The sequence below is a fragment of the Astatotilapia calliptera genome, chromosome 18 (genome assembly GCF_900246225.1).
Source record: "Astatotilapia calliptera chromosome 18, fAstCal1.2, whole genome shotgun sequence".
Classification (NCBI taxonomy): domain Eukaryota; kingdom Metazoa; phylum Chordata; class Actinopteri; order Cichliformes; family Cichlidae; genus Astatotilapia; species Astatotilapia calliptera.
In genome coordinates, this window is record NC_039319.1 from 35,603,612 (window position 1) to 35,747,790 (window position 144,179).

Sequence of the window (144,179 nt, forward strand, 5' to 3'; positions counted from 1 at the left end):
AAAATAAACTAGAATAGAATAGAATAGAATAGAATAGAATAGCCTTTATTGTCATTGTACAGAGTACAACGAAATTGGAGTGCCACTCCCTTGGTGCAAGTTTCAATAATAAATATAAATGTAAAATATAAAAGTACAAAAAAAAAACAATCGTATTACTCAAACAATAGTATGTACAATATATACAGGATAGCAGCATTAATATAATGACAGTATGAATAGCAGCATAATATAATGACAGTGACGGTATGGAATAGGTTCAATTGTTTTGTGCTTATTTACTACGGTGGTAGCTCTGGGAAAGAAGCTATCCCTGAATCTGTTTGTCCTGGTTTTATGTGACCTGTACCGTCGGCCTGACGGTAATAGTTCAAACAGTTGGTTGCAGGGGTGAGAGTGGTCCTTGATGATATTGCCAGCTCTGCTGAGGTACCGAGAGTTTGCAGTGACCTCCAGGCTGGGCAGAGAGCAGCCAGTGATCTTCTGGGCTGTGTTGATGACCCTCTGCAGTACTTTCCTGTCCGCAGCTGAGCACCCTGCATACCATGTTGTTATGCCGTACGTTAGGATGCTCTCTATGGTGGCTCTGTAAAATGTCACCAGCAGCCTCTCCTCCAGGTTGTTCCTCCTGAGCACTCTCAGAAAGTGGAGACGCTGCTGGGCCTTTTTAACCACCGCCGTGGTATTTGCAGTCCAGGAGAGGTCATCAGAGATGTGCACGCCCAGAAACCTCATGGAGTGTACCCTCTCCACACAGTTCCCGTGGATGTAGAGTGGGGCCGGGTCTGCTCTGCCCTTCCTGAAGTCCAAGATAAGTTCTTTCGTTTTCGTGGTGTTCAGTTGGAGGTTGTTAACTGAACACCACTCAGTCAGTCTGTTGACCTCATCTCTGTAGTCCGACTCATCCCCCTTGCGATGAATCCAACCACTGTGGTGTCATCCGCGAACTTTATGATGGTGTTTGAGAGATGGGTAGGGGAGCAGTCGGATGTGTAGAGCGTAAACAGGAGGGGACTCAAAACACATCCTTGTGGAGACCTGGTGCTGAGTGTGATGGTGCTGGACCGGTGGGGGCCGAGTCTGACAGACTGTGGTCTATTTGTCAGGAAGTCCTTGATCCAGAGGCAGATGGGGGTGGAGAGTCCCAGGTGAGACAGTTTCTGGACCAGGATCTCCAGGATGATATGATTGAATGCTGAGCTGAAGTCCAGAAAGAGCATTCTCACATAGCTTCCTCGGTGCTCCAGGTGACTCAGAGCAGTGTGGAGCGCTATGGTGATAGCGTCCTCGGTGGATCGATTTGTCCTGTAGGCAAATTGGTGGGGGTCCAGAGTGGGAGGCAGACCGGCCCTGATGTGCTGACAGACCAGTCTCTCAAAGCACTTCATCACCACAAGCGTGGCGGCTGCCTCGGGGCTCTCCTCCTGCCTCCCCTTCCCTCATCCACCTGCTGGCCTCTGTGGAAGCCCCGCTATAGCCACCACCAAACAACTGAGTTATTTTTACACATCGACCTGCATCTGGCCAATCCACCACCTCTCATTGTTCATGCCATTACAAAAAATAAATAAAAAATAAGTCACCGGGCACATGCCCGGTATGCCCGATGGCCAGTCCAGCTATGTTAACCTGCAACCAAATCTGCAGCTCCATACAGCAATGTTACGACTTAGATTATATCTTATAACTCATAACTCTTATGTTAGCTCCCCTCAGTAGCCTACTGTCTGAAATATTCGACGGCTGCAATAATTCTTTAAGTGTTATTTTTTCTTGGTATTCTAATTTCACCGAAGTTTACTAAACTCAAACTTAATATTACTTACCGGGACATTTATTCTCTCCTCATTTTCTTTCACCGAAAAATTGTTTCCTGCGGTGCCGTCTTTCGTGCTTGGCTCTCCTACCTTTGCTAACGTGATGCACATAGTGCAGAAGCCGATGCTGCATTCACTTACACTCGGATATCTGAGCTTCACCGTGAAAACATAATCGTACATTTGATATTTGATTGAATTTTATTGTTTTGCCTTTGGGGTGGCACCTGGGGTGGCCAGTCTGGTTGGGGGGGTGGCCTGTGCCCCCCCAGGCCACCCCAATGGACACGCCACTGCGAACGGACCGGGCCGAACCTCCACAGAAGAAAATACAGTCAGATGATCCTGACTTCTCAGCAAAGGTTCGCATCATTCATAAACTCATTAAGACAGTGCACCATTTAAAAAATGTTTCGGGGGACGTTCCTCCTCCCTCTCTGAACAAGATAGCTCAAAATCTAATGACTGTGATTAAGCCAGCTATCCCCAATAGAGAAGTGCAGACTCTAATTGAGGGCAATGCTAAGAACTGGGCTCATACAACCATCATAATCCTTCGGGATCATTATAATGAATGCATGGAAGAGGCAGTTAAGACTCTTTTTGAGTTTCCTGAACAGGACTGGAGAGGCCCGTTTGAGATAGCGGCATCCTGGGCCAAAAGGAATCTGGGCCGCCGTCTTCAGCCTGAATCTTTGGAGCAAACTGAGGCTGTCATTGTGGCGAAGCTGGCAGACTTGCAGGCAACTATTGGATCGACGGAGTGGAGCAACACCATCAATGAACCAGATCATCAGCCACAAGTAAATGGAGAGGTGAGACATTTGGACATGATTGCACCCCTGATTGAAGCATCACAATCAGCTTCTCTGCACACACAACCCGCAGCACTGCAGGCCACTACTGGCCGGATCGTTTCTGTCACAGCACAAGTTCATGCTCCACCCACAGCTAACGCCGCACCCAAAACTACGACTGCTACGACGTCTGACCCGATTGGAGGTGAACTGTCACTCTCCAGTAAGACGGTGGAGGGAAGAGACGGCGATCTGAGACCTGCCACTCCTCCTGTGCATCTACAGGAACCAGGGCAGACTCTAATAGAGGGCAATGCTAAGAACTGGGCTCATACAACCATCATAATCCTTCGGGATCATTATAATTATAACTATCCACTTTTCTTGTTTTTTACTTATTTTTTGCTCTGGTTTACATCCCAAAATCCTCTAGTCTTATAGTATACGACAGCGGATCACTTGTAAACATCGGTGCCAAGGTTGCAACATCTAATCTTGGACACTTTTAAACCTGACCCTTCCTGGCCGCCAGAGATTCTACGCGGCGCGGAGAACAACAAAGGACGGGCCGCTCATCCGAGGCGCAGAACAAAGAAGCGCCGGGGAAAACGCGCTGGTATTAGGAACAGACTGAGACAGCAGGCGCATCGCGCACCACTGCCCAGTATCCTACTGGCCAATGTACAATCCATGGAGAACAAGCTCGATGACCTAAGAGCAAGGGTCACCTTCCAACGTGACATGAGGGACTGCAACATTCTGTGCTTCACGGAGACATGGCTGACCCCCACCGTGCCGGACCAGGCCGTAACTCCGTCGGATTCATTCTTTGTGCTCCGCGCGGACAGAACGGCAGAGTCAAACAAAACCAAAGGTGGAGGAGTGTGTTTCATGGTAAACAGAAAGTGGTGTGATGCCAGGAGCATTTCTACTCTCTCCAGCGGCTGCTCGCCACATCTGGAGTTCCTGAGCATTAAGTGCCGCCCTTTCTATCTGCCCCGTGAGTTCACCTCAGTCATCGCCACATCTGGAGTTCCTGAGCATTAAGTGCCGCCCTTTCTATCTGCCCCGTGAGTTCACCTCAGTCATCGCCACGGCGGTCTACATCCCACCCCAAGCGGACACAGGTATGGCTTTGTCCGAATTACATGATGTGCTGAGCTCGCTTCAAAACAAGGACCCGGGCGCAGCCCTCATTGTAGCAGGAGACTTTAACAAAGCGAACCTCAGACAAGTCATGCCAAACTTTTACCAGCATGTCTCGTGTCCAACGAGAGGGGATCGGATTTTGGATCACTGCTACACGCCATACAAGCAGGGCTACAAAGCTGTCTCACACCCGGCTTTTGGGAAGTCTGACCACAACGCCATCTTCCTCATTCCCCAGTATAAACAAAGCATACGGAGGGAAGACGTGACCACGAGGGAAGTAAAACGGTGGACTGCCCAATCAGAAGCTACGCTACAGGACGCACTCAACGACGTAGACTGGGACATGTTCAGAGCATGCGCAGTCAACATCAACGAGTTTACGGAAGTAGCAGTATGCTTCGTCAATATGCTAGCGGAGGAGATTATCCCCACTGCGAGAGTCACCACATTCCCAAACCAGAAACCGTGGATGGACAGATCGATCCGCACTGCAGTAAACGCCAGGACCGCCTCCTACAACGCGGGTCTCGCCACTGGCGATATGAGCGCCTACAAAGCGGCCTCATACGGCGTGCGGCATGCGGTGAGTCAGGCGGCTAATGCTATCTACCGCCTGACTACCGAGGACAGTGACGTCATCAGCGAAAGACCGGTGACCAGCATCGCGGAGCATGACGTCCGAGCGGCACTGAGGAGAGTGAACACAAGGAAAGCGGCGGGGCTGTCATGATACGTTGTGTGGCAGGCAGGAGAAGGACCCAATAGCAATATTCACAAACACGGGGATGAACTTAAGAAACACAGCTTTAATGCTGGCAGGATAGAATACAGGACATGCAAAACTAAACCGGAAAAACGTAAACTAGTACTCGAAGGTAGACACAGGGAGATCCACACAACATGAGGGAGAACGCGACGCCGAACAGAGGAAGACGCAGACAGAAATACACAGAGGGTTAACGAGGAAAGTGGGAACACACGGGGAACACAGCTGACACAGATAACCATAACGAGACAGGGCGGGGTGAACATAACACTGACGGGTACAGGCACAGAGGTTCAGACAGGAGGAGAGAGAGCACTGGGAAAACACAGACATAACGGGCTGGGGAAACATGAAACAACCACAAAGGGAGACGAGGGCTCATAAATACATAGAGGGCACACAGGGGGGAGAGAGAGCACGGGGAGAACTTAGACATAAAGGGCAGGGGAAACATGGAATAAAACATAAGGAGAGACGAGGGCTCACAGATACACAGAGGGGCACACAGGGGGTAAAAGCCATGAAGGGAAAACACTTAGGGAACAACACAACAGGGCAACTCAGAAAACATGGTCTAAATAAGGAACGAAATACAAAAATACAAGAAACTAAGAATACTGGGCCCACATGGCCCAGGACCATGACATCACCCCCCCCTAAAGGGCTGGCTCCTGACAGCCCAAACCCGAGAAACAAAAAAAAAAACAGAAAACAACCCACCCAGGGCGGGAGGCGGGGGACCAGGACGGAGGGACCAGAACGGGAAACAAAACAAACAACAGAAAACACGGGAGCACACGACCATAGTCAAAATAAAGTTCAGGGGGCCGACCCAGAGCCCACAGGAACAAGAGTTCACGGGTCACACGGTCGGGGGGCCGACCAGGCGGGTGGCACAGGTGGCAGAGCTGGTCCGGAGGCCGGCCGCGCGGAAGGCAGCGGCGGCGGCGAAGGAGACGACGGAGCAGTTCCGGAGGCCGGCCGCGCGGAAGGCAGCGGCGGCGGCGAGGGAGACGACGGAGCAGTTCCGGAGGCCGGCCGCGCGGAAGGCAGCGGCGGCGGCGAGGGAGACGACGGAGCAGTTCAGGAGGCCGGCCGCGCGGAAGGCAGCGGCGGCGGCGAGGGAGACGACGGAGCAGTTCAGGAGGCCGGCCGCGCGGAAGGCAGCGGCGGCGGCGAGGGAGACGACGGAGCAGTTCAGGAGGCCGGCCGCGCGGAAGGCAGCGGCGGCTCTCCAGTGTCAGGCGTGCTGGCCATGGCCCGGTGGGCACAGGACCAGACGAAGCACAGGCTGAGGCTGGACCAGACGGAGCACAGGCTGAAGACGCTGAGGCTGGACCAGACGGAGCACAGGCTGAAGACGCTGAGGCTGGACCAGACGAGGACGAAGGCTCTGAGGCTGGGCCAGACGAGGACGAAGGCTCTGAGGCTGCAGCGGACGGAGGCTCTGAGGCTGCAGCGGACGGAGGCTCTGAGGCTGCAGCGGACGGAGGCTCTGAGGCTGCAGCGGACGAAGGCTCTGAGGCTGCAGCTGACGAAGCACAGGCTGGACCAGGCGTAGCAGAAGGTGGCTGGATGGGCTCCTCGGGCCCTCCAGCTGATGTGGCATGGTGCTGGACGGGCTCCTCGGGCCCTCCAGCTGAGACAGGAGGCTGAACGGGCCCCTCGGACCCTCCAGCTGACGTGGCATGAGGCTGGTGCGGTTCTCCCGAACCCCCAGCTGACGAGGAAGGTTGCTGAACGGGCCCCTCGGACCCTCCAGCGGAGACAGGAGGCTGAACGGGCCCCTCGGACCCTCCAGCGGAGACAGGAGGCTGAACGGGCCCCTCGGACCCTCCAGCGGAGACAGGAGGCTGAACGGGCCCCTCGGACCCTCCAGCTGACGTGACATGAGGCTGGTGCGGTTCTCCCGAACCCCCAGCTGACGAGGAAGGTTGCTGAACGGGCCCCTCGGACCCTCCAGCGGAGACAGGAGGCTGAACGGGCCCCTCGGACCCTCCAGCTGACGAGGTAGATGGCGGCGTGGGAGCCGCGGAGTCCCGGATGAGCTCATCCGAGCTCCCAGCAGGAGCTGATGCAGAGCCAGAGAGATTTGAGACCCCTGGCTGAATGTTAAGCTGACCAGCGGACCGTACTGCTATCGGGGACTGGGCTAAAGGAGCTACTGGGGCCTGCGCTACAGGCGGCACTGGAGCTACTGGGGCCTGCGCTACAGGCGGCACTGGAGCTACTGGAGACTGAACTGAGGGTGGCTGCGAGGGAGCTAACTGAACTGAGGGTGGCTGCGAGGGAGCTAACTGAACTGAGGGTGGCTGCGAGGGAGCTAACTGAACGGAGGGTGGCTGCGAGGGAGCTAACTGAACTGAGGGTGGCTGCGAGGGAGCTAACTGAACTGAGGGTGGCTGCGAGGGAGCTAACTGAACTGAGGGTGGCTGCGAGGGAGCTAACTGAACTGAGGGTGGCTGCGAGGGAGCTAACTGAACTGAGGGAGCTAACTGAGTTGTGAGAGGCTGCAGACCCTGGCGGCTCCGAGGGCCCCCGAGAGCCAGGCGTGTTCCCCGAAAGATGTGCTGACAATCGGGGGTAGGCCACGGCTTTCCCCGGAGCTCCTCCTCTACGTGGGTGCAAGCTGCTTGCTGCTGCTCACAGAGACCGGGCTCCATGATTTCCGGAGTTAATGCGGTGCCACGGCGGCGCCGGCGCCGCCCCCTTCTGGTAGCTGGCGCGATGGGCGCTGATGGCACCAATGCAGGGGGTGATGTAGCGGCGATCTCCCGGTCGTCCGCCCACATCCTTGCCAGAAATGAGGCAGGCGAAGTAAGGTCTAAGTGGATTGGAGACGGCGAGCGGCTGGTAGGCTGTGCAGCAGGTGAGAGGTCCTGCTCCGAGATGAGCCAGGGCTTCCACCGGAGCTCGTCCTCCCGATAAGCCCGCAACACCTGCTGCCGCTCCTCCTCACCGAAGTCAACAGCCTCGGGCATCTCCGTGCAGGCAGGCGGTGGCGAAGATGCGGAAGCTGATGAAGTGTGAGCCAATGGTGTGTCCGTGGTGAGCCTCACCGTTCCGACTCTGACCGCCACTGGCTCATGAGGCGGCGGGGCAACGGCGCGATGGCACGGCTCTGGTGAAGGTGCACGCCCACCAGGCCGCTGCTGCTGCGGACGGAGTCGGAGAGCGGAGACGAGAAGGTCGCTGACGAGGGGGTGCAGCGTCTCCCATAACCAGGGGAACACAGACACGCACACCCCTACCTGGCGGGCGAACTCCTCCCGTTCCTCCTCACTGGAACAGTGCAGCCACTTGTCGCATAGCGACTCCACTGTCCGGACAATCTCCAGTCTTTGTGTCGCTGGGTCCGGCATGGTCGCGTCGTACTGTCGGTCCGCGGAGGGGTTGTGAACTGCTGGGTCCATGTTGTGGTCGCGTTCTTCTGTCATGATACGTTGTGTGGCAGGCAGGAGAAGGACCCAATAGCAATATTCACAAACACGGGGATGAACTTAAGAAACACAGCTTTAATGCTGGCAGGATAGAATACAGGACATGCAAAACTAAACCGGAAAAACGTAAACTAGTACTCGAAGGTAGACACAGGGAGATCCACACAACATGAGGGAGAACGCGACGCCGAACAGAGGAAGACGCAGACAGAAATACACAGAGGGTTAACGAGGAAAGTGGGAACACACGGGGAACACAGCTGACACAGATAACCATAACGAGACAGGGCGGGGTGAACATAACACTGACGGGTACAGGCACAGAGGTTCAGACAGGAGGAGAGAGAGCACGGGGAAAACACAGACATAACGGGCTGGGGAAACATGAAACAACCACAAAGGGAGACGAGGGCTCATAAATACATAGAGGGCACACAGGGGGGAGAGAGAGCACGGGGAGAACTTAGACATAAAGGGCAGGGGAAACATGGAATAAAACATAAGGAGAGACGAGGGCTCACAGATACACAGAGGGGCACACAGGGGGTAAAAGCCATGAAGGGAAAACACTTAGGGAACAACACAACAGGGCAACTCAGAAAACATGGTCTAAATAAGGAACGAAATACAAAAATACAAGAAACTAAGAATACTGGGCCCACATGGCCCAGGACCATGACAGGGGCCAGACGGCATCACCGGCCGTCTGCTGCGCTGCTGTGCTGACCAGCTAGCAGGTATGTTCACTTACATCTTCAACGAGTCCCTGGCGAAGTCTGTGGTCCCCACATGCTTCAAAAGATCCACCATCATCCCTGTGCCCAAGAACAGCAAACCCTCATCCCTGAACGATTACCGGCCAGTTGCACTGACCTCGGTAGTAATGAAGGTGTTTGAGAGGCTGCTGAAGAACATCATCTCCTCCTCCATCCCAGACACCACAGATCCGCTGCAGTTCGCCTACAGATCCAACAGATCCACAGAGGATGCCATCGCCCACGTCCTACACACCACTCTCAGCCACGTGGACAAGAAACAGGGTAACTATGTGCGAATGCTGTTTGTTGATTACAGTTCAGCGTTTAATACAATAGTGCCCTGCAGACTGTTCACAAAGCTGAGGCATCTGGGACTTAACAGGCGTCTGTGTGCATGGGTGTTGGACTTCCTCACTGGCAGAACTCAGGTGGTGAGGGTGGGCAGGTGCTTCTCCAACAGCATCACCATCAACACAGGAGCACCTCAGGGATGTGTCCTCTCGCCACTGCTCTACTCCCTCTACACTTCAGACTGTGTGGCCACCCATGGCTCCAACACCATTGTGAAGTTTGCTGACGACACAGTGGTGTTGGGTGCCATCTCCAACAAAGATGAGGCGGCCTACATGGATGAAGTGAAGAATCTGGCATCGTGGTGCCAGGACAACCACCTCCAGCTGAACGTCAGCAAGACCAAGGAGATGGTTGTGGACTTCAGAAGGGGTCAGCACAGAGACTACAAGCCCATTATCATCAATGGAGCTCCAGTGGAGAGGGTGCAGTCCTTCAAGTATCTTGGTGTCCACATCTCCTCAGACCTGACATGGGCTGCCCACATTCAGGTCCAGACCAAAAAGGCTAGGCAGCGCCTGTATCACCTACGACAACTGAGGAAGTTCAGGGTCTCTCCAAAGATCCTCAGGATTTTCTATACAGGCGCTGTGGAGAGCATCCTCACACAGAACATGACATCGTGGTTCGGGAACAGCTGTATGAAGGACCAAAAAGCTCTCCAGAGAGTGATCCGTACAGCAGAACGCTGCTGCAGGATTGCTCTCCCCCCGCTTCAGGACACCTACACCAGGAGATGCCGGACTAGAGCAGCGCAGATACTGAAGGACCCGTCCCATCCTGGCAACAAACTGTTCCAACTTCTGCAATCTGGTAGAAGGTTCCGCATCTTCCGGGCAAGGACAGAGAGACTCAAGAGGAGCTTCTATCCCCAAGCCATCCGTGCCCTAAACACACACACCCGCCCTCTCACATCATCTATAATTGACTGAGACAGGACTCTTCCAGACACTAAACCAAGGAACAATGTACATTTCAATTCCTTTAATTTTAAATATGTTTATATTGTCTATCCTGTAAAATAGTCAGATGTCTATTCATATTAATGTACAGAATTCACCTGCTTGCTGCTACTATTGCACATTCACCCAGTGTATATACTATATGTATATATATATAATGTTCTTCCTCTACACCTCCCCCCCCCCCCCCCCCCCCCCAGCGTGTCAGGCTACATTTCACTGTGTGTTATACTTGTATAACTATGCATGTGACAAATAAAGAACCTCGAACCTAATGAACGCATTGAGGAGGCAGTTAAGACTCTTTTTGAGTTTCCTGAACAGGACTGGAGAGGCCCATTTGAGATAGCGGCATCCGGTATCATGGTCCTGATTACACCCCCATCTGCCTCTGGATCAAGGACTTCCTGACAAATAGACCACAGTCTGTCAGACTCGGCCCCCACCGGTCCAGCACCATCACACTCAGCACCAGGTCTCCACAAGGATGTGTTTTGAGTCCCCTCCTGTTTACGCTCTACACATCCGACTGCTCCCCTACCCATCTCTCAAACACCATCATAAAGTTCGCGGATGACACCACAGTGGTTGGATTCATCGCAAGGGGGATGAGTCGGACTACAGAGTACAGAGATGAGGTCAACAGACTGACTGAGTGGTGTTCAGTTAACAACCTCCAACTGAACACCACGAAACGAAAGAACTTATCTTGGACTTCAGGAAGGGCAGAGCAGACCCGGCCCCACTCTACATCCACGGGAATTGTGTGGAGAGGGTACACTCCATGAGGTTTCTGGGCGTGCACATCTCTGATGACCTCTCCTGGACTGCAAATACCACGGCGGTGGTTAAAAAGGCCCAGCAGCGTCTCCACTTTCTGAGAGTGCTCAGGAGGAACAACCTGGAGGAGAGGCTGCTGGTGACATTTTACAGAGCCACCATAGAGAGCATCCTAACGTACGGCATAACAACATGGTATGCAGGGTGCTCAGCTGCGGACAGGAAAGTACTGCAGAGGGTCATCAACACAGCCCAGAAGATCACTGGCTGCTCTCTGCCCAGCCTGGAGGTCACTGCAAACTCTCGGTACCTCAGCAGAGCTGGCAATATCATCAAGGACCACTCTCACCCCAGCAACCAACTGTTTGAACTATTACCGTCAGGCCGACGGTACAGGTCACATAAAACCAGGACAAACAGATTCAGGGATAGCTTCTTTCCCAGAGCCCACTGAAACTTGGAGTGTTTCAGTTTGCCATCTTAGGGAGAAATCAACACACATGGGTGTATGTCCTTTGTTGCTGAGATTTATTGATAAAAACAGTACAAAAACCAACCATTTGTACACATATTTACGGGCTTTGTGCCTTCAGAATTGCCTTAATTTTCAGCAAGATGATGGAAAGATTCCTTAGACTTTGACATGATAGCATTACACAGTTGCAGTAGATTTGTCAGCGAATATCCATGATGCACATTTCCCATCTAAGGTGCTCTACTGGATTGAGATCTGGTGACTGTGGAGTCCATTTGAGTACTGTGAACAAGGAATGGGAATGGATAAGAATTTAGTAATTCTGATTCTATTATTGATATCACTTACTGATTCGATTCCTCATTGATTCACTTTGACAATGACCACCATTGCTAAGCTGCATACGAAAGACATTACATTGATACAATGTTGTTGCATGTTTGTTGTGATCAGTGTTCGGATCTCTACTCAGAAAAAGTAATTATTACACACATTACACTGAATGCGTTTCCCTAAAAGTAATGCAGTATGTTAATTACACCAAGAAAAATTAATTCCTCCACTTTACCATCGCGCTGTTGTGCAATAAAAATAAAAGTTATGTCCATATCCACACTATATACTGCAATGCCATTTCCCTCCTCTGGCACACAACCTGAAATCGGATGGATAAACAAGCAGACTAGCAAATTCAAAAAATTGGATGCTGGGTACCGGTTTTCTACAAGAACCAGTTCACGATTTTTCTATGGTGCCAGTTAATATTACTTTTTATTTTTCGCATGTATCTTTTGACAGTCTAGTCTGGCCATGCATCTTGCGGGGGGTTACCAGGGTTCCATCTCTAAATGACTGCTGGTCAGCAAACCTGGGAAACCCACAGAAAATTGGAACTATGGCACGAAACTGCTTCCAAGACATCATGCAACACCTACGCTTTGATGACAAGTCCACCCGCAGTGATCGAGCAAAGTTCGCTGCAATTTCCAGTGTGTAGGGATCATTTGTCACCAACTGCATCACGTGCTACAACCCTGGTCTACATATCACCGTTGATGAACAGCTTTTCCCATCAAAGACTCGGTGCTGTTTCCTGCAGTATATTGCAAGTAAACCTGACAAGTTTGGGACACAAACACACAAATGCAAGAACAATCATGCCACTGTGCGATGTGTTCACTGCAACAGATACACATGTGGTAAATGCAGACTACAGATACCATGGCAGTGCCAGGATTGTGAGTGATTGCTGAAAATGTTGAAATGTACTCACTCACTTTTTATTATTATTTGTAAATATGTGTACAAATGGTTGGTTTTTTGTACTGTCTTTATCAATAAATCTCAGCAACAAAGGACATACACCCATGTGTGTTGATTTCTCCCTAAGATGGCAAACTGAAACACTCCAAGTTGGTGACTTTGAGATTTATTTCCCTGGATGATTGAGAATGCATCAAGATGAAACACAAAAGGAAGTGCACAGCTTTTAGCAGCTCCGCTCCCCCACGCCCTCAATCACACACCCCCACTCCCCTCCCTCCAGAATTCCCAGGTAACGACCTAATATACATATGAATGACTAGCCAATTTAGCTTCCACTTGGCTGAAGCTAAAGCTTAGCTAAAAGCCTACCAGCCATTTGGCTGCTCTCGGGTTTTATAGGTAGAACGGTAGAAGCCTGGGACTCCAGGTGTTAATCATGATTTCATAGACTTCCATGCTGTGGCCGACCTAACTCTGGTTAAGACTGAGGGCCAGTCAGAGTCGTGTTGTGATAATAAAAAGACTGTGTGTAACTGTTTTGAAGAAGCGCACAATGAAATCACAGACCATGTTCTTGACTCTGTAGAAATCAGGACTTTTTCTAGTGTTGCTCCCATAGCCGCACCACATGAAGCCAAGGTTCATGAGACAGTGAAAGGGGTTCATACGTCAACTGTACAGTCTGCTTCTGAGCCTGCTGGGAATGATTGTGAAACATCAAAGATGGCCAAGGGCTGCGTGAGCTTTCTCTCCGCCTCAGACTGTTTTCTACCGCAGCCAACTCGTACAGCCGAGACAGAGTGTTGCCCCCGTGTGCAGATTGTAGTGGAGTCTAATACTGTATTCCCTGATGTTGGAATTGCAGACAGTGATCAAGACCAAATGTACAGGAACGTGAGCTCTGATGATACTGCTTCTCAGTTGCAGACTGTTAGGCCAGCCATGAGCATGTCTGCCTCTTTATGTGACTCTGAATTTAGCCATGGACTTATGTGTAATCCTACCATGAACTATTGTGTTGACAATGCCGACAGGGAGTTGGCATCTACCACTTGAGTTACCGAAAGTGTTCATGACCTGAGAAATTATGGTTTCAAAGATTGTCATGCTAACGGTGTTCTATGTGCTGCCTCACCACTCACTTCTGAGCCTGAGACTCTCTCCAGGGCTTCCTCAGATGCCAAACTACAGACCTCAGCAGACTCAGGCCCTCTAAGCCCAGCAGTGGAGAGCTCACTCGAGCTCGTCCAACCCACTATGAACTTTGGATCATTGTCTGAGCCCGTCCAGTCCCACGCCTCGTCCGCTGGAGGGCCGAGGAGCCCGTCCAGTCCCAGCCTGCAGTTCCGTCCCCTGCAGTGCCTATGTCGCCTGGCCCTGCCAAGCCACGTCCACGACCGGCCCCTGCCAAGCCGTCAGCTGGACATCATTGCCGTCGTGGACGGCCTCCTGATAGAGGATGGTATGGGCCGTTGTGCCGTCAACCTCCGGGTCGGCCCCCTGAACTCATAAACTGTGGGCTGTTGTGTTACCGTCCTCCGGGCCGGCCCCCGGAGCCATGTTTGAACTGTGGTCATGAGCTCCAGTGTTCTCTGTTGACTACTTTTGTTTCCTGTTCTGTGCCCTCCGTCCTGGACCCCCCGCCGCCCGCCCGGGGTCGTTGGTCTGTTTTGTTTGGGGCTGTCTGGAGCCAGCCCTTGGAGGGGGGGTGGTGTCATGGTCCTGGGTCGAGTGACCCAGTGTTTGAGTTTTATGTATCTTTTGTATTCATTTGTGCCCTAGTTTAGCTCATCTAGTTTATTTTGAGATTGCTGTTTAGTCCTTGTTCCTTAGTTGTTTATGTCATCTCCCCCTGTACTAAGTCTCCCTGGTTCATGCGTCATGTCTGCGTGGTTATGTTTAGTTAGAATAGAATAGAATAGAATAGAATAGAATAGAATAGAATAGAATTCAACTTTATTGTCATTGCACATGCACAGGTACAGGGCAATGAAATGCAGTTTGCATCCATCCAGAAGTGCTTTAGTGATATAGATATATTACAGTTATATTATAGTTCATGTCATGTCTAATCTCCTGTTTTACTTTGAAAGTCTGTATTCAATGTCAGTGTATTCAGTTTCACTCCTCCTGTCCTGTCGTTAGGTTCATGTGTGTCAGCTGTGCTCCCATGTGTGGCCACTTCTCCTGATCATCCCTCATGTGTATTTAGTCTCTGTGTTTCATACAGTCTGTGTCGCGTCGTCTGTGTTCCCACCCTCCATGTCCTCACAGCCAGTCTGTACAATCATCGTCATGGTTTTCTGAGTCTCCTTAGTTTATCAGTATCTGTTTCCCAGTTTAGTTTAGGTTCAGTTTAGTTACGGTGTTTCTGCTTTGTGTTGAGAACTCGGGTCTACTCTCTTGTGTTCGCACCTGGGTCCACCACACACACCACCGCACGGTCTGTCCCCTCAGATCGTGACATCCTGGGCCAAAAGGAATCTGGGCCGCCGTCTTCAGCCTGAATCTTTGGAGCAAACTGAGGCTGTCATTGTGGCGAAGCTGGCAGACGTGCAGGCAACTATTGGATCGACGGAGTGGAGCAACACCATCAATGAATCAGATCATCAGCCACAAGTAAATGGAGAGGTGAGACATTTGGACATGATTGCACCCCTGATTGAAGCATCACAATCAGCTTCTCTGCACACACAACCCGCAGCACTGCAGGCCACTACTGGCCGAATCGTTTCTGTCACAGCACAAGTTCATGCTCCACCCACAGCTAACACCGCACCCAAAACTACGTCTGCTACGACGTCTGACCCGATTGGAGGTGAACTGTCACTCTCCAGTAAGACGGAGGAGGGAAGAGACGGCGATCTGAGACCTTCCACTCCTCCTGTGCATCTACAAGAACCAGGGCAGACTCTAATAGAGGGCAATGCTGGGGGGCTCTTCAACTGGTGAGGGAGGTTGTCACATCTTGCAGGAGCTTTCCTCTCTTCAGGAACTCTCTCTGCAGGAGGGGGAGATACAGGAGAGGTGGAGAGGTGGAGGAAGATCTCAGCCTGGGCGTCTATTGTCTTATGTAGTCTGGAAGATGAGTGGATGGTGGGGTTGGGTGGACTGTCCCGGGCTCTGTGTGTGCGCTGCTGCACTGGGCCCCGGTCTGGATGGGCCTGGGCCCCCTTTCCCTGGCGGGTCGCGGAGTATGGGAGTGCCTACTGGGGTCAGCGGGGGAGCTGGCCCCAGGGAGGGGTCACTTGCCCCTCCCTTCCTTCCCTCCCCATCTCCAGCTGCCTCCCTCTGCCCGCTCCACCACAACCACCCCCACATGCAGGGCCTTGGAGTAGGGGTGTGTCACCAGGGTGCAGAGGAGGCTACCCCCCCCCCCCCCCCCTGTCCCCTTCTGGCTGCCTCTGCCTCAATTTTATCCCACAACTTAGACATTCACATTACTCACACTCTCATTACACATACTGTTAATAGGAAAATTGTACTTATTAGTCAGTATAATCTTTTAATGATATAAGTTTGCATATGGTAGAATGCTGCATGTAATCATTTGTGTGTAGAAGTATATAGTTGGTGGCATATTGAAAGAATGTTTCATCCTAGGAGGTCTGTAACATTCTAGGGTGTTCACCCCCACATCCTAGGAGCATGAGAGAGGTCATACCTTGTCTTATTGTTTTACGGTACGATTAACGTAGCTATGTCAGTTTTAGTTTAAGTGCTTCTTTACATATAGATGAACTGTTGGATTTTCCAGACCAGCAGGTTAAGGGAAGTTGTTTATGGGGCCACACTCTGACCACACACACACACACACACACACACACACACACACACACACACACACACACACACACACACACACACACACATTCCAATGTAAGGAAAAAACGCTCACTGAAGTATAAATAAAGACCGGGGCAGTTTCTCAGTGCGAGCCTCAGTGCTGGGGGCTGCCCTTGCTAGCAAGAAGTTTTGTGTGTTTCTCTTCTCTGAGTCCTTACTGAAGAAGTGTTTTAGAGTATATTTCTTGACACATACATATAGGATCTTGGGGGTGGGCACGCTACACGGATTCCAAAAGACCATCGGGGTGTACACCCCACCCCTGGCGTTGTTGCCCACCTCTCAATTTTAAATACACGTAGACATTGAGGGCTAGCAGGAGGGACTATGCGCTTACCTGCTGCTCTCTGGCAGGTAGCTCCATGCCCTCCTGGGTTTTAAATGCACCTTAGAACACACATGCATCAACACTACAATGAGCGTGTGGAGGGAGGTTTGGAGTCTTCTCTCACCCCCATTCTCTGCGGCCTGCTGGAGCGGGGGGGCTAGGAGGAGGAGTTGGCCGTCCGACTGCGGTCTGGAGTGTGGGGCCTCCCTGCTGCTGCGGAGTCGGGGCGGTCTGCCTCTCCCCACCGCAGGGAAAAGGGTAACACCACCTGGGTCTGGGTGCAGTTCCCCCCCTCCAGGGGCAAGGGTACCTAGACCCGGTTTGTAGAGTACGCTTGGGGAGTGTGATCGTGTGTACAGCGTCTCTTTATGTCTGTTTCCACGTTGGTTGAGTGTGGAGTAAGTGCATATGAGAGCATGAGGGTGGGAATGGATGTTTGTATATGTGTGTGCCTGTATTTCTGTGTCTATATATCAGGTCGGGTATCAGACGCCACCTCTCTGGGGACATCTCAGGCCCTACAAGGTTTGAAGGCATATCTCCCCCCACCACCACTTCCCCTGCCAGTGGCGGACTCCCTCAGACATCGGTGCGTTGGTGGTTCTTTGTGTCTGAGGATGGGCGTCCGGGTACACACCGGCTCACTCCTTGGTGGCTGCTTGTCGGGGCCTGGAGCCTGGGGCTCGCTCGGGCCACTTCGGAGGTGGGGTGCCCCCGGCCTCTCGGCCTGGGGCTCGGTCACTCAGGCACAGCTGGCTGCCGGCGGAGCTCACGGGCGCGTCACTGCAACTCCCCCTGGCTTCTGCTCCGCAGCTGCTGAGTGAGCCCTCATCTGGGACTCTCCTCAGCTCTATCTGGGACAGTGGCGCGGCTGCCCCTCTGTTGGTTTTCCTTGGTCTCTTGTGTTCTGGGGGCCTCTGGATGTCTGGAGTTTTGATCTCCTCCATACCTGCTTCATGCCCTGGAGGACGGGGCTGTGGCCCCCCCACACCCTCCAGCAGATCATTACATGAAGGAACCTTTTAAAAAAAACAAGTGCATCCATGCTCACAGGTGTACACACAGGTGATCACACCCACAAACTACACCATTTTTGGCTCCTACCTCAAAGCACACTGTGTTCTGTTGATCTTATGTGCTGCACAATAATGTTTAATATTTAGTATTTACTGTCATATTCCCATATATCATTGTGATGTTGTTTATTCTATTACTCTTGTTCTCTTCTGCTTGTTTTCTTTTTTCTTTCTCAACAGGTGATCCAGGTGATCGATAGATGCATTTTTTTTTCTGCCCATTCTGTTGGTTTTTGTTTTTTGCCCTTCTCCCCCGTCCCTCTTCTCAGCTGTTTCTCTTTCCCTCTTTCTTTCTCCCCTTCTTTCCCCCAGTCAAGTCTGTCCCGTATTCAGCAAGTGAAAATAAAATAAACAATAAAAGGTGGGAAAAAAAAAGAGGTGAACTGTCACTCTCCAGTAAGACAGAGGAGGGAAGAGACGGCGATCTGAGACCTGCCACTCCTCCTGTGCATCTACAGGAACCAGGGCCCAATCAAGTGGCACCGAGAGACCAGAGGGTGAGGAGAATCCCTACAGCACTTCATGGGGCTTCTTCTGAGAGGAAATCTTCTCCCGCCATTCAGCTACAACAGAACACGGAGGCGATGGACCTCATACAGGCGGAATCCACCCCCAAGAAGACCAACACAGCTTCAGCTGGACAACAGGTATGCACCCCGACGAGACATCCAAGCTCAAAGAAAAAGCTCAGAGAGTGGAGACTGCACACAAAGGAAGCATCGGTGATCATTGGAGACACCAATCTGGGCTTGATTCCTCCTTATGTTGCGGAGGGAGTCCAAATTGACAGCTTCCCAGGAGCCAAATGGGGCCATGCAGAGATCCTTCTGGATAAAGCAGACAGTGACACATCGGTGGAGAAGCTGGTTCTCTCCTTCGGCCTGAATAACAGGTGTCAGAGGGATAAAAATGTACCAATAAGGGAGCTGAGAAGAACACTGAGGTCGGCACAAGACAAATTCCCCCAAGCTGACATTTATATTCCATTGATTAACTTTTCTTCTGCCCTTCCCAAAACAGAACAAGAAACATTATTACACATAAACAATTTTATTACAGGTTTAAAGGAGCACATACCTGCTCTACCTGCTGATAAGTTCAGCACAGAATCGGACAATCTTCGCTGGACGGACAAGACTGCAGAGCACATGTTGGATCATTGGAATGATCATGTTAATGGAGCATCTCCATGAAACCAATTTGAGGGACTGATTTGATGTACTTCTGTGCTTGAGGGAGGCTTCAGATGCCATTTTGTGAGAGTTTAACCCCAATATAACCCACTAGAGGGTGCTGTAACTCCATTTAAGGGAATTTTCCCCTCCTCTTTACTTTTCTCCTTGTTTCTTCATTTTTTATTTGTATAGGCCCTTTTATGGCCATCCCATTATAAACACCTGGCCTTGAAGCCTTCCCTAACCTTAACCTCCTTTAACCCCATGCAGGGATTTCATTCCGGCCCTAAACCTAACCGCCTAGAGCCCTGATTGAACATTGGGCCCTAACTTCATCCCCTATCTTCCGGCCCTAAACCTAACCTCTGGGTTCCCTAAGCCCACTTTCAAACCCCTTTATTTGGGATAAGAGAGGACACTTCCCTCCTGGAGAGCAATCCGTGAGTGACGTGGGGGCCAGGGATGGGAACAGGTGTGGTCTGTGCATGGAGTTTGGCCACCTTCGGTGGCCAACCTCCCAACTTGAACTCCCCCATCTAAACCCCCTAACCCTAACCATACCCCCTCCCCCATCCTAATTCTAATCTTACCCTGGGGGCCATAACACAAACCCCTCATCTTAATGTTTACAGTAAATTACAATTGGACATGGATATTCTCTACATTACAAAAATTGATTGAAACCTCTTTTTATTGGATAAAAAATTCCCTCTGTGGGAGGATACTCCCACTAGGTTTATATCTGGGACTCTCCACCATTTGACCTTAGAACTGAAGAAGCTTCTCGGATGAGAGGTGAAACGTCTTCAAGTAACTTAAAGAAGTCCAGATGCTTTTCTTTGCAAGCTCCTTTGACTACAATGACCTGGATGACTGAGAACCTTCACAGAGATAAAAAATTATATTTAGATTAAAAAACCGTGGAATCATGTGAAACATTAAAATCAGTGTATTCAAAATAATATTTTCTGAAAAAACAGTTTCATGGGACAGGGCATAAACATCAGTGTTAAAAAAGGAATATAGTATGGTAAAACAGTTAAAAAAACTGTTATTTCATGACATAGTTTTTCAAAAAACAAATACAGTTAAAAATATTATTATTATTATTAATAATAATAATAATAATAATAATGGATTGGATTTATATAGCACTTTTCAAGGCACCCAAAGCGCTTTACAATGCCACTATTCATTCACTCTCACATTCACACACTGGTGGAGGCAGCTAGAGTTGTAGCCACAGCTGCCCTGGGGCAGACTGACAGAAGCGAGGCTGCCATATTGCGCCATCGGCCCCTCAGGCCAACACCAGTAGGCAAGTAGGGTAAAGTGTCTTGCCCAAGGACACAACGACCAGGACAGAGAGCCCGGGGATCGAACCGGCGACCTTCCGGTTACAGATGTGCCTTCATGACTCTTTGGATCTCCAGAGGAATATTTTGGAGCAGTGGATTCAACAAAAAAGACCAGTCCCAAAAATACCAGCTGCCCAGATTACTCACCCTTTTCCTCAGGCCTCCTCTACTCCATATGTGCCAGGCCTACCAACCAGGGAAACGGAGCGATCTATCTCAGCACCTGGCCCCACGCAGCCCGCCAGGGCCTTGTCCCAATCCCAGTCAGATTCACTGGAGCTAATTAATACAACCAGAGTCCTTGCTGCGGCATTGCACCAAGCTAAATTGGAGCCCAATGTGCTCACTAATGATGCCAGTCTTCACCCAGAAGAATGGCTACAGTCTGTTAATGCTTATAAAACCTCCTTAGACCTAACAGACGCCCAAATCCTCAGAGAGCTACCACACTTCCTAGCTAAGGAACCAAGAAAGTGGTTTGTTGTGCTCATTCCTCATGTATCTACATGGGCTAAGTTTTGTGAACTTTTCAGAACTGTCTTCTTGCCTGCTGACAACCAGGAGCAGATTTTGAGAGGCATCCTGGACCGTTTCCAGCACCCCGAAGAGCCTCTGCCAACGTTTGTTGCCCATATGCTCAGTGAATTTAGGAGACTGAGGAACCCACCATCTGAACTGGAGCAAATTGAGCTCATCTGTAAACACGCAGTGGAGAAGTACAGAGTAGCACTGTATGGAACGTCTGTAAGGTCAGAAATTGATCTAGTGCTGCGTGCCCATGAGCTGCATTCTGTTCTTGGCACCAGCCTTTCACAGCCTTCCCGAGCTCAGCTGAAAAACAGAGCTGAGGGAGGACCCCGCTGTTTCAAATGTGCCATGCCTGGTGTTACATCTCGTACGTGCCCTAACTGTTCCACTGATTTTCAGGGAGCTCGACACTCTCCCAAGATGGCTCCGGAGCTTCCTCAAATGCTGTCTCCCGACCAACATCCAGTAACTCATCCTGTGGATCCAGATGAAACTGGCGTTGTCAGGGAGACGAGAGCAGCTGGCAGGAGGCAGGGAAACTTCAGGGGGGGAGAGTGTTTCACAGGTGCAACCCTCCCCCCAGCCAATAAGTCAGCCCTCATCGCCTTTGTCAGATCAAAGTGTGCCACCAGTGCTCAGTCACGTTGAAGATGGAACTTCGCAAGCATCGTGGAACACCCCTCTCAGAGTTAAAGTGAACTTTAATGGGGCAGCTCTGGATGCCACACTAGATACAGGGGCATCTCTTTCAGCAGTAAATGCAGACCTGTTGTCTGAGAAAAACCAAAATCAGTCATTAAAGAATCCGTGGGATTCTCCACCCATAAGACTGGTGTTAAGATTCAATATTGAGGAAGGGTACAAGAGGTGATCGAAGAATAACCACACCGATCCGGCCGGGTGAAGTCAAACGAAGATTTTAATGTATACACGCGTGGGAAGACAACTCTGTACGCAGACAGGAAGTAGTCTTCGACTTAATCAAAGCATGAACAGATATTTTATAGCATCAGGGTTTGTTTACTGACGCCCCTTCATGCGTCACAGATACATTTTATACATAGATCAGATCAACATCATCATGACTTTTCACCTAGAAAATCATCTTCTATTTTCATGGCTAGCCCTTCCTGTCTACCTTTCAGTTCTTGTCTTGTTCCTCTTTCTTGCCGAGACACCAAGAAACGGTTCCTCTTTTACCAAGACAATTTTGCAGTTACAGCCAAACATAACTAACCTCTCCTCTAAATAAATCTAACTTAAAGTGTGTGTGTGTGTGTGTGTTGACCTCACATGCTCTTTGTGTCACCTCTTCACCTACTGTCTGTGTCTCGTCCTCAAATGCTCTTTCTCAATTCACCTGTTGCACTTCTGACCTTTTACCAGACCAGAAGCTCACTGAGACTATGTGTATGTCTTCTACTAAATAAATGTTTTAATCAAGAACCTCTACTAAAACTTTAATATAAAATGATCTGATATATAAGTGTTTTGTAAAGCTATCTGTTACATTGTTAAAGCCTCGTCTTAGCCTGCGGCTCAAAATAACTTCCTGCTTCTTTCTGCATACAACTTCCTGTCAGCCTGCAACTCAGTCTTTCTGAAAGAGACACTGTTTAAACCTTGGAGTGCAATATCCATGCTGCAAATTATATTATTAATGCAATAACAATTATTTAACAATAGCAGTAAAATAATTTCCCTCCTCGACACTCCCCCTTTTGACCTCTGGAACACCAGAGGTCACAATACATTGTGTCCTCACGCAGACCCTTCTCTGGTGGTCTCGAACCTCGAGATCTCCAGGATCCTCGCCCCTCCTGTGGTCGCCGAGATCTTCTGCAAAGGAAACAAAACACCTTTTCTTGCATCTCCCTAACTTATCCTATCTGGGACTCTTTAATCAAAAGCCTGATCCTAATTATCTTCTTAACTTATTGACTTGTATTTATGTATACTCTTCAACGTTACTCATCACTTTAAAATTCTTTTAAGCGCTGGTTTCACGTCCGGTTGCTCGCTCTACTTTCCCTTATCTGATCATCAACATCCTGTGCACAAGTTGTCGCTGCTGCAAGTTAATCTACTCCAAAAGAAAACAACCACTTTAATCAATTAAGTTTAAGCATATAAGCAATTACTCCTGTATACTTTTCATCATAGCTAAATGCTGCCTTGAAACAACTCCTATGTGTTAACACTAACTTCATTTTAAAACCTCACATTTCCTATGTTATCACCTGTTTTGGTATAACCTTTTTATTTCATTTTGCTCCCTTTAATGTAACAATACCTTCTAATTCTAATGTATCAGACTTAACCAAAATATATGCTTTCCTTCCTCTTTGGTCCTTCTTTAAGTTCAGTTAAAAGCTAAATGAATTTAGGGCCTTTTGCCTGGAATCAATACTGTCATGTGTGTTTCTTAACTCTGTGTCTGTAAGCGTGTGCAATCCTTCATGAACTCATATTATCCTCACAGTAGATTGGCTAATCATAGCGCTAGCCAAAGGCTCGTGACCCTCCAGAGACAAATTTGAGCCACAACTCCTTTAAAAGCACAAAATGCAATATGTATAAAATAGTTATAACTGCACCTGAAATACAAAGTTAACATCATCATAAACATCTTATGGTCATCAAAGCAATGGGCAGGGCTGCGACCCAATTTAGCCCTGTCTGCGCACAAATTTTAGCCAACTTGTTTTTCAAATTTAGGTTCATCCTCTCTACCTTTCCTTGAGATTGAGGATGAAAGACCGTCCCGAACTTATGTTGCACTCCCAACATCCTCTCTACCTCTTGCAAATCTTTATTCTTGAAGTGAGTACCATTGTCTGATCTAATTCTTCTTGGGAAACCCATGCCTTGGAATGTAATGATTGATAAAGCACTTAATCACACTTTTCGCATCTTCACATTTGGTCGCCCATGCTTCGGGCCATCCAGTCAGAACATCCACACACACCAACAAATACCTCACCCCACCTGGGCCTGTATCAATCATGTCGGTATAATCAATCACGACCTCTTCTCCTGGCCTTTCTGGCATGAGAAACTTACCAGCTTCAGGTTTTACTGCTGGCTTTGGGTTGTGTGCCCCACAAATTAGGTACGTTCTGGCCTTTTCCAGTATCATCCTTCTCAAATCAGGATGCCACCATCGGCACAAATTTCTCTCCATCTGTTTCACTCCCACGTGACCAAGCCCGTGAGCCTCATTCACCTTTTGTTCCGCCATTTTGGCCGTTAAAGCGGGACGCCCATCTGGCCCCCTCCACAAACCGCCATCTTGCCAGGCTCCTTTGTTTTCCCACACCCCCTTTTCCTCTGGGGATGTCTCCTCCTGAGCCTGTCTAACTTCTTCCATGCTGTTAGTGCTAACCTCCTCTTCTGGGGTTACCTGCACCAGTTGTCTCTGTCCTTTGTAGCCCGCTGCTTCCTTTGCGGCTTCGTCAGCTTTCTGATTTCCTCTTGCCACCATACTGTCTGCTTGTGAGTGGCCTTTGCATTTTATAATACTTACCTCGTCTGGGTCCTCCAGGGCCTTTTTGTGACAGATGGGTGCATTAGTGGCCGTTCTGAACCCGGCTCTCTTCCACTGAGCCAGTTCCACATGAGCTGCTCCAAACGCATATGCTGAGTCAGTGTAGATGTTCACTCTCATGTTTTTAGCCAACCTCAGGGCTCGAGTTAGGGCTATCACTTCAGCTCTCTGGGCCGACTGTTGTCCCTCGATTTTTCCTTCAACCTGGGCTTTCTTAATACAGTCATGTGGTTCTCCTGACCCCATTAGGTCTGCCATATTTATTCCTTCATGTGTGAATATCAGATTTGGCGCCTCTAAAATTTTGCTGAACCTTTGTTGCGTCAGTGGAGTCATTGTGATGCCTGTGAGTTCACATAGGCCACTACACTGTGTGTGGTAAGCACTTTCAGTGGGTGTTCCCTCACTATATGTGCTGTTTTCTGAATTATCTTTGCTACTCCTGCTGCGTATTGTGTGCATGTGGGATGCCTTGCTTCTATTGAATTTAATCTTATGCTGACATACATAAGTACATCCCTACCTCCCCCTTTTTTCTGAAACAACACACCATTCACAACTCCCTTTGTTTCTGAAACATCAAGATAAAATGCCTCATCATAGTTAGGTGTGGCCAGATCTGTGGCTCTTGACAAATCCTGTTTTAGTGAAATGAACGCTGTCTCTGTGTCCGGCGTCCAAGGCAATTCAGCCTTCAGATTTCGAACACCAACTTTCTTGATCATGTCCCTTAAAGGGGCCGTTTTACCCGCATAGTTCGGAATGAACTGCCTGCTGTAACCTGTCAAGCCAAGAAAGGAAAGCAACTCCTTCACAGTTCTTGGTTTTGGATGTGTCAGAATTTGGTCTCTGTGTGTGTTCATTAGCCCCACTGATCTGTGTGCGATCACCCGGCCCAGGAATGTTACCTCTGGCCGGACCAACTGCAGTTTTTCTTTGCTCACTTTGAAGCCACACTCCGCCAATCTGTTCAACACCACGAGCGATGCTGCCGTACAGGCCGCTGCTGACGGGGCTGCAATAAGAAGATCATCAACATACTCTATTAATGTACAGCCCCCTGGCAGTTGACATGGGGACAATGCCTCTTTCAACACCTGATTAAAAATTCCTGGTGAGAGTGCAAAGCCTTGTGGTAGGCGTGTGTACCTAAATTTGCGGCCTCTGTATGTAAATGAGAAAATGTCTCTGAGTGACTCGTGCAGTGGGAGACAAAAGAATGCATTCGCTAGGTCAATACATGTGAACCACTTTTGGTCTTCAGTTTTGTGCTTCTATTATGGTCTGTTAAATGGTATGTCAGACTTCAGCTGGAACAGGACAGGCGAACAGTTAGCTAGACCCACATCTGTGGGCCCTGCGGACCACAAAGTACCAGGCAATTTTGAGAGCTCAGCTACTGCATCAGGATGATCCATTCTTTCCCTGCCATGTATTCTGGAGATTTCTTTATGTTCTAAGATCACTGCATCGTTGGACAAACAAGTTATGCGATATATTTTACATTTTGGTGCACACCAGACATTTGGAATTTGGGTGCCTTGCCAGCATGCGTTGTCCAGCGCCCGCTTGACCATTGGTCCCAGATCTCTTGGCCCATGACCCTCGTGGACCGCCAATGTAATGTGAGGGGCTGAATCCTCTCCCACATTGTACCAAGGCAGTTGTTCATCAGTAAATTTCACAGCCGCGGCCACACCTTCTGGTCCAACATAAATGTTATGTGTTTGCACATTCCACGTCTGTCCCTCAAGATCAGACTGGAACTGTTCCCGATAGATATCGTTATCTTCCCTATCATAAAAGAGTGTAACGTGGAAAGGATCTCGCGGAGGGGAATAGACGGCCAGGCTCATCATCCAGGGTTTCCATAGCTGATAATGTCTCAGAATGCCTACTTCCACTAGCCTCCCCCAGTAGATTTCGGCAGTGGGTTGTTCAGAGTTCTGGACTAGATATTGAGTCTTTGAAGGTGATCCCAGTTTCACAAGCAGGTCCCTGCCCATGAGATTTTCCAGGCACCTGTGAGGACACCACATATTGGTGCTTCAAAGTCTGTTTTCCCAGCTGTGTCAATGCTGGATTTGTCAATGGCAGTGTCATTGGAATCCCGGAAAAGCCTACCACATTAACTGTGTGACAGGAGAGTGTTGCACTGTCTGGTGTGTCTTTCAATGTTGAGTATGTTGCTCCAGTATTCACCAGGAAGGGCAATTCAGTGCCTTCCACGGTCATCGACAGCATGGGTTCTGCCGTTCCCACCCTGTTCGGTTTCTCCGGGCTCCGTCAGTATTGCTCCCCCTCCCAGCCCCAGTCGGCTACTGGGTACTGGGGGGCTGGTGCTGCATTCGGGTTTGGAGCTTGATGTGCTCCCCTGTAAGCAGCTCTTTGTCTTGGGCCTCCTCGTGCCTGGGATTGATAGCCTCGCCCCTGATAGTTCTGCGGCGGTTCAGGGCAATCTCGGGCCCAGTGTCCTTCTGCTCCACATCTCAGACACGCAGTCCAAGACACTCTGCCAGGATTCCCCGGATTCCGAGCCCTTTGTCCTCCCCTCACGGATCCACCACGCCCTCTCTGCGGTCCACCGGTCCCCCAATTCCCTACGGGTTGACGCTGCCTTGGTGCATTGGCGGGCCAACGATCATCAGGGTAGAGACCCGGATCCTGATCTGGCCAGTCAGGCACAGGATCGGGCTGAGGCCTTGCCACCATTATAGTCTTATTTAGTTCTTTCGGTTCTTTTTTCTTCGCATTATATTTTCCGCGAGCCTCACCCAGCTGCAGCCTAAGCAGCTGCGCCTGTGCTTCATCTAACTCTTTCTTTTGTTTGTTCGTCAAATCCTGTTCCTGCCGAAGTCTGTGGGTCACATGTCTCTCCCACTGCACCGAGTCTGCAACGGCAAAATCTGGGTTCTTTTCCAAGTCAACTGCAACCTGGTTGGGCAGCCCTGCCAGCACTGCCGAACGAAACCACGCTCTACTTTCACCCTCCTTCCCCGGATGTATTCCTGTTTCTAACAACCATTGTTCCTTTGCTTTAGCTAAACACTCTCTGGGTTTCTTTTTGGGATCCCAAATAATTTTTGGAATGGCTCCAAAGTTAGGAGTTGGGTCCTTCTCCCGAACTGCATCTGCTAAGTCACTCTGCACCTCATGATATTTCAGGTCATTTGCATATCTGGTTGTTTGAGCTATCTGCTCTACATCTGCTAACCCACCACCCAGCATACAACGTCCGGCCAAAGTGCGAAAGTCGCCCAGCGCTAATTCTTCTCCTTCCCAATGTTCTCCCTTGGTTATTGGTGGAAGTTGTTTAACCAATGCTTCCAAATCTCTCACCTTATAGGCGCGATAAACTGGTTCGTTCTTTGGACCTGCTATTAGAGGCAGACTTAAACCAGGGTCAGGAGCTCCTTGTTCAAAACTCACTCTTCTACTCTTCCTCAACTTTCCTTTCCCCTTTGAGCTCTTAAATATGGGCTGTCTCTGTGCTTGGTCTCTCTTCACACTTCTTTTCCTCAAAATTAGGCTTGTACTTGGTTGGGGTTCAGCTCCTCCATCTTCGTCCTCCTCATCGTCTTCTTCTGATGACGTCGCACGGTCTTCATTCTCCTCTTCTGGCCCTCCCTGCATTACTCTCTGCTTTATAACCTCCAATGCCGTTAATGCCTCTATGGACGCACGTAGGGCCTCATGCATTTGTCCATACACTTCTCCTTCAGTTTTTAACACCAAGCTCAGAGGTATTTTATCACCCAGCCCTTTCTGTTGGGATATAATAGGTTTACTTACCTCAACCTCCATCGCTTGGCACTCTTTCTCTGCTGATTTTGATACTCCAGGGGAAGCCAAGCGAACAGCTTTCTTAAGCTGTTCGAGCTGATCCTTCAGAGGTTTGCATCCCCTTTTCCTACTAGGTGTCGCACCCGATCTGTCAGCCATTCTCTGAAACACAGACTTACCTCTTCCAATGGCGTTGGTCGACTCCACCTTCTTGGTCTAGGTCACCCAGACACGCCTAACTTTCGGTTTCAGTCTTCGTCTCGCTGTTCTCGCAACCACTGGCTCCTCTTCCCCTGCTCGGTGATACACAAAGTTTAACCCAGCACTTTAGACGCTGTCCTCGCGTTCTCAAGCGTTGACACTCAATCAAAATTATTCGCCCTCAAAGTGTTAATATATGACACCAGCAACCCTTATGCGCAACGCGCTCACCTCCGTATACTTACCTCTCCAATAGTTCCTCGGATTAGTGTTTTTTCATTTATTTTAAACCCATTAACGGCGCTGCGCGTCCCTTGTATACTTTACAGCAACACACCCTCAAGGGTCCCTCAACTTGTCCCGTACTAATAAGTCTAAAACCAAGAAATCACCTTTATGACATTATGTCAAAGCTTTCTCCATGTTGCACAGCCTGCCACAGGTTTAACAAAAAAATCGCTGCCCGAGAAGGCTCCCACATATCAAGGTGGTCGTTTTCACAAACTTCCAGCAGACCCTCAAATAAACAAAAACAACGACCCAGGCAGGCTTCCAGTTCAGCCTCCTCAATTTCTATGCACACTGAAAACTCATGGGGAGATTCTTCTGTCTCCCCGTGTCCTACACAATTCACCTCCAAATGATCCCCTACAATTGAAATTTCAGTGTGGAATGACGCAGAGATTAACATTTCCTTATTTATTCACTATATGTAACCTGAATTTTCTCTCTCTTATCAAATAACAAAGGTTATCTTTACAATTTGTTATTGAACTACTAATTAAGTTGCTTTTTATGGTGTCAGTGATAAACTGCCCCTAAAAAGTCCACTTTATTGCGTGCTCATTGAGTTACTCCTATCAAAACTATTTAACAAGTTCAATTTACACATACTCATTAATTTGTCACGCTTATTAGTGGCTCATGGTTGCTTAAAGCCTATGTCTGACTTGACCACAGAGTTAGAGCATCATTCAATCCTCTCAGGATGACCACTCCACTTACTCTGCATCCAGTCAGCTCATGAATTAACAACCCTTGCAGACTGTAACCCTTTTATTTTTTGTTTATGCCTTCAAATCCACCTTAAATCTTCTTTACCTAAACGTTGGTTTTAAACACAAACAATTCTTATATTCTATTTTGAAACGCTGTCACCATTCATATATTTACAATGTTGTTATTTACTAAGCCAGCATTTTAACTGCAGACATTTATCCACATTTGCAAACAATAGTTATAGAGCTGAATGACACACAAAACCGAAAGCATAGTCCTCTCATGCGCTCTGCATCAGCTGCCTCATTTGCATGCACACACACTCTTCATCTAAGAATAGCAGCAGGCAGTCAGTGCATTGCTGACTCGACCCACAGAGATCTTTTTTAATACAGAGACGTCTTATATTTACAACTGCACAGATTTTAAACCTTTTAACACCTATCGAATTTCGACAAATTTAACATAACCGTTTTTTGCAATCAATTAACCAGTATCAAGACTTTAACTGTTTCTGGCCTCATTTCTAAAATCCCTAACTCAATTTAAAAGCGTCAACCAACCCAAACTTTTTGAAGTTTTAGGTTAAAGTTACACGCCCGAAATCCACTTCTGCTGGCCAAAAAAGCGCAGATACCGTTGCAAACGGTAAGGAGACTCTAACTCCTAGTTATTCTGGAGTGCCCCAAGCTCCACAGTGACCAACTGACTATCCCTCTTCGAGGACAATGCATAAGCGTCCTTTGCATTGGCAAGCGTTACCTCTGAGCACTGCGCTTCCTAGCAGACTCGAACTGCCGTTCTAGAATAATTTATAATACTTTGAAACAACAATCAACACTCGAAACAAGTGTATAACTGAAGCAGGTGCAACCTAGTGGTCAAATGGAGACTCCAACTCACAAAATGACCGCTCAGGTCCACTCTTATGACCAAATTTGGACTCTAACCAACACAATAACCAATTCCCTACCAAACTACTTGAGACTCTAACTCAATTTCTTTGGGACTTCAACCCAATATTTAAACTTTTTCCTGGCAGACTCAAACTGCTTTAGCAGACTTTACTGCTTTCATTTCTTCTTAGCAGAACTCTAACTGCTTCAACTCATGAAATTTTCATCAAAATCAAAACAGACATGCACCAGTAATTTCAGTGAGTAGACTTAAATTTTATCATGTCCAATTTGGCACACTTTGGAAATAATTCAACAGGTAGTGCCTTACCTTTTGGATAAGCCGGCTTATGCCCACTCACTTAGACCACTGGAATTCACGTCTGCCCGTCAGACCACCCAAGACCCCGGATTTCTCCGTCCAAACCTCCAACTCTCCCTCCTCAATAACCGGACGAAGCCCCCAAATGTTAAGATTCAATATTGAGGAAGGGTACAAGAGGTGATCGAAGAATAACCACACCGATCCGGCCGGGTGAAGTCAAACGATGATTTTAATGAATACACGCGTGGGAAAACAACTCTGTACGCAGACAGGAAGTAGTCTTCGACTTAATCAAAGCATGAACAGATATTTTATAGCATCAGGGTTTGTTTACTGACGCCCCTTCATGCGTCACAGATACATTTTATACATAGATCAGATCAACATCATCATGACTTTTTACCTAGAAAATCATCTTCTATTTTCATGGCTAGCCCTTCCTGTCTACCTTTCAGTTCTTGTCTTGTTCCTCTTTCTTGCCGAGACACCAAGAAACGGTTCCTCTTTTACCAAGACAATTTTGCAGTTACAGCCAAACATAACTAACCTCTCCTCTAAATAAATCTAATTTAAAGTGTGTGTGTGTGTGTGTGTTGACCTCACATGCTCTTTGTGTCACCTCTTCACCTACTGTCTGTGTCTCGTCCTCAAATGCTCTTTCTCAATTCACCTGTTGCACTTCTGACCTTTTACCAGACCAGAAGCTCACTGAGACTATATGTATGTCTTCTACTAAATAAATGTTTTAATCAAGAACCTCTACTAAAACCTTAATATAAAATGATAAAGCTATCTGTTACATTGTTAAAGCCTCGTCTTAGCCTGCGGCTCAAAATAACTTCCTGCTTCTTTCTGCATACAACTTCCTGTCAGCCTGCAACTCAGTCTTTCTGAAAGAGACACTGTTTAAACCTTGGAGTGCAATATCCATGCTGCAAATTATATTATTAATGCAATAACAATTATTTAACAATAGCAGTAAAATAATTTCCCTCCTCGACATAAGTCAAATCACTTGATATTTTCAACTGTTAATCCTTTTTTTTTTTGTTTTGCTGATGTGGATGGCAACAGTAAAAGATGTGATCATTGGTCATCCCAGTCAGGCTATATCCCATATTGGTCAAAATCACATTGCAATGTAAACAATGTTGAGCACTGTCTTTATGTCCTGTGTGTATGATGAACAGGTCAATCAAGACTTCCTGCTGCTGTTTGGTGCTGAAACAGCCACCAAGTTGCTTGAGAAGTGGGACATGTCATTCAAGCCAAAGGTTATTAAAGAAGCCAAACAGCTGACTCAGTCAACTGACCTGTGTCGTTTGATAAAAGCTGCTGAGAAACCAACAGAGAGTGATGTAAATGGTAGGCGTCGCACCATGCTTGTTTGATTTTAATAATATTTATTTTTACCTGTCATTTTGAAATTGTTTTATAAATTCAACCATACACAGACTGGGACAGTGACATGGCCTCTCTGCTGCTACTCCTTCAACTTTTGCCACCCACAGCTGGACGAAAGAGGAGAACCAAAATAAGTCCAACTGATGCAGCACACAAAATGGTGCACTTTCACAAGGTAAATATGTTGTCTCACTTTTTAAAATCCTACAAAACACTTTTTCAGTTTTTGCACTTTTTAGTTTTCCTCTCCATGAAGTATGTGTCTTAGTATTTTGTAATAAGTTAGCAAGGCACATAATGTCAAACTGAATGAATGGTTCATACTCAGCAAGTATAAGCTAGGCCTATATGTCAATATCTCATTTGTTTTTAGTCATGCTGCAGCATTGATGAACACTTGCAAGCAAGAGATGGTAAACAACCATACATCCTCGCTGTTGGTCGAACCCAGAACAGCATTGACACCTTCTACATCGCAGTGGACAAACAGCTCATCCCCTGCCAAGCCACCAGCTCACTCAGTGCTTTTGATGAACTTTTCAAATCCCACTACGTGTTCAACTTATCTTACGACGAGTCACTGGTTCATCTCTACAGTTTTGTGCAGACCACCATATTCAACATTGATGCCACCTCAACAGATGAGTCACCACGTGTTCGTGAGTTGCGTGCCAAAATGTTGAATGAGAACCATGTTTAAATGTTTTATCTGTCAAACTCTGCATAGCACCAGTCAGGCTTTGATAAGTCATTTGCGACTAGGTCACAGTTTTTATCCAAGCACCAAATTTAAGTTGGCTTGTTCACAAGATGGTTGCAGCCGTCAGTTCACTACATATTCTGGTTTAAAAAAACATTTAAATAGTGTTCATGATGAAGATTGTTGTCAAAGTGGTGATGCAGAACCCTCAGAGTCATTTCAAGCTGATTTTGACAGATTACAAGATACAGACATAGCAGTTGCAGGAACAAGTGTTACTCAGAGCCTAGAGGTTGGGTGTTCTGAAAACAATGGGTCAGGTCAAAGAATTAAAAAAAATTCTGAAGCAATTTGCACTAAAATTATTGGTAAACTCAATGGTAGTGGTTTGGCAAATAGTTTTGTGTCATCACTTGTTTGTGATTTGGAAGATTTTGCTGATGGACTGCACTGTGAGTTTAAACATAAAGTACTGAACGTTGTGCCAACAGAAAATCCTGTTAGATCTCCAGTGGAAAAATGTCTTGAGACTTTTGACAATCCAGTTGAGAAGTTCGACACTGAAGCTAAAAGAAAGTCATATTTCCGTGAAAAATGGGGAATTGTGGATCCAGTGGAAAAGACTTTAGGAATACGCTATGATACAAGGTTAAATAAAAAATCAGGCACTTATGACCAGGTACCAGTAAAAGACACTTTTGTGTACATTCCAATTTTGGAAACAATCAAATTTATATGTCGCAATTCTTATATTTGCGAGCTGCTTGCTAAACCATGTGTATCAAAAGAAGACAGATATGAAGACTTTTGTGATGGGAGTTACTATAAGTCTCATCCATTGTTTTCAAAACCACAGACTTCTTTGCAAATTCAGCTTTATTATGATGACTTTGAGACTGCTAATCCACTTGGTTCCAAACGTGGTGTTCACAAAGTTGGTGCAATCTATTTTGTCCTCAGAAATCTGCCTCCAAAGTTAAATTCTGCATTGATGAACATTCATTTGGTTGCATTGTTTCATGCAGAAGATGTGAAAAAATACGGCTTTGATCCTATTTTACAGCCTCTGATTGATGACATAAAGTTTTTGGAGAGCCATGGCATTGATTTACCCTTCTCATCTGAAAAGGTCCATGGCACTATATGTCAGATAACTGGGGACAACTTGGGGATGCACTCAATTTTGGGTTTTGTTGAGTCTTTCAGTGGACGTTACTTTTGTCGTTTGTGTTTAATTGCAAAACAGGATGCACAGAGTGTGTATACTGAGGATGATCCAAAGATCATCTTACGAGGGAAAGAACTTTTTGAAATGCACTGCAGTGAGTTGCAATCTGATCCTCAAAAGCTACATGTGTTTGGCTTAAGAAAGAATTCTACACTGAACACTCTTCAATTCTTTCATGTTTGCCAGAACTTTTCCTTGGACATTATGCATGATATTCTCGAAGGGGTAGCACAATATGAGATAAAGTTACTGTTGGAATATCTGTCAGACAATTTTCTGCCGAAACCTGCTCTTTTGTCACGGATCTATGCTTTTGACTATGGCTACTTGGAGAGCAAAAATCGTCCAACAAGGGTGAACTTAGACAGTAGTGGTAATAGTATAGGTCTTAACTCCATTCAGACTCTTTGTCTGATAAGAAACATTCCTTTAATTTTTGGTGATATTGTGCCAGAAGGAAATCAGAACTGGACTATGCTATTGCTATTGTTGCAAATAATTAACATCATATTCTCTCCATCTGTTACACATGGCATGACTGTGCTTCTAAAACATTTAACAATGGAACATCATGACTTGTTCAAATTGTTGTATCCAGGTAGGAACATGATTCCCAAACACCACTTTATGTTGCACTACCCAACTTGCATCAGAAAAATTGGGCCATTATTGCATGTATGGAGCATGAGAGGTGAGGCTAAACATAGGGTGTTCAAAGACACCCTTAAGAACTTTAAGAACATCACAGTGTCACTTGCCAAAAAACATCAAACATCCATAGCATACAAGTGGGAGACATGTCCTTTAAGCCATGTTGAGTATGGGCCCTTGAAATCATTTGATGTTGATAGTGAGGAAAATAGTGAAATGATCTCCCTAGGCTTGCCTGCTATTGCAGAAGAGGCTTTCTCTGCTAATTGGGTTAACATTAATGGGACTGAGTACAGAACAGGATTGGTCATTTGTTGTGGTTCTGAACATGAGATGCCGGTGTTTTGCAGAATAAAAACAATAGTTTTGGTCAATAGTCACACCTACTTCATAGTTCAGAAGCTTGTGGTTGAAAATTTCAGTGAACATTGCCATGCTTATAAAGTGTTTGAAACGGATGAAAAAGATGTTGTTAAAGCAGACTGTATTGAAATATACAAGCCCTTTGATTTGCAAAGTGCTTATGGTGATGATGATGGTCTGTACATTGTGCCATTATTTTTGTTGTGAACGTATGCTGTATGGTGCTTGGAATTTAATATTTATTAAAATTCTTATGTGACCAATTTTATGTTTTCTCCTTTTATCCTGTAAAGGGACTTAACAAGGACTTTCACTGAATGTAACACAGTAGTCATACAGTAATTGCACTTTAATGCATTTTTGTATTCAGACAATTAATACAGACTAGTAGTTAAAAGCTCATATATGTCACTTTAAAGTGCCAAAATAACACTGTAAAAGTTACAGAATAACACTCTAAGTGAAAACAGTCAACACAATCCAGTGTGAAAATAAACACTTAAAAGTGTCATAAATAACACCATAGTTGTTGTGTAGTAACACCCTCAGTGAAAAGAGTTAACCCAAGCCAGTGTAAAAGTGAACACTTATCAGTGTCCTAAAACAACACTATAAATGTTAGGTAGTTACACTCTGAGTGAAGACACTTCACACCATACAGAGTGAAATTTTAACACTATGGGTGTTATATTTTTAACACTACAATGGAGTTAAAATAATAACACTTTGCAAAGTGTTACTTTAACTCTAAACCAGTGAGAATTATATAAACACTGGAAAAGTGTTAACTTTAACACTATAGGAGTTGAATTAACACTGGAGATTTTGCTGTGTAGAGAGTGATAAATGAGATGAGGAGATGGGCGGAAGAAGAGAGGCAAAGAGTGATTCATAGTCTAGTTTGTTTCTCACAGTTTTGTTGCCTTATGGTTGCTGACATGGCACTTTCACCAATCTTTTTATTATTATCTCATAGCACTTGTTTAATCAGCTACCATCTCTCCTATGGACTTTTTACAGTCTCCAGTCGCAGCTCAACACAGCCCGTTCCTCCTGCACTATCAGGAGCAGGATCAGCAGAAACTCCTCAACAGCAACATTGTACCCCATCAGGTAAAACAGTGATATAGTATGATGCGATTCTGTATTAGATTCTTAAAGAATGTGTGTTGTTGTTCAGCCTGGCTCTATGTGCCTGTTTTTAACTTTGAGCACCCGCCCCTTTAAACAGCTCTGCATGGCCCTGGTGGTGGGCGGATCAAACCAAAATATAGATGCCAAAGTTTGTTTTGATATTGATGAATAGGAGCATAATGAGATTGATATTAGTTTCTGTCTTGATACATGCTCAATCATCCAGGTAAGTAAATCCCAAGTTTTCCCAACTATATAAAGTGCAAATGTTTATAAGGTTGGGGAAACCTGCAGTTAGCTGAGACTGAAGAAGTCACTTGGATGAGCGATGAAACGTTTCTCCCACTGAAAACAGTCCAGATGAACAGAATTAACTTTTTGGGATACTGGTTTCTGTTTCTTTGTTACTCCTAGAATCATCAAAGAGGCAACCTAAGGGCAACCTCTATCTAAGTGCTGCTGCTTTCAAGTGTCACAATAACATTTATTGTAATTGAAACAAATATCCCGAATATATCATAACCCCTTTGTGTTAACTGTAAAAGGGATACTGTGCAGTTACTATATTTAAACTACAAGTAGATGTGATACAGACTTCTCATTATATGTTTTCTGTCCTTGGGTTTAATTAATAATCCAAAGAAAAGAAAATCCCCCAAACACTTACAGGTCATGAAAATTCATTCTGATTTAGCAGTTTGATCCACCATCCACCATAATTATTAAAAAGCATCAGTATCTGTATCAGAATCGTTGATACTGGGCCTTTATTTATTTAGTATAAAAGGAATACCAAATCCAGCAGTATCTCACACCACTAATGTGCATGGGGGAAATTCATGAAAGTCCTATTGTGTCACCCTGCAAAAACCACACCCTGCTACATAGTGATAGCAACAGCTGATTTGGATCAGGTAAGGGTTATTGGAAATCAGATAATGAAGCAGCATGCCTTCATTCTTCATAAATATACACTAAGGTGACCTGAGTCAAAGCAAGGCCCCAGTCACACAAGCCTGACCACCCTGCGACTTAAAGTTCTTACAACCTCCACCAACCACTAAACAATTGATGTAGTTGCCTGATGTTGGAATACACATTTTACCCTAACAGCTGGTGGTTGCCAGGGATGGGATGGTCACCAACTGGTCTCTAGGTCTGTGTCACTGGTGCTGAATTAGGCAGAAACATTGACTCATGGGATCATGTTTACTGAGAGGCAAGAATGCAAAAGTTTTCCTTTTTTTTTAATCACTGTGCTAGTTGAGAATATATGTACATATAAGTGTGTACATTTTAAAAAGTGCATGTGAATGTTTTTGACAGTTTGTTAAAGAACAAATTGTTTCTGTACAGGAGCAATGATTTCTTCTATAAATTCAATTATGCATACATGTACAATTTATAATAATTTAACTTTAAATGTGAAAGTTGAATATTTATATGCTTCCACAGGATTTGCCATCCATAAGTGAAAAAGGTGAGAAAAATGTATCTCACTCTCATTTTAATACATCTAATTTATTTATTTATTTTCACAGTATTATTTTTGCAACATCTAAAATACACCATAATCAGAAGTTTCAATATTCAGATTTTCTTTTTAAATTGTATTATTTTGTTTAAATCCAAAAAGGAAAAAGAAAGTCAGAACTTGTGTTGCTTTTTGGTGCATCAGGTTTTGTGTTAAGTGGAATCAGATCTGACCCAAAAAGGAAAAAAGTAGCAACATAAAGTGTCCTGAGAGCTCATTAAAAAACATTAATCCTTAAACAAAATTACAAATCGTTGTATCCTACCACTCTCCAAGGAAACAGGTGGCCTTCAGATTGAGAACGTCCTTTCTAGGCACCTCTAGTGGCATCCAGTCCTTAGATGGCATCGCTTGGTCCTTGCAGCAGGTTTCTACCACTTAAAAAAAACAGCCAGGATATTCTTCAAAGAAAACATTAATTCTGTAGCGCAACACGTTGCAGGACTGAATCTCCACACAGCTTTGCGCATCTAGCTCCATGCAGGCGGATGCAGTGAAAGAAAGTCACCACGCACAGCGCTATGGTGCATTCATGGGAAAATGGGAAAACTCAACACGTAACAAAACAGTAACACTTAAAATTAGAATAAAAATAGAATACAATTGGCAATAAAATAACCATGGGTTACATTTGCATATCAGTGGACCATATTTGCATTACACTGGTTCCAGGTTCCTACTTATTAGGGTTTTTTTCTGTTTCTCTGACAGAAACAGAAATACTGTCTGATGTCAAAGACATAATGAGACGTGTCAGTGAAAGACTACATGGCCGTGACAAGCTCAGCGCTTTCCTAAAGTGAGTAATAAAGATTTTATATTTTTGTTGGATGTTCTTCCAACCATTTCCCAGGAAGTTGGGACAGTCTGTAACATTTTGCTGGTATTTGGTATAAGAAACATACTAAAGATTTAAACTCGGTCAGAGCTCAACATGGAGCTGTGTAGTTTGTTCCAGTAGTAAGTTGAACTTTTTCAACACATTTTAAAAAACTATTTTTTTCTGATTTTACTGCATTTTCAGTTTGATATTTCTGAGAATGGGTCAGTTAATCCATATTTAAACCCGTTCAACAGGGATCAAATCAAAGATTTGGAGACAGAAAAGAGACACCTGGTTGGTGTCTTTGGTAAAACTGGGGCTGGAAAGAGCGCTTTAATCAATGCCATCATAAATAAGGAGGGCCTGTTGCCTTCTGGAAGTGTCAGTGCATGTACCTCAGTAATGATAAAGGTGGAGGCTACCAATGGATCAAAGTATGAGGCACACATCGAGTTCATTACAAAAGAGGTAGAATGAAATATGAATATGGTGATTTTTGAAGTAATGTGTTACAATGTAGATACAAAAACTGCTTTACTAAAATTAAGATATAATCTTTTTTAGGATTGGGAAAATGAGGTGCAGTCCCTAAAACTGGCTCTTGAAGAAGATAATGATGATGATGGTGGTGGTGGTAATGATGATTGTCTTGACCCTGATGGAAAGTTATCAGCGCTGTATGGAGAAGAGTGGAAAGAAAGATCAACTCACAGCCTCATGGACAACAAATATTTCAGAGATATTCCAGAGTTTCTGAAGCCCAAGATAAAAATTTTGGAAAGTGACTCAGTAAGTCTGCAGTAATACAGGCCAAAATAAAATCTGGTTCTTCTTCTAGAACAAAGGAATACTTGCAGTTTAAAGCATATATTAGATCAGAGTTTGGGTGAGATACATAGCAGTGTGTGGCTTATGAACATCACATAGTGAGCAGTCAATAGTTACCCAAGCAGCGTTAAGCTACCCTTATGCTGCACCTTTGCAGCAGGAAGATGTCCACGCTATGTAATGCCACCCTAATGGAGAGTGCAGACAGAGACAAAGCATTGGTGAAGCAGATGTTGCTGTAGTTTATTGCTGAGCAGATATATGTCGATGTGCCTCATTTCCAAAATGTTTGACATCCATCAAACAAGAAACAAAAAACAAGTGAAATTGTGGTGGTTAAAATTTTATGGTTTACTATCCTGTTGCTGTCTGATTATCCTGTTACTATGGAGCTTGCAGTTTTCTTTGTGGAGGTGTTGAAGAGTTTAAAATTTGTAAAACTCCTGCTCAGAAGGTCGTTGTACAGCGGCTGAACAACAGCAGCACGTTTAACCTTGATAAGCTGTTGTTAGAATTTATTTAATATTACTTTCTACACCAGGATCCTTTTCTACGTAGCTGTCCGCTGGTAACTGTGCAGGGGCAGATCTAGCAAAGTTTAGCCAGGGGGGGCCAATAGGGCATTAACAGGGAAAAGGGGGCACAAAGACATACTTTTTTTTCTTATTCTCATTTAAAATGTCTAGCTTTTAATAAATAATTATCCGAATCTTACACCCAAAGTTTTAATCTGATGTAAAATGTATAGAAGTCCATTACTGTATATAGTAACTGTTAAGTCTAATATACTAAGTAAGCTATACTACTTTTTCCTTTGGGAAGATACCATCGGTGCAGTCTGCATTTTTGTTGAAGAAAGATGTTGAATCTATTTAATTATTCTTGAAAAATAATTTATTTCTGTGCATTTTTTTTCACACTGCATCAAATTAAAGTTGATTACGTCAATTAAGCATCATGAGGTGGAGGGTGGTTCGCTATTTTTTTTTTGCTGGGTGTTTGCAACCCTATTAGTTAGGTTGCTTAATATTTCTGATAAGTACTCTTTAAAATACCAGAATAGGAAGGATGGAGTAGGTTTAAGTTTATTAGATTGATCACTATGCTGAACTATGAAATATTTTGGGTGCAGTGTATTTTCTTTTCTGTTTTTACATACAGATATAACAGAATAGCTTTAGTGTTGTTGTTTATTTAAACTTGAGTATGAACTTATAAAAAATGCAGCAAGATATTAAAAAACAGTTTTATTGATTAAAAAACACTATATCGGATTCATATCGGTATCAGCAGATATCCAAATTTATGATATCGGTATCGGTCATAAAAAAGTGGTATCGTACCATCTCTAGTTTAGGGTTAAAGTGGTCAATACTAGCTACTGATGTCAATCCTATACTTTTTCTCCAGAAGAATGTAAATTTTTCTTAAGTAATAACTTTTTGTAATGTTAAGTAAAAAGTAAGCCTTTTTACAACTTTTGAAATAAATATTACAATGTAGTTCAGAACCAAAGTGCTGGCAGCATAAAGAGAGAAAGCTACACAAAACCAAAATTTAAAAGTTGAGTTTTTAGCTGCTTTTTAACACAAATCACACGTCTCAGTGGGTGAGAGCTCCAGAGTCTAGGAGCCATTACCACAACGCTCTGTCACTTTACTGTAATTCTCAGGCCTGTATGATGATAGAAATGTATGAATGTAAAAGTTTAAGGGTATAACAGGAACAGTTTCAACTGCTCGTGCAAATAAGTTAACAATTTCCATTGGATATCACAAGACTATAGGTCTGCAAACAGGGCGTCTGTTAGCTGTAAACATAAAACACTAGGGAAGCTGCATTAACAAATGCGTCTGTGATGCTGTGTGCATATATGTGCCTAAGTTTGATCATCCTTAAATCTAAACATTAAAAAAAAATCTAAAATGTTTCCCAAGAAAAAAATTTTGTCTAAAATTTGGGTTGTTTTTTTTTAATTTACTGATTTAATTGTAAATGTATTAATCTTATTTATCTTGTTTATTGCAGGCTGAAAAGCTATCTGAAGAACTTCTTAAATATACAAAGTATGTTCCAAAGCAGGAAGATGGATATAAAGCACAGCAGTGGTTTTGGCCACTAGTAAAGTGTGTGACTGTCAGGGTGCCAAACAATAAGTTTCTCCAGCATGTCACACTTGTGGACCTTCCTGGAAATGGCAATTGCAACAAGAGCAGGAACGAAATGTGGAGACAAGTAATTTTTCACATCAACTTCTTGTTGTTTTTCTGGTGTTGTTTTAACATCTTTTGTTTTAATTATTTATAATTGACGTGCTATAATTTTTTTCAGATTGTTGGAGATTGTTCTACTGTGTGGATTGTGGCTGAAATTACTCGGGCAGCATCAGAGAATGAGGCCTGGGAGATTCTAAAAAGTGCACATGGCCTCATTGGAAATGGCGGTCAGTGTGAGCAAATTCACTTTATCTGCACCAAGTCTGATCCTTCAGACAATCGGTAAGTGAATTAAGATGTCAAAGTGCATAATTTAAAAAAAATTTAAAATCACATACTGATCAATCTTGTTGGAGAAATATTGAATAATAGTTGCATTCAGATATTTACTAAAAACACATAATATTCTCAACACTAACACAGTACTGGTAAAATTCTTTGTGAAGTCAGTACCCAACTCACAGCATGTGGCATGGCGAATAATGGTGTGTTTTTAACAAGCAACCAAAAAAAACAACCTTTATTTGTCACCAGTGTTGGGCAAGTTACTTTGAAAAAGTCATTAATTATAATTACTAGTTATTTTTCAAAAAGTAATCGAGTTAGTAACTGAGTTTCTAAACGTAATTAATTACTAGGAAAAGTAACTATTGCATTACTTTAAAAGAAAGTTTTTAACCTTCTGGGGTCCCGGGTATAATTGACCATTTTTGACTACTTTTAATTTGACCTCTACATATCACCATTAAAAACTATTTACTTTGCCTTGTTTGGTGTCATTCTTTTCAGTACAGCCTCACATGTCTGAATTTACAGTTATGTTTTCATTTTGACATACTCTATTAACACAACTGATCTAAAATCAGACAAAAAAAACATAAAATCTGAGTAGAAAAAGTTATATTTTATGCTGTAACAACCACAAACATGTTTAATGAATCATATTTCATAACTTAAATACAAATATAAATTGTAAATCTTAAAATCCCATGCACAAGTTGTAATGGTTCGCAGTGGATGACCGTGTGGAGAGTGTTTGGAGGACCCAGGTGCGGACACAGATAAGCAGACCAAATTAACTTTAAACAAAAGGCAAGCCTTTATTTGAGGCTGGAGTACATGAACTGAACTAAACTAAACGAGAAGTGAACAGGGTCAACAACTAAACAGGAACCTAAATTGGGAAGAAACTAATAACAGTGAGGCTATGAACAAGACTGTGCCTTTATTTGAGGCTGGAGTACATGAACTAAACTAAACGAGAAGTGAACAGGGTCAACAACTAAACAGGAACCTAAATTGGGAAGAAACTAATAACAGTGAGGCTATGAACAAGACTGCGCCGGAACATGAGGGAACTGTGAAATATAAGAATAAGCATCATGAGCCATGACCTGCACAGAGACTTGAAACCTGACATGACATACGGCGTGGAACACAGACGACGCGACACAGACTGAATGAAACACAGAGACTAAATACACATAAGGGATGATCAAGGGAAGTGGTCACACATGGGAACAAAGCTGACACACATGAACCTAAAGACGGGACAGGGGAAGTGAAACTAAAGACACTGACATTGGACACAGACTTCCAAAGTAAAACAGGAAACATAACAGACGCAGACTTGACTAGGGAATACAGCAGACCCTGGAACACAAGAAATGAAAGACTAGAAAAGATAAACTATGACAAAATCAAAATTCAATAATGACACAAAACTCAAAACACTGGGTCACTGACCCAGGACCATGACACAAGTTAGCTGCAAATTTGCAGCCATTTACCTTTTTTTTTTTTTAAATAACCATTTCAAACTATTTACATAACAATCAGGTGTTCTGCATTAAATAAGATCAAAGTCAAAGTCAAAGTCAGCTTTATTTGTCAATTCTGCCACATGTACAGGACATACAGAGAATTGAAATTTCGTTACTCTCAAACCCTAGATGAATAGCAAATAAACATTTAAAATATAAGAGAGTGATTAAAAAATGCCAGTAAGATAGTTAAAAAGTAGAAATTTAAATAAGTACAATACAATTTTACATATAACAAGAAACTATACAATATACAATATACAATATTCAGGTAAGGGTAAATGGCATTGAGTGCAAACCAGACAGAGTAGTGATGCCACATAAATTATTTGGGCCACTGCAAAAAATAATTTCTGTCCACTATAAAGAAGAATATCACAAGCCTGCAGGTCTGACAAGAGGAGATGTATCACTCCCCCTTTTTTCTACCTGGAGACACCATTAACACTGCAATCTGCCTTTGTTGGCTTTTTTGCAGCACCTGTAACATTCAGCAGTCACCTCATTGTTCTAACACACAACACAAAACTATCCACTACACTACACACTAACTACACAAGACAACACACTAACTACACACTCCAAACACGCTAAACATCACAAATCTCTCACATCTCAAAACTTGCTCTCTTTTTTCAGCTCTCTTTCTTTCTCTCAGAGGTGTGGACTCGAGTCACATGACTTGGACTCGAGTCAGACTCGAGTCATTAATTTTATGACTTTAGACTTTACTTGAAAAAATGTTCTAAGACTTGTGACTTGACTTGGACTTTTACACCAATGACTTGGGACTTGAATTGGACTTGAACCGGTTTACTTGAAAAGACTTGATATTTTACCCCAAATATAAAATTTAACACGCATATTATATAGAGATTGAAAATGTGACGTCATTCACGGGTAGAACCGCAAAGGATTCTGGGAACTCGTGGCAAGAGGTACTAGCGCACGCAGGCTTTCAATTGAAATCACAGCAATAAAAAGAAACACAAAAATGTCAACAAGCTGTTGTATTATTAACTGCAATAGCCGGTCGCATGACAGCCACGGGAAGCCGACGGGTAAAGAGATCGGTTGTTATCGGATTACGTCGTTGAAGAGAAATTGTTCGAGCCATGTTTCCGAAGTAACAAAGACGCGACGGATGGCCTGGATTGCAGCCATTCAAAGATCAAATATAACGTCCCAGAACACTCCAGCTCACACGAAGCAGCATTTACACGAAGGTCAGTGTTTTTTAGTAGTTAATACGTCATTTTTCTTAACATAATTGGTGATATAGGTTACAAGCAAGTCTGGCGCTGAACAGAAATTGTCGCGCTATGCTCCTTTGTTTATTGTGCATAAATAGTGAATTGTCCTGACACAATATTGCGTTTCGCTTCTGTTATTATGGTACATTGACAAAAACATATACTTTTATTCACAGGATAAAACAGGTTTTTTGTATCACTAATTGCCCAGTACGATTACAGCATACAATATTATTGTCACTGCTACATTTCTGTGATGCTACCAGAAATTATTTCCACTACTAATTAATTACCGTTGAGCTCAAAGGTCCTATTAATAAACGGTTAATGAATGTGTATTTATGATGACGATTTGTGAGACTGGTAAACTTATGATACGTACGATGGTCTTTCGTTCTACACGGTGCATTTCAAGGTCCTGCACCCATCCGTCGGTAAACTGTACCTGGGCTTGTTGCAGTGACCTGAAGTTACTAAACTTCATGAGTGTATGCACTCACTCCAAGAACCATATGATTATAAATATGCATATAAATATGCTAAGATGAGATAGCTGACTTCATCTAACTAGCAAATGTTGTCCAGGCTACGTTGGTGATACAGTTTTTTTTAATGTGTATGATATTTTTGTCATGCGATTTTAAAGCCAGTCCTACAACCGCATCCAAGAATAACATGCAGCTTATCTCAGAACTGTCGGTGAAAATTATTCTTGGAGCTAGGTTTAATTGAGCTGCATTTTAAAGAGGTGCAATTTCACAATTTGTGTATATTTTCTAAGTTCACTATTTTGTCATGTGTTGAGAAAAACACAGATTTTAAAATTACATGGTCTAATATTTACATTTAGCATAACTGCAACATTCTTTTTTCGTTGTTTTTTTTTTTTTTAAAGACTCGAAAGGACTTGAAATTCAAAGTTTCAGACTTGTGACTTGACTCGGACTTTTACACCAGTGACTTGAGACTCGACTCTGACTTGCCTGACATTACTTGAGACTTGACTTGAGACTTGAGGATAAAGACTTGAGACTTACTTGAGACTTGCAAAACAATGACTTGGTCCCACCTCTGCTTTCTCTTTCTCTCTCTCGCCGTCACTCCTAAAACTCACTCTCTTCCTAAACAACCAGCTGCCATGTCATTTTTAATTGGTCGACATTGTACATTTTTCCACCAACACGAAATGGATGTTTTTCGTTTTGTTTTATTTTTTTATTTTTTGGTCATAAGCAGAGAGTGCTTGCTAGCGCTGTCCTTGGACAGTAAACATGACGAAAGCATTCAGGAAAAAACACCACGTATATATTGTTTATCATGACTCTGGTTTTACATGGCCTATCAACACAATTTAAAAACTGTGATATAGCACCTTGTTACTTTGGCATCTTGAAGTGGTCATGTGATTGGTTTACCACTACTACTTTATTCTTCCTCAGCCAAACAGCAGCACTCACGAGATTGTTTTGCCCCCTAGCTCTAGGTGCCAAAAAGTGATTGTCTGCCAGAAAGTGATTGCCGTCCGCAGGAGCGAGCGCAACTACTCAAAACTGTAGCGCCCAGATTACTTACGCAAACAGCTACTTCCGTGCAAATGATATAAGGTGCAGTAAGCTGAAGACAGCTTCAACCGTCTGTTTGTTGAAAAATAGTAAAGCGCATTTTCTTGTTAGTAACGGTAATGGCGTTGTACCGATAGAAATAGTAATTAGTTAGATTACTCGTTACTGAAAAAATTAACACCGTTATTCCCATCACATACACAATTATAGAGAGTACAACATGTAGTGAAATGCTTGTGTCCAAGCTGCGGACGTAGCCACGCCATTCTATGGCTTGTTTTTTTTTAGCATTGGGGGGGACCATCCAGGACCCTTACTGGATACCAGGTGGGAATCAAACTTGCGATTCCCACTCCAAAGGTGAGTAGACTTACCACTGCACTATCCAGCTGCTTTTTTTTTTAAACAAACAAAAAAAACCTACATATTCACAGTGCTTTTATGTACAGCAACAGTTGTGTGGCCTTTCAGCTTCTCGGTGTGCTCACACTCTTTACAGCTTACTTAGTCCACTTTAACTTCTCTTGCCCAGGCCCCAGCATGCTTCCAAATAGAGGACACGTGATGGAATTAATACAAGCCAGCTGTGACATCCACTCTTCCCTGCCCCCTCAATCGGCTGCTACACCCTTTCCCTGCATCTTAGCCTCGAGCCACACCCTGCCACATGTGCGTTTGTTGTTATTTCATGGGCAGGGATTTTCAACTTTTTAAAAGGCTCTTTAAACCCAACACAGTTGTTACAGTAATTACTTTTTATCTTAAGATTTACCAGTTGTATGCTAATGAATCAATCAACGAACCATGTTTTTTAGTATAAGGTATGTGAGCTTTGACCAAATAGCTTAAAAAAAACCCATGACTGCATAAAAACCATTCACTACTCTTTAAAGACACAAAAAATAAAGTCATGGAACTTCTGGTAATGTTACAAAATTTATTAAATTGAAAAAAGCAAAGTTCAAACTGAACATTAGAATAAGAAAGAAAGATGATTGAACACTACGCTGTTGTTGATGTCAGATGGGCTGGTGTCATTATTTCAGGCGTTGTTGATGGACTGGGATTTTCCCGCTAAACATAACAAAACAAAAGAAGACCACATTTGAGACAACTCTTGTTAGCTATAAACAGGAAACTGGGGCTACATTTTGCACAGATTCACGAAATATAAGAAAAAATAACTCCTTTTATAAGCTGTCAGATTTAAGTAGGAAATATCAACATAGTGACAAATATTTTTAGTAGTAAAGTCACCAGAAAAAACAATGAGAATGTCAAAAGTGAGTGAGGAAGTGTGTTACTGATTTGAGAAATGCGGGTTGGGAGTTCAGTAGGGAAAATTACTTTTCTGCTTTGATAATTACGCAAAAGAAAAACTGTAATACTTAATTTTCTAATTGCACATTTAATCTTTAGGTAATACTGAGACATAAAATCAGGGTTTTACGTTTAACTTTTCCAATTCATACAAGGACAAATTAAATAAACTTCTATAAGATTAAATAATTGTTAATTCACATTATTTCAAATTAATTTGAATTACTTCACACTAACCTCTATCTGTTGTAGCAGACTTTTTTGCTGTACTAGTCTAGTTGTTCTGTGTGGTACAGGTTCAGATGAGGCAGAGCTGTTTTAACAACCCTTATTGGGTTATAGCACCCCTTGGGGCGGAGGGGGGGTTGCCCTACTATTATAATAGTTGTGGGAGTCTCCTAGTGGGTGTGTGTTTTTAGCAGCAGCCATTACATGCAGCTCGTGTTCTGTTCTCAGAAAACCGTACTGTTGTACGATACCGATCTCCATTCATGTATGCACGGACGAGTACAGCCGTGGAGACCTGGCTCGTAAGGTGTAATGTTGCTGACACTGAATAAAGGTCTGTTGTTTGATTTAACCAACTGGCTTCGAGTTATCTGGCTAACCTCCACACCACATGCTCACTGGACCTGCTAGCCGCTCCTTCCTCGCCAGACTGCTGTTACACTGTATGATGTTAGATTATGAGGAAAACAGAAATCTACAGGATAGAAAGCAAGATCCATCAGAACATAAAAAGAAAGCAGGAGGGCAGGGCCTGAAATGGTCAGTCCTTTAATTATGCTGATCATGTTGAAAGTGGTAAAGGTTTTCAAAGTTTTTCATGGTATGTTGCCCTCCATGTGCAAATCCTCAAAAACAAAACCTCTCAGTTGTTTTCTTGATATGTTGCTATGTGATTAAGCTATATGTTGATCCTATTTCCCTTCCTGCCCATTTAAGAGATATAAAAAACAAGGAAGCCAAGAAAGAAGTGACGAGTGAATTCCGGGAACTGAATGAGAGTCTGAGTGTGAGTTTTATAACATTCCAAAAATTGTTTGGCGAGCCAAAGCTTCTTTAAGATTAAAACTCTTTCTTTTATTTTTCAGGAACACTTCAGTGAGGACTGCTTCAAAGTGTTCACAGTGAGTGCTGAAGAGTTCCTAAAAAGAAAAGGTGTAAAAGAAGATGCCAATGGTAGGCAGTCAGAATCTCAAGATGTTTTGTGATTCAAAGAAAATATATTGTTCGGTGCATATCTTGTTTAATTTTTCCTCATAAATCAGAAATGGATTGTAAGATTAAAACCAAAGTATCTAATTCACTATTCAATTTACTTTTATTTACAGAAATAGCCAAACTTCAAGACTTCTTGCAAAATTGCAATGATTGTCACTCTGAGACATGTAACTATGTGACTGGAGCTTATGGGATTCTGTCTTTGATTGAAGGAGCCAGGCGCAGAAAAGAGGTAAAATCAAGTTATATATGTGTGAAAATATACACTGAACAAAAATATAAACGCAACACTTTTGTTTTTGCTCCCATTTTTCATGAGCTGAACTCAAACATCTGAAAAATTATCTACATACTTAGACCAGCCTTAGACCAGCGGTCCCCAACCCCCGGGCCTCGGACCGGTACCGGACCGTGAGTCGTTTGGTAACGGGCCGCGAGAGTTGAGGCTCAGGGGTCCGTTCTTCGTACCTCGCTAAGTAAGTTAGCTGGATTTGATTGTTGACGATTTCGCGTGATCTTGGATCGTTCGGTTCTCCGAAGCTCATCCGGGACTTGCTGTCATAGCAACAGATCCGTAAGCGTAAACCTGCTCCCGAGCAGGTTTACTTTATGTAAACAAGATTAGATCGCGGCCACTCAGGTATGTCCGCTTCATGTATACGAAAGCAACAGCGATATTTTACCACTGTTTTACCATAAATAAATATTATCAATGTAACTAAAGATAATGCAGTACTTGATCCTTTTATTGATTCCATACAGATACATACAGGTCATTTCCTAAAAAAAGGGAAATGTACTATTAATCATTCTATTTCATGTATTTGATTATTTCAGATGTAATTCATATTTTAGAGTAGTAATTGTAAATTACTTCGTGTAATCAAGATGAGAGACCACGGCTATAAAAGCGAAGGTGGATTTGGGAAGTCTGTCGCAGCCATGTCCTGTCCGTATACGCGAGCCACCCACTGCGGAAGGTGCAAGATTGATAAGGAGAGTTTTCAGAATTCAGCGTATATTGCGGGACAGACAGGATCCCTTAGCTCAGCGCGACAGTGTGCTCATAGAGAGATATCGATTTTCCCGTGAGGGTATTATTTACTCAACCAACTTGTTGACGAGGGGGTGCAGGACCACCACCTGTCTTTTTCTGCTCTGCCCTTTTCTTGGTTGCTGTTATAAACAAACAAACAGATTATTTCATGGTCTCTTTTCAAGAGACTAAAAGCAATATAAGTGATAAATATTACCATTCTGTAGAATATTCTTATATTTCACTTTTACTTGTTCCTATGTTCTAGTGGGTCCTGTTGTGGCTCTAATGTGAATGAGGATGTAATGTAATATAATATAATATGATATAATGTAATATAATATAATAAATTTACCCTATCGCCTACTGGTGTTGGCCAGAGGGGCCGATGGCGCGATATGGCAGCCTGGCTTCTGTCAGTCTGCCCCAGGACAGCTGTGGCTACAACCGTAGCTGCTTCCACCAGTGTGTGAATGTGAGAGTGAATGAATAGTGGCATTGTAAAGCACTTTGGGTGCCTTGAAAAGCGCTATATAAATCCAATCCATTATTATTATTATTATTAAATTACTTACGAGTTTAATTTGTCAGCAACTTTCTGCCAGCCCTCTCTCCTTGCTTTTGTAGCCTTTGCAGTGTTCCCTTGAGTTTTAATTAAACTCTGAAACTCCTGAAATCCCTCAATCAAGAGTTCTTGCTCTGCTGCCGAAAAATACTGAGCGCGCTCCTTCGACATTTTCGCCGACCAATCAAAGGGTTGCCGGTCAATGTTTCTACTATCGATGCGTAGCCCCTGTTAAGCTACCCAGTGATCTCTAGTGATGGGATTTCCGGCTCTTTCGGTTCGGCTCACTAAAAAGAGCCGGCTCTTTCGGCTCCGAACCGGCTCTTCAGGTTGTTTTGTTGCTTTAATTAATTTATTATTAACAATAATATAAAATTATGCACAAAAGGAATTACTAATGTAAAAAAAAGTGGTTTTATTTGTATATGTTTATATATAAATATATGCGGTGGCCCCTAGAGACAAAACACGTACAAACTCCAAAACACATTTCTAGCATGAACTGAACTTCCAAAGCAGAGCTACTAGATCACTTAAATTACACAATTGAAAGCATGTGTGTATTGTTTGTGTATTTATACACAGGCACTCATATGTATTCAAATAATTTAAAAAAAGTTCATTTACCTGTTACTACCACACACCAAATCCGGTCGTTGGTACTTGCTGGCTTGTGTAGCCACTAGGTAACAAAAGCTCAACACTGCGCCCAGCATCCTGGAGCACTTCTGTTGTCTTTTGTACGTCTTTTGAGTTTTTATGTGTTTCTGAGTTTGTTGTACGTGTTTTTACGTGCTTTGGAGTTTAACTATTTAAATTTTCAGCTTTTTCCTTGTACAAATTTAAAGTGAAAACAACACAAAACACTGCAAACCACAACACAATTAAATATAAATTATAATATGAAAACAAAAAGAACATGCATATTCTCTGTCATATGGGCCTGCATGAATAAACTTTCTGAATCCTTTGTCATCTGCAACCGAAAATAGTTGTGGATGATTACTATACCTTTCTAATGTGACGTTGTTGTCCCTGGCTCTCTTTCTCTCTCTCTCCCTCTGGCTCTGTTCCTGTGCTACTGAGTGTAACTACCGCCCCTCCCCCCTCTGCCCAGCATAAAGCACAAGGCTCAGGTGCGAAGTGAAGCAGAAAAAAAGTGCGAGAGAGAGAGAGAGGGTGAGAGAAAGAAAAAAAAAAAACCCCACGTGACGGCTCGCGTCGTTCACGTCAAAGAGTCGGCTCTAAGAGCCATTTCGTTCGCGAACGACCCATCACTAGTGATCTCACATTACTTCATCCAGCTGTACTAATCGTCAACAACAGGTGTGTTCGGAGAACCGGAATAGCGAGCTCAAAGTTAGCGCGATGATTTGATCTTGGATGTGTCATTTGATCTTGGATGTAGTAAGCGAGGTACGAAGAACGGACCCCAGGTCTGAAATGTATGGTTTTCAGGGTTTTTATCGGTTTTTAAGCGTTATTTTGTTATTGTTTTTATCGTTAACTCGGTTTTCCTGGGTCTTTTCACGTGTGTTATGAATAAATCTTTTTTTCGGTACTGGTACTAGTTTTATTTTGTTGTATTTATCCGCGACACCTTAAAGGCCGGTCCGTGAAAATATTATCGGGCATAAACCAGTCCGTGCCGCAAAAAAGGTTGGGGACCGCTGCCTTAGACTGCCCACAATAAAAGGCGACCATGAAATGTGCAGTTCGATCAAGCAGCACAATGCCACAGATGTCGCAACCTTTGAGGGAGTGTGCAACTGGCATGCTGACTGCAGGAATGCCTACCAGAGCTGTTGCCCATGAAATGAATGTTCATTTCTCTGTCATAAGCCGTCTCAAAAGGCGTTTCAGAGAATTTAGCAGCACATCCAACCGGCCTCACAACCACAGACCACGTGTGACCCCACATGCCCAGGAACTTAAGATCCAGCATGTTCACCTCCAGGGTCGCCTGAGACCAGCCACCCAGGCAGCTGCAGCAACAATCGGTTTGCATAACCAAAGAATTTCTGCACAAACTGTCAGAAACCGTCTCAGGGAAGCTTATCTGCATGCTCGTCGTCCTCATCTGGGTCTGGACCTGACTGCAGTTTGTCGTTGTAACCGATTTGAGTGGGCAAACACTCACATTCGATGGCGTTTGGCACATTGGAGAGGTGTTCTATTCACAGATGAGTCACGGTTTTCACTGTTTAGGGCACATGGCAGACAGGGGTCAGATATATATATACAGATATAAAGATGGCGCCGAGTATGGCAGCCTCGTCGCGAGCTCCCCCAAGCAACAGCTTTTTTCTGTGTTTAATTTTACTTTTCCTTTATTTTTTCACGAGCAGCACTTGTCTCCTTGTGTACGACCGACAAACCTTACTGGACATAAAAGACGGTCTTTCTTATAACTTTCCGGAGTTCAAGTTTTGCAACACGGACGCTCCATTTGCAGACCCCCCATTCATCTCACCTGAGACGCCTTTGTTCTCTGGCCCTGGAGGCCGCAAACGCCGACGCAGAGGGAGAAGATCTGGCGTTCTGGTTCGACTGAGACGGCGCACTTACAGACCACCGTTACCCAGTTTATTACTGGCTAATATGCAGTCTCTGGAGAACAAGCTGTGCGAGCTTCGGGCACGGATCTCATTCCAGCGAGAGATGCGGGACTGCTGCGTGATCTGCCTCACAGAAACCTGGCTATCGGACAAAGTACCCAGTTGTATTGTCCCTGTACCCAAATCCTCCACCATCTCCTCATTGAACGACTGGCGACCTGTAGCCCTGACCCCCATCGTAAGCAAATGCTTCGAGAAGCTGGTCAGGGACTTCATCTGCTCTGCACTACCCGACTCACTGGACCCTCTACAGTTTGCATACCGCCACAACAGGTCCACTGATGATGCCATAGCCCTGACACTACACACTGCCCTGTCACACCTGGAGAAGAGAGACACGTATGTGAGGATGCTGTTTGTAGATTACAGCTCAGCATTCAATACCATCGTTCCCTCGAAGCTGGACAGGAAACTGCAGGATCTAGGACTGAGCAGCTCCCTCTGCAGCTGGATCCTTAGCTTCCTGTCTGACAGACGCCAGGTGGTCAGACTGGGCAGAATCACCTCATCCCCCATCACACTGAACACTGGTGCTCCACAGGGGTGTGTACTGAGCCCTCTCCTGTACTCACTCTACACCTACGACTGCACAGCCACTAACAGCTCCAACATCATTGTGAAGTTTGCGGACGACACTACAGTGGTGGATCTTATCACCAACGGTGATGAGACGGCTTACAGGGAGGAGGTCAGCGCCCTGACCCACTGGTGTCAAGACAACCATCTCACCCTCAACGTCGCAAAGACAAAGGAGTTGATAGTGGACTTCCGGAGGTGCAGAGAAGTACACACCCCCATCACCATCAACGGCGCTGCTGTGGAGAGAGTGAGCAGCTTCCGGTTCCTTGGTGTACATCTGGCTGAGGATCTTACGTGGTCAGTACACACAAACAAAACAGTGAAGAAGGCGCAGCAGCGCCTCTTCTTTCTCAGGAGACTGAAAAGATTCGGCATGAGCCCCCGCATCCTCAGGACCTTCTATCACTGTGCCATTGAGAGCATCCTCACTGGATGCATCACCACCTGGTATGGCAACAGCACCGCCTACAACTGCAAAGCTCTCCAGCGAGTAGTGCGGTGCTCTGAACGGATAATTGGAGGTGAGCTTCCCTCCCTCCAAGACATCTACAGGAAGCGCTGCCTGAGGAAAGCGGGGAGGATCATCAAGGACTCCAGTCACCCCAGCCATAAACTGTTCAGACTGCTTCCATCAGGAAGGAGGTTCTGCAGCATCCGGTCCCGTACCAGCAGACTGAGAGACAGCTTTTTCCATCAGGCCATCAGACTGCTGAACGCGTAAAAAAGATTTGTATGTGTAAAAAAGATTTGTGTGTGCGCGTAAAAAAGATTTGTGTGTGGACTTAGAAAAAAAACCCCTGCAAGTTACAAGTACGGATTTTGACCCTATTTTTCTTCCTTTCATCTGATTGGTCAATGTCATGTCAATCACAAATGTAACAATCCAATCAGAGAACAGATGGGTTTGGCTGTCAGAGGGGCGCTTTTTTGAACTGCAGGTCCTTGAAGGGAATAAATGCCCTTTTACATTAGTTTAACACAAAGTCAGGGCTGACCCAGGACCGGTCAGCCCTGACTTTGTGTTAAACTAATCCTAAAGTAATAATGGTATTTCTAACCACTGACATACCACAACTTTTTCCTTTCAACAGCTACTGAAAGTTAGGGGACCTAGCTGCTATCGGATATTTATATAGCGATCCTCCAGCTTCAAACTGTGGTGATGAAGGAAAACGCTGGGTTGGCATGTAAAAGGGCATTTATTCCCTTCAAGGACCTGCAGTTCAAAAAAGCGCCCCTCCGACAGCCAAACCCATCTGTTCTCTGATTGGATTGTTACATTTGTGATTGACATGACATTGACCAATCAGATGAAAGGAAGAAAAATAGGGTCAAAATCCGTACTTGTAACTTGCAGGGGTTTTTTTTCTAAGTCCACACACAAATCTTTTTTACGCACACACAAATCTTTTTTACACATACAAATCTTTTTTACACACACAAATCTTTTTTACACATACAAATCTTTTTTACGCACACACAAATCTTTTTTACACATACAAATCTTTTTTACGCACACACAAATCTTTTTTACACATACGAATCTTTTTTACAAGTACAAAATATTTATGACCACATTTTGAGCCCATATGATAGCAGTAAGTTTCACAGAAGGAAATGTGTGTTTTCTCTTAATGAAAACTAACATCTCTACCTTGTCAGGTTTGAGCCTGTTTCTGTTCTCATCAAGGACGTTTGCAACGGCACTAAAGTCTCTCACTGTCCACAGAGCTACAGGGGGCACTGAGATATTGGGTTGCAGCCATAGAGGGAAACTGGTTAGCATGTTCTTTCCAGTACTGAAGTGGGTCGCTTTTCCAAGTTTACATATCTCACAGTTTGCTATGGCAATGTTGTTATCATCAACTTTATAATACCTCCAGACTGCAGACGAAAAATGTTGGAACACTGAGCTACTAGTTGTTTCGCTGTCATTGTGGATGTTGGATATCGAAGAATCCATAGGTCTCTCATCCTATTCATGTAACCCCTACCTTGTTGATCCGGGCGACGTCCAGCGACGTCCAGGATTTAAAAAAAATGCAGTCATTACCCATATGGAAAAGATATATATAAATCTTCTAAGGTTTGTATCTGTCTTGTGTGAAACTTGTATGAAAAGCATACAAGAGTGAAAACACATGTAAGATCCCTTGAAAAGTTATATAAATGAAACTTGTATGTTTTGAATACTTCCTAAAACAATATATGAAAGTAATGAGAAAGTGGCCACTTTCATGAGTAAATCATATTAAGCCTTATATGAGTTTTCTCTATTTCTTTTCCATATGGGTAGTTTTAATAGTTTGGGAAAAGGTTTACCCTAATTATTGGTGATTGGCACATAAAGGATGATTGTTACTAGCATCGGGATGTTAGTTAATGCTAATTACTAGCTTAGGATAACAGTTAGTAGCTATGGGATACTAATCACCAAAAATATGCTTTCATGACATTATTGTGCGTTGGGTGTTGGTCAGGGCTATCCAGACCGACAAGTGGGACATCGAATGGCCAAATTTAAAAATGTGTGCAGTGATTTGTGTGTAATCTTTGAGGACTCAAAAACGCGTGCTTCAGTCCACGCACAAATACGAAGCAATTTAACCACATGTATAACAATTTTACAAATGCGTATATCCAAACCTGTTGTGTGACGGCTGTGTGCGGACAGGGATAGGACCCAAGATGCAGACTCCAGAGACAAACTTAAACCAAAACAGCTTTAATGCTGAACGCAAACATAACATAACTGGAAAAAACTCAAAATAAACTAACACCGGTGGACTGGCAAAACACACAGCAAAATAAACGGTAGATCGCGACACAGACACAGAGAAACACAGAGCTAAAATACACAGAAGGAGCAATCAGGGAATGGGTAACAGGAGGGAAACACAGCTGGGGCAAATCAGGCCTAACGAGACAAGGGGAAGCAAAACCAGACACATTAACATCAGACATGGACTTTCAAAGTAAAACAGGAAACCCATAACACAGACTGAACAAAAGACACAGACTCACATGCAGGCACTACAACAGAGGGAACAGAGAGGTGGGACCAGGGCAGACACAGATTGGATGTGGGGATCAGAGATGGGCAGTAACGCGTTACTTGTAACACGTTACTGTAATCCGATTACTTTTTTCAAGTAACGAGTAAAGTAAGGGATTACTATTGCAAAAACGGTAATTAGATTACCATTACTTTCCCGTAGGAACGCTGCGTTACTGCGTTACTAAAACCGTGATTTTTTTGCGAGAATGTCTCATGACAGTGACGTTAGCAAGTGCGACGTTTGTGACAACAGCTGTGTGCAGATCAACAATAGATCATATATCGAGTGCAGAGAGAGTATGAGCGTGCAGCGTTTAAAGCGTGGAAGTACTGGCCTTACTTTGAGTTTGATTCCATAAAAAGTGACAAAAACATTAGCGTCCGTTGTGCGTGGGAAGAAAACTTCTTTTTACAGCGAAAAAAAACCCTAAACTTCCAAGCAAGCACCGAGTGCGCTATGACGTAATGGGAAACTCACAGAGAAACTCACGGATTCTTCCACTGACCGCTGCGGCACACCTGCACCAGGATAAACCTCCGCCTACCCTACTCCTGCTTTACAGGTGAAAATAGAGCAAAAGGACCGCTAGTCTTTGATTTTATTTATTTTCTGCTGTGTTTTACTTGCATCTATTTGAAAGACTGAGTGTAAACACAAAAAATATTTTATTTTATGTGCTGGAATGTGCAGAAAATGGGTTTAAATGTTAAACTAATTTCTTCCAGTCAGAGAATGTTGCATATAATTACATTTTTGCTTGATGCAGATTAAAACTAATAAAACAAGTTTTAAAAAGAGACTTTTCCATTTGATTACATTTTGTATGATGGATTATGTAGAAAAAGTAGAATTGGACTGAAAGATCTATCGCTTTATCACCTATTCAAGTTGTAAATCGTGTTTTTAAAAAGTAACTAAGTAATTAATTACTTTTGAAAATAAGTAATCAGTAAAGTAACGGGATTACTTTTTTGGGGAAGTAATCAGTAATTAGTTACTGATTACTTTTTTCAAGTAACTTGACCAACACTGGTGGGGATACAGCAGACAGGGGAGACAGCAACTATGGAACACAGACAGAAAACCAGGGCCCTATTTCAGGAAGCCGGTTTAGAAAACTCAGAGTGAAAAACGATACTCAGGGTTGAGTAACCCCGAACTGTCCAACTCGGAATATTCGGTTTCAGAAAGGCTGATAACAAGTAGTTCAATCAACGCGGAGTTGCTTTATCCCCAAATTAAGCGCGCGCACGAGGATACATAAAGCCCTGATTAGTGGAGCACAGATTAAGCGAGTCACCATGGAGACGGAGGGAAAGAAGGCGCGGTCAATGTATTTTACAGCGCTTGAGGCCGAAATTCTGATGGCAGCATATGCCGATAACATGCAAATTTTGCAGAAAAAAGGTAACACAGCCTCAGCTGCCAAAGAAAGGGAGCATGCATGGCAAAACATAGCCGACAGAGTCAATGCGTGAGTGTTAATTTAAACATTGATCTAGGGATTTCCACCCATTTAACACGTTATTTTATTATATTTTATTTTTTATTTTATACATTTTATTTTGTGACGTGATGTGAGCGCAGGTGCAACCCAACAGGCCCCAAACGTTCCTGGCAGCAAGTAAAAATGAAATATAAAAATATAGTCCAAACAGGTAAGGTGTAATTGTATTATGAGCCATAGTGCTTGGTCTGTTTGTCCTATGTAAATCAATTGCAGTTAGAGGCTACATTAATTTTCTTTCTGTAAGCACTTATTGAAATTATCTGAGCACATTACAAGTAAATATTTGCTTACTCTGTATGCTCAAATGTGACCCGTTATGGCCACTAGAAAAAAAGCGGAGGCCCGAAAAACAGGTGGGGGTCCTCCACCACCACCACTCACAGAGCCTGGCCACTTGGCTTCCACATTTGTGATAATGTTGGCAGCATCACATATGATCTTCACAGTGCAGAGAACACAAATTAGCATCCATTACTATAATGAAATAATTTGTTAGTTTGAAATGCTACAGGGAACTATGTACCTGTGCATTAATGCTGTGGAAAGACTTCCTGTTCACATAGTCTCCTTCATTTCCTGAAGGAGCAATGATTGGAATGTGAGTGCCATCTGTACAGCCAATCACGCCTGGGAACCGTGAAAATAAATGTAACATTTAAGTAGTAGTTCAAGTATCACCACATCATGAATTAAGTTTTGTTCATCCTGCTACCTCCAATTTTGTGGAATCCCTCTTTGATAAATCTTGTGGGTCTGTGACCGGGGAACACCACAAACGAGTACAGGAGACGTTTCAGTGCAACTGTAACATTCCTGACTGCCCGACAGACGGTAGCCTTGGAAACGTGCTCAGCGTCATCAATATTATACAGAAAGCTCCCGTTTGCAAAAAACCGAAGTGCAATACAAATAATATGTACAGAACTGAGAGAATGTCCACGATTTTATATATTTTATTTTATTTTTACTCTATTTAATTTGAAAAATGTGTATACACACACACATACGTAGAAAAACATTTAGTATACACATCCAGAAATGCATATACTATTATATATTGTACATATATTTATTAGTTTCAGATTAGCCATTCTTGTATTTTGCTTGTTTACGTTATTGTATTTTGCACAACTCTGTTGCTTGTGAAGCTCACACACAAGAATTTCACTCACATGTACTGTACCAATGTACCTGCACATGTGATGTGACAATAAAAGTGATTTGATTTGATTTGATGTGTCACATGAGCAATATTAGGCCTGGGGATGTTATTCAAATAAATTATAGATTGTGCTGAAAAACGGTAACGTTCACACAGAAAATCATCAGGAAATGATAAAATGTCCAAATGCGCTCTAATCACTCTCTCCCGGCGGAGAGCTCTGCAGAGAATTTGGGCTTCAACATCTACTGGCTCTTCAAGGAAGGGGCACGCCATGTCTGACACTTCCTACAGTCAGGTTTCCGACACAGAGGCGGAGAACGTCAGGGTTAGTTGAAGTAAACCTGCTAGGGGGCAGGTTAGCTTCACGGAGTGTGTCGTCATAGTAACTCACTCAGGATTAATCTAAACTCGCTTTGTGAAACCGAAAACCCAGAGTTTTCGTTAACTCAGGGTATACTTACTCAGAGTTTGCACTAAACCGGCTTCCTGAAATAGGGCCCAGAACACTAAAACTCTAACCAAACCCCACCCAGAGAACCTAAACTAAGAATGATCCTAAAACCCATAAAGCAAAGCTAGAATATAATGAAATAACAAAATCAAAGAACCAAAAACACAAAACACTGGGTCAACGACCCAGGGACCCTAACAAAACCTAAATAAATTGTGCATAAATAATCACTATTTATTAAGCTCAGCTCCACGAATTGGATAATCTTCTCGTTCAAAAACCTTTCTGTGCGTAGAAATGTCTAAAACGTCACGTAACATCTCTCTCGCTGGTTTACAGAACCTTACATGTATGTGCTTCACCTCATACACACAGATAGCATGGTGGGCTTTTGAGACAAATTTCTCACTGTCAACTTCCCTGAGCTGCTTTCATGTCCCATTGCAAAGCTTGGACATCTGGACTTTGTCTCTATTCCTGCATTCTTTTATTTTTATAGTTATTGGTTTTCTTTTAATAAAGCAGGTGTTGTGGCCATTTTTGTTGAATGTTTATAAAATGCAATTTGTATTCATTTTTGTTTTTCTTTTTTTTTTTCTTTAAAGGTGTAAGAATATTCTGACCTGGTTTTGTTATGTAAATTTGTAATTAATTTTATTGGAGAAGCTTTTGGAAAGTGATTGGTTTATTAGCTTATGGACCCTCCCATTAATCAAGAGATTAAGAGCACCCCGGATGGGTGTGGTAAAGGTTTTTCGTTTTTTGTTTGCCAAATGTCAGATGGGAAGACGGGAGGGTTAGAAAATGATTTTTTGACCACTTTTGAAGTTGTTAAAGCAAATTAAATTAGCTTTCGTTTAATTTTAAGTTTAAAGAAGTTATTTGGTTGATTTTTGTTTATAATTTTGCACGAAATAAACCACATTTGATTTTTAAACAATGGAGTCAGAAGTGCGTTCTAAAACAAACCTCCCGTTGCCACCCACGGCCTTTCTTGGACTTTTTTGGTGTTTGGAAAGTAAAAGGCCGCGACATTTAAGTCAAAAAATCATTTTGTCTCGCTTGGATGTCAACTTGGAAGATGGAAAAGCTTGCAAGATTGGACTTGGAAGACTGGATCTTCGCAGAATGGACTGAAAAAGAAATGACGCAAAGTTCGTGAGTAAATGCGAAACTTTGTTTGGATCAACCGAGATGCTGAGCTGCAACATGAAACATTTGTATTAAACAATTATCTTTTGGACCCTGTGAAACGAATTTTCTGGTTAAAATGGAGGAACAAGAAAGAGAGCTTTTTAATTTAATTAAAAAACGCAGAGCGAAGCTTGGCGTTCTGACAAGAAAACGAAATGACATTAATGCTCTCATTGATGCTGGAGAATCAAAAGCCTCCATAGATGAACACATGAGAACATTTAATGATTATTTGGGAGAGTTTATGGACTTACAGACTTCAGTTCAAAAATTGCTGAACGATGATGAAAAGGAAACGGATCACAGCGATTGGTATGAACCTAAGCTGATCAGTTTTAAAGACTTTCTGCATGGAATTGACACTTGGATAAATGCAGACCCTGATCCACAAAAGGATGAATTTGCAGCCTCTAATGTTGAATCAAAGGTAGCATCTCATGACAGTGACATTGCGCCGCATGATAGTGTCTCACAAGTAGCGCAAGAAGCGAGCGACATGATTTCTGAACGAGTTGCTAAACCTGTCAGCAAGGGCTCTAGTAAAGCGCCCAGTAATGTTACTGCAGCCTTAAGTTTAAGGAGTAAAAGCTCGCGTGCGGCTTCAATGGCGCTGATGGAAGCTGAAGTGGAAAGAGCCGCTTTAAAAGCGGAGGTGGACGCACTGCAAGAAAAACATGCGCTCGAACTGGAAGAAGTTCAATTAAAAGCAAGAAAAGAAGCATTGGCTCTAAGAACTAAGTTGGTAAAGGCTGATGCAAAAAGGCAAATTCTCACCTCTGCTCAGGATCGGCAGAGCCTTGCATCCAGGGCTGAGGTTGAATCAGAAGGCGGGATTACAGCGCCTTCTGGAACATCTACTGAGTTCATACCTGCTGCTACAGCTCAAAAGGCTCCAAGAACAAAGAAAGCCCCTTTAGTTCATTCTCCTTTGCCAATGCCCCTAGAGACACATGCACCTGCTAAGGTCAAACCAGAAGGGGAAAGCCCAAGGCCAATCTCTTCACAGGTTGATGTTCACAGCAGTGCCATACACTGGCAGTCCCAGGCTTCTACCTTTCTACCTTTAAAACCCGCCACCAGCCAAATGGCTGGTAGGCTTTTAGCTAAGCTTTAGCTTCAGGCAAGTGGAAGCTAAATTGGCTAGTCATTCATATGTAAATTGGGTTGTTACCTGGGAATTCTGGAGGGAGGGGAGTGGGGGTGTGTGGATGAGGGGGTGGGGGAGCTGCTAAAAGCGGTGAGCTTCCTTTTGTTTCATCTTGATGCATTCTCAATCATCCAGGGAAACAAATCTCCAAAAGTCACCAACTTGGAGTGTTTCAGTTTGCCATCTTAGGGAGAAATCAACACACATGGGTGTATGTCCTTTGTTGCTGAGATTTATTGATAAAAACAGTACAAAAAATCAACCATTTGTACACATTTTTACAAATAATTATAAAAAGTGAGTGAGTACATTTCAACATTTTCAGCAATCACTCACAATCCTGGCACTGCCATGGTATCTGTAGTCTGCATTTACCACATGTGTATCTGTTGCAGTGAACACATCGCACAGTGGCATGATTGTTCTTGCAATTGTGTTTGACCTGACACATGGCTCTTTTTCCAGGGCTCGGTGTGGAGGGTTGTGTCAAAGGCAACTGTTCTTTTCTTGCCTTCTTCGCAGCTACATGAGAGTGAGCTAACTCCCTTGCAAGCTCCACCAGGAAGTCCACCCGTCTTTCCTTCGTCCCGGAGCATGCTTGATACAGCACATGTGCATTCAGTGCTGCCATGTCAATCATGTTATAAAACACGGCAACTGGCCAGCGCCGTGTTCCTCTGCGGACAGTGTACTCCCGAACCATCTGGTCCATCTGGACCATCTGGGTTTTGTGCCTCGCCCCGCGCTGAAACACAAAAACGTGCTCCCCAGGATGGAAGCTGGCTCCAGCAGGTTTGTGAGGACCTCAGAGCTCAGCTTCAGGGCCTGCAGGGGGATGTCTGATCACAGCTACAGCTGCAGTTATTATATGATATAGCTGTTTACAACTAACATTTAAACTCTCCATTCCTTCAACCTCTGCTGCCACGCTGACGGCGTATGTGGCCAAACGGAAGAAGACAGTCTATATTCTTAGCAGCATGCACGGCGTGGTTCAGACTGATAACACTACCAAAAGGAAGCCAAACACTGTCACCCTTTACAACAAAACAAAGTGTGGCGTGGATGTGATGGACCAGATGGTTCGGGAGTACACTGTCCGCAGAGGAACACGGCGCTGGCCAGTTGCCGTGTTTTATAACATGATTGACATGGCAGCACTGAATGCACATGTGCTGTATCAAGCATGCTCCGGGACGAAGGAAAGACGGGTGGACTTCCTGGTGGAGCTTGCAAGGGAGTTAGCTCACTCTCATGTAGCTGCGAAGAAGGCAAGAAAAGAACAGTTGCCTTTGACACAACCCTCCACACCGAGCCCTGGAAAAAGAGCCATGTGTCAGGTCAAACACAATTGCAAGAACAATCATGCCACTGTGCGATGTGTTCACTGCAACAGATACACATGTGGTAAATGCAGACTACAGATACCATGGCAGTGCCAGGATTGTGAGTGATTGCTGAAAATGTTGAAATGTACTCACTCACTTTTTATAATTATTTGTAAAAATGTGTACAAATGGTTGATTTTTTGTACTGTTTTTATCAATAAATCTCAGCAACAAAGGACATACACCCATGTGTGTTGATTTCTCCCTAAGATGGCAAACTGAAACACTCCAAGTTGGTGACTTTTGGAGATTTGTTTCCCTGGATGATTGAGAATGCATCAAGATGAAACAAAAGGAAGCTCACCGCTTTTAGCAGCTCCCCCCCCCCCTCATCCACACACCCCCACTCCCCTCCCTCCAGAATTCCCAGGTAACAACCCAATTTACATATGAATGACTAGCCAATTTAGCTTCCACTTGCCTGAAGCTAAAGCTTAGCTAAAAGCCTACCAGCCATTTGGCTGCTCTCCGGGTTTTAAAGGTAGAAAAGCCAAATGGCTGGGCTCTGGGCCTTCCTAGTGCTAATAGAGATTATGACAAAGCAAAATGAAATTACTCAGATGCTTGTAAACCAACAGAGGTTGTCACTGCTTCCAGCTATAGACATTCCTGTTTTTGGTGGTGATCCTTTGCGTTTTAGATCCTTTCTTAAGGCTTTTGAGCAAGGAATAGAAACTAAAACTGATAACATGCAGGATAGGCTTTATTATTTAGAACAGTTTACTACAGGACAGCCCAGAATTTTAGTGAGAAGTTGCATGCACATGAGTCCACAGACAGCTTATGTTGAGGCAAAAAGGCAGCTTGAATGGAACTTTGGTAACAGAGCAAAGATAACATCTGCATTTATAGACAAGGCTCTTAACTGGTCAGTTTTAAAGTCTGATGATGCTTCAGCATTACGTGCTTACACATTCTTTCTAAGAAGCTGCTTCAACACAATGGATGAAGCTGGGTTTCTTGATGAGCTGGAAAATTCAACCAATATGAGGATTCTTGTTTCAAAGTTGCCTTTTAGACTTCGTGATAAATGGCGACTAATAATCGTTGGTATAACAGAAAAGTGCGATCGCAGAGCAGGGTTTAAAGATCTTCTTGATTTTCTTGAAAAGCAAACAAGAGCTGCATTAGATCCTGTTTTTGGAGAAAGTCAAAACACAAAAGAAAAGATGGCTTCAAAACCATCAAAGACACTGCTTAAAACTAAAAGCAGTAGCTTTGCTACTTCTGTAGCTGTAGTTTCAGAACAGATCAATGACAAACACAAACCGGAACGGATTCAGATAAGCCATGAAGTTAAAGGGTTAAATCAAACTCGATGCTTGTTTTGTGACCAAACTCATTTTTTGGACGTATGTGACTCATTCAAACTAAAAGCCAACAAAGAAAAGGTGACATTCCTTAAAAGTAAAGGTTTATGCTTTGGTTGCTTAAAGAGAGGCCACATGAGTAAAGCTTGTCCACATCGTTTGACGTGCCACACCTGTAACAAAAATCACCCTACTGTTCTTCACATAGACTCAAATGAACGGCAGTGGCAAGCAGCTAAAGCTGAATGTAAAGAATCATCAGTCTCAAATGCTCTTGTTTCTTTGAACTTTGGTAGCCATACTGGGGCCGGGTCTAATGAATGTGCCTTGTCAGTTGTTCCAGTAAAAGTGAAATTGGAAAATGGGACGAAGGTTGTGGAGACGTACGCCTTTCTTGATCCCGGCAGCTCTGCAACTTTTTGCACTGAGGCGTTGATGATGCAGTTAAATGCATCTGGAAAAAAAGTGGAAATCATGTTAAAGACTATGGGTCAGGAAAGGCCAGTAAGTAGCTATAAACTTTTTGGTATGGAAGTAGCTGCTTTGAAACAGAATGAGTATTTGAGGTTGCCTGATGTGTACACTCAAAAGTTTATTCCTGTCACTAAAGAAAATATCCCTAAAGAAGAAAACTTAAGAAAATGGCCTTACTTAAAGGAGGTTAAGTTGACACCGATAAATGCTGGCATTGGGCTGCTTATTGGTGTAAATTCTCCCAAAGCGCTGGAACCTTGGAGAATCATTAACAGTGAGGGTAATGGACCCTATGCTGTGCTAACTCGTCTCGGTTGGGTTGTCAATGGGCCACTCAATCAGGGTAGTGAAAAGGATGAGCATGATGCTAGTTTTGTTCAGGTAAACCGCATTTCTATAAGTAGTTTAGAGGAAATGCTGGTTACGCAGTATAATCAAGATTTTGTGGAGAACCAGTGTAATGAGCGTGCAGAAATGTCTGTAGAAGATAAACAGTTCATGAACATAATGTCAGAGTCAGCTGTACTTAAGGATGGCCATTATTACTTGAAATTACCCTTTCGTAAACCTGAAGTAAGAATGCCAAACAACAAGCAGGTGGCTCAGCAGAGGGCGCAATATCTGCTAAAACGGTTTCAGAAGGATCAGTTATTCTTTGAAGAATACAAAGAATTCATGCACAATGTTAGTATGGAGGGACATTCAGAAATCATACCACAAGAACAGTTGAAGAATGAGGAAGGAAAGGTGTGGTATATACCTCATCATGGGGTCTACCACCCCCGCAAGAAAACACTGCGTGTTGTGTATGATTGTGCTTCAACATTTTCTGGAACATCACTGAACAAAGAGCTATTACAAGGCCCAGATCTGACTAGCACTTTATTAGGTGTGCTGATTCGCTTTCGGCAGGGTCCAATAGCACTTATGACAGACATTAAAGGGATGTTTCATCAGGTCAGAGTAGCTGAGGAACACGTAAACTTTTTACGTTTTCTCTGGTGGCCCGATGGTGACATCACAAAACAGCTGGTGGAACATAGAATGCTAGTCCACATTTTTGGTGCAGTATCCTCCCCCAGCTGTGCCACCTATGCACTACTAAAGACTGCTGATGACAACCAACATCTGTACCCAGAGGAGGTTATACAATCAATCAGGCATAGTTTTTATGTAGATGACTGTCTTAAATCTGCTCAGTCTGTTGAGCAGGCCATCTCACTTTATCAGCAGCTTACTGAAGTGTGTGCCAAGGGGGGATTTAAGCTCAATAAGTGGGTATGTAGTGATCGCTCTGTCCTCTGTCAGATCCCGGAGGAAAATAGAGCCACAGGTGTAAAGATGCTGGACCTTAGTCGGGATCAGCTACCCACAGAAAGAGCTCTCGGTGTGCAATGGGATATTGAACGTGATGTTTTCACATTCAGTATTGTGAACAAGAACAAACCACTTACAAGACGTGGTATTCTGTCCAATGTCAGCTCCATTTACGACCCTTTGGGTTTCTTAGCTCCAGTCATTCTGCCTGCAAAACAAATTCTGCAACATCTATGTAAACTGAGGTTTGGCTGGGATGAGACAATACCAGCAGAAATGGCACAAACTTGGCAAAAATGGGTTGAGGATTTAGTTCTTCTTAACAAGTTTAGTATTAGTAGATGTGTCACACCCAAAGGATTTGGGGAGATAAAAAATGCACAGCTGCATCACTTTTGTGATGCCAGTGAAACTGGGTATGGTGCTGTATCATATCTTAGGCTATCTAATAGCAAGCAGGAAGTGTGTGTTTCCTTTACTATTGGTAAAGCAAGGGTGGCGCCGTTAAAACAAGTCACCATCCCACGTCTTGAGCTGGCTGCTGCAGTTTTAGCTGTGCGCTTGGACAAAATGCTATCAGTTGAACTCAATCTTAATCTGAGTGAGTCAGTCTTTTGGTCTGACAGCACAACTGTGCTACAGTACATTGCAAACACAACCACACGGTTCAAAACGTATGTAGCTAATAGAGTCTCCACCATTCATGCTTTGACAAAAGTTGAGCAGTGGAGATACATCAGTTCAAAGCTGAATCCAGCTGATGCAGCCTCTCGAGGAATGACAGTTGGCTGTTTCCTGAAATCGTCCACCTGGATCAGTGGTCCAGAATTTCTCAGTAAACCTGTTGTTCACTGGCCTGTAGGCATGAATTGTGTATCTGTCCATTTGGAAGCTGACCCAGAAATAAAAGGGGAGGGCCTGATATGTGCAGCTGTGCTGAAAGAAGATGTGTGTCCCACTACTAAGCTGCTGTTGTACTTCTCCAGCTGGGCAAAATTAAAAAGGTGTGTGGCATGGATCCTGAAAGTAAAAGAAAGACTTAAACTGCAAACAAGGAAAAGACAGAAGTTGCTGGGCACGCACTGTGGAAGTCAAATATGTGTTAAGCAAGATGATAAATGGAACACTCTGCTCAAAACTGAGGATTTGTCCAAGGCTGAGGAAGCTATAGTGAGCTTTGTGCAGAGAAAACATTTTGCTGATGAAATGACTGCCCTAAACTCTGGCACTGTAAGGAAGTCAAGTCATCTGTATAAGCTTGATCCTGTAGTTGCTAATGGTGTCTTGAGAGTGGGTGGAAGACTGAGCAAAGCGGATTTACCTGAGGAAACAAAACATCCTGCAATTTTGCCAAAAGAAAGCCATGTTTCAAAGCTTATTCTTCAGCATATTCACAAAAAGATTGGTCACAGAGGAAGAAATCACATGCTTTCAACCCTTCGCCGTCAATACTGGATCCCTCATGCTAATTCAGCAGCTAGAAAAATAATCAAAGATTGCATAGTGTGTCAAAAACAACGGCAAAAGCCAGGTGAGCAGAAAATGTCTGATCTTCCTATTGACAGAATCTCAGCTGATCTTCCACCATTTACTTATGTTGGTGTTGATTATTTTGGACCAATAGAAGTAAAGAGAGGCAGGAGTCTTGTTAAGAGGTATGGAGTTCTCTTCACATGCCTAACCTGTCGTGCAGTCCACCTTGAGGTGGCACATTCTCTTGATACAGGCTCCTGCATTAATGCCATCAGGAGATTCATCTGCCGCAGAGGACAGGTCAAAGAAATCCGGTCAGACAATGGAACCAACTTTGTCAGCTCAAATCGTGAGTTAAAACAAGCTATGTTAGAGCTAAACCAAAGTAAAATCCAAAAAGGTTTAGCACAGGATGGCATAAAGTGGACCTTTAACCCGCCCTATGGGGCCCATCATGGTGGAGTATGGGAGCGCTTGGTGCAAGAAATAAAGAGAATATTATGCTCTATCACAAACCAGCAAGTACTAGATGATGAAACCTTGCATACAGTTTTTTGTGAAGTGGAGGCTATACTGAATGACCGCCCAATCACACCTTCATCTGATGATCCTAATGATGTAGAAGCTCTTACTCCAAATCACTTGCTCCAGTTAAAAGGCAAACCTGTGCTGCCACCAGGTTTATTTAAAAAAGAGGATCTGTATCTGCGAAGACGATGGAAACAAGCCCAGTATATTGCGGATCTATTCTGGAAAAGGTGGGTGAAAGAATACCTTCCTATGTTGCAGGAACGACAGAAATGGAACAAGATTCATAGGAACTTTTGCATTGGTGATGTTGTGCTTGTTGTTGATGGAGCTGCACCAAGAAATTCTTGGCCCATTGGCCGCATCACTGAAACCATGGCCGATGCACACGGAGTAGTTCGCCGTGTTAGAGTTAAGACACGAACAAATGAGCTGGAGAGGCCAATCAACAAAATATGTCTCCTGGTGGAGGCCATCTAGAGGAAACAATGAATGTTTGCCTCCAACTGAGCCAAGTTCTGGAACCTCTGGCTCTACATTTACACTGACACTCACTTTGCTCTACACTCCATTATGCAACATACACCTTTTTTGAATACACACAAAGCAAACACATGAACATCAGAGACTTGAAATCATAGAACATTGACCTTTCCTTTTGTTTGTTTTTTAAGAAGACCTATACGGATGGACTACTGAAGAAAATTATTGGTATTGCATTTTATGATGGCCACTTAGACAGATATAATTCATGTTACACAGGAATTAGGGGCCGGAATGTTGTGGCCATTTTTGTTGAATGTTTATAAAATGCAATTTGTATTCATTTTTGTTTTTCTTTTTTTTTTTCTTTAAAGGTGTAAGAATATTCTGACCTGGTTTTGTTATGTAAATTTGTAATTAATTTTATTGGAGAAGCTTTTGGAAAGTGATTGGTTTATTAGCTTATGGACCCTCCCATTAATCAAGAGATTAAGAGCACCCCGGATGGGTGTGGTAAAGGTTTTTCGTTTTTTGTTTGCCAAATGTCAGATGGGAAGACGGGAGGGTTAGAAAATGATTTTTTGACCACTTTTGAAGTTGTTAAAGCAAATTAAATTAGCTTTCGTTTAATTTTAAGTTTAAAGAAGTTATTTGGTTGATTTTTGTTTATAATTTTGCCCGAAATAAACCACATTTGATTTTTAAACAATGGAGTCAGAAGTGCGTTCTAAAACAAACCTCCCGTTGCCACCCACGGCCTTTCTTGGACTTTTTTGGTGTTTGGAAAGTAAAAGGCCGCGACAGCAGGCGTTAATTTTTCTAAATGAACAGAACAGCTCACTTCACTTCTGTATGCTGACAAACTAAGTAAGACTGCTCCTGCTTGTTACTCCTTTGTTGTGATTTAATTTGATGTTGTGTAGCCATGCAGAGACAGTTTGCATATATTAGAATATTAAGTTCCGTGATGTCATCAAAACAGTTTTAAAAAGGGACCTTTCAAAGTTCCAACTACATACAAAATCAAATAGTTAAAAGTGAGTTTAGTCCAGGGAGTACAATTTTGAACCAGTTTCCGATATGTCGTCAAAATCTTGGCCGACCTTTGCTACGCCACGTGCTGTGGGTGTAAGTAAATATCTAGGTGAGTGAAGTCTCCTTTACCTGTCAATTCATCTTAAATTACAGGCTTTTACTTCAGGTGCTTTGATTCAGCAGTAACAATTTTTTTTACAAACTGCAGAACGCCAGGATAGAGGACAGGACGTCAGATGGGCGAATCAAGAGCTCCAAAAGAAGAGATGGTTCCACAGAGAGACTGGAAAAAGCTTCCAAAACAAGAAAGGACAGCAAAAGTCCAACCCCAGGCCCCAGCCATGTTTTCTTTGAGAAGTGTAAGTGAGACATTCACAGAGATTATTTTTTGTTTTATAGTTTCTGATCATCTGTAGGCCTGTGTGGAGTTCAGAGGTCTAATTGATTTTTGTTTATGCAGCTGCTTTCAGAAAGAAGAGCAGCAAACAAAAGAGCAGCGATGGAACAAAAGAACCACGCAATAAAAAGAGGAGGACATCAAGCTCACAGGAGGAGATTAATAAATAATAAATCACAAGATTTACACATACAAATCTTTTTTACGCACATACAAATCTTTTTTACGCACACACAAATCTTTTTTACACATACAAATCTTTTTTACGCACACACAAATCTTTTTTACACATACAAATCTTTTTTACGCACACACAAATCTTTTTTACACATACAAATCTTTTTTACGCACACACAAATCTTTTTTACACATACGAATCTTTTTTACAAGTACAAAATATTTATGACCACATTTTGAGCCCATATGATAGCAGTAAGTTTCACAGAAGGAAATGTGTGTTTTCTCTTAATGAAAACTAACATCTCTACCTTGTCAGGTTTGAGCCTGTTTCTGTTCTCATCAAGGACGTTTGCAACGGCACTAAAGTCTCTCACTGTCCACAGAGCTACAGGGGGCACTGAGATATTGGGTTGCAGCCATAGAGGGAAACTGGTTAGCATGTTCTTTCCAGTACTGAAGTGGGTCGCTTTTCCAAGTTTACATATCTCACAGTTTGCTATGGCAATGTTGTTATCATCAACTTTATAATACCTCCAGACTGCAGACGAAAAATGTTGGAACACTGAGCTACTAGTTGTTTCGCTGTCATTGTGGATGTTGGATATCGAAGAATCCATAGGTCTCTCATCCTATTCATGTAACCCCTACCTTGTTGATCCGGGCGACGTCCAGCGACGTCCAGGATTTAAAAAAAATGCAGTCATTACCCATATGGAAAAGATATATATAAATCTTCTAAGGTTTGTATCTGTCTTGTGTGAAACTTGTATGAAAAGCATACAAGAGTGAAAACACATGTAAGATCCCTTGAAAAGTTATATAAATGAAACTTGTATGTTTTGGATACTTCCTAAAACAATATATGAAAGTAATGAGAAAGTGGCCACTTTCATGAGTAAATCATATTAAGCCTTATATGAGTTTTCTCTATTTCTTTTCCATATGGGTAGTTTTAATAGTTTGGGAAAAGGTTTACCCTAATTATTGGTGATTGGCACATAAAGGATGATTGTTACTAGCATCGGGATGTTAGTTAATGCTAATTACTAGCTTAGGATAACAGTTAGTAGCTATGGGATACTAATCACCAAAAATATGCTTTCATGACATTATTGTGCGTTGGGTGTTGGTCAGGGCTATCCAGACCGACAAGTGGGACATCGAATGGCCAAATTTAAAAATGTGTGCAGTGATTTGTGTGTAATCTTTGAGGACTCAAAAACGCGTGCTTCAGTCCACGCACAAATACGAAGCAATTTAACCACATGTATAACAATTTTACAAATGCGTATATCCAAACCTGTTGTGTGACGGCTGTGTGCGGACAGGGATAGGACCCAAGATGCAGACTCCAGAGACAAACTTAAACCAAAACAGCTTTAATGCTGAACGCAAACATAACATAACTGGAAAAAACTCAAAATAAACTAACACCGGTGGACTGGCAAAACACACAGCAAAATAAACGGTAGATCGCGACACAGACACAGAGAAACACAGAGCTAAAATACACAGAAGGAGCAATCAGGGAATGGGTAACAGGAGGGAAACACAGCTGGGGCAAATCAGGCCTAACGAGACAAGGGGAAGCAAAACCAGACACATTAACATCAGACATGGACTTTCAAAGTAAAACAGGAAACCCATAACACAGACTGAACAAAAGACACAGACTCACATGCAGGCACTACAACAGAGGGAACAGAGAGGTGGGACCAGGGCAGACACAGATTGGATGTGGGGATCAGAGATGGGCAGTAACGCGTTACTTGTAACACGTTACTGTAATCCGATTACTTTTTTCAAGTAACGAGTAAAGTAAGGGATTACTATTGCAAAAACGGTAATTAGATTACCATTACTTTCCCGTAGGAACGCTGCGTTACTGCGTTACTAAAACCGTGATTTTTTTGCGAGAATGTCTCATGACAGTGACGTTAGCAAGTGCGACGTTTGTGACAACAGCTGTGTGCAGATCAACAATAGATCATATATCGAGTGCAGAGAGAGTATGAGCGTGCAGCGTTTAAAGCGTGGAAGTACTGGCCTTACTTTGAGTTTGATTCCATAAAAAGTGACAAAAACATTAGCGTCCGTTGTGCGTGGGAAGAAAACTTCTTTTTACAGCGAAAAAAAACCCTAAACTTCCAAGCAAGCACCGAGTGCGCTATGACGTAATGGGAAACTCACAGAGAAACTCACGGATTCTTCCACTGACCGCTGCGGCACACCTGCACCAGGATAAACCTCCGCCTACCCTACTCCTGCTTTACAGGTGAAAATAGAGCAAAAGGACCGCTAGTCTTTGATTTTATTTATTTTCTGCTGTGTTTTACTTGCATCTATTTGAAAGACTGAGTGTAAACACAAAAAATATTTTATTTTATGTGCTGGAATGTGCAGAAAATGGGTTTAAATGTTAAACTAATTTCTTCCAGTCAGAGAATGTTGCATATAATTACATTTTTGCTTGATGCAGATTAAAACTAATAAAACAAGTTTTAAAAAGAGACTTTTCCATTTGATTACATTTTGTATGATGGATTATGTAGAAAAAGTAGAATTGGACTGAAAGATCTATCGCTTTATCACCTATTCAAGTTGTAAATCGTGTTTTTAAAAAGTAACTAAGTAATTAATTACTTTTGAAAATAAGTAATCAGTAAAGTAACGGGATTACTTTTTTGGGGAAGTAATCAGTAATTAGTTACTGATTACTTTTTTCAAGTAACTTGACCAACACTGGTGGGGATACAGCAGACAGGGGAGACAGCAACTATGGAACACAGACAGAAAACCAGGGCCCTATTTCAGGAAGCCGGTTTAGAAAACTCAGAGTGAAAAACGATACTCAGGGTTGAGTAACCCCGAACTGTCCAACTCGGAATATTCGGTTTCAGAAAGGCTGATAACAAGTAGTTCAATCAACGCGGAGTTGCTTTATCCCCAAATTAAGCGCGCGCACGAGGATACATAAAGCCCTGATTAGTGGAGCACAGATTAAGCGAGTCACCATGGAGACGGAGGGAAAGAAGGCGCGGTCAATGTATTTTACAGCGCTTGAGGCCGAAATTCTGATGGCAGCATATGCCGATAACATGCAAATTTTGCAGAAAAAAGGTAACACAGCCTCAGCTGCCAAAGAAAGGGAGCATGCATGGCAAAACATAGCCGACAGAGTCAATGCGTGAGTGTTAATTTAAACATTGATCTAGGGATTTCCACCCATTTAACACGTTATTTTATTATATTTTATTTTTTATTTTATACATTTTATTTTGTGACGTGATGTGAGCGCAGGTGCAACCCAACAGGCCCCAAACGTTCCTGGCAGCAAGTAAAAATGAAATATAAAAATATAGTCCAAACAGGTAAGGTGTAATTGTATTATGAGCCATAGTGCTTGGTCTGTTTGTCCTATGTAAATCAATTGCAGTTAGAGGCTACATTAATTTTCTTTCTGTAAGCACTTATTGAAATTATCTGAGCACATTACAAGTAAATATTTGCTTACTCTGTATGCTCAAATGTGACCCGTTATGGCCACTAGAAAAAAAGCGGAGGCCCGAAAAACAGGTGGGGGTCCTCCACCACCACCACTCACAGAGCCTGGCCACTTGGCTTCCACATTTGTGATAATGTTGGCAGCATCACATATGATCTTCACAGTGCAGAGAACACAAATTAGCATCCATTACTATAATAAATAATTTGTTAGTTTGAAATGCTACAGGGAACTATGTACCTGTGCATTAATGCTGTGGAAAGACTTCCTGTTCACATAGTCTCCTTCATTTCCTGAAGGAGCAATGATTGGAATGTGAGTGCCATCTGTACAGCCAATCACGCCTGGGAACCGTGAAAATAAATGTAACATTTAAGTAGTAGTTCAAGTATCACCACATCATGAATTAAGTTTTGTTCATCCTGCTACCTCCAATTTTGTGGAATCCCTCTTTGATAAATCTTGTGGGTCTGTGACCGGGGAACACCACAAACGAGTACAGGAGACGTTTCAGTGCAACTGTAACATTCCTGACTGCCCGACAGACGGTAGCCTTGGAAACGTGCTCAGCGTCATCAATATTATACAGAAAGCTCCCGTTTGCAAAAAACCGAAGTGCAATACAAATAATATGTACAGAACTGAGAGAATGTCCACGATTTTATATATTTTATTTTATTTTTACTCTATTTAATTTGAAAAATGTGTATACACACACACATACGTAGAAAAACATTTAGTATACACATCCAGAAATGCATATACTATTATATATTGTACATATATTTATTAGTTTCAGATTAGCCATTCTTGTATTTTGCTTGTTTACGTTATTGTATTTTGCACAACTCTGTTGCTTGTGAAGCTCACACACAAGAATTTCACTCACATGTACTGTACCAATGTACCTGCACATGTGATGTGACAATAAAAGTGATTTGATTTGATTTGATGTGTCACATGAGCAATATTAGGCCTGGGGATGTTATTCAAATAAATTATAGATTGTGCTGAAAAACGGTAACGTTCACACAGAAAATCATCAGGAAATGATAAAATGTCCAAATGCGCTCTAATCACTCTCTCCCGGCGGAGAGCTCTGCAGAGAATTTGGGCTTCAACATCTACTGGCTCTTCAAGGAAGGGGCACGCCATGTCTGACACTTCCTACAGTCAGGTTTCCGACACAGAGGCGGAGAACGTCAGGGTTAGTTGAAGTAAACCTGCTAGGGGGCAGGTTAGCTTCACGGAGTGTGTCGTCATAGTAACTCACTCAGGATTAATCTAAACTCGCTTTGTGAAACCGAAAACCCAGAGTTTTCGTTAACTCAGGGTATACTTACTCAGAGTTTGCACTAAACCGGCTTCCTGAAATAGGGCCCAGAACACTAAAACTCTAACCAAACCCCACCCAGAGAACCTAAACTAAGAATGATCCTAAAACCCATAAAGCAAAGCTAGAATATAATGAAATAACAAAATCAAAGAACCAAAAACACAAAACACTGGGTCAACGACCCAGGGACCCTAACAAAACCTAAATAAATTGTGCATAAATAATCACTATTTATTAAGCTCAGCTCCACGAATTGGATAATCTTCTCGTTCAAAAACCTTTCTGTGCGTAGAAATGTCTAAAACGTCACGTAACATCTCTCTCGCTGGTTTACAGAACCTTACATGTATGTGCTTCACCTCATACACACAGATAGCATGGTGGGCTTTTGAGACAAATTTCTCACTGTCAACTTCCCTGAGCTGCTTTCATGTCCCATTGCAAAGCTTGGACATCTGGACTTTGTCTCTATTCCTGCATTCTTTTATTTTTATAGTTATTGGTTTTCTTTTAATAAAGCAGGCGTTAATTTTTCTAAATGAACAGAACAGCTCACTTCACTTCTGTATGCTGACAAACTAAGTAAGACTGCTCCTGCTTGTTACTCCTTTGTTGTGATTTAATTTGATGTTGTGTAGCCATGCAGAGACAGTTTGCATATATTAGAATATTAAGTTCCGTGATGTCATCAAAACAGTTTTAAAAAGGGACCTTTCAAAGTTCCAACTACATACAAAATCAAATAGTTAAAAGTGAGTTTAGTCCAGGGAGTACAATTTTGAACCAGTTTCCGATATGTCGTCAAAATCTTGGCCGACCTTTGCTACGCCACGTGCTGTGGGTGTAAGTAAATATCTAGGTGAGTGAAGTCTCCTTTACCTGTCAATTCATCTTAAATTACAGGCTTTTACTTCAGGTGCTTTGATTCAGCAGTAACAATTTTTTTTACAAACTGCAGAACGCCAGGATAGAGGACAGGACGTCAGATGGGCGAATCAAGAGCTCCAAAAGAAGAGATGGTTCCACAGAGAGACTGGAAAAAGCTTCCAAAACAAGAAAGGACAGCAAAAGTCCAACCCCAGGCCCCAGCCATGTTTTCTTTGAGAAGTGTAAGTGAGACATTCACAGAGATTATTTTTTGTTTTATAGTTTCTGATCATCTGTAGGCCTGTGTGGAGTTCAGAGGTCTAATTGATTTTTGTTTATGCAGCTGCTTTCAGAAAGAAGAGCAGCAAACAAAAGAGCAGCGATGGAACAAAAGAACCACGCAATAAAAAGAGGAGGACATCAAGCTCACAGGAGGAGATTAATAAATAATAAATCACAAGATTTACACATACAAATCTTTTTTACGCACATACAAATCTTTTTTACGCACACACAAATCTTTTTTACACATACAAATCTTTTTTACGCACACACAAATCTTTTTTACACATACAAATCTTTTTTACGCACACACAAATCTTTTTTACACATACAAATCTTTTTTACGCACACACAAATCTTTTTTACACATACGAATCTTTTTTACAAGTACAAAATATTTATGACCACATTTTGAGCCCATATGATAGCAGTAAGTTTCACAGAAGGAAATGTGTGTTTTCTCTTAATGAAAACTAACATCTCTACCTTGTCAGGTTTGAGCCTGTTTCTGTTCTCATCAAGGACGTTTGCAACGGCACTAAAGTCTCTCACTGTCCACAGAGCTACAGGGGGCACTGAGATATTGGGTTGCAGCCATAGAGGGAAACTGGTTAGCATGTTCTTTCCAGTACTGAAGTGGGTCGCTTTTCCAAGTTTACATATCTCACAGTTTGCTATGGCAATGTTGTTATCATCAACTTTATAATACCTCCAGACTGCAGACGAAAAATGTTGGAACACTGAGCTACTAGTTGTTTCGCTGTCATTGTGGATGTTGGATATCGAAGAATCCATAGGTCTCTCATCCTATTCATGTAACCCCTACCTTGTTGATCCGGGCGACGTCCAGCGACGTCCAGGATTTAAAAAAAATGCAGTCATTACCCATATGGAAAAGATATATATAAATCTTCTAAGGTTTGTATCTGTCTTGTGTGAAACTTGTATGAAAAGCATACAAGAGTGAAAACACATGTAAGATCCCTTGAAAAGTTATATAAATGAAACTTGTATGTTTTGGATACTTCCTAAAACAATATATGAAAGTAATGAGAAAGTGGCCACTTTCATGAGTAAATCATATTAAGCCTTATATGAGTTTTCTCTATTTCTTTTCCATATGGGTAGTTTTAATAGTTTGGGAAAAGGTTTACCCTAATTATTGGTGATTGGCACATAAAGGATGATTGTTACTAGCATCGGGATGTTAGTTAATGCTAATTACTAGCTTAGGATAACAGTTAGTAGCTATGGGATACTAATCACCAAAAATATGCTTTCATGACATTATTGTGCGTTGGGTGTTGGTCAGGGCTATCCAGACCGACAAGTGGGACATCGAATGGCCAAATTTAAAAATGTGTGCAGTGATTTGTGTGTAATCTTTGAGGACTCAAAAACGCGTGCTTCAGTCCACGCACAAATACGAAGCAATTTAACCACATGTATAACAATTTTACAAATGCGTATATCCAAACCTGTTGTGTGACGGCTGTGTGCGGACAGGGATAGGACCCAAGATGCAGACTCCAGAGACAAACTTAAACCAAAACAGCTTTAATGCTGAACGCAAACATAACATAACTGGAAAAAACTCAAAATAAACTAACACCGGTGGACTGGCAAAACACACAGCAAAATAAACGGTAGATCGCGACACAGACACAGAGAAACACAGAGCTAAAATACACAGAAGGAGCAATCAGGGAATGGGTAACAGGAGGGAAACACAGCTGGGGCAAATCAGGCCTAACGAGACAAGGGGAAGCAAAACCAGACACATTAACATCAGACATGGACTTTCAAAGTAAAACAGGAAACCCATAACACAGACTGAACAAAAGACACAGACTCACATGCAGGCACTACAACAGAGGGAACAGAGAGGTGGGACCAGGGCAGACACAGATTGGATGTGGGGATCAGAGATGGGCAGTAACGCGTTACTTGTAACACGTTACTGTAATCCGATTACTTTTTTCAAGTAACGAGTAAAGTAAGGGATTACTATTGCAAAAACGGTAATTAGATTACCATTACTTTCCCGTAGGAACGCTGCGTTACTGCGTTACTAAAACCGTGATTTTTTTGCGAGAATGTCTCATGACAGTGACGTTAGCAAGTGCGACGTTTGTGACAACAGCTGTGTGCAGATCAACAATAGATCATATATCGAGTGCAGAGAGAGTATGAGCGTGCAGCGTTTAAAGCGTGGAAGTACTGGCCTTACTTTGAGTTTGATTCCATAAAAAGTGACAAAAACATTAGCGTCCGTTGTGCGTGGGAAGAAAACTTCTTTTTACAGCGAAAAAAAACCCTAAACTTCCAAGCAAGCACCGAGTGCGCTATGACGTAATGGGAAACTCACAGAGAAACTCACGGATTCTTCCACTGACCGCTGCGGCACACCTGCACCAGGATAAACCTCCGCCTACCCTACTCCTGCTTTACAGGTGAAAATAGAGCAAAAGGACCGCTAGTCTTTGATTTTATTTATTTTCTGCTGTGTTTTACTTGCATCTATTTGAAAGACTGAGTGTAAACACAAAAAATATTTTATTTTATGTGCTGGAATGTGCAGAAAATGGGTTTAAATGTTAAACTAATTTCTTCCAGTCAGAGAATGTTGCATATAATTACATTTTTGCTTGATGCAGATTAAAACTAATAAAACAAGTTTTAAAAAGAGACTTTTCCATTTGATTACATTTTGTATGATGGATTATGTAGAAAAAGTAGAATTGGACTGAAAGATCTATCGCTTTATCACCTATTCAAGTTGTAAATCGTGTTTTTAAAAAGTAACTAAGTAATTAATTACTTTTGAAAATAAGTAATCAGTAAAGTAACGGGATTACTTTTTTGGGGAAGTAATCAGTAATTAGTTACTGATTACTTTTTTCAAGTAACTTGACCAACACTGGTGGGGATACAGCAGACAGGGGAGACAGCAACTATGGAACACAGACAGAAAACCAGGGCCCTATTTCAGGAAGCCGGTTTAGAAAACTCAGAGTGAAAAACGATACTCAGGGTTGAGTAACCCCGAACTGTCCAACTCGGAATATTCGGTTTCAGAAAGGCTGATAACAAGTAGTTCAATCAACGCGGAGTTGCTTTATCCCCAAATTAAGCGCGCGCACGAGGATACATAAAGCCCTGATTAGTGGAGCACAGATTAAGCGAGTCACCATGGAGACGGAGGGAAAGAAGGCGCGGTCAATGTATTTTACAGCGCTTGAGGCCGAAATTCTGATGGCAGCATATGCCGATAACATGCAAATTTTGCAGAAAAAAGGTAACACAGCCTCAGCTGCCAAAGAAAGGGAGCATGCATGGCAAAACATAGCCGACAGAGTCAATGCGTGAGTGTTAATTTAAACATTGATCTAGGGATTTCCACCCATTTAACACGTTATTTTATTATATTTTATTTTTTATTTTATACATTTTATTTTGTGACGTGATGTGAGCGCAGGTGCAACCCAACAGGCCCCAAACGTTCCTGGCAGCAAGTAAAAATGAAATATAAAAATATAGTCCAAACAGGTAAGGTGTAATTGTATTATGAGCCATAGTGCTTGGTCTGTTTGTCCTATGTAAATCAATTGCAGTTAGAGGCTACATTAATTTTCTTTCTGTAAGCACTTATTGAAATTATCTGAGCACATTACAAGTAAATATTTGCTTACTCTGTATGCTCAAATGTGACCCGTTATGGCCACTAGAAAAAAAGCGGAGGCCCGAAAAACAGGTGGGGGTCCTCCACCACCACCACTCACAGAGCCTGGCCACTTGGCTTCCACATTTGTGATAATGTTGGCAGCATCACATATGATCTTCACAGTGCAGAGAACACAAATTAGCATCCATTACTATAATGAAATAATTTGTTAGTTTGAAATGCTACAGGGAACTATGTACCTGTGCATTAATGCTGTGGAAAGACTTCCTGTTCACATAGTCTCCTTCATTTCCTGAAGGAGCAATGATTGGAATGTGAGTGCCATCTGTACAGCCAATCACGCCTGGGAACCGTGAAAATAAATGTAACATTTAAGTAGTAGTTCAAGTATCACCACATCATGAATTAAGTTTTGTTCATCCTGCTACCTCCAATTTTGTGGAATCCCTCTTTGATAAATCTTGTGGGTCTGTGACCGGGGAACACCACAAACGAGTACAGGAGACGTTTCAGTGCAACTGTAACATTCCTGACTGCCCGACAGACGGTAGCCTTGGAAACGTGCTCAGCGTCATCAATATTATACAGAAAGCTCCCGTTTGCAAAAAACCGAAGTGCAATACAAATAATATGTACAGAACTGAGAGAATGTCCACGATTTTATATATTTTATTTTATTTTTACTCTATTTAATTTGAAAAATGTGTATACACACACACATACGTAGAAAAACATTTAGTATACACATCCAGAAATGCATATACTATTATATATTGTACATATATTTATTAGTTTCAGATTAGCCATTCTTGTATTTTGCTTGTTTACGTTATTGTATTTTGCACAACTCTGTTGCTTGTGAAGCTCACACACAAGAATTTCACTCACATGTACTGTACCAATGTACCTGCACATGTGATGTGACAATAAAAGTGATTTGATTTGATTTGATGTGTCACATGAGCAATATTAGGCCTGGGGATGTTATTCAAATAAATTATAGATTGTGCTGAAAAACGGTAACGTTCACACAGAAAATCATCAGGAAATGATAAAATGTCCAAATGCGCTCTAATCACTCTCTCCCGGCGGAGAGCTCTGCAGAGAATTTGGGCTTCAACATCTACTGGCTCTTCAAGGAAGGGGCACGCCATGTCTGACACTTCCTACAGTCAGGTTTCCGACACAGAGGCGGAGAACGTCAGGGTTAGTTGAAGTAAACCTGCTAGGGGGCAGGTTAGCTTCACGGAGTGTGTCGTCATAGTAACTCACTCAGGATTAATCTAAACTCGCTTTGTGAAACCGAAAACCCAGAGTTTTCGTTAACTCAGGGTATACTTACTCAGAGTTTGCACTAAACCGGCTTCCTGAAATAGGGCCCAGAACACTAAAACTCTAACCAAACCCCACCCAGAGAACCTAAACTAAGAATGATCCTAAAACCCATAAAGCAAAGCTAGAATATAATGAAATAACAAAATCAAAGAACCAAAAACACAAAACACTGGGTCAACGACCCAGGGACCCTAACAAAACCTAAATAAATTGTGCATAAATAATCACTATTTATTAAGCTCAGCTCCACGAATTGGATAATCTTCTCGTTCAAAAACCTTTCTGTGCGTAGAAATGTCTAAAACGTCACGTAACATCTCTCTCGCTGGTTTACAGAACCTTACATGTATGTGCTTCACCTCATACACACAGATAGCATGGTGGGCTTTTGAGACAAATTTCTCACTGTCAACTTCCCTGAGCTGCTTTCATGTCCCATTGCAAAGCTTGGACATCTGGACTTTGTCTCTATTCCTGCATTCTTTTATTTTTATAGTTATTGGTTTTCTTTTAATAAAGCAGGCGTTAATTTTTCTAAATGAACAGAACAGCTCACTTCACTTCTGTATGCTGACAAACTAAGTAAGACTGCTCCTGCTTGTTACTCCTTTGTTGTGATTTAATTTGATGTTGTGTAGCCATGCAGAGACAGTTTGCATATATTAGAATATTAAGTTCCGTGATGTCATCAAAACAGTTTTAAAAAGGGACCTTTCAAAGTTCCAACTACATACAAAATCAAATAGTTAAAAGTGAGTTTAGTCCAGGGAGTACAATTTTGAACCAGTTTCCGATATGTCGTCAAAATCTTGGCCGACCTTTGCTACGCCACGTGCTGTGGGTGTAAGTAAATATCTAGGTGAGTGAAGTCTCCTTTACCTGTCAATTCATCTTAAATTACAGGCTTTTACTTCAGGTGCTTTGATTCAGCAGTAACAATTTTTTTTACAAACTGCAGAACGCCAGGATAGAGGACAGGACGTCAGATGGGCGAATCAAGAGCTCCAAAAGAAGAGATGGTTCCACAGAGAGACTGGAAAAAGCTTCCAAAACAAGAAAGGACAGCAAAAGTCCAACCCCAGGCCCCAGCCATGTTTTCTTTGAGAAGTGTAAGTGAGACATTCACAGAGATTATTTTTTGTTTTATAGTTTCTGATCATCTGTAGGCCTGTGTGGAGTTCAGAGGTCTAATTGATTTTTGTTTATGCAGCTGCTTTCAGAAAGAAGAGCAGCAAACAAAAGAGCAGCGATGGAACAAAAGAACCACGCAATAAAAAGAGGAGGACATCAAGCTCACAGGAGGAGATTAATAAATAATAAATCACAAGATTTACACATACAAATCTTTTTTACGCACATACAAATCTTTTTTACGCACACACAAATCTTTTTTACACATACAAATCTTTTTTACGCACACACAAATCTTTTTTACACATACAAATCTTTTTTACGCACACACAAATCTTTTTTACACATACAAATCTTTTTTACACACACACAAATTCTTTTTACACATACAAATCTTTTTTACAAGTACAAAATATTTATGACCACATTTTGAGCCCATAGACTTCTGCTAAATGGGTCAAACTGGACAGAAAGTATACAAACACATAATATCCTTATGGAATATGATGTAACACTATAGATCAACTTACCTCAGAATATATAAAGCATATAAACAATTACAGCAAAATGATGCAACAAACACAGCAGAACTACTAATCCAAAATACTCAAAGCTTCATAGAACTGAAACAAACATTTGTTTTTAGGTCCATTCTGCTGCTGATACATTTTCTGAATAGTAAACTTTTTAAAGGCTTTCATAGTGTGTAACTTGAAGGCCCTGAGTACTTTCTCCCACACTGAAAACACTGGAATGATAACATTATTTGAACATTACCTAATAAGACTGATTCAGGACAGACAATTAGTGATTCTAAACTTTTCTAGCAGTCCTTCAAAAACAGGGAACAGTCTGTCTATACTCTGCATCTGTCAGCTGCTGCTGGCTCTTCCTCATCCTCTTCCTCACACACTGCTGAGTTTGTCCTGGTGGATCATCAGGGGTGCAAAGCCTCACAGATGATGTGCAGCAGTGGGGCCCTCAGTCTGTCCTCACTCTGGACACTTGCAGTTGTCACACATGGAAATCAAATGTGTGATAAGCTGCAGGATTCAAACACAAGTGTAACTTATAAATACATGTTCATACTTTTATTCCACAATCAGAGAGAAAGAAACAGAGAGAGAGTGCAGGACAGACAGACAGGTGGCAGTCTCAGGTGTATACACTGCTACAAACAGGAGGATTTAGGTCGTGTCCAAATTCATGGGCTGCATCCTCCTGAGGACCCGGCCTTCGCGGTCTACGTGGGCCGGGTCCTCAGAAGGTCGGGTAGGCCAGAAGTAAACTGCCGCGAAATTGGACGGTCTAGCCTTCAGATTAGCGTCACCGCTGTCTCGGTGGAGTTTAATAAACTCAGCCGTCTGTTCCTTGCTATCTAAAATATAACAGGACACTGGCGTAAATTCTCGACTGTCTCATACTTCTGTTTAATCAGTTTTCTGTTTGACGTTTAGTCAGCTGTGTAAAAACCAAGGAGGAACCCACCCGGGGGATTAATAAAGTTTTATTTTATCTAATCGAATCTAATAACTTTAATCTCAGCCAAACCGATTTACTCACGAACAAACAAAACACTGAAAAAAGCCCAACAATAACATTTTTAGGTTGTCTAAGTGAGTTATATATTACGTTTAACCCGAGCAGCGAAAGTCCGCGGTGATCTGAAAATGATGTGCCCGGAGTTGTGCTGTTCTCGGCCGCATCAGTAACCCTCGAGCTCCCAGCTAGCTATCGAGCTGGTGGGTAGCAGACGTCTCCGAAAACGTCGAAGCACTTTTGCAAATATGTGATATCTTGATAAACCGAGCAGATATTTGATGTTTACACAGCTACTTTCTCGCCTGAAAATATGTTAAAAGTTTATTTTGTGACCCAGAAAGATTACCGGTAGTATGAGTAATTTTAAAACTTAGTAGCGGCCGCCATTGTTGGAAACTGGAGTTTGGCTGGGCCGCGCTATGAATTCTAGGATATGGTAGGCCACGAAGGACACACCCGACCCATCCTTCAAATTCGGGGAAAAGGAGGACGCATTTGTTGGCTGCATTCGGAGGAGTCTATGAATTTGGACAGCCTTCGGCGCGTCGCTGTGACGTAATCGGTCTACAAATGCGGCCTCAGGAGGATGCAGCCCATGAGTTTGGACATGACCTTAGTGTTTGTGTTATTACGAGTGCTAAACAAGAAGAGTTCCCAGATGGTACAATGGACACATGTGTGACTCCTGTGATTAAAGCATCTTTCTTTCAGCTTAACGAGTGAACCGTCAGCTCGTTCAAAGACACGTTAAAGTCCGTTTGGCTCGACACCACCGAACAGAGGCAGCAATATAACATAGCTAACATTAACAGTGCAGTGAATCCTGCTTGTGCCATCATATTCAGGACTGCAAACCGAGCAGCATCACTGACTTTCAGCTTGTTGTGTTTGTGGATATATGACTGACTTTAAATATGCATAAAATCATCACATTCTCTGTAAGATTAAGGTCAACTATGTATGTATTTGACCAAGTGGTCGGCGGGGTTAGATAAAAGGAAATAATAAAAGGACAACGCCACCCTGGGGGAATTTCACCCGCAGGAAATATATTTAAGAAAAATGGATAAAAGGAGGCCGCACAGATTCAAGGATGCACACTAAGGCAGGTTGGCTCCAATATTAAAACAGTTTTATTTATAGTAAAAATAAATAAAATATTAAAAACCAAGATGTAGCGTCATTGTTGACAGTGTCATAAAGTGAAAATAAAACAACCATGGACTTACCAGCAGCCGTGGAACCAAAAGAAAATCACACAAAAATAATCACTGCAGCCCACCCGGTGCTGTACAAAAGAAAGTGTGAAAACGACCCACCACCTGAGGTCCCAGGGCCACTGGCACGTCCTCTGTTCACTGAAATAAAACACAGAAAAATATGTTAAAAGAATAAAAGGACACTGAGCGTCAGGCTCGCTACAGATCATAAAAAACTAAAACACACTTTAATAACTTTAATAAAAGAAATCACACACACGCAGGAAGGCTTATACCCCACGGGTCAAACTACCACTCGTGCTGGTAGTAATTATTCTCAATCGCAAGCCGGTCTGGCTCCCCACCGGCTGAGACCGGCAACCAAGGCGATTTAAAGTCCCAGCACGACACTCGGGCAGAGGGTCGCTTCAGCCCGATCACAGAAACGTGGGTACGAGCAACAGTCCAGAATAACCAGGCGAACCAGAAAAAGTTATGCCTACTTAATAAAAACAAGACAAGACAAGACAGCAGCTAGGCAGGCGTCTCGACTCTTTGCTTAAAAATCAGGCGGTTGGTCCCTGAGAAGGTGCGGCAGCAATCAAACCCTACAAACAAAAAAAAAGGCAAAGATAACCTTAATCGTCTCTAATTTACAAATACTAGCAGCTATGATATAAGCGGCTTACCCCAAGACTGGAGGCGCTGTACTGTACAGTGGACGCAACTCACGCGTCTCTCCACCACAGCTGGAGTAAAGAAAAGAGAAACAGCCGCGCTGTAGCAGGCCGCAGAATTATGACTACTAGTTACCGACTTTTGAGAGAAATCAGAGGTCGAAAGGAGGCCTACCTGTAGCAGTCACACAATCCGATCGTATCGGTAAATTAACCAATAGGCCAGCATTTACTGCTGTATTGCACCAGAAACTCGGGAGGAATGATCCAACAAAAAAACCGGCTTCCCTTTATACAGGTAAACACCACCCTGTAATCAATATGCAGGTGGGTTCCTAATTAACCCAATCACATGATACAAGGAGCGAGTGCAGCGGAAAGAGAGCGAGGGTGGTAGAGCGAGCGAGAGAGAGAAAAAGAAGGGCGAGTAGCCCATCCGGCTACATATATATTTAGAGGCTTTAAAACCAAGTTAACGCTGAAAATACAAACATCACAAATGTCACACAACTTTGCTGACATGTGGCCAACAGCAATGTTTTAATGTCCTTTGTTGTTAAACATTCGCACATAAATAAGTGACATAATATTCAGTACTTACTTTTGACAGTTCACTCTTTGGCCGCTGCCTTCTGCCGTATTTTGCGGCAAAATTATCCACACCCACCGCCGCGCTATGAATTGTGGGATATATGGGACCATGAAGCGCGCACCGGACCACGCTTGATAGTTGGGGAAATCGACGGCGCATTTGGAGTATGCATTTGAAGTACACTTCGAATTGGGACAGTTGTCGTCGCGTGGCGGAGAGGTAAAATGCGTACTTCAAGCGTGCAGACCCTGAATTGGGACACAGCCAGCGTGTGTGGCGTCGTGTGGGTGAGCGGTTTGCTGATGTCAACGTTGTGGATCGAGTGGCCAATGGTGGCGGTGGGGTTCTGGTATGGGCAGGCGTATGCTATGGACAACAAACACAGGTGCATTTTATTGATGGCATTTTGAATGCACAGAGGTACTGTGACAAGATCCTGAGGCCCATTGTTGTGCCATTTATCCACAACCATAAACCTTATGTTGCAGCATGATAACGCACGGCCCCATATTGCAAGGATCTGTACACAATTCCTGGAAGCTGAAAACATCGCAGTTCTCACATGGCCCGCATACTCACCAGACGTGTCACCCATTGAGCATGTTCTGGGATGCTCTGGATTGGCGTATACGACAGCGTGTTCTAGTTCCTGCCAATATTCAGCAGCTTCGTACGGCTATTGAAGAGGAGTGGACCAACATTCCACAGGCCACGATCAGCAACCTGATCAACTCTATGTGATGGAGGTGTTGCCCTGCGTGAGGCAAATGGTGGCCACACCAGATACTGACTGGTTTTCTGCCCCTCCACCCCCATAAAGCAAAACTGTGCACATTTTAGAGTGGCTTTTTATTGTGGGCAGTCTAAGGCACACCTGTACATTATTCATGCTGTCTAATCAGCCCCTTGATATACCACGCCTGTGAGGTGGGATGCATTATCTTGGTAAAGGAAAGTGTTCACTAACACAGATTTATAAAGATTTGAAAACAATATTTGAGAATCATGGGTCTTTTGTGTATATAGAACAATTTTCAGATGTTTGAGTTCAGCTCATGAAAAATGGGAGCAAAAACAAAAGTGTTGAGTGTATATTTTTGTTCAGTGTAATAATGAAAAATGTACAACTTGAAATGTCTGCATAACTCTGACACCTAAAAAAAATATGTAAAATAAAATGTAAAATAATGTAATGTAAAATATAAAGTATATTAAAAAAGATATATATATATATATATATATATATATATATATATATATATATATATATATATATATATTAATTACTTTTTTTTTTTTTTTTTTAATTTCAGGGTGTTGGAAAAGCAGATGATGTATGTAAAGTCCTTGAGAAAAACATGAGGGAACAACTTAATACAGTGAAAACAGCAGTTGAAGAAGCAACCAAGGACTTTGAACAGTGTCTCGCAGAAGGGATTAAAAATTTCATAACCTCTGAAAAAAAACTGAAGACCTTTTTGGATCGTGTATGTATCTTAATCATAATTAAATCAAAGCAGCAGATTTTGCATTCTTTATGAGCATGCGTTTAAAAATGTTTTCCTGATTTGTTTTAGGAAGATTTGTGTTTCAGCACACTACAGGCTGTAGTTAAGAGGGACGGCATCCACACAACAAAACGCGGGGAACAAATAGACCTCAACATGATGTTGGCTTCATGCCTGACTGACAGCATTGATAAAAAGTTCAGAGAGACCTTCCCGTAAGAATAAACAGAATAAATAATAAAGTGTTATCATATTAAGTGTTTTTCTCTCTCTCTTTCTCTCTCTCTCATATACATCATACACATTATTCACTTGTCAATGCTGCCATCAACACTATTATTCTGAAACACATTTTTCAGAAATGACATTAAATGTGGATCATTCAAAGGAGTCATAAGCAGGTTTTCACTTGGCACCAATTCACTGATTCAAAAATACAATGATGTCGAACTACAGCTGATATTTCTTCAGACACAGGTACACTGTCTAATTGTAAATTCTCCTGTTTATGATTCCATTACCATCAAGATTAATATTTACACAAAAAAATAGAATGTGTAAATATTAATATGTTCTGCTCTAATTAACTTTTGGAGAAAAAAATAGAATCATCTCTATTACCCTGATCTCTTGTTTTGTTTTTTTTAAATACATTTTTACCAATGTTTCCTATTTCTAAGGAGGACAAAATGAAGGCTCAAATGGAGAAATTCATCCTGAAGCAGAAGAATAAAATCTACACCAGTCTAACAGAGACAGTTAAGGAAAACATGACAAAATGTTACATTGGTAAGTTGACACATTTGCATTTATTGTGAATGTAGGCATTCATCGCAATTATGCATAAAAAGTTTTGGGTTCTTTTTTGTTGCAAAACCTTGTGTCTTCTTGTAGAAGCAAAAAAAATTGAGAAAACTGGAGCAGTGAACAACATGAGGGAGACTATTGAGAGACATGTGCACTCAAATAAGAACATGTTTGAGCGGGCGAAAAATACCATGTTGGAGAAGCTGAATGCCTTGATGGTTTGTTATATTTTATATTTAAACATATTTATATTTGAACACAATTTAAACCATACTGTTGCACATCAATTTTCCTTTGTCCAATATTTACACAATGCCTTTTTCTGTTTGAGTGGATATTATAAGAAATGTGTGTTTCCTTGAGTACTTTCCTCAGTCCTAGCAACCTCTAACGCATCTTAAGTTGTGTTTTTTAAATGTATTTCTCACTGGTTCTTTGATAAGTGATTAAAAGTTTGGTACTATCTTAGCAATACATCCTAGAGACGCTGCAGAAAACGATGATGGAATCAATTGAACTCTCACTTAAGACTCTCACTTAAGACTGATAACTGCTCACTTCCAGGTAAACATTACAAAAAGAAGGTAGAAGAACACTTCTCCAACTCCAACCCCCGACGCATGTGGCAAGGACTCCAGACCATCACAGACTACAGGACCACCAAACCCTCCCCCGCATCCTCTGATGTCTCCTTCCTCAACGAGCTCAACAACTTTTATGCTCGTTTTGAGCGAGGGAACCCCACAATCACAACCAAAGCAGACATGACGCCAGACCACCAACCTATGACTCTCTCCCCCACCGATGTAGGAGCGGTGCTGAGCAGGATCAATGTCCACAAGGCTGCAGGCCCTGATGGCATCCCCGGGCGTGTTCTCAGAGCGTGTTCTGGGGAGCTTGCAGGAGTGCTCACAGACATATTCAATCTGTCCTTGGCCCACGCTGTGGTACCGGCCTGCTTCAAATCCACCTCCATCGTCCCGATACCCAAAAACTCCAACCCATCTTGCCTCAATGATTACCGCCCAGTAGCACTCACCCCCATCATCACTAAGTGCTTAGAGCGACTGGTCCTAGCACACTTCAAATCCTGTCTCCCCCCCACCCTGGACCCCCACCAATTCGCATACCGCCGGAACAGGAGCACAGAGGATGCAGTCTCCATCGCAATGCACTCTGTCCTCTCACACCTGGACAACAACAACACCTACGCCAGAATGCTGTTTATAGACTTCAGTTCAGCATTCAATACAATCCACCCCTCACAACTCATCAGGAAACTGACAGACCTGGGTATCAGTTCCCTCATCTGCAAATGGTTACTGGACTTCCTGACCAACCGCCCCCAACATGTCCGGCTGGATAACCGCTGCTCATCTACCATCACAATGAACACCGGTGTACCACAAGGCTGTGTGATGAGCCCTTTCCTCTACTCCCTCTTCACCCACGACTGCAGACCTGCTGATGATTCCAACACCATCATTAAGTTTGCAGATGACACCACGGTGATTGGCCTCATCAGTGACAACGATGAGGCCGCCTACAGGGAGGAGGTGGATCGTCTGGCTGAGTGGTGCGACAGAAACAACCTGCTGCTTAACACTGAGAAGACCAAGGAGCTCATCGTGGACTACAGGAGGAATGCTGACCCACATCCACCCATCCACATTAAGGGGACGGCTGTGGAGCGTGTGAGCAGCTTCAAGTTCCTGGGAGTCCACATCTCCGAGGATCTCACCTGGACGACCAACTGCTCCAAGCTGGTCAAGAAGGCTCACCAGCGCCTCTTCTTCTTGAGGACTCTGAGGAAGAACCACCTGTCCTCAGACATCCTGGTGAACTTCTATCGCTGCACCATCGAGAGCATCCTGACCAACTGTATAACAGTCTGGTACGGGAACTGCTCTGCCTCGGACCGGAAGGCGTTGCAGAGGGTCGTGAAAACTGCCCAGCGCATCGCCGGAGCACCACTTCCTGCCATAAAAGACATCTACAGGAAGCGGTGTCTGAAAAGGGCTGGGAAAATCATCAAAGACCCCAGTCACCCATCACATGGACTCTTCACCCTCCTGCCCTCTGGGAGGCGCCACAGGAGCCTCCGGACTAAGACCACCAGGTACCGGAACAGCTTCTTCCCCACAGCTGTCAGACTCCTGAACTCTGCCTCCTGACATCTGACCCACGTTAAACTCATGGACTGAACATACACACACCCACAATGGACAACTGTACCCTCAAACACAATAATAACATGGACTGAACCACCACTCACAACCACTAGCACTTTATATAGCCTCTGTAGAAACTATCTACACCCTCACTTATCTTAACTGCACTACTGTATAGCTCTGTGTAAATAATCATTCTGTACATTCGATAATCTTTAATCCTACAACTGTTTACAACTTGCATAGTTCCCATTTCTGTATAGCTGTATATCCCAGATTCTGTAAAGTTATTTATTTCATATTCTGTATAGTTTTTCATATTTATATCCTGTTCATATCCTGTACATAGCTTGTACTCACTACAGCCTGTACATACTTATAGTTATAGAATATTCACAACATACTTCATACCGTGTACATTATAACATACCATAATAGACCCATTTCTGTAATATACTCACATATCTATATTATTGCTAATATATATTGTAATATATCTATATCACTAAAGCACTTCTGGATGGATGCAAACTGCATTTCGTTGCCCTGTACCTGTGCATGTGCAATGACAATAAAGTTGAATTCTATTCTATTCTATTCTATTTCTAAAGACAATAGAAATAACAAGCTCATCACTGGACCCACTTCAGTTTGCCTACCAGCCTGGCATTGGAGCGGATGATGCCGTCATTCACCTCCTACATCGTTCCCTCGCTCACCTGGAAACCGCTGGAAGCACTGTGAGAATCATGTTCTTTGATTTCTCCAGTGCCTTCAACACTATTCTTCCCTCGGTTCTGAAGGACAAGCTGGAGAACTCTGGAGTGGACCATCACCTCACTACCTGGATTTTGGACTACCTCACCGACCGACCACAGTATGTGAGGACTCAGGGCTGTGTGTCGGACAGGGTCGTCTGCAGTACGGGGGCCCCACAGGGAACGGTTCTGGCTCCGTTCCTCTTCACCATCTACACTGCAGACTTCTCCCACAATTCCACCCAGTGCTTCCTGCAGAAGTTCTCTGATGACTCTGCAATAGTCGGCCTCATCACTGATGGGGACGACAAGGAGTACAGAGGACTGACTCAAGACTTTGTGGACTGGTGCCAGCTGAACTACCTCCAGATCAACGCCAGTAAAACCAAGGAGCTGGTGGTAGACTTCCGCAGGCACAAGCATTCTCCACTGCAACCACTGAACATCCAGGGTATGGACATTGAGGCTGTGGACAGCTACAGGTACCTTGGTGTTCATCTGAACAACAGACTGGAATGGACTCATAACTCAGACGCCCTCTACAGGAAAGGGCAGAGCAGGTTGTACCTGCTGCGGAGACTCGGGTCGTTTGGGGTGGAGGGCCCACTCCTGAAGACCTTCTATGACTCTGTGGTGGCTTCTGCTATCTTTTATGGTGTGGTCTGCTGGGGCGGCAGCATCTCTGCTGGGGACAGGAAGAGACTGAACAGGGTGATCCGAAGGGCCAGCTCTGTTCTAGGATGCCCTCTGGACCCAGTGGAGGTGGTGAGTGACAGGAGAATGGCGGCTAAGCTGTCATCCCTGTTGGACAACGTCTCCCACCCCATGGAGCAGACTGTGACAGCACTGAGCAGCTCCTTCAGTGGGAGACTGCGGCACCCACGGTGTGGGACGGAGAGATTTCGCAGGTCTTTCCTCCCCACTGCTGTCAGACTCCACAACAAAGACTTTAACTGAACAAACACACACATCCATACATATGCAATAACACTAAGTGCAATAATCCTTTCTGGCATCGTTGTATTTTTACTCAGTTGTATATAGCATTCGTATTCTATTTTTATCTTATTGTATATTTTTATTCTATTTTATTCTACTGTATATAGTATATTATTTTATTTTATTCTATTCTGTACAGCTGTGTACTGTATTTATTCTTATTGTATTCTAATTTTTGCGTCATAACTTTTGCACTGTCCACTTCCTGCTGTGACAAAACAAATTTCCCACGTGTGGGACTAATAAAGGTTATCTTATCTTATCTTATCTTAATAAATACAACTTCAACTTCACCAAAATCTGAATATCTTATTTTTAATATTTTTGACTTTTTTTGTTTGCTTGTTTTAGCTTTTTCAGCAGAGCTTTCACTGGTGAAGGAAAATTATGACAAACTTAAAAATAGCCCAGTCATCAGATGAAGAAATGTCACTAACTGAGGGAATATCAAAAGGTCATATTTTGACTAGGAACTGATTCCACAATGTTACTAAGGAGATTCTCAATTTCAATATTGTATTTGTGTTTTAAACATACAAATTTCAATACATATTTTAAGCAAATATGATTTCCATTCATGTTCCATGTTATGTTAAGATTTTTAAGTATCTTTTCTATAGTTTTTAATTTTTTCAAGCACATGTTTTGTTTTCAATTTTATTTTTAAGTGTTTTTTACTATTATTATTATTATTATTGTACCAACAACAGTTTCTTTTCAAAATGTGTCCTACATTCGTTCTACTTAAACACACTTAATGCAGTTCTGAAATCATGTCTTTGGTAACATCATTACCAAAGACATTATATTGTTGTGTTGATGCATTTTCTTTTTAATCTTGCAGCTTTTTGCAATTTTTTTTACTTTTGTCAGTAATAAGCAGAGATTTGTAGAGACTGTTTTCAAAAGTGTGTGAAAGAGTGAGGCAAGTTGGTTACTGTCAGTGGTAGCAGTGAAATTGTCCTTCAGTTAAAAGCAAATAAAAATGTATGTTCTCAGAAGAAGTTTAGTTAAAAAAAAATAAAAGCATGTAACCACAGAGAAGATGCAGTGATGTGGTGGAGGACATGCAGAGGGTGTGACTGAAGAGAATCCCAAGAATAGAGTAAAATGAGGCAGATCTGCTGTGGCGATCCCTAAACAGAAGCAGCTGAAAGAAGACGATAGTTTCACATGTATCTTCCTTTTCAACAATTGCTCTTTATTTATCTATGTTGTTTCAATTCTCTTCCAAAAGTCAGTAAGGTTTTAGAGTAAGTGTCCAAGTAGAACAGTTATAACAGTTTTGGCAAGTTTCTTTTAATATTTTTTATTCATTGGTCACAGAGCTGAGACATACTCCACAATAATGGTCTTGAATTAAAAGTTTTTAAGGACAAATATTTGCTTATTGTACGATGATGGTTCATATCAATGACCACATGAGAAATGTTGCAAAATAGAAGAAACTGTTAAACTATGACGAAAATTACATCATTCAGCTATTTGCAACATTTTTTTATTTGTTTTTAGTTCAATCTGCTCTAAATCTAAAGGTGTGCATGTATTTGATATTGTATACTGTTCAATAAAACATTAGTAAAGGTGCAAATTGTGAGAGGGTAACTTTTGTTAGATTTCAAAACAGAACTGATCCAGGCCTTTTAGTGTTTTGGGTGTGGACTGTTTTCCCTGCTTCGTTTGATTCTTGTACTTGTTTTCATGTCTGAAGAGGAAGACAGAAGCAGAGGTTAATCATGTGTACGAGAAACAATTTGCTTAATGCAAATTTTCCTGTACCTTTGGGAAGTTTTGCATTAAGTAGATTTGTGTATGATAACAAAATGGAAATGGAAAAGTGGCAGGATTTGATCTTTAGTTCAGTTTCATTTTCTTTTAATCAGAAACTGAAAGTCACTCAGTCTTGTTGTCATTTCATTAAGAACATGACACCTTTTTGCCCTCAGCAGATTTTCTTATCTATGGCGTTATTTTTGTGCCACTGTTCTGAGCGTAGTAAAAAAAAATTTGCAGGCACAAGTGTTGCATTTTGAGGAGAAATTTATTTTGAGCAAAGAAAAGCTAATTTTGAGTGAACAAAATTCACTGTTGCGTGCAAAAAAATTATTTCGGTGTTTGCTATTATCCACACACACACACAATAGCAGCCCCTTCTGCTCAGTTTTTGCATTTACGCTTGCTCGCAATGTGTTGCTCGTGTTCTCAACATTTCTGCCCGTGTGCGTTCAACTCTTTCTGTACACCGTTATATTTGTGCCAGAAAACCAGCCAATCTCAAACTTGGATGCAAAAAAATCTGATTGGCTGTTTTGGTCTCCAATCAGCTCGAAATGACGAGATGCAATATCCCAGAATGCATTTCCTCCAAAACTCAAATGAGGCAGTGGCAGAGGAACGCAGAGTGGCGGAGTTTGAAATATTACTCTCTCTGGATCACAAAATAAACTTTTAAGATATTTTAAGGCTAGAATGTTGCTGTGTAAACTTCAAATATCTGCTCGATTTATCAAGACATTATATATTTGCAAAAGTGCTTTTTCAGACCATCTCTGAATCGAGGAGGGGGCCTCTTCCGCCATCTTACAATGCTGTGATTGCAGCCATTCCCCAACTCTAAATATTAAATTAAATAATTGTTAAAGCCACAGATAACTTTTGATGATTATACTGCTGTAATAAAATCTGTTTCTTGGCAATAATTTTTATAAGCTGTCTTGACAATTTAGCAATTATTAAAGCTCACTGGTGGTTTCATTGTTTATTTTGCTTCCTGTTGGAGTCACACATCTGGATTTCCCAGCACAATGTGATGTAGTTTTTATATTATTTTGTTTTCTTGCTTCCTAATCTGTACTGATTCTAAAAGAATGCGTGTAGTTGATATTGTATACTGTTTAATAAATCTTGAGTGAAAGCAAATATTTATTTTAGTCATAAGATGGAAACATATTTATTATAACCTAGATCTTTTTGCCCTAAAACCACCAAACAATTGCATTTCAGGACCAACATACAGTGGTGTTACAACGTGTTTGCTCTCTTCCTAATTTCCTATTTTTGTGTTTGTCACACTTCAGTGTTTCAGATCAGCAAACAAATTAAAACATTAGAAAAAAATTATACAAGTAAACACAAAATGGACATACAAGAAAAAAAAACATATCATGTAGGGGGCAAATACTTTTTCACATCACTGTAGTTTGAAACACTCCACAAAAATTGCAGGTTACATTATACAGATTTTAAGTTAACTAACATCTTAGCCAGACTGCAAGATTTACATCTTGTTCTAATGTCTGGTTTTACAATACAATAAAACTAAAGATATTTGTGTAAATCTTTTATTATTTTTTTTAATCTTTATTATATTTTATTTTTGATGTTTTACATAGTATCAGATTAGCCTCTCGTTTGACACAAAAATATTTGCTTATTTGAGTTGGAATCCTTTTCTGGTTAAACATGATGTGTTACTGCATGGATGAGTAGTTGAGGGAGCTAAGTACATTTGGAGAAACGTGCAAGTTGGGAAAAACTAATCTTCTCTTGACTCTTATCTTGTAAACCTTTCGGACAGGAATGGCCTCTCACTTTAGAGTAAATAAGGGGTTTCGGTTGTTCACTGGTTTAACAATTATTAAAAATAGTTCTTCTGTCATCTATAAGGGAAACTTGATAACTACATCATCAATAAAAATAAACTCCAGTTTATCTGTAGTCTAAAACATCTCCAAAGATTACACAACAATTGTTATTTCAAATTATTTTTAAACCTTTCCTTCAAAACTATGATAACTGAGCTGCTCTTTGCGCAATTTCATTACACAATATCACTCCCATTGTCAACAGAAATAACAACAAGGAGCAAAAAATTAAAGAACAGCAGGATCACAGTGACAATACTGAATGACAGAGAACATTAGATAGAGATTATAGTTGCAATATCAGGCAATCAGATTGCCTGTGTTCAGCAAGTTGTTCAAGCTTAATTTTTCTTCTGAGTAAATATGGTGTGTTCTTTTTGCATGGGGTTGTTTGCTTTGGGTGTGTGCAGTGGATGGAACAGGACATTGGCTTTAATGCAGTTAGGAAAATGGTCATGGCAGACGTCATGTTCCCAAATCCTTTGTATTTTCTATTTCAGGGAAATAAAGGGTTATCCTTTAAAAAAAACTTAAACCACTGTGTGGCCACAGAGTCTGGTACTACAGTGTGCATGTGTACATGTGACCTCTTTCAGTGATGTAAGGGACAGGCTTGCAGTCTCAAAGTCAGTTCATCACAAAGGTGATCTTGTTTCATAAATGTTTGTTGTTTGTTTGTTTCATAAATGCTTGGTTTTATACCCCTGTGACCATGTAAACTCATACAATGTGACATGACCAAAAGATATACAGCTTCTTCGCTAAAAGCCAGAAATGTCAATCTGCTTGTCATGGTCCTGATTGTTACCCAGTGTTTTGTGTTTAAGTTCTACTTCCTGATTATTAGTTACTCATGGTTTTGTTCTCTTGATGTTATTTGTTGTTCTGCCTTCTAGTTTAAGTCAGTGTCTTCCTTGTGTTCCATGTGTCATATTCCTTCAGTCTGTCTCTCAGTGTCAAGTCCGTGTCTTTGTGAATTGCCTTTTGTTTCCAGTTTTATTTTGATAGTCCCAGCCCTACGTGCAGTGGGTCTAGTTTTGCTTCCCCTTCTCTCATTAGTTCTAATTTCTCCCAGGTGTGTTTCCATCCTGTCTCCAGTTCCCTGATTATTTACCAGTGTGTATTTAAGCCCTGTGTTTGCTCTGTGTGGTGTTGTACCCTCTCTTTGTGCTGTGGTTCTCTTGTCATGTTTTAAGCCTGTGTTGCCTTGTGTTTAGTTTACAGTGCCAGTTTAGCTTAGATTGCTGTGATTCCTAAAATCAGACCAAGAGTAAAGTTTATAAAAAGAATATTACAGGTAATTTTAAAAAACAAACAAAAAACAGCCAAATCCTGGAATATAAAGCCATTAAAATTTTCCTAATATAAACACGTTTCACACACATGAAGCCATTCATAGATCACTCCTAAAAATTATTTTGCTTGGTTTGCTCCTCTGATGCTGTGACAAGGCCACTTCTCCAGAATTGCAAACCACTCAATGGAGAATTTGCTGGTGACTGGTGTTTACACCCTGGCACAGTGGTAGCACAAAGCTCTGTATCTGTGAGGTCACAGCGATATGATGAAATGAAACAAACATCAAGATTAACAAATATGTGTGTTGAAAATGTAAGAGAGGCTGAAAAGAACACATCAAAGTACGGAGTAAAATAAGTATCCTTGCTTTCCAGACTTCCTTTGTTTGACATTGTGTTTCCTTGTGTGGATTTGTACCCTAATATTTGCACTCAGTTTTAGTTGGTGTGTGTGTCTTTGGTTTAAATGCATGTAGGTACAACAGCAGTCTTCACATGTTAGGCCTGCATCAGCAATGAGCACATCTTCATAGTCTTCATAGCTGCTGTTGATATCCCAGGATAGGGATACCATATCATTTGCACAGATAATAACTTGTTTGCACGCATAATAAATGGTGTTGGTGGTGGTTGTGCAAGAGGTCGTTGGTTTTGAGGAAAATTAGGAGTGGGTATTCAAGCTAGTGTGCAAATCACTTCTACCTGTTCCCGGATATCAACAGCAACTTTCTGCCTATGCAAATAAGAAACCAGTTTATTAAAAAAAAAAAAAAACCTTCAGGGTGTGCAACTTGGCTTCACTCTCTGGTATCTGCATTACTTTCAACACCTTCAGTAACATATCTAACTCCACACATCTAAACTCAAGTTGCTAGAATGATTTTTTTTTTCTATTTCTTCTAATCAACATGAATTTACAGATTTATCTGAGTAATGACGCAGTGTTTAAGATCTGCTGTTCTGTTGCGTAACACAAAATATGTCACCATGTGATCTGTGTCAGTGGTGGGAGGGGACTATTCATACAAAGTGCAAAATACACAGAAGAAACAGACTTCAGTTCAGTAGAAGAGACCACATGTAAGTAGATACTGAATCAGTATGTATTATATTTGTCATTGTCCTGGGTCTTAGTCCCAGCATTTTTTGTTGTTGTTATGGACTCATGGTTCTTTTTCTTCAATCTCAGGAATAATTTCACTTGATACTTTGCATTATTTTGCCCAGAGTTCAGTATTTCATAGGGGTTCTGAGGTTTGTTATCTATATTTATAGTCTCCGGTTTCTTGTTTAATTTTGTTGGTTCTCTTTTGTTTCCTAGTCTTGTTTATGTGTTTTGTCCTTAGTGTCTCTTTTGTTAAGCCTATCGTGTCTCTGTGGTTTGCCTTCTGTGTGTGTGAAAAGCATGTATTTTAGTCCAGGTAAATCTCAGACATTTCCTGTCTTATTTTGGTGACGTTTTGTCTCTTGTAGTAGCTTGTAGTATGTCTGTGAATGTTCTCAGTCATCCAGGTCAGGCTTGTCTAAGAAGTTTGGAAAGAGAAGCATCTGGACTTCTTTAAATTGCTTGAAGACGTTTCACCTCTCATCCGAGAAGCTTCTTCAGTTCCTGGGTCAAATGGTGGAGAGTCCCAGATTTAAACCCTATTGGAGTGTCCCCTAAGATGGACATGGACCCCCTATTGATCCTCTACCTAATCACATGAGCCAAGGTGTGAAAACAGGTGTTGGTCACAATCAGCCAAGGTTTGGGGTGAGCTCATTGTGAAACCTAGCCCCACCCTATCATGTGATTTCCTGAGGTCAGAAGGCCCTATGATGTGTGTGGGTGTTGAGGTGTCTGGGAAGGGATCTCAAAACTGGATTATAGAGGGAGTGCAGAATTATTAGGCAAGTTGTATTTTTGAGGAATAATTTTATTATTGAACAACAACCATGTTCTCAATGAACCCAAAAAACTCATTAATATCAAAGCTGAATGTTTCTGAAAATAGTTTTTAGTTTTAGCTATTTTAGGGGGATATCTGTGTGTGCATTTATGGTGGAAAAGAGGACCTTGGGATTATTTTTGTTAATACTGATTATTTTGGCGAAGTATGAATTTCTTGACTTCCTTAATGTATTATTGTACATTTTAAGTTGCTCGCAAAATATTTGATGGTTGATAGTGTTTTTATTTTTCCTCCATCTCCTTTCTGCTGCCCTGCAATTTCTTTTGAGTTTTTTGACTTCTTCGTTTCTCCAGGGTGATGCATGTTTTACGTTAATCTTTTTGGTGGTGAGTGGAGCAACGGAGTCAAGGCTTTTCTTCAGTTTGCTGTTGAAATGATTAAAAATCAAATCGCAGGGTGCAGGTAAAATCACAGGGGGCCATTCGTCTAAAACCCTGGTAAAATTTGCAGCCACTTCAGAGGTTAGATAGCGCCTCCTCACAGTTCGCACCGAGGTCTCCCGCTGAATAAAACCGGTGATGTTAAAAAACACACAGTAGTGGTCAGAGACAGCCAAGTCAACAACAGAGGACACGCTGGTGGACAGCCCATGGGTGATGACCAGGTCCAGAGTGTGTCCTCTGTTGTGAGTCGGCTGCGTGACGTGCTGGATAAAATCCAAACAGTGAAGAATGTTTAAGAATTCTTTTGCTGCAGGGTCAAAAGGATTATCTATGTGCAGGTTAAAATCACCGGTTAAAATTATCATATTATAGTTTGAATGTATGTTTGTTAAAAATTCTGTGAATTCCTTGATAAAAGCAGCGCTGTCTTTAGGTGGTCTATAAATTGTGACAGATAAAACTGGAGGGCTGCTGAAAACAATAGCATAGAATTCAAAAGTGGTAAAATGATCAAATAAAATTTGTTTGGAGGTGAGTGTGTTGTTGGCTAAAGATGCAGTCCCACCACCTCTCTTACCACTTCTAATAGAAAAAGAGAAATTAAAATTTGGTGGGGAGGCCTCAGTGAGAACAACTGGTGCATCCGAGCCCAGCCATGTTTCAGGTAAAAATAAACAGTCAAGTTTATTATCTAAAATTAAATCATTAATAATAAAAGACTTGTTCGACAGAGAGCGTACATTTAAAAGTGCCATACTGATTGAGACTGGTGGATTTTTGACAATAGAGTTGAATGGATGTTGATATTTTTGAAGAGGCCGGAGGTTATTAATGTTTTTGGAGTTACTGGATTTATGATAATTCTGTTGCTCTCTGTTTGTGATTATGACGGGTATTGTGTTGACTGTGGGAGAGAGAGGTCCTAGTCCAGAGTTTTGTGTATTACTGTTAAAAGTGGAACAAATATAGGAGCTGGGACCAGGGGAACATCAGTCAGTGGCAGACAGATCAGCAGGTAACGTCAGTTTGGGGTAGTGACAGGGCGATGTGCGGGAGTGCTGTACGCCAAATGCCAAATTGGCGGACAGCAAACGGCGTCCCCAGGCGTTGAGGTGGAGCCCGTCTGCCCCAAAAAGATGCCTCCTCTCCCAGAAGGCATCAAAGTTGTTAATAAAATCCAAGCCGTGGGAGACACAGGCGGAGGAAAGCCAGGTGTTAAGGCTGAGCAGCCGGCTGAAACGGCCTATCCCTCTGCCACAGGTGAGGGTGGGCCCGGAGATAAAAGCACTCACCTGCAACTGACCAAGGAGGCTGAAGAGTTGGAGGAAGTCCAACTTCAGCAGCTCAGATTGCTGTTTGGGGATGTCATTGGTGCCGATGTGGATGATGAGCCGGTTAACCTGTGGGTGGGATGCCAGCATGTTGGGAATTCTGTCCACTATGTCAACAACAGTGGCTCCCGGGAACGACAGCGTGAGCGCCCCCCTCATCCGCACGTTCCTGACGATGGAATCCCCGAGGACCAGCGTGGAGAGAGGAGGTGCCACTGGGGGCTGTTGGCCATCTGAGACGCCCGCGCCGCGACACTGGGGGTGTTCAGATGGAGATGCGCCAGCCGGACTGCGTGAGTGACTCCCAGGTAGCCGCGCCGTGGGTCCTCTTCTCCGAGGAGCCGGGATAAAGCACAGCTCTCCGCGGTGAGTTTGCACCACAGCGTCGGGTTGCCCGCCGCGGCTCCGGGGGCGTAGTGGTGGAGATGGCGCAGACCTCAGCGACACAGCAGGATGGCGAGGGCTAGTGGTCAGAGGAGGAAAGTCCACAGGATCCAGGGCATTGAATTTATTCTCCAGTACTACCGCACCGGAGGGGTGAGGGTGCGAGAGACGGATCCTCCTGCCCCCTCTGCAGCCACCACGCGTCTCAACCACGGTCCATGGCGCTGGTTGGAGTGGAGTGGAGCTGACCAGAGCCTTGGGTCTGGCCCCTAGCTGAAACCAGGAGTTCTCGTCCTTGGCAGAAGCACCAGCAATGCAAGTTGAGAGCCTGTGTTGACTGTTGGCGGGATCTTGGGAAACAGCAGCTGGATGGTGCACTGTGTCGGCTAGCTCAGCGCTAGTAGCGGTGGTTTGAGCTTTGCCAAGGAGGATCGTGTCAAGTTCGCATTCAGCCCCCTGGATTTGGTATAGCGTGGATATCCTTTGTTCCAGCTCGATCACTTTTTGGCTCAGGTTGATGCAGCTTTCACAGCTGGATGTTGAGGTAAGTGGTGCCATTCTGGAATCTCGTACCGGCGACAGCGTCAAAAACAAAAACAGAAACTGCCACTTTAGCTTACGTTAGCTAAAAAGTCAGTCGTGACGCAGCAAGAAAAGAGTTTCAGATCAGTATCCAGCAAAGGCAAAACCAAGCTTCCAAAACTCAACAAACAGTCAACAAACAGTCAACAAAGCGCAGTTGTTAAAACAATCCTGCAATGTCTTGATATGGTTTGGTTATGTGATGAGAGGGAAACATGAAGATGAAACCCGGAGATGTCCTTACTGAATCATCAGAGCTGTGATGGAGAAACAGGTTTACCTTTTAGATGACATGAATGAGTTGAAGGGAAGTTATGAGCTGTTTCTGAGAGACAAATAACACCAGGATCCTTTTCTAAGTAGCTGACAGCTGGTAACTGTGCAGGGGCGGGTCTAGCAAAGTGTTGCCAGGGGTCCATGTAGGGCATTAAAAGGGAGAGGGGGGCACAAGGAAATACTTTCTTATTCTCATTTAAAATGTCTCACTTTTAAAAAAATAATTATCTGAGTCTTACAACAAACAATTGATAGATTGATACATATATACCATCAGAACAGTGTACATCACTGTGGGTTTATTTTCATTCAAAGGTTTTATCATTTTTCCTATAATGGTGGGCTGGTCTCTAGTCAAAATGCCCGGGACGATTTTTTTGTCCCAGTCCAGCTCTGTATGCAGCTCATCTGCAGTCTGGTGTTACCTACATCTTCCTATTCAGAAGGCAGAATTTCAGAGTTCTGAGTACAATCGAAAGCACCACGACTGCAGTTTTTGTGTTGGATGTAAAAAGCAGGCCAGGATATAATCAGGTGTGGTATTTCTCTCCTGGAAATGGGCACATTATTTTTTCCTTTCTATTGGTAGGTGGCACAGTGCACTTGTGGCAAGTAAGCAAGCTAGAAGACTGGCAATCTTGCTGGGTATCCAGTTACGGAAGCAACACATTAACAAGAGAATTCTGAGTAAAACCAAAGGTACTTTCCCTAGTAACTAGTTACTCTGAAAGTAACGAGTAACTTGAAGTAACTGAGTTACTTTTGATAGGAGTAACTAGTAATGTAACTAAGTTACTAATTTAAAGTAACTTACCCAACACTGGTTACAACTAACCCAGACTATGGGGTTAATTGTAACATTTCACTCTTTGTGTTTGAGGCCATACCATGCAATGGGTAATTGTGCTGCAGAGAAAATAGCTGCACTATTTAATAGCCGAGACATGTTAATACTTTGGATTACATTTTGAATCCACTACCTTAAAAGAGCTCCAATTTACAGACAGAAATGTCAAAAATGTTACAACTATCCCCAGTCTCCCCTACTGAACAACATACAAAGCATAATATATAAAATAACATTTACCTGAGTTTTTTCTTTGAAAGAAGCCTCTAATGTCCATTCTTATATTTCAGTACATAACTGAAACCGATTTAGTCGGGGAGGGTAAGAACTGAAAATGTGAAATAAACACATGTAAGCTAAGACTCTCTAAAAAATAGCATTTGTTCGGCTTTTCATTTCGCCATTTGTTGATTCACTTGAAGAGCAAGTAACGTAATATTGGTCAAGTGATCAGTTTGATATCAATCTTTCGTGATTCACCGTCATATTTACATTATTTGTACAGTACGAATGATTTGCTTTGGTACCTGGTCAAACTTAAGCTCTTCTTAGTATGGCTGGCTCCGTTTCTCCAATAGCGCACTCACAGGCAGCAGCTGCCCCGCCCCCTCGCTACATAGTTTAGTGCCTGAGCTCGGATCATATATCAGGGGGGATTCACGCACAGTCGTAAATTCCCACAGTTTGCACTATGTGATTCGAGCATTGTGTGTACTTTTTGTTTTATACAGTTGTCAGCCAGGCATCTAACTATGAAAAAATTACACTCCAAAAGACCCCGGGCTTCTGACAAAACAACCCGGGCTTAAGCCCAGTAAGCCACCCCCACGCTCCGCCCCTGGTCTCCAGCCATTACTAAGGGCGGTGGCTCTGTGCTACTTCTTGCTGGATCGTTATACCATAAGGCAGTGTAGTACCGGCTCTCTCTTGTTTAACGTGCTTTCCGTCGTCGTGTTTCTGTGGATCTGTAATTTGTGTTCCCTCCCCATGTTCAGATCCTCCCGGACCCTTTTCTGTTTTCCCTTTACTTTATCGTAAGTGAGAGTATTCGTGTGTGGACGTCGTGTGGCATACAAAAGAGGACGTGTGAGTTACTGGCGAGCGAGGACAGGAGTTTTGGACGTGTTCACTTTTTCCTGGATTCTACGGAGCCCCCATTCCCCTACACTGTTCTTTATAGCGCCTGGTGTCACTGTAAATAAACTTTCTTTAATTGAAACCTTTCAGAGTTCTGTCCGCTCGTTCACCTTGACAGGATCAGAAATTAAAATTTTTCTTTCAGTTTCTATTTTTAGTCATGGATGAATTCGTGAGAAGCAAACTGACTAAATGGAAACTAAAAGACTGGATTGAGGCATTTAAAGGTAAACTATTAGTGATGACAACAGATAATGATAATTATTAATACATATTTAAATGCTGTTCTGTACTATATGATCAGTTTTGAATGTTGTCTATGCTTAGAGAGTAGAAAAGCACTTGTGGTTTTCATATTTACTACACAAAATATGTAGGCAAGAGAAAATGTCCTAAGACTGGAAAGTGATAGTTACTTAAAATAAAAGGGAATTAAATGTGTTCAACTCATACATCAATGCAGAACTCCTTAAAAAGTGTTTCTGAAGTAATTTTATAAATAATCCTTATTTCTGCTATTTAATTTTATTACAGCTGAAGAAATTGATGAGGAAAGTCTGTATCATCTTGATGATCAGGAAATTAATCAATTGATCACAAAAGCTGGACCTAGAGTGAAATTCAAGGATAAACTAAAGCTGTTAAAGGTAATTAAATCCTTTAATATTTCTTTCCTTTTGTCTGAAAAACCTCCCTCTTGTTAATGCTTACAGATGAATTTGTTGTAGAATTATTATCACAAACACAAACTACTTTAACTTGTGTCTATGATAGCAATATTATTAACAAAAATATTATTAACAAAAAATCCTTTTTGCTGATATGGATTTGCAATGTTTTCATTGTGCTAGGAAGAGCGAAATACAACTCAAACACAAAAAGAAGCAGTCAATACTTTTGGTCAAGTAAGTTTCATGGCACTCTTCAGTATCTGTACTGTTATTTAGATTTTTAAAGTAAATATTTTACATTGATTTGCACTTAGCTTTACCTGCTCTGCAAACAAGCCTAAAGAAACAGCTGATTTGGATCACCTAAGGATTATTGGATTTCAGATAATAACTTTGATTACTGAGTCAAAGTACAGCCCTAGTCATGCATGTCTAGAGACCAGTTGGTAACCTAAAATCTTTACAACCTTCACCAACCACTAAACTGATATAGCTGCCTGATGTGTGAATACACAATTTTACCCTAACAGTTAGTGGTTGCCAGAAACAAGGTAGGTGGTTACCAACTGGTCTCTAGGTCTATGTCACTGATGCTGAATGAGACAGAAAAATTGACTCATGGGATCATGTTTATTGAGAAGCAAGAATATGAAAGCTTTCTTAAAAAAAAAAAAAAAAAAAAAAGTTTTAGTAGTAGAGAATGTAAGTCCATATACTTAGTACAATGCATGTGAAAGTAATTTTCTTGTATAAATTCAATTATGCATACATGTACAATTATAGTAGTTTAATTTCAAATATCAACGTTGAATATTTATATTCATCCTCAGGATTTGGCATCCATAAGTGAAAAAGGTGAGAAAAATGTATCATTGAAATTTCAATTTCAATGTATTTATTTTCACTGTTGTATTTTTCTAGCATTTAAATAACTCCATTATCAGAAGCTTGTGTTTGTTTGTTTTTTTCTGTTTATTTTTTGTTTGTTTTTTAAATCCAAAAAGGAAAGAGAAAGTCAGATCTTCTTCAGGGGGAGTCCAGCCAATGGCAACCACCTCCTAAACGAAAATACAGCTGTGCAGCAGGATCACAGTCAGGTGCATTAACAATACTAATGGGCATAATATTTCTTTATCTATCTATCTATCTATCTATCTATCTATCTATCTATCTATCTATCTATCTATCTATCTATCTATCTATCTATCTATCTGCATTACACTGGTTCCAGGTTCCTACTTATTAGGGTTTTTTCTGTTTCTCTGACAGAAACAGAAATTCTGTCTGATGTCAAAGACATAATGAGACGTGTTAGTGAAGGACTCCATGGCCGTGACAAGCTCAGCGCTTTCCTAAAGTGAGTAATAAAGATTTCCTATTTTTGTTGGACCTTGTTCCAACCAATAAAAGCAAAAGGGCACTGGATTTGTGGAATAAATCATTATAGTTGAGTGGAAAATAATATTTATTCACAACCTCAATTTCAAGAAAGTTTGGACAGTCTGTATAATAAAAAAAAAAACATTCAGCAAATCTCCTAATCTAATATTTTATTGACAATAGAATAAGAAAAACATATCCAAATCTTAGCTGAGAAAATTATTTTAGGAAATAATAAAGTCATTTTGAATTTCATGTCAACATGTCTCAGAAAGGTTGGGAAGGGGTCAAAAGAAGTTTTAGGAAAAAGAAACAGTTGGAGGAACATTTTGGTGTAATTTGGTATAATATAGAGATTGAAGATTTAAACTCTGTCAGAGCTCAACATGGAGCTGTGATGCAGTTTGTTCCAGTATTAAGGTGAATTGTACCATCCATCCATCCATCTTCATCCGCTTTATCTGAGGCCGGGTCGCGGGGGCAGCAGCCTAAGCAAAGACGCCCAGACCCCCCTCTCCCCAGCCACCTCCTCCAGCTTATCCGGGGGAACACCAAGGCGTTCCCAGGCCAGCCGAGAGATATAATCTCTCCAGCGTGTCCTGGGTCTGCCCCGGGGCCTCCTCCCGGTGGGACATGCCTGGAACACCTCATCCAGGAGGTGCCCAGGGGGCATCCTTGTCAGATGCCCGAACCACCTCAGCTGGCTCCTTTCGATGTGGAGCAGCAGCGGCTCTACTCTGAGCCCCTCCCGGATGGCCGAACTTCTCACCCTATCTCTAAGGGAGAGCCCAGCCACCCTTCGGAGGAAGCTCATTTCTGCCGCTTGTATCCGCGATCTCGTTCTTTCGGTCACTACCCACAGCTCGTGGCCATAGGTGAGGGTAGGGACGTAGATCGACCGGTAAATTGAGAGCTTCACTTTTACACTCAGCTCCCTCTTCACCACGACGGACCGGTGCAGCGTCCGCATTACTGCAGAAACCATAATTTCACTTTTTAGAGGTGAACAGTAACTTTTGAATACTGAGAAATATGTTATGTTTTCCATGTATGAAGTCTCCAGAGATGTTAAAAAATATCAAGTCTAAACATTCTAAATAATTTTTTCCACCAGTTTTCAAAAAGAGATCTTTCTGATTTTGCCACATTTTCAATTTCATGTTTGTGAGACGAGATTATTTAATCCATATTTAAACTCTTTCAACAGGGATAAAATCAAGGATTTGGAGACAGACAAGAGACACCTGGTTGGTGTCTTTGGTAAAACCGGGGCTGGAAAGAGCTCTTTAATCAATGCCATCATTAATAAGGATGGCCTGTTACCTTCCGGAAGTGGCCGTGCATGTACCTCAGTAATAATAAAGGTGGAGGCTACCAATGAATCAAAGTATGAGGCACACATCGAGTTCATTACAAAAGAGGTAGAATGAATGTGGTGATTCTTGAAGTAAAAGTAATGTGTTACAATGTTGCTGCAAAAACTGCTTTACTTTATTTTATTTTTTTTCAAGGATTGGGAAAACGAAATGCAATCACTAAAACAGGTTGCTGAAGACGATGTTGATGATGACGATGTTGATGATGGTGGCAACAATGTATTACTTGACCCTGATGGAAAGTTATCAGCGCTGTATGGAGAAGCGTGGAAAGAAAAATCCACTCTCAGCCTCATGGACAGCAGATATTTCAGAGATATTCCAGAATTTCTAAAGTCCAAAAGGAAAATTTTTAAAAGTGACTCAGTAAGTGTGCAGAACTACAGACCAAAAATAAACTTTTTCAAGCTTCACTTCTTTGTCTTTTAGAACATAGGAATAATGACAGTTTAAAGCATATGTTAGACCACAGTTTGGGTGAGATACAAGGAAGATCAGTGTGTCTTATGAACATCACATAGAGAGCAGTAAGAAGTCACTAAAGAAGCATTAAGCTATGCTATCTCTTTAGTAGGAAGATGATGTCCATGCTATCTAATGACTCCCTACTTGGAAAGTGCAGACAAAAAAAGAAAGCACTGGTGAAGCAGATGTTGCCCCAGAGTATTGCTGAGCAGACATATCTATCTGCCGCATGGTAATTTCCAAAATATTTGACACCCACGAAACAAGTAATAGAAACCCCAGTGACAATTATGGTGTTTAAAATGTTATGGTTTACTGTCCTGCTGCTGCGGTCTGAGGGACTGTGAAGCTCGCAGTTTTTCTTGTGGAGGTGTTCAAGAAGTTCAAGTTTGTATGCACAAGTTTAAAAAAAACCCAGAGTATTTCACAGACTGGAAGTCTGCTGACTGACTCAGGTTAACATAAAACATCAAATATCTACTAACCCTGTGTTGTTCTTTGATGCATCCATCCGAGTATGAATGTGTGTAAATGTTAGCTAGAAAGTACCCGGAAAAAATTGTTTGGCATAATGAGACAAGTTATAGAAAATGCTTTGAATGTTTAGGTATAGTCAAAGAAAGCTCAACATAAGAACCAGTCCACTTACTGTGATCCACATGTTAAAATGTTAAAAAAAAAAAAAAGAAATGTAATCATGCACCAAATTAAAATTTGTTTTCTCTTTGAATTTATTTTCCTGGTTTTCATTTAAAATGTTTGAGCTAGCTTCGATTTCCTGTTTTCTTTTTCATGCAATTTTTAAAACTTGTTATGAGCACATACATTAAATTGTCTTGTATTCATCTTGTTATTTTTTGCAGGCTGAAGAGTTGTCTAAAAAATTTGTGAAATATACAAGAAGTGAGTCAAATGAGACAGAAGAAGTAAAGAGGTGGTACTGGCCGCTTGTGAAGTGTGTGACTGTCAAAGTGCCAGACAATGATTTTCTTGATCATGTCACACTCGTGGACCTTCCTGGAAACGGTGACTCTAACAGAAGCAGAGATCGAATGTGGACAGAGGTAATTCACAGAAGTCATGTCATCTTTTTTCAAAACATGATTTATTTATAATTTACATACTTTTATTTCATTTCCAGTTTGTTGCCAAATGTTCAACTGTGTGGATTGTGACTGAAATGACTCGAGCAGCATCAGAAAAACAAGCCTGGGACATCCTGGAAGGTGCCAGTAGCCTGCTTGGAAATGGTGGCGAGTGTCAGCAAATTCATTTTATCTGCACCAAGTCAGATCATGAAAACCCAGATGATATGTAAGTCAAATATGACAAAAAAATGCAAATTACGAATAAAGTTTGGCGCAGATGCACATGGTGACCATACACTTCGCTTTTATGTTATGTCAAGAGTGAGGTTATCCATTACAAAAGAAGCTAAGGTTTCCCATTGTAGTAGGCTACACTTTGACAAAATTAATTTAAGAACTATTATTTATAATAATAGAGGTCAGGAAAAACAAGAATGTGGTGCTTCTTTTCATCTAATAAAATGTTATGACATTATTAATATTACATTCTATGAGATACAACTCCTAATATCAAAATATATAATTATATATTTGTTTTAAATATATTTAAAAAACATATACATAAATGTATGTTTTAATTTGGTTTCTAATTAGATGAATAATAACAATAAATTACTTTTACATCCCATTTTACTATCCTTTCTAATAGAAACAGAATCAAGAATGATGTGATGAAGGAATTCAGCCAGCAGAAATTAATTAAGGTAAATTTATAATCTGAAAGCAAAATCTAAAACAAGTATCTTCTAAAACGGCCCTACAAATGAAAAACAAACAAAAATGTTCTCAGAATCACTTCAGTGAGGATAGTGTCCAAGTCTTCACAGTGAGCTCCAAAGAGTTCCTCAAAGGGGAGAATGTAAATCCAGATGTCAATGGTAGGTGAAGTCACTACCAGTGATGGTATGTTTTTGTGTAACAGAAAATGTATTGCTCGGATTTATATTTCTTTTTCAATTTTTTAACAGAAATACTGAAACTTAAGGAAATTTTGAAAAAATTGAATGACGCTCATTCAGAGACATTAAACTATGTGTCTGGAGCTCATGGGATTCTGTCTTTGATTCAAGGGGCCAGAAAAAGAGAAGTGGTAAGAGCAGGCAATAAAGCCTCATTCATAATCTTGTTAAAGGTCATACAAATATTCATAGCCGCTAAGTAAAGTGTATTAATGTATTGTAATGTATGCTCACATTCACTAAAAATGTGGGATACTGGCCATCATAAATCAATCTGTAGTAATATATTAATAGCGATTGAATAAAGAGAAATAATTTGGAAGAACTGAATATTATTTATTGAGAGAATTTGATGAAATAGTTATTTACCAATCAGACTCCAGTGAACCAATGAGGGCACAGAAATGATGGGAGTTAGGACAGGGTCCCCAGAGTCTAGATTCTTGGGCTAGTGAAGATGGTAGTTTGGATGGGGCTCTGAGTGACCACAGGAAGGTTGAGGTGAAGATGGGGAGGAGGCGAGTTGCATGACGGAGAGTCTGAAAGGCAGAATGACAGAAGAGCAGATAAAAGCACAGAGAACAGAGACTGATTGGCTTGCAGAAAAAATGATTGGACTAGAGTAATGAGGTCGAAAGTATGGGAAAATGAAAGTGACATAAAGAATAGACAGAGGCAGATGAATGATGACAGACCTGACTGAACTTATGCATGAGCTTTATGTTAAAAACTTGGGTTTGTAAAATGAGAAAATAAACATTGTTATATTTTACTGCTTTAAATAATTAACTTTCTAATTTTTTTAGATTGAACAAAAAAACGATGTCTATGCAGACCTTCTGGAAAAATTGAGCATCCAACTTAATAAAGTTGAAAAAGCAATTGAAGAAAAAACAAAAGCTTTTGGACAATGCCTATGCGAGGGGGTTGAAAAATCCCTAAATTTATGTAAAAAAAAATTGAAGTTCTTCTTGCACCCCATTGTATGTATTTTAATTACAATTGGATCAAAATCTCAGGATACTTTGTGACCATGTGATTTAAAAGAAATTTTGTTTTGTTTCAGGGGGCGAAAGACAGAACTTTTCACAGGACACTAAAGTCTGTAGTTAGGAATGATGGCATCCAGAAACCAAAAACAGGAAAACCAAAAAATCTCAACATGATATTAGCATTTTCTTTGACTGAAAGCATTGATAAAGAATTCAGAGATACCTTCCCGTGAGAATAATCCAATTCTGAACAGCACCAATATGTAGACGAATACATGAATCCAAATTGCACTATATGATAAACTTGCTAATACTGCCATTAATAACCACATCTTTGCCCCATTCAGAAATGACGTAAAATGTGGACATTTCAATGGAGCCATTGATGCGTTTTCACTCGGCACCGATTCACTGATTGAAAAGTACAAAGATGTTGAACTGCAACTGAAATTTCTCAAGACGGAGGTAAAAGAACTTCCCTAATCATTAACCTGTTGGCTTATCTGTTGTTAGAAAATCATCCAATCATCGTCTTTTAAACAATGTTAATCCATATTTCATGTTTCTAAGGAAAAAAACATTAAGGCAAAGCTCAACAAAATCATCCTCACACAAAAGAAATTGATGTACAACAGTTTGACAGAGACAATCAAGGATAACATGAAAGAATGCTATAAAGGTAAGAAAGACACAAATTAAAGTATTTCTATTCAAGTGTGCTTGAAAATTTTCTCCTTGTAGAAGCAGCAGCATTTAAAGGACCAGGCACCCTGAAGAACATGAGGGACGCTATTGAGAGACATGTGGAGTCAAAGATGGATATGTTTGAAGAAGCAAAAAATGCCATGTTGGAGCAGTTGGACGATTTAAAGGTTTGCCAAAATTTAAAATATGAAATATGATGACAACAAATTATATGAATGCGTCTCTAGATTTTGTTGAGATGCACAAAAATGCCCAAGCAACCTTGAAAAGCATATCAAACCAATAATTTATGTCCAGTTATTCTTGGTTTCAGTATTACCTCTGTAAAAAGTAACAAAGGCTTTTATAATAAATTAGAAAACCATCCTGATGACACTGGAGGAAACCATGAAGAAATCCATTGAACACTCACTCAAGACTGAGGCCTGCTTACTGCCAGGTAAACAGAATGTATGAAGTAAAGTACTTATGTTGAGCACAGAAATAACATCAATAGAAACACTAACAATAACTATATAATAAATACAAATGTTTTGTTTTTTTCAGATGTATCAAAACATCTTGAGGTGGTGAAGAGACATTGTGATGAACTTATTGGCAGTCAAGATGAAAAAATGTAACCACTGTAGGTAAATCTTAAAATGTCACGAATTGTTTAAAAGGCTTTGATAATGAACTATTTTGCTGATTATTGTCAATTGTGTTTTTATTTACAGTATAACTGATCCATTCAGCAGCTGATCCATTTCTGATTTGCTCCACAGAAACAGCTGAGGCCTGATGACCCACAGAGCATCCCTGAGGAAACACTGATAGAGACAGGAGATCTTTAGATACTGTCATAGTAATATTTGTTTTGGTCTCTTTTAATGTTGTGTTGATTTGTCCTTTTGGCTTTTAATGAATTTTATACAAAGAGCATTTTGAATATTATAGATATTAATTAAAACTGCTAATAATAAGGTCTTAATCACGAGGGTCTAAATAGTGTTATTTTGATTTATTTCGTTTTTTTAAAATTGTAGTTTTTAATCACTTATAGCAGAGTGTGAAGACATGTAATGCATTTCCCCATTTAAACCTGAGATTTATGGTTTTAATTGTAAGTCTGAGATTACGGTTTCCAAAAGCATTTTGATTTTGTTGCTTGTTTTAAATATCATAATTTAATGTTTTAAGTTGATGTGTATACTGTGGGTTCATTGTGATGGGAGCATTTATTTTAATGTATATGCTCATCAGTTAAATATTGAGCCTTGAAATGATATTTACCACTTTAACTTAATAGTTCTAAATCCAAATACTTGTTTGTTGCAGTTATAACCTGTGTGTGCATGACAAATAGTGAGAAATAGGTGTATGTAAGGCTGTAGGAAATCAGCAACTACTTCAGTCATCTCCCTGCCATTTTGCATTTTCTGGGTTTGGAATTATTTGTCAATATATTACAGGTTGGTTTTAGGTAGAGGATTTTGGGGTTTTTTGTTGTTATTTTAGGTGTTTAACACTCTAATTATTACTGCGCATATCGTTGAATTCTTGTTTTGATTTTTATCTTGATTAATTCTCTTGTGTTTCCTCCCCTGATAATGCTTTCTTGTATTTTCCTCCTGAAACAGTTCACTCACATTTATCATTTACTTTTATGTTTCCTTTAACCATATTTCAGTGGTCATTATAAAAGCTGACTGATTTTTAAAAATGCTTAGATAAGGTACTTCAGTGTTTCCTTTATTACCTCCTTTAGCATACAGGATTAGGAAACACTGAACCATCCTTTGTGAAATAAAGATATTTACATCTCATAATTTATAGTGATAAACCATGCAGTTGTTGAAGAAAAATGTTAACAAAACTAGGCTTTTGGCACACAGGCTTTAAATATTAATTTTAAGTGTCCCTTTCAAATTGTTTTTGGCATAACAAACTGTTAAAGCCACAGATGAGTTTTGATCATTATACTGCTGTAATAAAATCAGCTTTTTTTTTTTTTTTGTGCCTGTCCCTTTTTGCGCTTTTGCCATCAGAATTATTGTCTAAAGGCGAAGAAAGATGCCCAACAGATTTCCTTTATCAAATGGACCATCCCAGCCTTGCTGTATTGGTCTATTTGATTCACCTTTTATTGTTTATTTTATTTTCACTTGCTAAACACGGGACAGATTTGACTGGGGAAAAGAAAGGGGAGAAAGAAAGAGGGAAAGAAAAACAGCGGGAAAGAGGGATGGGGATAAAGGACAAAAAACAAACAAAATAAGCAGACAAAAAATATATCGATCACCTGTTGAGAAAGAAAAAAGAGCAACATAATAAACAACATCACGATGATCTATGGGAATATCACAGTAAATACTAAACATTATTATGTAGCACGTAAGATCGACAGCACACAGTGTGCTTTGAGGTAGGAGCCAAAAAGGGTGTAGTTTGTGTGTGTCAGCACCCATGTGTACACCTGTGAGCATGAGCGTGCTTGTATTTAAAAAGTTCCTTTATGTAATGATCTGCTAGAGGGTGTGGGAAGCCACAGCCCCGTCCTCCAGGGCATGAAGCAGGTATGGAGGAGATCAAAACTCCAGACAACCAGAGGCCCTCAGAACACAAGAGACCAAGGAAGACCAACAGAGGGGCAGCCGCACCACTATCCCAGAAAGAGCTGAGGAGAGCCCAAGATGAGGGGTCACTCAGCAGCGGCGGAGCAGAAGCCAGGGGGGGTTGCAGTGATATTGAAGTGATATTGATTCATCCGTTTTAGACAGCATTCTGTATATTTTGGAAAGTAATTTTGGGGTTTTAAGAGTAAAAAATTGAACCACACTTGGTGGTGTTGGTAGTTCAACTTGACCCGGTTTAAATTTCTTTTTTACTATGGATTTAATTTGTTGATATTCTAAAAATCTTTTCTTCTTGATCCCATATTGTGTAATTAGTCTGTCAAATGGAATAAATTCTGTTCCTTCTAATATATGTTCTAAGTATTTGATTCCTTTACCACTCCAATCTGGAAAGTTTATCATATTATTGTTTTGTGATATGTCAGGGTTGTTCCAGATAGGTGTACATTTGCATGGGATTAATGAAGACTGCGTCAATTTTAGACACTCCCACCATGCTGTCAGAGAAAAGCTGATGCTGACGCTTTCAAAGCATTCATGTCATTGGATGTTTGAGCTGATAAATGGTAGATCTGAAATCTCTAGATTATTGCAAAGTGCTTGTTCTACATCTAGCCAAGGTTCATCTAAGAGGGTATGTTTTAGCCATCCTGAAATAAACTGAAGCCTGTTGGCTAAGAAGTAGTGCTGAAAGTTAGGTACTTCTAATCCTCCTTTATCCTTGGTCTTTTGTAGTGTTTTTAAGCTTATACGTGTGGATTTATTTTTCCAAAGGAATTTGGACATATATGAATCTAGAGATCTGAACCAATCTTGTGGTGGTTTAGTTGGGATCATTGAGAATAAATAATTTACTTTTGGTAAGACCATCATTTTTATAGCGGCAACCCTTCCCATGAGTGATATGGGTAAACATTTCCATCTAGCCAGATCGCCTTCTACTTTCTTTAAAAGTGGGATATGGTTTAATTTAGTCAGATCTGCAAGCTTGGGAGAAACATTCATACCTTAATATTTTATATTTCCCGATTGCAGTGGTGTAGAAGAAGAATTATGGAAGGAGCAATTAATCGGGAGGACTGTAGATTTTGACCAGTTAATTGAGTAATCTGATATTGTTGCAAAAGAGTTTATCAATTCAATCACCCCAGAGATATTGGTTTGTGAGTTTTGGAGAAAAAGTAACACATCATCCGCATAAAGGCTGATTTTATGTTTCACGTTCTTGCATTTTATGCCCTTAATTACTGAATTCTGTCTAATTGCTGCTGCTAGTGGTTCAATAAAAACTGCAAACAGTGAAGGGGAGAGTGGGCATCCCTGCCTGGTGCCCCTCAGGAGACAGAAGCTGGAGGATGTTTGTTCATTTGTTTTGACACAAGCTGTTGGGGAATTGTATAATATTTTTAACCAGTTAATGAAAGAGGTTCCAAAACCAAATCTGTGTAAAGTTGCAAACAGAAATTTCCAGTTAACTCTTTCAAATGCTTTTTCTGCATCCAAAGAAAATATTGTAGTTTCAAGGTTTTTACTGTATGAGTAGTCTATCAAATTAAGTAATCTACGTGTATTTGTTGATGAGTGCCTACCTTTTATGAAACCAGTTTGGTCAGGATGAATTAAGAGGGGGGTTATTTTCTCCAGTCTCTTTGAGAGAGCTTTGAAGATTATTTTGGGGTCTCTACATTTATAAGGGATATTGGACGATAGCTTGAGGGATATACAGGGACTTTGCCTGGTTTTAGCAGGAGATTAATGTTTGCAGAATTCATATTTGATGGAAGTCTGCCCTTTTCTTTGATTTCCAACAACGTTCTGTAAAAAACTGGTGCTAGAATTGTCCAGAATTCTTTGTAGAATTCTGCAGGAAAGCCGTCTGGACCTGGAGCCTTATTATTGAGCATGCTTATCAGGGCTTCCTGGAGTTCACCTGGGGTCAGTGGTGAATCCAGTGCCATTGCTTGAGTGTCTAATAATTTGGGAAGAGTTATGTTGTCCAAAAACTGATCAATTTCCTTTTTACATGGGTTTATTTGTGGTGAATACAACATTTTATAGAAATCCCTGAAAATGTTGTTTATTCGTTTCGGGTCATATACTGTGTTCCCAGATAAATCTTGAACAGCACATATAGTTGTTTTTTCTTTATTTATTTTTAGCTGGTTTGCTAGAAATTGACCGGATTTATTACCATGTTCATAATTTTGTAAGCGTAGTCTTTGTACTAAGAATTTTTTTTTTTTTTTTATCAATTATCTCATTTAATTCTAGTTTTGTTTTGCGTATTCTGTTCAATGTTTCCTGATCTTGGTGTGACACGTCGGCTTCTTTTAGAGATTTGATGGTTTTTTCTAATTCCTGAATATTTTTGTTTTCTTCTTTCTTTTTATGTGATGAGAAAGAAATTATTTTACCTCTCATCACAGTTGTCCCTGCTTCCCAAAGAACAGAAACTGATGTTCCGGGAGCGTCATTATAGTCTAAATATAGAGTCCATTATTTTTTAAAATATTTAATAAAGTCTTCAGCTTTAAGCAGTGATGTATTAAATCTCCAGTTTTTACTTGCCATAGAATTATTCTTGTGCATTAGTGTTAGAGATACAGGAGCATGATCGCTGACAGCTATAGGGTGAATCTCAGTGTCTGAAATGTCACTCAGCAGTGAGCTGCTGACCAAAGAATAATCCAGATGAGAGTAGTAGTGATGAACATGTGAGGAAAAAAGTATATTCCTTACCGTTGGGGTGAAGGGAGCGCCATGCATCGCAAAGGCCAAAGTCGCTCATATACTGTTTAATTATATTTGTGGACTGCCAATTACGCTGAGTTCCTGCTGTATTGAGCCTATCCATTTCTTCATTTAGTCCAAGGTTGAGGTCGCCTCCAAGAACAAGTGTGCCATCTAAATGTTCAGAGACTACACTGAAAAAACCGTGAAAGAATGAGGAATCATCAACATTTGGACCATATACACTTACAATACTGTGAAATGCACTATACACAGGTACACACACACACACAGGTCTTTATCACCCGGTTCCACATTTATTTACAATTTTTCCAAGTTATGACTGAACACAGTCTGACAGCTGTCAGTCCCAGCTGATTTCCCTCTGTCTCCGCTCCTCTCCGTCTCACTATAAAAAGGGAAGGAAACCATTATCAGTCCAAATCGCCATCAGCTGTTCTCACCGGCGTCTCCAGCACCGCCCCGTTGAGCCCACTGCACCACTCCTCCCCTGCAGCCGCGCCCGGGACCACACCTCCGCCACAAATACATAGATTTTTATCAAGTATAGATAGTTTCATGATTAAGAATCTGCCCTCTGGATCTATAACTGTATCGAGTACTGTGAAATTAATATTTTTATGTATTAAAATTGCTACTCCCCTTTGTCTAGAATTATAACAAGCTGAGAACACATTAGGAAACTCAAGTGTTTCAAGTTCATTCGAATCTCTAAGAGGTCTGTGGGTCTCTTGTAAAAGGACAACATCTGCCTGTAGTTTTTTGAGTTGGTTAAATATTTTTAACCTATTTTCTCTGGAGCCAGCTCCATTTACATTCCGTGTAACAAACCTTAGTGTGCCTATAGATGTCTGTGTATAACTAGGGGTGTACGCTGTGTGTGTCGCTTAGGAGAGAATACATCACTTGTTCAGAAATAAAGAGAAGGAGAGAGAGAAAAAATGTGTGGCGAGATGCTCCCTGAGGCTGACTATGTGTGTGCATATTTACTAATATGAGTAGGCTTGGCTTAAGTGTGTGTATCCTATACGACTGTGTGTGCTGTCTGACTGATGTAAATGTGCTGCCGTTGAGCGCATGACTGTGCGTGACCGTGCAGTGCGTATGTGCCAAAATAAAGGATGTTGTTTGTGGATGAGTGTGGAAGCAGGTGATCGAAGCAGTGAAAGAAATAAAGAAAGAAACCAAGGACAAGGGTGAGCAGCATAAAAACAAGAGGGGGAGAAAGAGAGAAAAAAAACGAGAAGGAAAAAAAACCCCGGAAACATTCCAATCAAACCATTGACGGAGAGTGATGGTGTTAATTCTGCTATCATATCACACTTAAGATGCGATTTGATACCGGTAAGTTAAACAGATGTTGATGCAAGTTTGTGTGAGTGGCTAGGAGAAGAGTTTAGCGGATTCTTATCTGGTGTGAAGTTAATACAGCCATGGAATGATGTCGGGGTTGCGGTGGAGCTGTCCGTCCACGTACAGCCGGTCCACAGCGAGGACAGCGCGGGAGCCCTTCTGGATAAAGCCACGTCGGATTGGGAAGAGGACCCTGCGTCGTTCCAGGATCTCTTTGGAGAACTGGTCGTTCACGCTGAAGTCCATTCCTTTTAATTCCCTGCCGCGGCTTTTCACCTGTTCCTTTTGTTTGAAGTGGCTGAATTTGGCCACAATGGGACGTGGTCTCCCAGCCACAGTCCACATGGGGCCAAGGCGATGTATCCTATCGAAGACGATGTTCTTCACCGTGTCCTCCGGCAGCTTCAGGTGGGTTTTGATGAAGCTTTTTACTGTAGTCTCCGCGTACTCTCCAGCGGCTTCTGGAATACCAGAGAATACCAGATTATCATGCATGCTACAAGCTTGTGGATCAATAACTGTTTCTTTTATTTTTTTATTTTCTCTATTTAGCTGAGTAACATTGTCTGTGAGACATTTCACCGACTCCCTTAGCGTGGCATTTTCAGCAGCGAGCGTTTCCACCTGCTGCTGGCTGAACTCCAGGGATTCTCACAAGGATTTAAATTCCCGGTGAAGAATCTCCACCAAGGACAGCCTTGCATCGAAACTGGACAATCGTTGGTCGATTGACTCCAGTATGTCAACAATATCTTTGCCGGCTGGCGATGTTGAGCCGGGGGAATCTGCCAGGCGAAGTCTTTTCAATGACGGCGTGTCAGATTTGGCCGGGGAAGCTGCATTCTGGGCCTTCTTCATCACAAGATTCTGGAAGCACCGATCAATGTAATCTTGGAGAGCCTCTAAACTCTCCCAGTTGTTTTCCAGGGTGTTGGAGATTATTTAGACAAATGTTGTTAGTTACAAGACAATTGATAAGTGTATTTGGTAATACTGAAGCTTAAAGGAATTTGTTCAAATCTAAACTACCATTCGCTTTAATTTTCTGCCAAAATCTCCAGTGTCTGACGTCAGTTATAACATGATTCGCTTACCTTGTCCATCACCTCCGTCACTTACCTCCCGTGTTAAATTTTTTTCAAGTATTTATTAATGGATTAACAATTCCTTTTGAAACATTGATTTCTAAATAGTGTTTTTGTTTTAAATGAAATTATTAAATAACAAATTACTTATTTATCAATTTAATTTTTAAATAAATAAAATAATTTAAAATGAATTTACAAATGCATATTTCATTATACAATTAATTATTTCAACACAGAATTGTCTACTTCGATGCATGTGACTGTTCTGGTCTTTCATATGTGTCATCATTATTGGTTACTTGCTCTTGTCCTTATTATCCCGCCATGCCTCCCACGTCTGTCCCGTGTTGTCACGTGATGTAATGTTTGTTTTTGTTGTGACTGTGTAAATAGTAAAGTAATAGCAGAAGGGAGGAAGGTGTTCCTCCTGAATGCAATATTTGAATTAGCCTTAAAGGATCTGCAAATGAATATGATGCAAATGGCTTGATCATAGTTTTTATTTGCCATAGTTTCAGTTTCTATTTATCATGACAACATTTATCTTTACACTTTAAAAATCTTAGAAATATCTGCGTCTAGGTCTGCGTCTTATGTGAGTGTTTTCAGTTTGCCTCCCTAGTCTCGTCATGTTAATCACTCCCAGCTGTGTTTCCCACCTGTGTGTAATCTCCATGTGTTCTCTGAGTGTATTTAAGTTGTATTTTCAGTCTTAGTAATTGCTGGTTCGTCTGTGTTGTTTCCCCTCGGTCACCCTGCGTCTCTCCGTATGTATTTCCCCGGACCTCCCTGCTTCTTCGTTTCTGGTTTGTGTTGTTAGTTTACCCAGTTTAGGTTTCAGTTTCATGTTCCCAGTGCCTTGTTGTTTGTATTTCTTTTGTTTAATAAATACTAGAGATGGACCGATCCGATATTACGTATCGGTATCGGTCCGATACTGACCTAAATTACTGGATCGGATATCGGAGAAAAATAAAAAATGTAATCCGATCCATTAAATATCACGAAAGCACCTCACAAAACTTGCAACACGCCGTAACTCACCTCAGAACGTTAGCAGTCGGAGCAGTATGCATCACGTGATAGAGCAGCTGTGGCATGCGGGACCTGTCGGTGGTCTGGATAGCATGTGGAGCTTCGCTAGCAACCCGGCATTTCATCTCCGACAAAGTTATCCCGAGAGAAGTAAAGCAAGTGTGTAAGTCCATCTCTGAATGTTTGTAAAGCATTCCTGCGTTAAGCTTAACAAGCGATATATGGAGCGACTGCCTCTCGCTCTCCGGCTGCTACTTCAATCGTGAAACTGCTTAATGATCAGCTGATCGGCTTTTCTGTCGCGAGTCCGTGTCTCTTGTTTGTTTTTGGCCCACTTTGCACCAGAAAGAGGAAACCAGCGGCTGAACAACAGCAGCACGTTTAAGCTTGATCAGCTGTTGTTAGAATTTATTTATTATTACTTTCTACTCCAGGATCTTTTTCTACGTAGCTGACGGCTGGTAACTGTGCAGGGGCGGATCTAGCAAAGTTTAGCCAGGGGGGCCGATAGGGCATGAACAGGGAAAAGGGGGCACAAAGACATACTTTTCTTTCTTATTCTCATTTAAAATGTCTAGCTTTTAATAAATAATTATCTGACACCCAAAGTTTTAATTTGATGTAAAATGAATAGAAGTCAATTACTGTATATAGTGACTATTAAGTCTAATATACCCTAGTAAGCTATAGTACTTTTTCCTTTGGGAAGGTACCATCTGTGCAGTCTGCAATTTTGTTGAAGAAAGATGTTGAATCTATTTAATATTTCTTGAAAAATAATTGATTTCTGTGCATTTTTTTTCACACTGCATCAAATTAAGGTTGATTACGTCGATTAAGCATCATGAGGTGGAGCGTGAGGGATGGTTCCCTATTTTTTATTTATTTATTTTTGTTGTTGCTGGGAGTTGGAACCCTATTAGTTAGGTTGCTTAATATTTACGCTAAGTACTCTTTAAAATACCAGAATAGGGAGGATGGTGTAGGTTTAAGTTTATTAGATTGATCAGTATTGCTGAACTATGAAATATTTTTTTTGTACACAGGTATAACAGAATAGCTTTAGTGTAGTTGTTGTTTTAAACTTGAGTATGAACTTATACAAAATGCAGCAAGATATTTAAAAAACAGTTTTGTTGATTAAAAAACACTATATCGGATTCATATCGGTATCGGCAGATATCCAAATTTATGATATCGGTATCGGTATCGGACATAAAAAAGTGGTATCGTGCCATCTCTAATAAATACTCACCTGCACCAGAGCTGCCGCGTCCTGGTCCTACATAATTCCACACGGCTTGCCCCGGCAAACCGTGACAGGATGACATTACTTTGGCCTCCAGTAGCACTGTGAGGAATCTTGGAGTTGTATATGTCCTTCTACACTCAACAAAAATATAAACGCAACACCTTTGTTACTGCTCCCATTCCCCATGGGATGGACGTAGAGACCTAAAATTCATTCCAGATACACAATATAACCGTCCCTCCCAAACAGTGGTCACAAATCAGTCCAAATGTGTGGTAGTGGGCACATCTGCCATATTGAGATAATCCATCCCACCTCACAGGTGTGCCACATCAGGATGCTGATCTGACATCATGAGTAGTGCACAGGTGTACCTCAGACTGCCCACAATAAAAGGCCACCCTGGAATGTGCAGTTTTGTCTCACAGCAAAATGCCACAGATGCCACAAGCAATGAGGGAGCGTGCAATTGGCATGCTGACAGCAGGAATGTCAACCAGATCTGTCGCCCGTGCATTGAATGTTCATTTCTCAACCATAAGCCGTCTCCACAGGCGTTTCAGAGAATATGGCAGCACATCCAACCGGCCTCACAACCGCAGACCTCGTGTAACCACACCAGCCCAGGACCTCCACATCCAGCAGGTTCACCTCCAAGATCATCTGAGACCAGCCACCCAGACAGCTGCTGGAACAATTGGTTTGCACAACCAAACAATTTCTGCACAAACTGTCAGAAACCGTCTCAGGGACGCTCAACTGCATGCCCGTCGTCCTCATCGGGGTCTTGACCTGACTCCAGCTCGTCGCCGTAACAGACTTGTGTGGGCAAATGCTCACATTCGATGGCGTCTGGCACGTTGGAGAGGTGTGCGCTTCACGGATGAATCATGGTTCACATTGTTCAGGGCAGATGGCAGCTGAGAATGTCCCAGTTCTTGCATGGCCAGCATACTCACCGGACATGTCACCCATTGAGCATGTTCGGGATGTGCTTGACCGGCGTATACGACAGCGTGTACCAGTTCCCACGAATATCCAACAACCTCGCACAGCCATTGAAGTGGAGTGGACCAACATTCCACAGGCCACAATTGACAATCTGATAGACTCCATGCGACGATGTGTTGCACTGCATAAGGCAAATGGTGGTCACACCAGATACTGACCGGTTCTGGGTCCCCAGACCCCCAATAGCGCAAAAAACTGCACATTCCAGGGTGGCCTTTTGTTGTGGGCAGTCTGAGGTACACCTGTGCACTACTCATGATGTCAGATCAGCATCCTGATGTGGCACACCTGTGAGGTGGGATGGATTATCTCAATATGGCAGATGTTCCCACTACCACACATTTGGACTGATTTGTGACCACTGTTTGGGAGGGATGGTTATATTGTGTATCTGGAATGAATTTTAGGTCTCTACGTCCATCCCATGGGGAATGGGAACAGTAACAAAGGTGTTGCGTTTATATTTTTGTTGAGTGTATTTTAAAATACTGTGTAGGGTTTTTGTCAAATGATTAAGAAACAGACTCTTTGTCACAAGAGAGAGAAAGGTTGTATCTTAAAAGAAATGTCTCCAAAATTTAGTAGAGTCCGATGTCATGCAGTTTCATAAACATGTATTCTCCCCAAAGAATGACACCTGAAAACTTTGCGTTAAATGAACTTTTCTTGTATGTTTGTATCTATATGTCAGGTTGGGTATCAGACGCCACCTCTCTGGGGACATCTCGGGCCTTCCAAGGTTTGGAGGCCTATCTCCACCCACCACCACTTCCCCTGCCGGTGGCGGACTCCCTCGGGTGTCGGTGCGTTGGTGGTTCTTTGTATCTGGGGATGGGCGTCCGGGTACACACCGGCTCACTCCTTGGCGGCCGCTTATTGGGGCTCGCTCGGGCCATTTCGGAGGTGGGGTGCCCCCGGCCTCTCGGCCTGGGGCTCGGTCACTCAGGCACAGCTGGCTGCCGGCGGAGCCCACGGGCGCATCACTGCAACTCCCCCTGGCTTCTGCTCCGCGGCTGCTGAATGAGCCCTCATCTGGGACTCTCCTTAGCTCTTACTGGGACAGTGGCGCAGCTGCCCCTCTGTGGGTCTTCCTTGGTCTCTTGTGTTCTGGGGGCCTCTGGATGTCTGGAGTTTTGATCTCCTCCATACCCGCTTGATACCATAAAGGACAGGGCTGTGGCTCCCCACACTCCCTAACAGATCATTACATGGAGAAACCTTTGGAATGCAAGCATGCTGATCCACACAGGTATGCACACAGGTGTACACATGGGTATTCACAGACGCGGACTAAAGCTTTCTTGGCTGCTGCCTCAAAGCACACTGTGCGCTGTCTATCTTGCGTGCTGAACAATATCGTCTATTATTTAGTAACTATTGATATCTATGACTAGCTAGTTTATTGTGATGGTGCTTTTTTTTTTCTATTATTATGTTGCTCTTTGTTGTTTGCTGTCTCCTCTGTTTGTTTGTTTTTTCTTCTCCATATAGGTGACCCAGGAGTTGTTTTTTTTTTGTTGTTTGTTTTTTTTTCTCTCTTCCCCCCCTTCTCACCGTCTCTTCTCCTCTTTGGTTTTCTCTCTTTCTCTCCCCCTCTTTCTTTCATTCTTTCCCCCTGTCCTATTAAAAAAAAAAAAAAAAAAAAAAAAAAAAAAGATGACAAAGGATGAACTGAAGCTCCGCCATCACGTGATGTCACATGCTGCTGTTTCTGATGTCACAAAAAAAAAAAAAAAAAAAAAAAGAACTTTTCTTTTCCCTTTTTAGGAGGCGCCTGATATCAACGTGAAACGCACTGCAGTGCTTCTTGCCTTTCCTGTATACCTGTGGGAGGAGGACCCAGAATTCTTTAAGACATGTAATGTAGGGGAGACCGGGGATAGTTGTAACGTGGGTCAGTTGTAACACTTCCAATTTCTCCAATCAGGGCTAAGTTTCAAATGATGTGACTCATCCTGTGCATGCCCAATTCAGTTCTGCTATCACATGTGAAAAATCAGCACATTTTGTCAAACACAGACAATTTAACATGAAAAAAAGTAATTTGTATGCCAAAAAGTAAGTTTTTCTACTTTATTTCAATTTGTAATAGCATTATCTGCTTTGCAGTTAAACTCATCAAACTTAAATTATGTTATTTGTATGTCTATGGGGATATATTCTGTGTAGGTCTTTAGTGCTAATGTTTTAGCCGTTGGCTGTAATGTTAGCGAGTTCATGGCTATAGGAGTCTGGGTCAGTTGTAACAGCAACAGTCTGGGTTAGTTGTAACAATAATGCAGATGTTACAACTTACCACACTATTACTTTAACTTATATTAAACAAGTTGGGGCAACGACATCAGCAGAGAGAGGTTCACTGGTCGCATTTGTATATGCGGTAATGCCATTGGCAACACAATTCCTCCACTGTTTGTGTTCCCACACATACATTATGCAGACCACTGTGTCAGAGATGGACCAGTAGGAAGTACTGGTAGTGGAAATAAGTCAGGATGGGTGCAAGAAACAGATTTCCTCATCTTTCTGAAGCACTTTGCAAACCACACCAAGGTAAGCCATGATAAAAAGTAATGGAATTGCGATGCTGGTGAACAACTACATTTTTTCAGCTTCATTGTTATGTTCAAAATTGGTGCAAGAGTTGTAGGTTATAATGCCCACTGAGCCAATGAGGCCAAACTCAAGGAAGACCAACCAAAGTTAATGAAATATTCAGTTGCAGAAAATTCCATAATTTTTCTTTTTTGGGGGGTTGGAATATGTTCAAAAGCTAGATTTCTGCATTCTGTCACACACACACACAGAGCTACATAAATGGATGTAAGTGCATTCATGTGTTGAATAAACAAAGATTACATGTTAATGTTTTGTTAGTACCCTTATTTCATTGTGTTACATTTCACCCCAGGATATGTTACAACTAACCCAGACTATGGGGTTAATTGTAACATTTCACTCTTCGTGTTTGAGACCATACCATGCAATGGGTAATTGTGCTGCAGAGAAAATAACTGCACTATTTAATAGCAGAGACATGTAAATACTTTGCATTACATTTTGAATCCACTACCTTAAAAGAGCTTCAATTTACAGACAGAAATGTCAAAAATGTTACAACTATCCCCGGTCTCCCCTAAGTGTATTTTTGCATCACTTAAATTCTGCCAGTGAGATAAAATGCCATGGATTTTTTAAAATACAATTTAATACCCTAGCAGCTACCAAATTGTACAAGCAAAATACCCTCTCTTTAGAAAACCCTTACACACACACACAAACACACACACAGGGTCAGGAGCAGGGCACAGGCGTATTACAGCACTTCGGCTATGCTGCAGGTGGCCCAAAAACCAGGCTGAAGTCGAGATTTAGTTTCTTTTTGAGATAAAGTCATGAAATAAAAAATTACTTTTTTTTAGAAAAATAACAAACATACAAATTATGTAGTGCAAGAAGCTAACACTTTAGCTTTAGTTAATGTACATTTTTCAAAAAAGTAGAGTACCCTAACTCGTTACAAAGTAACCCACTACACTGCTGAATGTTTTGCTAGATTAGGAGTACCCAGGAGTACACAGAATGATCAGCTTCCTTCAGCGCTATTTCTGGTGGCCCACATTATCACGAGACGTTCGGGAGTACGTCTCTGCCTGTTCAACCTGCGCCTGCAGCAAGCTGGGACATCAACCTCCGGCCGGCTTGCTGCAACCTTTACCTACACCGTCTCAGCCGTTGTCCCATATCGCTGTGGATTTTGTTACTGAGGGGGTTCAGGCCTATGCAGAACAGCAGTGGGGACAGAGCATCTCCTTGGTAGAGCCCGCACTTGATGGTGACTTGTGCTATGGCCTTGGAGTTGGCCTCTAGTGTTGTACGCCACATCCCCATTGAGTTCCTGATGAAGGCTCTTAGGGTCCTGTTGATCTTGTACAATTCTAAGCATTCCAGTATCCAGCTGTGGGGCACTGAGTCATAGGCCTTCTTGTAATCAATCCAGGCAGTGCACAGGTTGGTCAGTCTGGTCTTGCAGTCTCGGCTGACTGTTCTGTCTACCAGTAGCTGGTGTTTTGCGCCTCTGGTATTTTTGCCAATCCCTTTCTGTGCCCCACTCATGTATTGACCCATGTGCCTGTTCGTCTTAGCCGATATTGTGCCTGACAGGAGCTTCCATGTAGGACTGAGGCAGGTTATTGGTCGGTAGTTGGATGGGACCGGTCCCTTCTTGGGGTCCTTGGGGATCAGGACCGTTCGACCTTCGGTTAGCCATTCCGGGTGTCTCTCGTTAACTAGCAGCTGGTTCATTTGTGCTGCCAGACGCTTGTGGAGTGCAGTCAGCTTCTTCAGCCAGTAGACGTTAACCATGTCGAGCCCTGGTGCTGTCCAACTCTTCATACTGGAGACCCTTTCTTGGATATCTGCCACTGTGATGGTTACTGGACCCTGTTCAGGGAGGTCGCTATGGTATGTACATATATATGTACACACACATTAGGGATGCATCGATACCGGTATCTGGTATCGGCCTCGATACCACATACTAGAGTACTCGTACTCGTTAAAAGTCCCCCGATACCAGGGACCAATACCATGGTCTGAGACCTGTCTATGTTTGAGTGGCATGTAAGGGGTTAATCACAGGCGCCGAGTGCCCGCCCCCAGGCCCCGGCTGCAGCTCAGAGCGGGGAGAAGGCGAGGCGAGACATATCAGCCGTGTGGAACTATTTTAAAGTGAATGAAGACAACAAAACAAAGGCAGATTGCAAATTGTGCTCAGCGAAATTGTCCAGAGGAGGATCAAAAGGTAGCGCATTTAACACAAGTAATTTAATCGAGTACAAAAAGTTTACCCACGCTTATTTACCCATGCTTATTAGCACAGAGGAGCATAGCTGAGGCTATAGCAGTGGGACCTGTGATGTTCACAGAACTTTTATTTTGAAAGGTCGAATGTAAGGCGGAAGGATGATATATAAAAAAGGAGACAACAGAAAACGGTAGATGAACAAGTTAGCGCTGCAGACTGTGTTGCCGCTGCAAGCCTGAGAATTAAAGAATGGAACTGAAATACGGAAGGTGTCATCATTAATGTTTGAGGCATGCAAACATTACATTGGCGACGAGAGTAAAGGTTACAACCAAAGCAAGACGAAGGAAGTTGCCTTACCCGGAGCTTAGGAGACAAGAACATGGCTGCACACGCTACTCCACTTCCACCCTTCGACACGGAGACCGACCTCGGTTCCGTCGGACCTCGCTGGACGAAATGGCTTTAGAGGTTTGAAAACTACACCACCGCAATGAATATTACTGGATTAAGAGATTAAGAGCATTATTGCTGCATGTGGCTGGTGAAAAAGTGCATGACGTTTGCGACACTTTAGCAATGGATGGCGACAATTACGCAGATACAAAACAGAAATTGTCAGCGTACTTTGCGCCTAAGAAAAACGTGCAGTATCAGATTTATCTGTTCAGGAAAGTGGTGCAGGAGTCAGGTGAAACGTTGGACAACTATCACACCAGGCTTAGGATTCTAGCCAAAAACTGTGAGTTTGCAGACTGCAGAAATCAAAACACAACTTATCCAAAGCTGTACACCATCACAGCTGCGTAGAAAAGCACTCAGAGAACCTGATTTAACGTTGGATGATCTATTAAATCATGGGCGTGCATGTGAGTTGTCTGAATTGCAAGCTACAGGGATGGAAGCTGACAAGACAGCTGCAGTTAATGAAGTACAGCACAAAACAGGACGTGACGCCACGGCTACAGGGAGTGCAGAATTATTAGGTAAATGAGTATTTTGTCCACATCATCCTCTTCATGCATGTTGTCTTACTCCAAGCTGTATAGGCTCGAAAGCCTACTACCAATTAAGCATATTAGGTGATGTGCATCTCTGTAATGAGAAGGGGTGTGGTCTAATGACATCAACACCCTATATCAGGTTTGCATAATTATTAGGCAACATCCTTTCCTTTGGCAAAATGGGTCAAAAGAAGGATTTGACAGGCTCAGAAAAGTCAAAAATAGTGAGATAGCTTGCAGAGGGATGCAGCAGTCTCAAAATTGCAAAGCTTCTGAAGCGTGATCATTGAACAATCAAGCGTTTCATTCAAGATAGTCAACAGGGTCGCAAGAAGCGTGTGGAAAAACCAAGGCGCAAAATAACTGCCCATGAACTGAGAAAAGTCAAGTGTGCAGCTGCCAAGATGGCACTTGCCACCAGTTTGGCCATATTTCAGAGCTGCAACATCACTGGAGTGCCCAAAAGCACAAGGTGTGCAATACTCAGAGACATGGCCAAGGTAAGAAAGGCTGAAAGACGACCACCACTGAACAAGACACACAAGCTGAAACGTCAAGACTGGGCCAAGAAATATCTCAAGACTGGTTTTTCTAAGGTTTTATGGACTGATGAAATGAGAGTGAGTCTTGATGGGCCAGATGGATGGGCCCGTGGCTGGATTGGTAAAGGGCAGAGAGCTCCAGTCCGACTCAGACGCCAGCAAGGTGGAAGTGGAGTACTGGTTTGGGCTGGTATCATCAAAGATGAGCTTGTGGGGCCTTTTCGGGTTGAGGATGGAGTCAAGCTCAACTCCCAGTCCTACTGCCAGTTTCTGGAAGACACCTTCTTCAAGCAGTGGTACAGGAAGAAGTCTGCATCCTTCAAGAAAAACATGATTTTCATGCAGGACAATTCTCCATCACACGCGTCCAAGTACTCCACAGCATGGCTGGCAAGAAAGGGTATAAAAGAAGAAAAACTAATGACATGGCCTCCTTGTTCACCTGATCTGAATCCCATTGAGAACCTGTGGTCCATCATCAAATGTGAGATTTACAAGGAGGGAAAACAGTACACCTCTCTGAACAGTGTCTGGGAGGCTGTGGTTGCTGCTGCACGCAATGTTGATGGTGAACAGATCAAAACACTGACAGAATCCATGGATGGCAGGCTTTTGAGTGTCCTTGCAAAGAAAGGTGGCTATATTGGTCGCTGATTTGTTTTTGTTTTGTTTTTGAATGTCAGAAATGTATATTTGTGAATGTGGAGATGTTATATTGGTTTCACTGGTAAAAATAAATAATTGAAATGGGTATATATTTGTTTTTTGTTAAGTTGCCTAATAATTATGCACAGTAATAGTCACCTGCACACACAGATATCCCCCTAAAATAGCTAAAACTAAAAACAAACTAAAAACTACTTCCAAAAACAGTCAGCTTTGATATTAATGAGTTTTTTGAGTTCATTGAGAACATGGTTGTTGTTCAATAATAAAATTATTCCTCAAAAATACAACTTGCCTAATAATTCTGCACTCCCTGTAGAAACAAATGGACACACTAATGGCAGCCGAATAACTGCTGTCAAAACTGTGGAGGCAGATATCCTCATGAGCAAGGCTGCCCAGCCAAAGACAAAATCTGTAATTCTTGTGGCAAATACAATAATTTTGCAAAGCAATGTCACTCAAAGAGAAAAGAGACACATTGTGGAAAGAAGTATAAGAAAAATCTGCCACCGCAAACTGTTCGTCAAGTAACAGATAGCGCTGCACATGTGGAGACAGGGCACACATCCAGCAGTGATGACGCCTATGTATATGTGGTGAACACAGCTAAACGTCCTAAACTCCCACATACTGAAATCAGAGTAATGGGCACCCAGATACCGGTGCTAATCGATTCTGGGGCCACTGCTAACTGCTTAACTGAAGTTACCTACAACAAACTGACACCACGTCCTACATTGACTTCTACAGTCATCAAGATTTACCCATACCACTCATCTACGTCTCTCCCTGTGTGTGGTAGGTTCAGGTGCAGTGTGGAAAAACAAGACAAAACAGTTAGGTGTTCCTTCTTTGTCATTAAAGGAGGAGGTTTCAATATTTTGAGTTTTGAAACCTCAAAAGCCTTGGGACTCCTCCATATTGTCACTGCGGTCTCTTCTCAGTCTCCTCCATATTGTCACTGCGGTCTCTTCTCAGTCTCAACGTTCTGTTGCAGACAAGCTAGTAGAACAACACCCAGAACTTTTCCAGGGAATTGGAAAACTCAAAGATTTTCAAGTGAAACTGCACATAAACACAGATGTAAAATCAACCTGTCAACCATACAGACGTGTTCCTTTTCATTTATGTCAAAAAGTGGAGGACGAACTTCAGAAATTAGAAGCTGATGACATTATTGAAAAGGTTACGGGACCAACACCGTGGGTTTCACCCATTGTAACACTGCCAAAACCAAAGAATCCGGATGACGTACGGATATGTGTGGACATGAGACAAGCAAACACTGCAATCGAACGAGAACGACACGTCACGCCCACGATTGATGATGTAATCCATGAGCTGAATGGATCTACGGTGTTCTCAAAACTTGATCTCAGGGCAGGATACCACCAACTTGAATTACACCCTGACAGCCGCTACATTACGACGTTCATTACTCATCTGGGATTTCGGCGCTATAAAAGACTGAGCTTTGGAGTCTCTTCTGCAGCTGAAGTGTTCCAAAATGCTATTTATCAGACGCTGCAAGGACTGAACAGAGTCAAAAATCTCAGTGATGACATTATAGTCTTTGGCAGGGACCAGGCTGATCATGACAGCTCTCTTTAAGCGACTATCAGAGTCAGGTCTTACTCTGAATCGAGAGAAGTGTGAATTTAATAAAACAAAACTTGAGTTTTTTGGTTTCATCTTCTCTGCAGGTGGCATTTCAGCAGATCCTTAAAAGGTTGCAGCAGTTCAACACGCTCCCAACCCAAAAACACCTGCTGACATCAAAAGTCTCCTTGGCATGGCCAATTACTGCTCAAGGTTCATCAGAGACTTCTCATCGATCTCTGAGCCACTGCGCAGGCTCACACACAAGGACACCCCTTGGACATGGGGTCAAGACCAAGAAACTGCGTTGCAGGCACTCAAGGTCAGTCTCACAAGCGACACGACGATGTCCTACTTCTATCCCAGCAGACAGACTGAACTGATAGTTGATGCTAGTCAAGTAGGACTGGGTGCCATTCTCTGTCAAAAAGATGAAAAGGGGATGAAGCACATTATTGCATATGCAAGCAGAGCACTGAGTGATGTGGAAACGAGATACTCGCAGACTGAGAAAGAAGCACTCGCCATTGTGTGGAGTTGCGAACATTTCCATTTGTATGTTTATGGACATCCATTCACACTGGTGACCGATCACAAGGCACTCGAAATCATCTGGAATAACCCAAGATCAAAACCACCTGCCAGAATAGAAAGATGGGGACTGAGACTTCAGCCATATAACTTCAGAGTGGAATACAGAAAAGGTGCTGATAATCCAGCTGACTTTATATCACGTCATCCAGTGCCAACACAGGAGAATGAAAGTGCTCATGCATGTAAGGTTGCAGAAGAGTATGTCAATTTCTTCTCTTATCACTCCACCCCAAAAGCCATGACACTTCACGAGATAAAAACAGAGACTCTGAAAGACCAGGTTCTGCAGGAAGTCATTGGTCACATCAGGAACAACACGTGGCATCTAACAGATAAATCCCAGCATGCTGACATTTTGAAATCATTCAAACATGTTCAAAGTGAACTAACAGTAGCCGACTCATCTGACTTCATACTCAGAGGCACGAGGATAGTCATTCCAACTGTCCAATAAGAAAGAGCAATACAACTGGCACACAAAGGGCAGCAGGGTATCGTCAAGACCAAAGCGCTGCTACGTACCAAAGTATGGTTCCCAGAGATCCACCAGAAAGCAGAATCTGCAGTTCAAAACTGTCTGCCATGTCAAGCTAGCACACCTGTCACACACACTGACCCTCTGCAGATGTGACCATTACCCGAAACGCCCTGGCACAGTGTCAGTGCAGACTTTTATGGACCACTCCCTACGGGGGAATATGATAGGTTTGTAGCTTGAACCTATTCGCTGGAACGTTGAAGACAATATAATTAGACAGCAAGCAAGACACGAAGTAGGCAAAGTTCTTCATGTCTCTCGTGCACGGGAGAGAACCGGACAGACGCCGTTCCTTCGCTTGACCCCAGTTGCTCTCGTCCGCTCCCCCGTAACACTGCTCTTTTATTGAGGTTACATGAATATGCATAGGTTCATTAACATACGACGTATACATACACACAAAGAGTACCTTGCCTTTGTGTGTGTGTCTCTGTGTGTGTGGGGGGGGGGGGGGGTGGTCAGAGTGTGACCCCATAAATGACTTCCCTAAACCTGCTGGTCTGGAAGTCCAACAGTTCATCAAACCAAAAGGCACTTAGACTAAGACAGCTATAGCTACGTTAATCCTACCATAAAACAATAAGAGAAGGTACGACCTCTCCCATGCTCCCGGAGTGCTCCCTAATGCACACAAAGTTTGCAGACTATCAAGGATCAAACCTCTACCAATCTACAATTAATTATAAAACTCTAAGCATATATAAATAGATATTTCTAAGCATAAATGACAATCAACAATACAAAACCTAACAGAATACCTGCTCGTTATCACAGATGAGTATTCTCACTATCCAGTCGTTGAAAGTGTACATCAGCATCTTCTGCTATCCCAGTCATTGACAAAGTGTTCTCCATGTTTGGGATCCCAAGGACAGTAAAAACTGACAATGGTCCTCCTTTTAACAGTGAGGCTTTCTCACAGTTTGCAGACTACCTAGGATTTCATCATCGCAAAATCACACCTTGTTGGCCTCAGGCGGATGCCATTTCTGAGAACCCTAGGCAAAGCACTGAGAGTTGCCGAGACGCAGGGCACACCATGGAAACAGCAACTAAACATCTTTCTTCGTGAATACAGATCTACACCTCATAGCACAACAGCGAGCTCACCAGCTGAAATAATGTTTCAACTCCAGCTATACACCAAGCTCCCTTTCGTTAACACCACTCCACGGAAGTGTTCAGATGCTGAAGTGAGAGCAAGGGATGATAGTGCAAAGATCAAGATGAAGGTGATCGGAGATGCAACTCGTCGCGCCAGACCACACTCACTAAGTCTGGGTGACACAGTGCTGCATCGCCAACCCAAGCACAACAAACATTACAGGACCGAAAAAAGTTGGGCATTTTAAACATTCCGCCTTAGCCTACTCCCGCCTCGAGGACATTCAGGGACAGCTCAACCAGCCAATAAAGAGACTGCAACAGGACATACATACTGGAACAGCACGTATTACATGCTCCAGTCCCTCATTGAGCAAAAGCGAGTGCTGGGGGTGTATGTGTCCGAGCATGAACTCCCTGACTTTCTCACCGCTCACCAATGGGCTCTTATGGAGACGACTGTTGCCATCCTCACCCCCTTTGAGGAACTAACTAAAAAAGTGAGCAGCTACGACGCACTAGCCTCTGATGTCATGCCAGCTGTGACTGTGCTAGTGAGACTTCTAAACAGAGAAACAGACAAGGACCATGGCGTCAAGACAATGAAAGCAACCTTACTGGCAGCTGTCAAGAAGCGCTTCAGTGACGTCGAGACCAACCCACTGTACTTCATCTCCACCATACTTGACCCAAGGTAAAGTCTGTGTAGGGTTGCCAACCGTCCCTTAAAATACGGAATCGTCCCGTATTTAGAAACAAAAGTACACGTCCCGTATTGAGCTAATAAGGGGCGCACTTTGTCCCGTAATACAGGGAGAATCACAAAAAGTCTATAAATGTTAATGGATTTAACGCTTTGTTTGAAAACATAATTCCCAGCCCCTCTCCTGCTCTGTGACCAATGAGCTGACAGCACACTTAGCACGAGTATAACAATTCAGATTACCACTTATCTCATTGGTCAAGGAAAGGTCGCGTGCGGAGAAGATACCGGAAGACAACAGATGACCAGCATGGCCAACAGAGAGACAAACACCGACACTGCGGCGCGAGTCAGGGACGACAGTACACCTTTGACCAACAGCGCTTGTTCCCCTCCTAGAAAGAAAAAAAAAAGGCTGCAAAAGTACAGGGAGGAATGGGAAAATTAAAACACCTGGCTGGGAAAAGTGCGCGATAACACGTATAAAGCGCACTGCACTGTGTGCCGGCGCACTTTTTCCATTTGCCATGGTGGACTGACTGACGTTAAGCAGCATGCTTCTACTGGTGGGCACATGATGAATATGAGGGTCGTGAAAGAAAGAGGAACCCTTGACCAATTTGTTGTCCACCAGGCCACGGCAGAAGCAGATATGGTATGTAAACATTGTTGTTGTTTTTTAAACCCTCTGGTTAAGGTTAATATGGGCATGTGCAATGAATATCAGCACTGTGTGGCCAGAAGTTTGATAATATAATTTGTTTTGTGTAATAAACAACTGCAAGGATAGATGATTACAACGAATAGGTGACTAATACATAAAAGTAATACACAGATGAATAATGATTATGAGTTATGATGCGTAATCATGGGAACAAGCGGGTTTACAAACGGGAGCAGCTGATTAGCATTAGAAAAGCTGAAATAATACCTCAACTGAAGCCACAAAGCCTGAATAAGTTGACACAGAAGAGACTTCAGTTTCAAGGCAAGGCAGAGATCCTTCCTTCCCACAGTGATTGTGGTCTTCAACAACTCTTTGAAGACTTGATTAGTCTGAGCTGCAACAACACCTAATTTCCCTCTGGGATTAATAAAATACTACTGAATTGAATATATATAAAGAATACACATTATATTGAAAACATACATATATATGACCATACCCATTTCTTACAAGTTGCATGCGTAATTTATATTTTAAAGTCAGTTGATAAACTACACAAACTATACAGATATACTGTAATATATATATATATTTCTATTTTATAGGTGACTGCTGCAGAGGTGACCCATGTCTACCACACTGTAAAGCACGGTTTAAGTTATAACTCGGGTGACTGTGCACTCAAACTGAATGTACGAACGCTGAATGACTCCAGTATTGCCAAAAAGATGTCCTTTGGGAGGACGAAAGCTGAAGCAGTTGTCACAGATGTTGTGTCACCAAAGGCAATAGAAGAGGTGATCAAAAAATAGAACAGTGGTGCAACTTCACCATTCTCTCTTCACACTGATGCTTCAAATAAGGGAAATCGGAAGATGTTTCCCCTTGGCCTTGCAGTTTTTTACACCAGAGGCTGTAGTTGTCAACAAGATATTGGATTTTGTAAAAATCCAGATGAGTCTGCAGAGGGAATAGTAAAAATAATACAAAGCTCTCTTGAAAACGTGGGGCTATCCTTAGATCAGGTTTCTGCATTCAGTGCTGACAATGCAAATTATGGCATCCACAACTCAGTCCTCACAAAATTCAAAGAGACCAACAGTGAGATCCTTCGTGGCAACTGCCATGCACATATTATTAATAACACTGTGAAAAAAGTCCTGGACAAGCTCTCTGTTGATGTGGAAAATATTGTCCTCAAGATATACAGCTTCTTTTCCACCTCTGCCAAAAGGAGAGAGTCCCTGAAAGAGTTCTGTGAATTTTGTGACATTGAATTCCATGATATCCTGCGCCATGTTGTGACGAGATGGCTGTCACTCAACCCTGCAATCACCCGCCTGCTGCAGAACTGGGACCCACTGAAGTCATATCTCATCAGCATTGGTGAGGAATGTCCAAGGCACCTGAAGGAATTGCTGAAGTTGACAGAAGATGCTGCTGTAGTTGAGGGAGAGGCAGACATTGTGGAAGTCTACCTCCTCTTCTGTAATAATGTCATGTGTCTGTTTGAAGAAGTGGTGAAAAAACTGGAGAAGAATGTAACCATGTCTGTTGACCTCTATTCCATCATGGAGTGTTTCCTGAAAAGACTTATTCAGAGAAGAGATGATGGGTTCTACGGGTACCTCACAAGACAACAGCTCCAGCGTCTCTCGCCATCTGATGCTGATGGTGCCAGGCAGGAGTTTACAGCCTTCCTAGACACTGCCATCAGTTATGTCCGGAAGCGGTTTGACTTTTCAGAAGAAAACTGGCTTTTCCACCTGCAGCCCCTCTCTGTAGCATCTGGGAAGATTTCCTTTGATGACATGGAGAAGATCATTGAACGGCTTCACCTGGCTGGCAGGTAAGAAGAAAACATTTGCCAGTGAAATGATAAACCATGTTTTAATAGTATTGATGGTTAAAAATAAACAAATACAATTGATAGATAACATATATAAATAAAACCAGAATCATTAACTTTGTTTGGAGTGTATATACACACGCATGACCATGCAATCTTTTATACACTATTTTACAAATCCAAGGAGTTCATATACTTAATATAAGGATGGATAAATACATAATAAATAAAATATACTTATTGTATTGTTTAAATGCTATAAAACGTTATAAACATATACAATACATTTTTTCCATTTATTTACCACTGTGAATGTTCTATGTACCACTTAGGATTTAGGTCAACTTCTCATCTCTATTGGCAGGTTAAACATCTCTATGGATGAGCTTTATGAAGAGTGTATCACTGCAACCAGCCTTCTGAAGCACCTCACCAAAGAACACCAGGAGAAGGAAAAGTGGCAGTCCAAGGGAACAGCAGAGAAGTGGATGGAAATTCTTCAGGCAGCTGACCTCCCCAATATGCAGGCTGTTGTATCCTTTGTACTCAGCATCCCATCTTCCACTGGGTTTGAGGAGAGGATTTTCTCTCTTATGAAGAATAAGTGGACTGATGTGCGGAACAAATGTTCTACTGAATTAATTAGAAGTGAGCTCATTGTCAGTCTAAATTATGATATGTCTTGCTCAGAGTTTTACTCTGCAGTACTGAAAGACAAACAACTCCTAACTGCAGCAAGAGCTAAAAAAAAAATACAAATGGAAAAAGTAGTCTGTTTCCACATAATGTAGCATTGAGCTTTTGAGTTCATGAGTTTGTTGGGTTTTTTTACTTCAACTTTCAGCTACAGATGTTGTGTTTACAGGTGTTCCACAGACTTTTTTTCCACTTTTCTAATTGCACTAAATGTGCACTGTTACAAGAATGTTTTTCTTTCTATTGTTTTCTATTAATTTATATAATTTTAGGTTAAGCAGGACAGAGTTCTTTGTGTTAATTTTGTCATTTTGCACAAAAAGTGAAGCGTACCAGTCTTTCGTTTAGGAAAGAAACCTATTTTATTGTGTTAATGTTGTCATTTTGCGTTAAAAATAAATGGATAAATGATCATTTGTTTCCCATGTGTTCATATCACAAAGAATATGCATCTACTTAAATCAACTTCAAGTCAAATGGTTAAAAAAAAAATTTCACACACAAAAAAGAGCTAAAAAAAATTCACCACACAGGGAAGGGTGAAGACAATTGGGTCGCCCGGCCCTGGCCACGAGGTGTCCCTTATTTATTTTTCAGGGAGTTGGCAACCCTAAGTCTGTGTGCTATAGGTATTCAATGATAAACTACAGTACTAAATGTAAGATTATTTTACATCTGAAATATTATATATTTGTAACTAAAATACACGAATACAAATGTATGCAATATATATAATATGAAATACATTTCCCTTATTACTACCAGAAAGTCAAATGTCTGGCATTTGTCACAGTGGTCTAGGGGAAACTAAAATCAGTCCTATTTTTCCACATATTAATACATTTATGAATTTTGTGCAGGTATAAAGATCGCTTCTTCCCCAACAACACTGCTCCAGAGGCCAAGCTGCACCTGAAGCAGGAGCTGCAGATGATGTCCAGAGCTGAGGCAGAGGGGAGTTGGGCAGAAGCTGCAGAATCTCCTGCTAAACTGTTCCTCAAGGCCCAGGCCAGCACTAGCAGCAGTCTGGACACTGTATTTGACGAAATCACTAAGGAGCAGCCCCAGGCAGCACAGCCACTGGCAGCAGGTGCTGCCATTGAGCTCGACACATACCTCGGAGAGGCCTCGAGCCCTCGTGAAGACTGTCCTCTGAAGTACTGGGGTGTCAACAAAATCAAGTTCCCCACTTTGGCTAAAATAGCCCGTAAATACCTCTCAGCTCCATGTAGCAGTGTGGAAAGTGAAAGGCTTTTTAGCTCAGTGTCACACATTATAGATGAAAACAGAAACAGTCTGACTGCTGATAATGCAGAAAAGCTACTTTTCTTTATAAAAAACCTGCCACTCACTTTTTCTCTCCATTAGGTGAGTTGTCTTAGATTTGATGTTAATACCTACCTCAGCTGCACTGACTGCCACAGTTCTATGTTGGTGGATGTTGTTAGTTTATTCAAATATTGTGCACTAAATAGCAAAGATGTTTATTAATGCCCCTTGTGTTGTTCAAAGCAGCAGAGTTTACGATAAACTGAAAAAAATACTTGAGTTGCACTGTCACTGTTTAAATTTTTTTTTCATAATTATTTATTCTGTAATATGTTGCATACAACATGCTTTTCATTTTAAATAAATGTTATTAATTCCAAACCAGTCCCTTGTTTTTTTTATTTTTTATTTATTTTTTGTTAAATTATAGGACTAAAGCTGTTACCTGTAAATTTAAATTATGTTTTAATCGGTATCGGCGAGTACTGAAATGCAAGTACTCGTACTCGTTTTCCAAAAAAGTGGTATCGGTGCATCCCTAATACACACATATACGTATATATAATCTCATGCATTAATATCCCCAGGTTTTGTCATCCACAAGTGGTAAAGGTAAGATGTATGCCATCTTATTTATTACAAGCAGTATTAAGCAGTATTTTCAAGACAACAGTCACTTGGACAGAATAATATCATTGAAGTTAAATATTAAATTTGACTCCTGAGCAAATCCCAGATAACAAAGTTGTATATTTATCCTTTTCTTTAAATATTTTTCTATCCAATTAGGAAAGAGAAAGTTCGACCAACCGGACGAGTCCGGCAAATTGCAACCACCAGCTAAACGACAACGTAACTCCCAACCATTGGGTATTTCTCTCTAAACATTGGCCATTAGACAAAACTGCCATTTTTTAATGTATTGGTTTATTGGTGTAAAAGTATGCTATTAAAATTTAATTTTGAAGAGGCAACAACATGAGTGCTACATATACCATAATTAAAGTTACCATATTGTGTGCCTGATACATTACATGCACACAGGCCCTCCCAGGCCCCCATACCTGGGACGGCCTGAGATGTTCCCAGAGAGGGAAGACCCGACGGGACAAACGTGCATTCCCACTCTCATGCACACATATACACATACTCTGCACTCACCCAATATGGAGACACACAGAAAAGGACACTGTACACACACCCAAACTCCCCAAACATACTCTATACCCCAGGTCCAGGTACCCTGGCCCCCAAACTGGAGTTACTCTTGCTGAGACTGGCAGGAGCTGAACCACTCCCTGAAGTGGTAGCTTAGTGAGCTGTGATTGGCAGGGCTGGGTTTACTCCTATTTCTCCTCTTCCAGCCTATGGGCTGGTTAATGGGTCCTAAATGTCATTTGTATGTATGCAGTTTAATGACAGTTGAAAGCTTCAGGCCGGAGGATCCTTTCAGTATCTTTGCTATTCTCAGGATTGCGCTCTAACACATAGAGCTCACATGGTGTTTCTGGGATCTGTTGTAGTCACCCTCCCAGTTTGGGCATTACTGCCCTGAGTGCTCTGATTACCATGGTGGGGACCACTCTGCTTTCACCCTTCACATCTTATAAAGTTCTTCTCTCAGCCCTTGGAATTTCTCAAGCTTCTCGTTTTACTTCTTCCTAATTCCATCATATCTTGATATAGTTACATCTATCACTACAGCCAGTTTTTTTGTGCTTGTCCACCACTACTATGTCCAGTTGGTCTTTGTTAATGCATATCTGGAAGAATCTTTGCTCAGTCACTCTTAGCCACCCTGGTGGAAATATCCTGTTTGAACTTGGGACTTCCTTGTTATACTCAGCAAAGATATTCCTGTATACTTTTCCAACAATTTTGTTCTGGCATTCCATGTTCCTCCTAGCATCTTGCAATTTGCTGTTATGTGGTGCATTGTCTCAGGGTGTCTTAACACAGCCTGCACCTGGAGTCTTGCCTGGTGTGGTTGTGTCCAGTTTCTACCAGTGTTGGGTAAGTTACTTTAAAATAGTAACTTAGTTACATTACTAGTTACTTCTCTCAAAAGTAACTCAGTTACTTCAAGTTACTCGTTACTTTCAAAGTAGCTAGTTACTAGGGAAAGTAACTTTGGTTTTACTCAGAATTCTCTTGATAATGTGTTGCTTCCATAACTTTGCCAGTCTTCTAGCTTGCTTACTTGCCACAAGTGCACTGTGCCACCTACCAATAGAAAGGAAGGTTCAAGGTTCAAGGTTCTTTATTTGTCACATGCATAGTTATACAAGTATAACACACAGTGAAATGTATCCTGACACGCTCCTCGACATGTGCAAAAATGGGGGGGGGGGGGGGGGGGGTGTAGAGGAAGAACATTATATATATATACATATATAGTATATACACTGGGTGAATGTGCAGTAGTAGCAGCAAGCAGGTGAATTCTGTACATTAATATGAATAGACATCTGACTATTTTACAGGATAGACAATATAAACATATTTAAAATTAAAGGAATTTGAAATGTACATTGTGCCTTGGTTTAGAGTGTCTGGAAGAGAGTCCTGTCTCAGTCAATTATAGATGATGTGAGAGGGCGGGTGTGTGTTTAGGGCACGGATGGCTTGGGGATAGAAGCTCCTCTTGAGTCTCTCTGTCCTTGCCCGGATGATGCGGAACCTTCTACCAGATTGCAGAAGTTGGAACAGTTTGTTGCCAGGATGGGACGGGTCTTTCAGTATCTGTGCTGCTCTAGTCCGGCATCTCCTGGTGTAGGTGTCCTGAAGCGGAGGCAGAGCAATCCTGCAGCAGTGTTCTGCTGTACGGATCACTCTCTGGAGAGCTTTTTGGTCCTTCACACAGCTGTTCCCGAACCACGATGTCATGTTCTGTGTGAGGATGCTCTCCACAGCGCCTGTATAGAAAATCCTGAGGATCTTTGGAGAGACCCTGAACTTCCTCAGTTGTCGTAGGTGATACAGGCGCTGCCTAGCCTTTTTGGTCTGGACCTGAATGTGGGCAGCTCATGTCAGGTCTGAGGAGATGTGAACACCAAGATACTTGAAGGACTGCACCCTCTCCACTGGAGCTCCATTGATGATAATGGGCTTGTAGTCTCTGTGCTGACCCCTTCTGAAGTCCACCACCAGCTCCTTGGTCTTGCTGACGTTCAGCTGGAGGTGGTTGTCCTGGCACCACGATGCCAGATTCTTCACTTCATCCATGTAGGCCGCCTCATCGTTGTTGGAGATGGCACCCAACACCACTGTGTCGTCAGCAAACTTCATAATGGTGTTGGAGCCATGGGTGGCCACACAGTCTGAAGTGTAGAGGGAGTAGAGCAGTGGCGAGAGGACACATCCCTGAGGTGCTCCTGTGTTGATGGTGATACTGTTGGAGAAGCACCTGCACACCCTCACCACCTGAGTTCTGCCAGTGAGGAAGTCCAACACCCATGCACACAGACGGCTGTTAAGTCCCAGATCCCTGAGCTTTGTGAATAGTCTGCAGGGCACTATTGTGTTAAACGCTGAACTGTAATCAACAAACAGCATTCGCACATAGTTTCCCTGTTTCTTGTCCACGTGGCTGAGAGTGGTGTGTAGGACGTGGGCGATGGCATCCTCTGTGGATCTGTTGGATCTGTAGGCGAACTGCAGCGGATCTGTGGTGTCTGGGATGGAGGAGGAGATGATGTTCTTCAGCAGCCTCTCAAACACCTTCATTACTACCGAGGTCAGTGCAACTGGCCAGTAATCGTTCAGGGATGAGGGTTTGCTGTTCTTGGGCACAGGGATGATGGTGGATCTTTTGAAGCATGTGGGGACCACAGACTTCGCCAGGGACTCGTTGAAGATGTAAGTGAACACACCTGCTAGCTGGTCAGCACAGCAGCGCAGCAGACGGCCGGTGATGCCGTCTGGCCCCGCCGCTTTCCTTGTGTTCACTCTCCTCAGTGCCACTCGGACGTCATGCTCCGCGATGCTGGTCACCGGTCTCTCGCTGATGACGTCACTGTTCTCGGTAGTCAGGCGGTAGATAGCATTAGCCGCCTGGCTAACCTCGAAACGGGCGTAGAACCGATTCAGCTCGTTGGTGAATGCAGAGTCGGCGTTGATCGGCGCAGTGTCCCTGGCTTTGTAGTCCGTAAAATGTGCAGTCCAGATAATGTGCATATTTCCACGAGAGAAATCCCACGCCTGGACCGTCATTGACTGCTGCCATGATTCTAGCCTACGTCACAGTGTCATGTGCGCCTTTTACATCCAACACAAAAACTGCAGTCGTGGTGCTTTCGATTGTACTCAGAACTCGGAAATTCTGCCTTCTGAATAGGAAGATGTTGGTAACACCAGACTGCAGATGAGCTGCATACAGGGCTGGACTGGGACAGAAAATTGGCCCGGATATTTTGACTAGAGACCGGCCCACCATTATAGGAAAAATCATAAAGCCTTTGAATGAAAACAAACACTGTTGTGACAGTGATGTACACTGTTTTGATGGTATATATGCATCAATCTATCAATCGTTTGTTGTAAGCTTCAGATAATTATTTTTTAAAAGCTAG

At 42.2% G+C, this 144,179-nt stretch overlaps 4 protein-coding genes across 8 annotated transcripts; 3 read left to right on the forward strand and 1 right to left on the reverse strand.

Moving 5' to 3' along the window:
* Positions 1 to 26,632: 26,632 nt before the first annotated feature.
* LOC113011303 (uncharacterized) lies at positions 26,633 to 29,505 on the reverse strand. The gene is made up of 2 exons (XM_026150782.1): positions 29,041 to 29,505; positions 26,633 to 28,798 (listed from the first exon to the last, which is right to left on the reverse strand). Exon 2 carries the CDS (start codon positions 28,362 to 28,364, stop codon positions 26,709 to 26,711), a length of 1,656 nt encoding a protein of 551 aa, XP_026006567.1. The 5' UTR covers positions 28,365 to 28,798; positions 29,041 to 29,505; the 3' UTR covers positions 26,633 to 26,708.
* Positions 29,506 to 31,686: 2,181 nt separating this feature from the next.
* Positions 31,687 to 32,738, forward strand: LOC113011432 (uncharacterized). Its single transcript, XM_026151017.1, has 3 exons — positions 31,687 to 31,991; positions 32,081 to 32,205; positions 32,404 to 32,738. The coding sequence occupies exons 1-3, from the start codon at positions 31,775 to 31,777 to the stop codon at positions 32,728 to 32,730; spliced, it is 669 nt and encodes a 222-aa protein (XP_026006802.1). The 5' UTR covers positions 31,687 to 31,774; the 3' UTR covers positions 32,731 to 32,738.
* A 5,522-nt stretch (positions 32,739 to 38,260) lies between these two features.
* Positions 38,261 to 89,605, forward strand: LOC113009888 (nuclear GTPase SLIP-GC-like). The gene is made up of 14 exons (XM_026148458.1): positions 38,261 to 38,439; positions 38,718 to 38,931; positions 39,028 to 39,252; positions 41,320 to 41,526; positions 41,623 to 41,789; positions 48,411 to 48,480; positions 48,560 to 48,647; positions 48,800 to 48,921; positions 88,063 to 88,236; positions 88,327 to 88,472; positions 88,617 to 88,734; positions 88,938 to 89,046; positions 89,152 to 89,282; positions 89,534 to 89,605. Exons 1-14 carry the CDS (start codon positions 38,261 to 38,263, stop codon positions 89,603 to 89,605), a joined length of 2,022 nt encoding a protein of 673 aa, XP_026004243.1.
* Positions 89,606 to 97,669: 8,064 nt separating this feature from the next.
* Positions 97,670 to 114,452, forward strand: LOC113010070 (nuclear GTPase SLIP-GC-like). Of its 5 annotated transcripts, none has more exons than XM_026148898.1 (23): positions 97,670 to 99,014; positions 104,685 to 104,883; positions 104,972 to 105,053; positions 105,361 to 105,473; positions 105,678 to 105,731; positions 106,328 to 106,352; positions 106,502 to 106,594; positions 106,767 to 106,854; positions 108,085 to 108,298; positions 108,389 to 108,619; positions 109,582 to 109,782; positions 109,860 to 110,032; positions 110,456 to 110,510; positions 110,597 to 110,684; positions 110,775 to 110,896; positions 111,572 to 111,748; positions 111,832 to 111,986; positions 112,105 to 112,222; positions 112,328 to 112,436; positions 112,499 to 112,629; positions 112,820 to 112,901; positions 113,009 to 113,087; positions 113,227 to 114,452. In XM_026148898.1, the coding sequence occupies exons 3-22, from the start codon at positions 104,987 to 104,989 to the stop codon at positions 113,080 to 113,082; spliced, it is 2,370 nt and encodes a 789-aa protein (XP_026004683.1). In that variant the 5' UTR covers positions 97,670 to 99,014; positions 104,685 to 104,883; positions 104,972 to 104,986; the 3' UTR covers positions 113,083 to 113,087; positions 113,227 to 114,452. The 5 variants fall into 5 exon arrangements, with proteins under 5 accessions (XP_026004683.1, XP_026004682.1, XP_026004684.1 ...); XM_026148897.1 differs by lacking the exon at positions 97,670 to 99,014 and adding an exon at positions 103,510 to 103,541; XM_026148899.1 differs by lacking the exon at positions 97,670 to 99,014 and having other exon boundaries at positions 104,482 to 104,883; positions 113,009 to 113,091.
* The last annotated feature ends 29,727 nt before the right edge of the window (positions 114,453 to 144,179 follow it).

Bases quoted from the DNA above. Each gene is read 5' to 3' on its own strand.
- LOC113009888 (XM_026148458.1), top strand. From the start codon at position 38,261: ATGGGTTACATTTGCATATCAGTGGACCATATTTGCATTACACTGGTT. The intron at 38,440-38,717 runs GTGAGTAATAAA...CCCGTTCAACAG, and splicing joins AAGCTCAGCGCTTTCCTAAA to GGATCAAATCAAAGATTTGG. The intron at 48,648-48,799 runs GTAGGCAGTCAG...TTTTATTTACAG, and splicing joins TGTAAAAGAAGATGCCAATG to AAATAGCCAAACTTCAAGAC.
- LOC113010070 (XM_026148898.1), top strand. From the start codon at position 104,987: ATGGATGAATTCGTGAGAAGCAAACTGACTAAATGGAAACTAAAAGAC. The intron at 106,353-106,501 runs GTGAGAAAAATG...AAATCCAAAAAG, and splicing joins GGCATCCATAAGTGAAAAAG to GAAAGAGAAAGTCAGATCTT. The intron at 111,987-112,104 runs GTGAGAATAATC...TGCCCCATTCAG, and splicing joins GAATTCAGAGATACCTTCCC to AAATGACGTAAAATGTGGAC.
- LOC113011303 (XM_026150782.1), bottom strand. From the start codon at position 28,364: ATGGCTGACAGATCGGGTGCGACACCTAGTAGGAAAAGGGGATGCAAA.
- LOC113011432 (XM_026151017.1), top strand. From the start codon at position 31,775: ATGTTGAGCACTGTCTTTATGTCCTGTGTGTATGATGAACAGGTCAAT. The intron at 31,992-32,080 runs GTAGGCGTCGCA...AACCATACACAG, and splicing joins AACAGAGAGTGATGTAAATG to ACTGGGACAGTGACATGGCC. The intron at 32,206-32,403 runs GTAAATATGTTG...ATTTGTTTTTAG, and splicing joins AAATGGTGCACTTTCACAAG to TCATGCTGCAGCATTGATGA.